Source organism: Cetorhinus maximus, chromosome 16 (genome assembly GCF_964194155.1).
Source record: "Cetorhinus maximus chromosome 16, sCetMax3.hap1.1, whole genome shotgun sequence".
In the NCBI taxonomy this organism is placed as follows: domain Eukaryota; kingdom Metazoa; phylum Chordata; class Chondrichthyes; order Lamniformes; family Cetorhinidae; genus Cetorhinus; species Cetorhinus maximus.
In genome coordinates this window covers 74,085,180-74,200,354 of record NC_135894.1, presented here as the reverse complement: position 1 = coordinate 74,200,354, position 115,175 = coordinate 74,085,180, and the positions used below count along the sequence as shown (strand labels likewise).

The 115,175-nt window shown below is 41.2% G+C and overlaps 2 protein-coding genes across 7 annotated transcripts; one reads left to right on the top strand and one right to left on the bottom strand.

The window, feature by feature from the left end:
- Nucleotides 1-13,377: 13,377 nt before the first annotated feature.
- Nucleotides 13,378-102,221, bottom strand: LOC144691709 (sentrin-specific protease 7-like). Of its 6 annotated transcripts, none has more exons than XM_078560074.1 (24): nt 101,815-101,878; nt 101,319-101,410; nt 93,505-93,584; nt 83,368-83,487; nt 80,640-80,761; nt 79,244-79,456; nt 63,357-63,472; nt 50,986-51,158; nt 41,435-41,813; nt 38,553-38,725; nt 37,516-37,662; nt 34,343-34,376; nt 31,973-32,152; nt 31,213-31,472; nt 29,461-29,597; nt 27,465-27,581; nt 24,139-24,261; nt 20,975-21,067; nt 20,286-20,500; nt 19,501-19,562; nt 18,505-18,560; nt 17,716-17,784; nt 15,589-15,739; nt 13,378-13,715 (listed from the first exon to the last, which is right to left on the bottom strand). In XM_078560074.1, the coding sequence occupies exons 3-24, from the start codon at nt 93,562-93,564 to the stop codon at nt 13,584-13,586; spliced, it is 3,132 nt and encodes a 1,043-aa protein (XP_078416200.1). In that variant the 5' UTR covers nt 93,565-93,584; nt 101,319-101,410; nt 101,815-101,878; the 3' UTR covers nt 13,378-13,583. The 6 variants fall into 6 exon arrangements, with proteins under 6 accessions (XP_078416200.1, XP_078416203.1, XP_078416201.1 ...); XM_078560077.1 differs by having other exon boundaries at nt 41,435-41,660; XM_078560075.1 differs by lacking the exon at nt 101,319-101,410 and having other exon boundaries at nt 101,815-102,221.
- Nucleotides 102,222-102,582: 361 nt separating this feature from the next.
- Nucleotides 102,583-109,318, top strand: LOC144691707 (putative protein ARB2BP). Its single transcript, XM_078560068.1, has one exon. The coding sequence runs from the start codon at nt 107,075-107,077 to the stop codon at nt 108,122-108,124; it is 1,050 nt and encodes a 349-aa protein (XP_078416194.1). The 5' UTR covers nt 102,583-107,074; the 3' UTR covers nt 108,125-109,318.
- Nucleotides 109,319-115,175: the final 5,857 nt, after the last annotated feature.

Genomic DNA, 115,175 nt, shown 5'->3' with positions numbered 1-115,175 from the left:
CAATGACCTTCCTTCCATCATCAGAAGTGGGGATGTTGACTGATGATTGCACAATGTTCACCACCATTCACGACTCCTCAGATACTGAAGCAGTCCATGTCCAAATGCAGCAAGATCTGGTCAATATCCAGGCTTGGGCTGACAAGTGGCAAATAACATTCATGCCACACAAGTGCTAGGCAATGATCATCTCCAAAAAGAGAGAACCTAACCGTTGCCCCATGACGTTCAATGGCATTACCATCACTGAATCCCCCACTATCAAAATCCTGGGGGTTACCATTGACCAGAAGCTGAACTGGATTAGCCATATACAACACTGGCATCTAACCAGCTACGTGGAAAATTGCCCAGGTATGTCTTATACACAAACAGCAGGACAAATCCAACCCGGCCAGTATTCTGAGCCTACAAGGGCAGGTCAGAGGCTAGGAAGCCTGCAATGAGTAACTCACCTCCTGAGTTCCCAAAGCCTGTCCACCATCTACAATGCACAAGTCAAGAGTGTGATGGAATACTCCTCGCCTGCCTGGGTGAGTGCAGTTCCCACAATACTCAAGTAGCTTAACACCATCCAGGACAAAGCAGGCCGCTTGATTGGCACCACATCCACAAACATTCACTCCCTCCACCACTGACGCACAGTAGCAGCAGTGTGTACCATCTACAAGATGCACTGCAGGAATTCATCAAGGCTCCTTAAACAGCACCTTCCAAACCCACAACCACTACCACCTAGAAGAACAAGGACAGCAGATAGATGGGAACACCACCACCTGGAAGTTCCCCTCCAAGTCACACACCATCCTGACTTGGAAATATATCGCCATTCCTTCACTGTCGCTGGATCAAAATCCTGGAACTCCCTCCCTAGCAGCACTGTGGCTGTACCTACACCACATGGACTGCAGCAGCTCAAAAAGGCAGCTCACCATCACCTCCACAAGGGCAACTAGGGATAGGCAATAAATGCTGGCCCTGCCAGCGAAGCCCACATCCTCTGAATGAATAAAAAAAAGTCCAGAATCCTATATGCCTTAATAATTGCTCTCTCAACCTACCCTACTACCTTCAATGATTTGTGCACACATACACCCAAGTCCCTCTGCTCCTGCACCCCCTTTAGAGTTGGACCCTTCAATTTATATGGAAAATTTTTCTCTGCAAAGGTGGAACAGAAATTTCACATGAGAAAATCAAAGAAAAAGAGGCCACCAGGTCTGAACTGACTTTATTCCAGGATCCTTACAGAGGGGAGTAGTAAAGTTAATCACATTCTTGCCGCTATAGTTGGTGAATCATTAGAAATTAAAATAGTTCACAAGATTTGGAAAAAAAATTAATGTAACAACAATGATTTTTTAAAAAGGCACTACAGGAAACACCTAGATAAAATATCGCCAAGAGAGCCAGCATGACATTAATTGCCAACTCCCCCTTCTAAAGACCAGATTCCAGAGAACATCAGGTAGTGCTGAACTGCCAAAACTGATGCCAGGTCACAGACCTGAAATGTTAACTCTGCTTCCCTCTCCACCGATGTTGCCAGACCTGCTGTGTATCTCCAGCATTTTCTGAATTTATATAACACCTTTAACATAACAAAACATCCCAAAGCATTATAAAACAAAATATAACACTGAGCCACGTAAGGAGATATTAGGGCTGATGACCAGAAGCTTGGTCAAAGAAGAAAGTTTTACAGAGTGTCTTAAAGGAAGAAAGTGAGGTAGATGTGTGGAGAGGACTAGGATGGGGTTCCAGAGCTTGGGCCCAGGCAGCTGGAGGCACAACCACCAATGGTAGAGGAACTAAAACTGGGGGTGCTCAAGAGGCCAGAATTGGAGGAAGAGATTGGGAGGGGCGAGGCCCTGGAGGATGATAGTTTTAAAATTGGGGCATTACTGTGGTAACCTGAGGTGCATTACACCTTTAAGAGAATGTGAGCAGATTGACCACGTGACTGTATTACCCAGTTGCTGAGTAGCGCAGTCTACAATGTTAATGAGTAGCTTAGAGTCTGGTTAGTGCTCTGTTACCTGTGTAATTAAACAGCATGTGCTTCATCTTATATTGGCCTCTGCATCTGCAGTATATTGTTGCCAACTCACCCGCCCGTAGATAGGCATGCAACTGTGTTCCCGAGCAAAGCAACCCAACAGAAGAACATAACAATTACTTTACCAGGTGCCAATGTGGGTAAGTGAACACAAGGATGATAAGCGATGAGGACTTGGTGCGACTTGGGACACAGGCCACAGTGTTTTTGATGACCCCAAGTTTACAGAAGGTAGAACATGGCCGTGTGTGTTTTTGGATCACCCCAAGTTTACAGAAGATAGAACATGGCCGTGTGTGTTTTTGGATCACCCCAAGTTTACAGAAGGTAGAACATGGTAGTGTGGCCAGAGTGCACTGGAACAGTCAAGTTTAGACGTAACAAAGGCATAAATGAGGGTTTCAGCAGGAAATGAGTTGAGGTGCAGTGGTACAGCCAGGCGATGTTACAGCGGTGGAAATGCATGTTCTTAGTAATGGCGTGAATGTGTGGTCAGAAGCTCATCTTGGGTCATATATGATACTAAGGTTATGAACAATCTAGTTCAGCTTCAGACAGTTGCCAGATTAAGAGATGGAGTTTGTAGCAGGACCTAACGACAATGGCTTCAGTCTTCCCAATATTTAATTGAAAGAAATTTCCATTAATCCAAAACTGGACGTCAGACAAGCAGTCTGACAATTTAGAGAGGTGGAGAGGTTGAGAGACATGATGGTGAGGTACAGCTGGGTGACTTCATCTTACACATGGAAACAGGCATGTTTTTGGATGATGTCGCCGAGGGGCAGCATGCAGATGAGAAGAGGCCAAGTAGGAATAGCAGAGGATACCAGAAGTTTGACTGTGCCAAGGGGTGGGATCAGAAGCCGTTGCAAATGATTCGCTGTCTATGATTGGACCTCAGCCTAGAAGGAAACTTGGCCTGTGATCATGGAAGAAACCTTCTCTCTTACTGAAGCCCCCCTACCTTACCACTACTACCTGTCCCACCAAAACTGTCAGTGATCTCACTCTCATCGCCAATTCTCACCTTAATCTGCCCACCCCCCCAACACCTCTACTGCCCAGCTAAGCATTATGCCAAGTTTTTCACTGAATATCCTCACTGCTTTCCTCCATCAGCCTCTGCCCAGTGACTTTTCATCCTCGGCGATTTCAAACTTCATCATAACTCACCTTGTACTCTCTCATCTGAGTTCATTGCCTTCCTTTAACTTCTTCCATATAAACTTTCCTACACAATATTCACAATCACCTCTTGACTTTTTCATCTCATGTGCCTCTCTATTCCCATTATCTCAATTACAGACAATAACTTCAATAACTTACTTGCAACTCTCGCCACTCATTTCCTCTCCATCTGCCTTTGAAATTAACTCACTTACAATGATAAAACAAAAACAGAATTACCTGGAAAAACTCAGCAAGTCTGGCAGCATCGGCGGAGAAGAAATCAGTCAACGTTTCGAGCCTTCATGGCCCTTCGGCAGAACTGCAGCATAGTTTCAACAAGGGAGAAATATAAATTGGTTTAAGGTGGGTGGGGGGGGGCGGGGGGGGAAGAGACACATTGAGGGTGTGGTGTGAGCAGATAATAATCAAAAGATGTCACAGACAAAAGGGTCAAAGAGGTGTTGAAGGTGGTGGTCTTTGAGAAAAGTGCTCATTAAGAATGGAAAACAGGATATTCAAAGTACAGCTCTAGTGGGGGTGGGGTGGAAAGACTAAAGGTTTTAGTTTTAGATTTAAAAATAATAGAAATAGGTGGGGAAAGAAGAATCTATATAAATTATTGAAAAAAAAGCGGGTGGTGGGGGGAAAGGAACGGGGTGGGGATGGGGGGAGGGGGAGTTTAAGATCTAAAGTTGTTGAATTCAATATTCAGCCCAGAGGGCTGTAAAGTGCCTAGTCGGAAGATGAGGTGCTGTTCCTCCAGTTTGCGTTGGGCTTCACTGGAACAATGCAGCAAACCAAGGACAGACATGTTGGCAAGAGAACAGGGTGGAGTGTTAAAATGGCAAGCGACAGGGAGGTTTGGGTCTTTCTTGCGGACAGACCGCAGGTGTTCCGCAAAACGGTCGCCCAGTTTGCGTTTGGTCTCTCCAATGTAGAGGAGACCGCATTGGGAGCAACGAATGCAGTAGACTAAGTTAGGGGAAATGCAAGTGAAATGCTGCTTCACTTGAAAGGAGTGTTTGGGCCCTTGGACGGTAAGGAGAGAGGAAGTGAAGGGGCAGGTGTTGCATCTTCTGCGTGGGCATGGGGAGGTGCCATAAGTTGGGGTTGAGGAGTAGGGGGTGATGGAGGAGTGGACCAGGGTGTCCCGGAGGGAACGATCCCTACGGAATGCCGTCAAGGGGGGTGAAGGGAAGATGTGTTTGGTGGTGGCATCATGCTGGAGTTGGCGGAAATGGCGGAGGATGATCCTTTGAATGCGGAGGCTGGTGGGGTGATAAGTGAGGACATGGGGGGACCCTATCATGGATTTCCAGCATCCGCAGTAGCTTTTAGCTTTTTGTTTTTATCACTTACAATGATACTTTCTCAAACACTCAACCAACTATTTGGCCATCATTCACTTTGTAATATTTCTGCAGCTACCAATCTGTTCAATCAAACCCTAACCTCTGTCTTTGATGCCCTGTTCCAGTGAAACATTTACTTTTACTGCGGTTACTCCCCTTGGTACGGAGCCCATCTTTGCCCCGTAATGCTAAGGGATGCAGCTTTGAACATTTGTGGCACTCAACTGGTTTAGGCATTGATTTCTAGATTTTGCTAGACCACATAAAGCACTGGATAAAATATATTTTAAAAAAGATTCACTCCTCTGCAAAAACTGCTGCTCACTCGAGCATCATCCTGGAATGCAAAGATAATTCCCGAGTTCTTTTTCCCACTGTCTCCTTAAAACTCTCTCCCATGTCCCCTTCTCTTTCAACATGTATAAGTAGTTCATGGACTTTGTTGTCACCAAAGTTAAGACCATCCATTCAGCTGTTTCTGCTGCACCTCTCCCTTACCCTTGCGCTAGCCCTAAACTCTCATTGTTCTCTTGATTCCTTCCCATCTCCACTCATTCCCTCTGAGCTCACATCCTGGTCTCAACCATATTCATATTAAACTGCTGGCCACTCAACTTCCCTTCCTGGCTCCCATGCTATCCGACATTGTAAACAGTTCCCTCTGCTCAAATATCTTCTCTCTCCCATTCCCCCCCATTCCCAATTCAAATCTGTCATCCTGAACAGAAAATTACACTTGATCCCTCTTGTCCTTGCAAATTAGCATCCCACCTCCAACCTCCCTGCCCTCTCCAGAGCCCTTGAAAGTGCTGTTGCCTCCCCAATTGATGCCCTGCTTTATGGCAACTCCATGTTTGTAGATTTAACCACAACAAAAGTACACAGTTCAAAAGAGTATTATTTATTTCTGCTCTGGGTCCAAATCCTAGTTTGGAAAAAGTTTCTGTGATATGTGGAGAGTAACAAGTTGAACAAAGGCAGATGATTCAGCCTCAGATGTGGTACTCACAAAAGGGATGGTATGCCATCAAAATTTGCATTCTTTGCATTTTCAGAAACTCTAGCTTTCATATCTCCACAGATAGTGTGTTAAACCTAACTTGATGTTTGATTTCCAAGTTAGAAACACTTTGAAGGAAGATGTAGCCGATTTTTAAATGAAGGTTAAGATTAAGTTTTCAAGAAGGAGTTAGATATAGTTCTTGGGGTGAAAGGGATCAAAGGATATGGGGAGAAAGCGGGAGCAGGGTATTGAGTTGGATGATCAGCCATGATCATAATGAATGGTGGAGCAGGCTCGAAGGGCCGAATGGCCTACTCCTGCTCCTATTTTCTATCTTTCTATTCCACATTCTGAGATAACATAAATCCTACACATGCCCTATAGACTGATCGGTGGGATTTCACCGACAGTTTTTCCTCATTAGATCTCTAGCCTTTTCCCTAATTTATAATATCACATAGCATTTACAGCTCAGAAAGTGACAGCCTGACAGCAGGTCCATGCTGGTGATTATTCCCCACACAAGCCTCCCCTGCTTGATTTCATCTCACCCAGTCAGCACATCCTTCTATTCCTTCTCTGTCATGTATTTATCTCCCGTCCCCTTAAATGCATCTATGCCATTCGCCTCAACTATCCTTGTGGTAGTAAGCTTCACCTTCTAACCACTGAGCAAAGAAATTTCTGCTGAATTCCCTATTGGATTTGTTAGTGGCTAACTTAAATACCGCTAGTTCTGGTCTCACGTGCAAGTGGAGTCATCTCCATGCCTACCTTTATCAAACCCTGCATCATCTGAAAGACCTCCTATCAAAGCTGCCCTCAACCCTCTCTTTTCTAGAGAAAACAGCCCAGCCTCTCCATTCTGCTATCATTCTTGTAAAACCTTGTTGCAGTCCCTCCAGTGCCTCTACATTTATTTTGCAATGTGGAGATCAGAACTGCTGAGTGTGTTTTTGTATTAATTCACGGGATGTGGGCTTCACTGGCTGGGCCAGCATTTGTTGCCCATCCCTAGTTGCCCTTGAGAAGGTGATGTGGAGCTACCTTCTTGAACCACTGCAGTCCATGTGGTTAGGTGCACCCACAGTGCTGTTAGGGAGTGAGTTCCAGGATTTTGACCCAGCGACAGAGAAGGAACGGTGTTATATTTCTAAGTCAGGATGGTGAGTGACTTGGATTCCAGGCAGTGGTGTTCCTATCTATGTGCTGTCCTTGTCCTTCTGGATGGCAGTGGTCGTGGATTTGGAAGGTGCTGTCTAAGGAGCCTTGGTGAATTCCTGCAGTGCATCTTGTAGATGGTACACACTGCTGCTACTGTGCGTCGGTGGTGGAGTGAGTGAATGTTTGTGGATGTGGTGCCAATCAAGCAGGCTAATTTGTCCTGGATGGTGTCAAGCTTCTTGAGTGTTGTGGGAGCTGCACTCATCCAGGCAAGTGGAGAGTATTCCAATCACACTCTTACTTGCAGTTTTTAGAAGGTGGTCAGGCTTTGGGGAGTCAGGAGGTTAGTTACTCATCGTAGGATTCCCACCCTCTGACCTGTTCTTATAGCCACAGTATTTATATGGCTAGTCTAATCAAGATTGTAATTAAGTTTAACATAACTTTGCTGCTTTTCAATTACATCCCTCTAAAATTGAAACCCAGTGCTTTGTTTGCATTTTTATGGCTTTGTTAATCTGGGTTGCTGCTTTTAATGATTTATGCATCCGTACCCTAGATCTCTGCTTCACTACCTCATTTAGACTCTTTTTTCCAAGGAATAGGTGGCCCCCTTTATCCCTAACAAAATGCAACACTTTGCTACATTGAAATTTAATTGTGATTTACATGCCTATTCTGAAAGTTAACCACAACAAAATACAAGTCGTTTTCTGCAATATTAACATTCCATTTTGGCGACATTCACAAATTTTGATATTGTATTTCCAAGGCTTAGTTTTTGTGTTCATGTATAAAGCATGTTACTTGAATGGTTTGGCTTGGTTTTCAATGTATTTTATATTTGTTTTACCATGCTTATATATCCTGTCAATAGATTTAGTCGACTTTGCAGTAGGATTAAAATTTGCAGGTTTCATTTACTCTGGTAGGATTATGCACTTTAGGCTTTGTTTACTCCAATAGGATTATGCTCCCAAAATTATATGATTGAGCTGCTCAACAAATTTCAAAACCACAAGCTAAGCTTTAAGGAGTTGATCTGTAGCCACTATTCAAATAAATATGACTGCAGAAGTTAATACTAGTTGCCATTGGTTGCATGGTTCTGCCTTGAAAAATCTCAGAATTGCCTCATATTCCCCCAAATTACATCCTGTTCTTTATAATTGAATTGCAATCATATACAGTATGATGACTACAGATCATGCAGAACTTTTGTTCAAATTAGTGGCCCTCTAGTGACATGTTTCCACAAATAGTTTAAAGTATAGTTGTGCTGTTGCAAACAGTATTTAGCCTGCCTTGCTCGGTTAAGACTACTCACTACAGAAATAGTGAGGCATAAAGGGAAGTAATCTAAATAAACACACAGAGATCAATTAAAAGCTAATTGCAGAGGGGTATTACTCTAGATTGGCATTTGCTTGTGCAACCCTCGTTCAGGTACTCAGGACATGTACTTAGCCTGGTCAGTAAGTTCAAAAACCCTTCAAAGGTTATTTCCTTTCTAGATACATTGAAGTGTAATGGATGAGCATTAGCCATAAGACTTTTGATGTACATTATTTTAACATGCTCATTGCCTACAATATTTATTTTTAACAGGCTTCAGTTTAGCAGGTATCCTGGTGTTCATAAAGTTGCTCAGTACTTGAATTTTTTTTAAGGTCAGCTGCTCAGTGATCTAGCCTCCTCTTTGACATCTGCCCTGTCTCATTAGATGTGTCTGGATAACAAAGCAATATTCCCTCCTGCTCTTAATGTTTCTTGGAGAACTTTACCATGAGACAGGGTTACCCTCTCAGACTGGCTTCAGTGGAAAAGAATGTAATAGATTATTAATAGCAATGTTATTCCCCAAATTCTATTAGCTGCGGCTGTGCTCCACATACCGGTGTAAAATTCCACAGAAAAAAGTTAGTTTGAACAAAGTCATGATTAATCTGAATTATGTGCAGTGCCATATTAAAAACAATGAGAAAACAAGTGTAGCAACATTGTAAACCTGCCAGAGATGAGTGAGGAGGGAAGGAAATAGACAGCAGTGGCAAGTTCACTATTTTTGAACTTAGTTCAACCAGATCTCATTGTTAATATACCACTTTAGCACTGAGAAAACACCTAATTAATGGTGTCCAATTAGGCAATTTAAAAACACATTGGTGCCCATGTATTATTAATTCAGGAAGCAAGCCAGGGATTGAGCATGTAAGATGTGTTCAGTATAAATGTTCGTATTAAGCCATGCAACATCCTTCATAATTTTTCTTCTTTTATGGCTTAATTTAAACACACTCCACATAACGTGTGAAGTTAAATTATGCAAGTTAAATAATCAATTGCAATATTATTATTGTGCTATCACACTTACTTGCTCCATTTTCACTTGTAAGCTGTGTAAGTTTCCTTTGCAGAGTTGGTGATAATTGCCATATACAATATAATTTATATGCCTCCAAAATTCACAGAATCTTTAGTGTAGAAGGCAGCCATTCATCCCATCGAGTCTGTACTGGCTCACTGAAAGAGCATCCCACCCAGTCTCATTTCCCTGCCTTATCCCCATAGCCTTGCACATTATTTCTTTTCAGGTAACAATCTGATTCCCTTTTGAATACTTCAATCGAACCTGCCTCCACCACCTTTTCAGGAAGTGTGTTCCAGACTCCAACCACCCTCTGGGTGAAAAATCTTTCCCTCACATCACATTTACCCCTTTTGCCAATTATTTTCAATCTTGCCCTCTAGCTCTTGATGTTCTCTTGAGTGCAAACAGTTTCTCACTATTTACCTTGTCCATACCCCTCAGGATCGTGAATAACTCTATCAAGCCTCCTCTCCAAGGAAGAGTCCCAACATCTCCAATCTATCCTCATAGCTACAGTTCTTTATCCCTGGAATCATTCTTGTGAATCTCCTCTGTACTCTCTCCACCGCACATCCTTCCTCAAGTATGGCATCTAGAACTAGACGCAGTACTCCAGATGAGGCCTAACTAATGTCTTATACAAGTTCAACATGACCTCCTTATTCTTGTTCTCAATGCCCCTATTAATAAAGCCTAAGATACTATATGCTTTCACTGCTCTCTTAACATGCCCTGCCATCTTCAATGACTTATGTACATATACACCGAGGTCCCTCTGTTCCTGCATCTCCTTGAGTCTCTCCCTTATTTTACACTGTCTCACCATATTCTTCCCACCAAAATGGATCACCTCATATTTGCATTGAACTTCATCTGCCACTTGTCGGCCCAGCCCACTGACATGTCTATGTCCTTTTGAAGTTCAAGACTATCCTCATCACAGTTGACATTTCTAATCTTCATATATATCAGGAAGAGCAAGGGTCCCAACACTGACCCCTGGGGAACTCCACATCAAACGTTCCTCCAATCTGAAAAACAATCCTTTTTCATTACTGTTTCCTGTCACTCAACCAATTTCTTATCCAAGTGCCTACTTTCCCTTTTTTTCCATGACCTAGAATCTGTGGCACTGTATCGAATACCTTTTGAAAATCCATATACACCACTTCAACAGTGTTTTCCTTACGAACCTTCTCTGTTACCTCCTCAAAAAACCCCAGCAAGTTAGTTAAACATGATTTTCCCTTAATGAATCCATGCTGACTTTCCTTAATTATCCTGCACTTGTCTAAGTGACTATTGATTTTGTTCCGAACTATATTTTCCAGAAGTTTCCCTGCCACTGAGGTCAAACTGACTGGTCTGTAGTTGCCAGCTTTATCTTTGCACACTAACAAGGGTGTAACATTCGCAATTCTCCAGTCCTCCAGCACCTCCTGTGTCTAAGGAAGACTGGAAGATTATCACTAGTGCCTCTGCAATTTCCACTCTCACTTCCCTCAGTACCCTTGAATGCATCTCATCCGGTCCTGGTACCTTATCTATTTTAAGTAAAGATAGCATTTCTAACATCATCATCTTCTCAATTGTAAATTCTTCAAGTGTACCAGTTACCTCCTCTCTCATCTCGGCCTGGGAACATCATCTTCCTTTGTAAAGACAGATGCAAAGTACTTGTTCAATACTTCAGCTATTTCTCCAGCCTCCACATGCAAGTCCCCTTTTTTGTCCCTAATCAGCTATAATATTTCTTTTACCACCCTTTTATTATTTATATGCTTATAGAACACCTTGGGAATTCCCTTTTATGTCAGCTGCCAGCCTCTTTTCATGCTTTTATTAGTTTTTTCACTTCCCCTCTGGGCCTTCTATATTCAGCCTGATTCTCCATTGTATTTTCTACCTGACATCTGTCATATGTTCACTTTTTTCATCTTCACCTCTATCTCTCTCATCATCCAGGGTGCTCTGGATTTATTTGTCCTACCTTTTCCCTTCAAGGGAATATACCTTGGCATTGCCTGCAATATCTTTTCTTTGAAAGTGGCCCATTGTTCAGCCACCGTCCTTTCTGCCAACATTTGATTCCAACTCACTTGACTTAGTTGCATTTGTAGTCCATTGAAGTTAGCTTTCTCCCAATTCATTATCCCTGCTCTGGATTGTGCCCTGTCCTTTTCCATGACCAACCTAAACCTTATGATACAATGATCACTGTCCACTAGAGGCTCTCCCACTGATATTTGATCCACTTGGGCCAACCCATTCCCCAGAACCAGGACCAAAAGTACATGTCCTCTCGTTGGATTGGAAACATACTGCTGCAGAAAATTATCTTGAACACATTCCAGGAACTCTCGCCTCTCTTTTGTACTATTCCTATCCCAGTCTATATTTGGATAATTGAAGTCCCCCATTATGATTACTCTATAACTCTTGCACCTCTGTAATTTCTTTGCAAATTTGTTTCTCCACATCCCTTCCACTTCCAAAATGAATATTCTCATTTTATTTCTACATTCACACAAAGTTTTCTAGGTAGCAGGATATAAACTACACATTGAGGCACAACTAGTGCAAAGATTTTCAGAGTGGAGACTGTCTTTTCACAATTTATTTCTTTGTCTCCACTTTCTAGTCTCCTTTCTTGCTGATATTCTCATCCCATCACTCCTTATTGCAAACTTGAAATCTAAAAGAAAAGGAAATAGTCTCCAAACCAAAATGTGACAATACACTTTTGCTTTTGTCTTTTTATTTGATATTCCTCCTTGTGATATCTATTATTCCTCACTTCATAATTCAGGCAGGCAGCCTGCTTACAATGCCAATTGTGAATCATCCATTGGGTTTTGGTAAACATGACTCAAGCAATCAGGATTGCTCCTCCTTTCGAACAAAACTTAACTTTTGCTCAGTTCGTTCTTTTCTTCTCTGTAATCTGTTTTCCTTCCCTCCTCAACCTCCCCACCAAAAAAAATACAATGAATGGGGAAATTGCAAAGTAATCTGCATGCTATCAGTTTCAGCATACTGATATGGTAACATGCTATGTACATGCCTGACACTTGTTCTCGTTCAAATAAAATTAATTGCAATTAGATTCCACAACTTAGCGTATATACAAATGGATGAAACACTGCTTACGTTAGGGCATTTTTCTTTTTGCAACCAGTGACAGTGCAAAGGGCTCAACTGAACAGCAGCACAAATGACACAATGCACTATTTTGTTACATCATCCTCTGCATCCTTTTTAAAAAAGATAAACTCAACAGTACAAAGGTCCTTTCCATAATCCCTGCCCTAGTTATGACTCAAGGGTCTATTTATCAAACCAGTGGAGCAGCCATTTACTCAGTCTGCAGCATGGTTGAAATTATTTATTGCTTAACTTGGTACGTTTCAAGTACTCCTTGTGGGAAAGAGTCCCAAGTCAGAGAAAAAGTCATCCTAGAATTAAAATTGAAAACTTGCACCTTAAAATGGCATTAGCCTCTATCTCAATAATAGGAAAGTAATGATTAAAGTTTCAAAGTAGAATGACCAGGTACCATATTGACTGCACTTTCCACCTTGGACAGGTGTGTGGGGAACTCAATTCCACCCCAACCCCCAGACAATCCCCAAAGGCAAAATTTTATAGTGCTAGAATGAGAGAGTATGAAGATCACTACCAAGTTGAACAATAAACTTATCTAATCATCTGGTAATCAGAAAAAAATGCATAAATGTCCTCATCAATATTCATCAACATAAATCTACTTATTTCCATAGCTACAACATTTAGTGAAAATTATGAAACAAAACAATGATAGGGTGTGAACAATAGTTCAATAAAGCTAGAAAGAAAAATAGAAAATATAAAGTTATGATTGAAAATAATACCACTACAGAATTTTAAAATATTCCTCAAACTGCCTTGTTCTCTCACCCCTTCTTTTGTCCCAGTGTCTCCAACCAACATCATATTTTCTTTTTCAACCAGAATAGCTCGGACAAAGCTTCACATCACCCATCATTACTGTTCCATTATTACTTGAAAGCAGTATGCTATTCCAGAATATAGTTAGTTCACCCTTCTCCCTGTTCCAATTCATGGACAAGTATTTTAACTGTTGCTGAAGTACATGAAACTTAAAACTGAGATGGAGATTTGTGTACTGTGGCCTTCTAGCAGTAGAACTGAATGAGTTATTGGTCCATTAACGGAATAGTCATTTTGATAACAAAGTCAAAGCAAGAAGCCAAAAAAATCACAAAGCAGTATAATTTATTAAACTGTACACCACTATAAACAGAACTATTTTAAACTGAATGTGCTACACATTATTAGTCAACTGGTTCAAAAATTTACAGTTGCGTTTAAAATCTTCACATTTCCAAGACGTCTGGTTACTTGATGATCAGCAGCTTTGAAATGACCTGGTACACTATCTGTCCTGCGTGTACAGATTCATTAGCTATCAGTTCTCTGCTGACTGTGTAAGTGCAGAATCAAATCTTGTATCTCCTCCCGTTTTTTCTTTACCTCCTCTCGCAGGAACCATTTATCCAGCTGCAATGGCAATTCAAAATTTGTGATGGGTTTCTGTGGAAAGAGAAATAAAATACAATTTTGCAAAGAGGAAGAAAGGCCACTTACCAATGTAAGAGTAAACTGTGTTTTGAAATGATTCCTCAATATTAATTTGAATAGAACTCCATTAATAATTAAAAAATAATACAAACACAGCTATGCTAATTGTTTGTCCACCTTGATGGGACTGTTCTTATTTAGTTCCTCTTTCACCTATCCACTCATATCCAATGGATCCCTTCCCAGTGGCTCCTCTTCCCAACCCTCACTGTCACCTGGGGAGATCCCAAAGGCTGGATTGTCACTGTGCAACGGAGGTGCAAATCAGGTCGCAAAATGCTGAACTTAGTTTTCTTTTTGCTGGAAAAGTATTTTCATACACCATATTCCAATTATATATTATCCAGAAATCAGGGAATATGAAATGAAAACTAACTAAGAATCTCAGCGATCTCATGATACCCAAGAAGGTTCTACAAGTTGTTGTGCCACAGATATTGATTGCTGTGAAGGGCCATTGAATAATCAGAAAAGCATAAGCTGGATTGGATCCTTGCAAGGAAGGTGCTAAATGGGTGATCACTGTATACAAGTATCAGGCAATGACCATCTCCAACAAGGGAGAATCCAACCCCTTGATGTTCAATGGCATTACCATCACTGAATCTCCCACTATCAACATCCTGGGGGTTACCATTGACCGGAAGCTGAACTGGACTAGTCATATAATTACTGAGCCTACAAGAGCAGCTCAGAGGCTAGGAATCCTGCGACAAGTAACTCACCTCCTGACTCCCCAAAGCCTGTCCACCATCTTCAAGGCACAAGTCAGGAGTGTGATGGAATACTCCCCAGTTGCCTAGATGAGTGCAGCGCTCACAACACTCAAGAAGCTTGACACCATCCAGGACAAAGTAGCCCACTTAATTGGTGCCACATCCACAAACATTCACTCCCTCCACCACCGACGTACAGTGGCAGCAGTGTGTACCATCTACAAGATGCATGCAGGAATTCACCAAGGCTCCTTTGACAGCACCTTCCAAACCCAAGCACTACCATCTAGAAGGACTAGGGCAGCAGATAGATGGGAACAACACCACCACCTGGAAGTTTCCATCCAAGCCACTCACCATCCTGACTTGGAAATGTATCGCCGTTCCTTCACTGTTGCTGGGTCAAAATCCTGGAACTCCCTCCCTAACAGCACTGTGGGTGTACCTACACCACATGGACTGCAGCAATTCTAGAAGGCAGCTCACCACCACCTTCTCAAGGGCAACTAGGGATGGGCAATAAAATGCCAGCCAAGCCAGCGAAGCCCACATCCCATGAATAAAAAGAAAAATAAGCAATCGGTGTCTTGGACAACTAGAACATTAAGGCGGCTTGAATAATGCAAGCTGTCCAATATAGATCCATTAATTTGGAGCTGTTCATTTCACAGTTATGAGGAAATTTTCACTTGGGGCAACAGCTATTGCAGTGGTATGGATATAAATGCTCAGAAATTCTGGGTTTGCTACTATAACAATCTTTAGCCAGATAATTGGAAGGGCTAAAATGTAGAGAGGCAGGCAGTGACTGTTAAAGTCCCAAGCATTCAATTGATTAAACTACCATTTGATCAGCACTCTAGGGCACTTCAACAACTTTCCTAGTTCACTAATTGAACTAGGATGTGCACATTTGTGACTGAAGACCAGAATTCTTCCAATTCAGCAACATTTACACTAACAAGCTAATGCTCCAGCAAGTCGGCTGATGCAAGTTAGACAAGCAATAAGAAGCTTACTAGCACTCAGAAACTTAATATGAAGACTCTTCACCAGCATTATTGATTCCCAATGGTTAAACAACACCCAGTTAATCAAAATTAAGTTACCTGAAAAAAGCTCTCCACATATTGCAGTAAGTAAATACCACAGTCACTGCTGTTATCTTGCTTAGGAACTCTGGGGACTGAGCCCTTCATGTTTTCAGCTGTGAAATTGCGCTGTCCTCTTTTTTTCACTTCCCACTCAATCTGCAGATACCTAATTCAAGGAAAAGGGAAAGGTGTCAATACAGCTTTTATTTATCATTATTGGAAAACAATAGAACTGTAGCAGTAGTTAATGATCCAACTGTCATAACCAATTTGTACAGTACTTGTACAGCACCTTAAACATAGCAAAGTATCACAAAGTACTTGACAAAAGGAGTGGGATAAGTTGGGTGGGACAGACACCAAACAGAATGTAGGACTTATGGGAGATGATTGAAAGAATATTTGAAGAAATAGGTCTCAAGGAATTGTCTGGGAGTGTTGTAGGGAAAAGAATAAAGTTTCAAAAGTGAAAGGCTAAAGGATAAGTAATTAATGGTAGGGAGGAAACAAAAAGGGAAGTGAGAAAAAATAGATCAGAATTAAAAAAACATAGAGTGCAAGCTAGGTTGTGGAGTTAAGGGGGATTGCAGAGATGCTGGGGAAAACCAAGGCAGAATTTGTAGACAAGAATCTGGAATCAGTGCATTAGCAACTAGTAGCTAATGGGTCAACAAGAAAGGATGATTAATAAGTGGCCCTTAGCTAATGAAGCTTTGAATGAATTTGAGTTTATGCAAGGTGGTACATGAGGGGAGTCCTGAAGTCAAGTCTGGAAGTGACAGGAGCATGGATGAAGGTTTCAGACAGAGTATTATTTGGGCTAGGGACACTAGCAGATGATCTTATGAAGAGAATTGCCACTTTTGGGGTGTAGAGGATGTGGGTTTGTGGCTCAGCAGGGGGTAAGACAAGATATTGAGGATGTGCATGATCAAATTCAGCCTCAAAAGGCAGCCAGGCAGGGAAAGAGAGGAGGGAGCTAAATGTAAGGGTAAACAGGGTAACTTTTGGCTTGCCAAAGTTAAACTGGAAAAAGTTTGGCTTATACATGGAAAAGTAAGTCAAGTAGTCAAACAACACAGTGGCAGCATGGAGTCAGGGTCGTGTAAGAGTTGTAGAGATGGGTATCAGCATAGATGTGGAAGTGAAGGATGCTTACAGGTAACACCACTGAGGAGTAGCATATGGGAACACGCAATGCCAACATCTGCATACCTTGGTGAGCATCAACAGCTTTGGGGGATGCGGTGGGGTGGGTGGTTTATACATCAGATGAAGAACACCCCACTGCTGCAGTTCAGATGTAGCTGATGCTCTTGCTCAAAGCAAAATCATCTTCCTCTTTGCAGGGTAAAATGTTTCACTACTCCATGATCACATTGAAAGGCATGGACAATCTAGAACTCCTCTACAAAAATCACCTTCTCTGAGAACCCACTTCTTTACCTCTAACATGAAGCATGGCAAACTTATGAATTTCAATCTCCAAATTTTGAGGATATTTGGTTAGTGCTGGGAACTGTAAACTCCCAGATTATCTATAGCCCGGTTGGATATGCAAAAAGAATAAAGCACTCTTTCTGTCCCAACAGTGCATCTCATCCAACCCCTGAGGAGTAACCTTTGGTGCTCTATTGATATAATTTTCCATTTCTCACACAAGCTATCCTGTGGCCCTCAGTTAATTAGGTGCAGTTTTGTGCTGAACAACATTTCAGAACGAAGGCTGATTTTGTCCTCATCAGTCACGTGTACACATACAGCAGAGGTGGGAGAGTGGTCAGGAATGGGACATCGACGTGAATTTTGCCCTCTAAAACTGAAGCTGGTACCAGATGCAGCACCTCTAACCACTTCTGTCCCAGCTGAAAACACTGTTTGCTTTTCCATTGATTCAAAAAAAATTGCAATTATTTTTATTTTATAGATTGTGGTCCAGGTCTCAAATGAATATAAATCACCTCTTGCAAGTATATGCCCATTTTTAAAGTATTTGATAAAATGCTTAGGACAAAAGGTAACAAAAGGAATTATTTTTATAAGTGTCAGACTCTGAGGATTCCTATTAATTAAAATAAATTTAAATAAGTTATCTTACCTACATGACTCCCAACAGATATAATATACTTTACTGATACTCACTCTCGTAAAATCTTCACTGTGTGCAATTGTGAAGCTGCTCTTAGTGAATCCATAATGAGAATACAGGGCCTGAGATGAAAAATTAAATAATTTCAATTACCACTTCATACTTAAGTTTGATTACTAAGTTTCTAGTGGCTGAGATCAGCACTGTGGTAGAAATGGATGGCCTGAGCCTCACACCACTACAATCAACAAAAATAAAAAGTCACTGACTGATAATCCTGACACATCTGACAGGATTCATGCGCCAGCCTTGTAACTACACCCCTTATTCCTGATAAGAATCAAAATAGAATAGCAGGGTTTAAATGCAACTTCCAAAATCATACTCATTCAAGTTATGTTTGTTTTTTCTTTCACAGCAAAACCAAAAAGTAATTTATAAACACTCACAGCTTATTATAAATCAAGAAAGGAAAAAACAGCTTAGTACATGACACGGACACAGCCATGATTTTATCAAATGACGGATCAGGCTCAAGGGGCCGAATGTCGTACTCTTGCTCCTAATTTGAATGTTCATATATTAGAGGGGAAAAGGGAAAAAAGGAAGCATTTGTATTTCGAGAGGGAGAAAGGAGGGTTAAGTATGCAGAAGGCACTGCCTGCATGATCTTGGCATTTGCAGCCATACATGGCAAGATTAGTAAGTCACCATTTCTAATTACCTGCAAAAGGAAAAGGATTACTTACTCCTAGTTAGTGACAATCTATTGCTTGGAATAAAAACAATTTAGTAAACTACCATTTAGTAAGTCAGCAAATTATCATTTCAATGTTACTTACTGTTTGAGTATCCTTTTTTTTTGTTGGTGCAGGTTGATTGGTGCCTTTATACATCCCTGTAAGAAATTGAATGCAATTTTAAATAAAACTATTTTCCAGCTCCACTAATGGCTCAGCTGGTAAATGTAAACATGTAAATGAGGCATAAAGGTTCAATTACCAGTTTGTGCCAAGTTAACTAATCTCAGCCAAGAATGTAAGTAATTGTGATGGGGATGAGGCCAGATGGAAAAGGGAATGCAGAAGTTGGTATTTCCACTTTCCATTGTTTAATGCAGCTTAAGTTTTACATTCAACATTCTCCTCGAAAATTATTATTGCAAACAATGCTGGAACTTCTAAGTTCAGCTGAGGACTCACACTTCATAGAAACCTCTGGTTCTCCAATGTGCCTTTTCCAGAATAGTTCAAAATGTATAACTTCAAATGTATATCTTTACCAATGATCATACATTGAGAAATGCTTCCAGGCAGAAGTTCTGAACTTGCCTTTCACCAATTTGTACTTATATCCCCTTATCCTACAGGTTAAATGTTCTGGATTAACCTTCTCTCTATCACATTGATACCTTGTGTGCCTCTATAATATCTTCATTCAATTCAACTTTCAAGGCTGAAGACCCCAAGCTTTATTCAGAACCCTGTGGCATGAGACTTGCAGCCCTTCTTTGCACCAGTTAGGATGTTTCTCTCACTCTGGGTTATCTGAATTGATTTCAGGACATAAGATGGGGCCTGACCAGAAAACAGTCCAGCTTTAGCATGATGCCCTCAGACTTCTACACTACTGTTTTGTTTGCTTTATGGACTGCTGCTCCGAAACTAATAGACTGGACAAGATAGAGTCTATCGACAATCCTTGACCTCTTCCAGCCTTTCCACCAATCAATGATTCATTCTTCTACATACTTAGTTTTCAATTAACCTAGACCCATATTGTCCTCATCTAAGAGGATATGTTCATTAAGAATTTAAGCTAATTATTGTGTTATTTACCTGAATTCTGGAGCTGGACAATGCTGAAGAAGTTACACAAGGAACACTGCTGGAGTCTTTATCTGCAACAGAGCAAAATTTGGTCACTGTAACAATGCATTCATTCTGTATGCTAATTCATATCAACCTGAATTACTGCACATCTGATCCCCAGCAAGCATACACAGCCATATTACAGTGAATAATTACACATATGCTTAAGGCTGCCAGATAACATCTGGAGATTAGGTAGTAATGCCAATGGAAAGGGAATTATGGAAGACATGAAAAAAACTAATGGTTCTTTTGTAATATTCATTCTTGTGATGTTGACACCCCTAATAAGGCTGGCATTTACTGCCAATCCTTGGTTGCCCTGAGGTGGTGGTGTTGGTGGGCCTCGTCTTTAATTGAGGTAGCAAACAGGGTTGGTGCATGTCTAACAATTTTTTTTTGATATTTTTAAATGCTAATACTGGAACAATGAAAAGACAAAGCTTTTAAAATATTCATCTGAAAGATTTGTTACATTAGGTTCAATTTCTTCAATAAAGTGAGAAGTTCTGAGGCTTTGATAAAATATGTTTAGTGCATTTTGATCTCAACCAGTGGGTAACTTTTTTTACCTTGCTACTTCAAATCCAATACTAAATGATCTTTAAGGGAGCTGTAGGATTTATCCTTGGAGATTGTCTTTTAAACCTACAATTTTCTCACAGTAAGATTACTATACAAACTGTTGATTAAAAAAATGAAATAATATTTGTTTCATACATATATCCAAGTAAAAGACAAGAAGTGCTTACCTGCTGAATCCTGTGACGGTGCATGCTGAAAGGTATTCCCATCAGATTCATCTGATGATGACACTTGTTCTTTACTCATCCTCTCATCATTAGGTAACAGTGTGGAAGATGGATTTGAAAGTAACTTGCTTGCTTTTGTTTCAGTGGTTAAATCAGTTTCATAAACTATTTTGTCTAACGCAGGAAAACAAATAACAGCAAGATACCAATGTGATCTGCAAGCAAAATATGTAATGTAATAAGTTACCAGGCATGAATTTTATTGATCTTTCCCTAGTCCATAGATACCAATAATTCACTTTCTAGAGCTCCCCTCAGTCTTTGCTTTAGATCTGGTCAAGAGCCCAAGATTAGCTCTGGCACTAAGTTGCAGGCACCTCTGAAGCACTGCAAAAGTTTATTGCTGCTTCGCTCAGTATTAAGATAGCCTGCTGGCAGACCATATAAAATGGAGGAATAAGGATATGGCTAATCTTAACAGTAAATCACTTGTAGCACTAATAATTTCAACTATCTTACTTTAAATGGCTCCTGAAAGAATCACAGAATAGTTTAGAATCTGTCAGCTTGCAATAATGATGCAACTTGGTCTCATCAATTTAGCCAGGTTTAGTGTTCTACTCAAGGAAATGATTTTCTGATATATCTCAGCAGAGACATCCACAACAGATTATACAAAGCACACTTACTCTTCATTAACAGGCACAAATATGAAATCCTTTGTAAAGATATCCACATGTCGAGTCCATGTTCTCACACGTTGATGTCTCTTGTGCTGTATTCTACAAGGGCAGCATAACATGTACTTTTAATCTGATTAGGTAAATGGTGAATATGCAATTCAGGATTAGCAAATAAACAAATGCTGAAGTCAAATTGTTATTACATTGTTTTATTTTTCTTCAAATAAGCCCAGTTAACAGATTAAAAGCAACAAAAGTAGTAATACTGGAGGTCTGAAAGGATTCTAACGTAGGCATTGTAAAATCAGCCTGTCAGCATTAGCATAACAAGCCGTGGATCCTCAATTTTGAGTGAAGTTGGTATATCTCCTCAAAATGTACATACAAATATAATTCTTGGGGCAGAGTTTCCAAATAATTATAAAATGCAAATATTTATGAGTCTTAAACAGAGCATTATGAAAGTCTTTGCAAACACTTAGTTAATGCAGAGGCACAGAAGAGAGAGAGCTGGCTAAGGTTGATTGGGTAAATAAGCTAAAAGGTATGGCGGTAACAAACCAGTGGGAAGCATTTAAAGAAACAAATCAAAATGTTCAACAAAAATACATTCTATTTAAAAACAAAATCTCAACAACTAAGATCCATCAGTGGATCTTGTTAAGGAGGTTAAGGATAGTATTAAACTAAAAAACAAGGCTTATAATGTCGCAAAAAAATAGTAGTAAATCCAAGAATTGGGAGTGTTTTAGAAACCAGGAAAGGGCCACCAAAAAGTTGACAAAAGGGGGGAAAAATAGAATAAGTGTAAGCTAGGCAGGAATATAAAAAGACTGTAAGGGCCTAGTGATAATGTCACTGGAGTAGTAATCCAGAGGCCCAGGCTAACACTTTAGGGATACGGTAACTGGTAGAATTTAAATTCAATTAATTAATAAATCTGGAATTAAAGCTAGTCCCAGTAATGGTGACCATGAAACCATTGTCGTCTGTCGTAAAAACCCGTCTGGTTCACTGATGAAGGAAATCTATTGTCCTTACCAGTAATGTGGTTGAGTCTTAATGCCCTCGGAAATGGCCTAGCAAGCACTCGGTTGTACCAAACCACTACAAAGTCAATAAGGATTACAACTGGATGGACCACCCGTCATTGGCCTAGGCATTGGAAATGATAATGGCACACCCTGACCTATCAACCTTGAAACGTCCTCCTCACTAACAAATAGGAGCTTGTGGCAAAATTGGGAGAACTGTCCCACAGATTAGTCAAGGAACAGCCTGATATAGTCATACACAATGAATCATACCTTACAATGTCGCAGAAACAAGCATCACATTACATCATATGGCCTGTCCCACCGGCAGGACAGACCCATCAAGAGGTGGTGCAGAACAGTGGTATTCAGTCAGGAGGGAGTTTGCCCTGGGAGTCCTCAACATTGACTCCACACCCCATGAAATTTCATGACAAGGAAGCCTCCTACTGATTACCACCTACCACTCACCCCCACCTCAGCTGATGAATCAGTACTCCTCCATGTTGAACACCAAAGGAAGATGCACTGAGGATGGCAAGGGTATCTACTCTGGGTGGGGGGGGCTTCCATATCCATCATTAAGAGTGGCTCAATAGTACCACTACTGACTTGAGCTGGCCGAATCCTGAAAGGCACAGCTGCTACACTGGGTCTGAAGCAGATGCTGAGGGAACTAACAAGGAGGGAAAAACCTACTTGATCTTGTCCTCATCAATCTATCTGTCACAGATACATCTGTCCTTGACAGTATTAGTAGGAGTAACCACTGTACAGTCCTTGGGGAAACAAAGTCACGTCTTCACATTGAGGATATCCTCCACTGTGTGGCATTACCACTGTGCTAAAGGTGATGGACTTAGAACAGGTTCAGCAGCTCAAAACTAGGCATCCATGAGGCGCTGTGGGCCATCAGCAGCAGCAGAATTGTATTCAACCACAATCTGTAAACTCTGGTTGGTTCTTTCACCACTTGCTGCAGGTCCAGTTTGGTAGATATGTCCTTCAGGACTCAGCCAGCAAGTGTCAGCAGGAATGCTACCGACCTACTCTTAATGATGGACATTTAAGTCCCCCACCCAGAGTACATTCTGTGTGCTTGCTGCTCTCAGTGCCTCCTCCAAGTGGTGTTCAACATGGAGGAGCACTGATTCATCAGCTGAAGAAGGGCAGTAGCTGGTAATCAGGAGGTTTCCTTGTCCACATTTGACCTGATGCCATTAGACTTCATGGGGTCCGGAGTCAATATTGAGAACTCCTGCGGCCATTCCATCCCAATGTATAGCATTGTGCCACCAGTTCTGATGGGTCTCATCCTACCGCTGGAACAAGACAAACCCGGGGATGGAAATGGAGAAGAATGGGACATTAGCTGTAAGGTCTGACTTGGTGAATCTAACTATGCTGTTGCTTGACTAGTCTGTGGGACAGCTCTCCCAATTTTAACACAAGCTGCTAGATGTTTGTGAGGAGGACTTTGCAGGGTCGACTGGGCAGGGTGTGCCTTTGTCGTGTCCGGTGCCTAGGTCGATGCCAAGTCTTTCGCCTGGTTTTATTCTTTAACTTTCCGTAGCAGTTTGACACAACCTCAAAGCTTGTGAGGCCATTTCAAAGGGCAGTAAAGAATCAATCGCACTGCTGTAGATCTGGAGTCACTTGTAGGCCAGACCAAGTCAGGATGGCAGGTTTCCTCCTCTGAAGAACATCAGTGGACCAGATGAGTTTTTACGATAATCCGTTAGTTTCATGATTATATTACTGAGGCTAGCTTTTAATTTCAGACGTATTTATTAATTAGCTGCCCTGGTGGGATCTGAACTCTTGTATCCAGAGCACTTATCCAGGCGTCTGGGTCAATAGTCCAGTAACTTTACAACTAGCTCCCATCCCCCTGAAAATGAACACTTCAAAGCTGTAGTGGTTTGACAAAAACGAAGCCAGCATTAGCACAGTGGGCATTCCTAGCTGCTAATCTCAGTGAATCCAGCAAGCTCACTTTGAAATTGCTGTGCATAACCTATGCATCTAGAGCTGGCAGTACTAAAATGGTAGTACATCATGATAAAAACTGCTACAGAAGTGTGAATGCTTTAATAAGGACCAGAAAGCCATATGACTAGAAGAAAATTTGCTTACGAGAGGTTAGTTGCCTCCTCTGATCCAGCATTGTCCTTCCGGGTCAGGCGTCGATAAAAGAAGCTACTGAAAATGTGAGTACGTTCAGCAAGTTCTTTGGGCGCTTTCTCTAGCAAAAGGTACCTTAGATAGAATAAACAGCACCAGTTAATGTAAAACACTTTAATCAATTGTGACGAAAGTATAATAATTTTCATAATATTTTTCTGGTTTATTGTGTAGCAGGTTTATGGGTGTGATTATAGTTGGGTCTGTGTGATTTACTTACATTTGGAGTCAAGTAGACTGCAAGCTTGAAATCATCAAAAGAAGCTAGGTGCTTGACATGCTAATGAGTAAACATAGATGCTGGCTTAGCATGTAAGGTGTGAAGGGAATTTGTACTTTTAGATAAATGAAGGGACTGTTGGATTTCAATGGGATGTTAGTTTCTTTACAACTAGCTAGATAAGCAAGGATAAGGAGTGTGTTAATTTTTCCCAAAGGTTACTGACAATATTGGTAACATGAAAGTTTTTATACTATGAGGAAGATACGGCGGGATTTTCCGCACCCTCCCGCCGCCGCGATCTTCCGGTCTCGCCGCAATCCAATGAACTTCTGGCTAGGGCGCCGCATCGCCCGTTGCGGGTCCCGCCCATGACAGGGCCGGAAAATCCTGGCCATAGTTTCAAAGATATATGGAACAATAGAATTTCATATTAAAAAGAGAGAAACATATATGAAGGAGAATGAAAGGCTATGTAAAGAAGGCCATGTAAGATCTAACAAGAGTGTGTGAAACAGCCTTCAAGAAGCCGCCAGCCATTTGTGCATAAGTCTGCTATGTAACAAAACTGAAGTTGAGGAGGCCATTTGGAATTCCACTGTCAATGGGTTTCGTGTTAACTTGCTGGTTTCAGTTTAAATCTAAAATCTATTTTGGACTATTGCCTTAAAAGGGTGTGTAACTGGAAATCAGGTCAGTTAGGAATTTTAGGATTTGTCATAGTAGTAATTGTAGTCATATGTACATGTTTGAAATCTTCTATTTTGTTAATAAATATTTTAATTTAATTTTTAAAAAATCTCTAAAGGTCTTGGTGGGCTCACTACTTCTGAATTCAGTGCACACATCTTCTCGTAGTAAACACAAATTGCAAAACTGTTGTGATAGCGCAACCCATGACCTCTACCACCTAGAAGGACAAGGGCAGCAGATGCTTGGGAAAATCACCACCTGCAAGTTCCCCGCTAAGCCATGCACCAGCCTGACTTGGGACAATATCACCATTCCTTCACTGTTGCTGGGTCAAAATCCTGGAACTCCCTCCCTAACACAACTGTTGGTATTCCTACATCACATGGATTGCAGTGGTTCAAGAAGGCAGTTCACCATCTTCTCAATAAATGTGCTGACCTAACCAGCAACGACCACGTCCCATGAAAGAATTAAAAAAAACACTAATTGGCATAAATTTTGTTTTCTCAATGTGAAGTTGTAGCCAGAACAATTATTGTTCACTCCTTGGATTATGCCAGTGGATCAGTCTTAGTGCTTCACCACATTTCCCTCCAGGCTGTCTGTTACCTTGACAATAAGGTTCTTAAGAAATCACTGAATTGATGTGAGCATTCTACCTTTTTTACGCTCCACTTTCATTGTAAAAATCCTTGAAAAAACTAAAGTCTTGTTGACTGAAGTATGACTAGGTTTTTAATGGCGTACTAAGATGAAATTATTGCTGAACAAACTCTCTGGCCTGAAAAAATCCTTGGGCAAAATATTACACTCGGCATGCGGGCACGCGCCTGACACACCCGAGTGTAAAATGACGTGCGATGATGTCGGGTGAGTGTCCCGACGTCATCACGCAGTCTCGCGATATTTCGCTCGGCGGGCGCGCACTGGAGTCGGCTGCGCACCCACCGACAATCAAAAGGCCTATTAAGGCCATTAAGAAGCTAATTAAATTCAAATTTACGCTGCCCGTCCAACCTAATGGTTGGCGGGCAGGCAAAAAAGCCAAGAGGCCTTTACATTTTTTAGAAAACCTCATCCATGGGCGGAATGAGGTTTCCTAAAGCAAATAAACATCAAATAAAAATTTTATTTTTGAATTAAAAACACAACCCAGCTCATGTGACAGTCACATGCAGGGACATGTTTTATGACAATTTTATTTGCTTTTATTTTTAAACAGCACTTCATCTCCCTGGGGCAGCTCCGTGCCTCAAGGCGATTGAAGTGCTCTTTCGCGCACATGTGCGAAGATCACACTAGGTCCTCATGGCCTCCTCCCCCTGCCCACACAGCCAGTGCCGAGCGCTGCTGGTGTTCCATGCTAGGTAGGTCTTAATTGGCCAACCAGTGTGAAATCGCGGTGTGGAGCCGATCGCGGGTGGCGATTGGCTTCCTGACCACCCCCGCCGAGAACCCTTGCCAAGGGCAAAATCCTGGCCCATGTGTATTTGTGGAATGTCAAGCGTCTCCATTTGATGACATTTAAAAAAAAATAAACTTCAAAAAAATATATTGTATATATTTCAGCCAAGTCCCAATCTTTATTTCAGTGTTTCTGTAAAATTGTAAAAATAAATGACAAAACCAGCTTGTTGATTACTGTTTTTCTGTCTGTGGGAACTCTCCGAAGTGATTGGCTATTTAGCCTGCTTGATGATGTCTCTGTTGCAAGATGCCAGAGTGCAGGCAGAATGAAATTAATGTTGGGAAAGGTGAAACCCATGCCACAGAGTTCAGTAGATCCTTATGGCCAGTTTTCTTCAAGGTCAATGGCTTTGCCACTGAGTGCAAAATTGGAGCCAATAAACATTTTATTAGCCTGTCTCTGCAACTGATAAATACATAAATGCATTGTAGTTGGGAGATTCTGTTCCCAACGGGCTGCAAACAAGGTAATAAAAAGAGTCAAAGATACAGGCAATCAGCCAAGTCCTGCACCAGTTGTAGTCAGTCAGTTTTCAATCATGTTCTTGGTTGTGTGCACCAGATTTTAAACTAGCACAGTGAACTCTTTACCAATTCAACTTTGCCAAATCTTAAAATGATGTCAATCTTCAGAACTTAAAATTCTTTCCAAAGAGGATATAAAAAACTACACAGGAAGCAGAAAAGACCAAACAAGCCAAGGACATTGTTTGGTACAGCTTGGTACAATATGTTGTTAATATTCTTAATGAATTTCCAAACAAGAACAATCGTTACATTAATTGTCAAAACTTTCTTTTCAAAAATTACCACCAGCTGTTTCACCTCCAGTAAAGTATGGTGTTCTTACAGAACAATATTATTGTAAGACTGCAGAAAAGAAGGCCTAAACACTTACTTTAAATAGAAATCAATGATAACATCATTGAGAAATTCTCCCTCTTCCAGGCATTCCAGATCTTCAGTAGTAACAGCAAGTCCTCCTTTAGTTGGTGGAGGAGGGAATACTATTATTCTGAGTGAACAAAAAACACATATTAAAACTATTTCCTTCTTTCTTTTAAAAAAAATCAATAATCAGGATAAAATAATCTCAATTATGCAATACCTATGTTCATTTGCGATATACAGGTATATATAACATGGCAGCAAGCTTTATTTTGTGAGTATGGAAAAGGGGCAAATTATGTTCATTTTAAGGTTTCATTTACACATATTAATCTGAGCAGTTGTTAGATTTATACACCAGAGAAAGCTAGGGTATATCATGAGTTATATTTTTTGGCCAATGTTAGTGCAACACGTAACCCTAATTTAGTCGTATTAAATACATTCATGCACTACAGTGCAATGGAATACAGATCTGCATTCTGATGCTCCTCAAGTACAAATTTACATTCCTAGCTTCTCTGTCATTAGGTGTTACTGAGCTAATATCTGGGGTTACCCGCAGGGATGAAAGAAATCAGAATTTTAATGCACAGGAGGAGGCCTTTCAGCTCATTGTGTCTGCACCAGCTCTCCAAATGAGCATTATGACCTAGTGCCTTTTCCCCATACCCCTGCATATTGTTTCTATTCAAATAATCATCTAATGCGCTCTTAAATGCCTCAATTGAACCTGCCTCCACCACACAGTGTATTCCAGACCCAAACCACTCGTTGTGTGAAAACGTTTTTTCTCATGTCACAACTAACAAATTAACAGAGGCCAGATTACAAAATCAAACTTCAAAGCCTTGGAGCAGAGCCACAAAGTTAATAAATTATTGGCCCTGAATAAAAAATACTTTGACCAGTACCAATTATTGTTGTTGACAAGTGTGTCAGTCTATTTTATTTGTTCACAGGCTGTGAGCGCCGCTGGCAAGGTCAGTTGCAGAGAAATTTCAACCATGTATAAAATGCCCCTATATTGTGAGCATTAAAATTGTTTATAATCGGTCCAATATGTTTTCAAAACACGCTATCTGTAAATAAATTGAGGCAGGGTGCATATCCCATCTGTGTCATATTTTGAAAGATGTAAGGAATGCAACTATGCATTCACATCCACTTAAAGCCAGATCCAGTTCCAACGAAATGCTTGGTAAAATGACAGTGGCAAACATGATAGATATGATAGTATTTGACTCAAATCAACCCATATACTGAGTAAGATGATATTTGATCACCTATTAATATTAAATCCAATTCTTTAGAAGTAAGTAGAGTACAATTAAAATTACATAATTATTTTGCGTTAAAGAGCTCCTACAGAAAATGGCTTACAATGCCAGGATACAACAGAAATAGATTGCTGAAGGTGCATTTTCATGGATCACCAAAACTATACATAAACATAATTTCTGCAATATATTAAATAGAATCTTAGACAAAAACTTCAAGTAAATCTCCCACTAAATTTTTCATTAACATACTCGATTGAGGCCAGAGTGAAAGAGACAACTAGAAAATAGCAGAATAAATGAAGTTACAAGTCATATTAGAAATTTCACAACACAATTAGACATGTCTACTCCACAGATAACCCTGTACATTTTTTAGTATACATGACAGTAATCAGTTTCCCTGCGATGAACCAAGGATCTGCCAGAGTTATTACACTCATTACATAAATTAATTTCTACTTTGTAAAACTCCTAAAGATATTGCAAGAACTATTGTGCTAAGATCAGTGAAGGTAGAACCATCAGATTCATCATAATAATGCACCTGGCTCCTTACAAGACAGCAATCATTCATTTGACCAGATGCACAAGCTATTAAGAGCTGCTCTTCGCAAGGGCAGTTAGGAATGGGCACAAATGCTGGCCTTGCCAGTGGTGCTCACAGCCTGTGAACAAATAAAATAGACTGACACACTTGTCAACAACAATAATAAACAAGCTTACTTCTGAACTGGTCCACTCTGTTTAAATGTGTGCTTCTCCTTTTCTTGTTTTGAAGCAATTGTGACCACGTACTGGTCCTTTCTCCACATGTGACACAAGGTGTAATTATTTGGCCTCACTGGACTTGCATTTTCTTCCTATAGAAGTGAAAGCAGAACAAGAAATAAGCAAAAACTGAAGGCTTTATATCATTCAAGAGATATTTTGCAGTATAGGCCCCTTGCCAGGATCACAGATTTACTTTGATGCCTTTCACAGTACATTTCTAAAATGGCATCAGAATTTGTTTAACTGTACAGAAAATTAAGTTGACTGCATTGCTTTCTTACACCTGCAAATGGCAATTCCAACTTTACTTCAGCGCCATTACCAGTTAATATATTCAGGCCTGGATTGTAATGGACACTATAACCACACTCACAAATTCAATAATCTAACATTTTAAGTTCTATGGTGAGTATATTTGAGATTTATTTGCAATCAGCCACATTGCACATTATTAATCAGCATTTTTGAGAGGCAAATCTGATAAGGGAGAAACATTACTGCTCAGTATATATCTTCATATATCTTTTGAACATTGGATGTCGCATTAAACATGCCCATTTTAAGCAATGCAGAGCTATGTTTGATCTCATCAGTCCAGTATTCCTTAACAGATAAACGTAAGTACAACTCCCTGCTTCACAATGATTATATTTCTGCTTCCCACACAATGGGCTGAATTTCATGGCTGTAGTGGTGGCCCTGTCCATGGCTGGCAAGCCGGTGGCAACCCTGCCAGGGCCAATCCCAATCCCATCTCCAAGAGTTGTCGACCACAGGGCCAGCTGCTCTTCAGGGCCAACAGCACCACCAGGGCAATGGCCACTGTTAAGACTACAGTAAGCCCCAGACTAGGAGCAGTGCTGGAAACCCAGAGTAAAGGTAAGTGGGTAAGCTCGCCGAGGCCAGTTAGGCAGGCCCTGACAAGTTGATAGGGAGGAGATTTTGGTCGGCGTGGGGAATGGAGGTTGGGCCTGCAGCAGGGCCCTCTGCATGCCCCCACCCCTCCCCCCACAAGCCTGTAGACAGGGTCCCTGGGGTATACTTGCCCATGTGGCATGGGTCCACCCTGCTGGCAGAGTATCTGCAGCGGTGGGATGAGATCCTCTAGTGACCCTTAATTGGACACTTAAGGGCCTCAATTCGCCTGTGGGCAGGAAGGCCAGGGGTGATTTGTCAGGAAGGCCACAGTTTCTTCACCTTGTGCCTTCCTGCCCGATTAATTGCATCCCCCCCCACCTGCCTCTTTGGGGACATTAAATTGCATCTTAACTAGCCTGTAGTCCGTGAGTGCAACTAACAAATTAATTTCAGCAACTGATTTGTTAGCAGCTTTTGATGGTTCCCTGTAACATTGGTGCGTTAGCCTTAGTCACTTATGACTCACTGTCTGACACTGTAGTTGTATAATTTTGTGGGAAACAAGAAAGTAACCTTGAAAAACATTATTTTGTTTCTTCATGTTCTTAACTCTCCTCCTTGCCTCATTTTACCTGTCCATTTAAGATTCCTTTTCAAAGAGCCACATTTTTCTAGTTGTGCATATTATTATAACAAAGATGCATGCTTTAGCAGCTAAGTATTTTTACTAGTTTACTAGTTTTTTGAGCCTCAATGAACTGAGATATCACCTAGTATTTCATAGGATCCATTGTTTTTGTGCAAATGCAATAATTGCCATGGACCTGCCTTAATCTACTAAATCACCTGAGACAAATGGGACTCCTGTGACAACGTAGCAATATCCACTTGCTGCTGTAGGGTTTTACAGCACGACATCAAGAAGGAGCTCGGCTTCAAACTAAACTTAGCCACTAGCTGACAAGTTTCATCCAATGGCATAACATCACGTAAATCTGTAATTCCATTCTTTTCACTTATATCAGTAATGATTTTCTTCAATGCTGCTGTTTCTGTTGTTTGTAAAGGCTTGAAAAGTTGAATGAAGATAAATTCATTGCACTTATCTGCAAAGAAAAACAGCTGTAATGAAATACAGCAACCAACAACAAAAAAAAACCAAATCAGGTCTCCCAATTAGTTTACGACTTTACAAATGTGGATCATGTATAAAGGATCTTGAATTCAATCTCAGATATATGAGCTGGTGAAATTTTGCAAATAAAAAAAAATTCTCCCCAATTTTATGGAAAGCAAGCGAAGTTCTCGATATTAATTTTGGGCAGGTTGGTAGTGGAGAGAGTTCAACGCTCACCTGCTGCTCCAGAAAATGGACTTTGGGTATTTTAACTCTCTGGCGTCATTATGATCTCAATGGATAGATTTCCCACCCAATTTGCTAATATAATGGGAAACCTGTCCGTTTTTGCAGCACAATGTCTAGTGCCAGGGACTTACTTAAAGCAGGAATGCATCTCAAAGTAAATCTGGACACCCGGAGGGAAAAACAACTGTTATAAAATAGAATAAAAAGCAGATTCCAAAAGAAGGAAAAATGCACACTTACAATTGTGTTTTGAAGGATTGGTTTGTGACTGTTTGTTAATTTCATCTATATAATCTGCAGCAAACCACAAGAAAATAATCGAGTGATTCTCACAGACTGTATCAGACAGAATCTCCCACAGACTGTATTTCTTTAAGTGAATGGTATTCAGTTCTAATGAATGGTTCACACCAGACAAATCTGTAAAACAAAATACAAGATCAATATTTTGAGATAAATTAATATATTAACGTTATATCATTATTCAAGTCCATACCGAAAATAATGGACTCTAGCTATCCTAAAGTTAGCCAACTGTTTTTTAATAGACGACAATAATAATTGCAGGAATTTTTCACGGAGGTGCTGGCCCCACCAACCTCCAACTTTACGATGATTGAGCTGTTAACTGGCTCGAGGCAAGACTTTGTCCCAATTTGCGAGAAATCCCACCTCTTGGGGTTGCTGGCCAATCAAATGGCAGCTCTCTAGTCCCAGTTGCCCCTCCAGGAGTGGTGGCCACTGCTGGGACTACACGCAGTACCCAAATTAAAGATGCCAATGCCATGGACCTGGACGTGAAGGCAAGCCCGGGGTTTTGCCGGAGCCAGGCTAGCATGGGGAGAATTGGGGTAGGGAGATGAGGGGGACCTCAAATGGGCATAGGGTACCTGAACAGGAGGCACCAACAAACCCCCAACTGACAACAAGGTTGCTAAATGTTACCTGGCAGCCTGGACACTTGGCTCTGGCACTCGCTGCCATGGGTAAAATCCCAGTGGTGCTGGCGGCAGGAGGCCCTTAAATGGCCATTAATTGGCCACTTAAGGGCCTCAACTGACCAAAAGGTAAGTGAACCACCTGACACCACTCCTGCCATAGTACAATCCTAGTGGAGACAGGTAGGCAACCAGATACAACGCCACTGCCATAGCCCCTAATTTTATGACCTCCTCCACCTGCCAACACACCCCCAAGGGAGGGTGTAAAATTCTGGCCAACATTGTGATTAAGTGGATTTTGTGAACATGTGGATAATATACGTCTTTAAAGATAACAACTTAACAGGGGTAGGATTCATAGTGGTCATAGTTCCTCTTGCATCTTTCCAATTGGTCATAATTTAGTGACAAATGTCAACAGCTTATTCAACTTTTGGGGGGGGAATGAGGTGCAAGACATCACAGCAGAGCTAATTCTATCTTTATCCAGCATCCACACATTCAGGGCTATCTGGGCAACAACCAGGAGCAGCAATCTTAAGAACTTAAACAGAAACAGGAGTAGATCGTACAGCCCCTCAATCCTCTTCCAACATGCAATACAATCATGGGGCTAATCTTCTGACTCAATCCACTTTTCCACCTGCTCCCCATATCCTTTGATTCGCTGGGAGATAATAAAATCTGTCTGAATATATTCAACACTGGAGCCTCTGCAACCCTCAGTAGTAGGCAATTCCCAATATTCACAGCCCTCTGAGTGAAGAAATTCCTCCTCATCTCAGTCCTAAATGATGGACCTCTATCATGAAACTGTACTCTGGTGTTCTAGATTCTCTAGACACTCTCGGTGTCTATCCTGCCAAGACCCTTCAGAATCTTGTATGTTTCAATGAGATCCCCTCTCATTCTTCTAAACTCCAGAGAATATAGACCCAATTCACTCAAACTCTCATCATAGGACAACCCTCTCATCCCAAGAACCAATCTAGTGAACTAAATCAGTCCTGGTGGATATCTCCCCTTCCCATTTAAGGAGCATTGAAGTCAAATGTATTGCTCCTGCAGCTATCCTAACTGAGGTCAGCTAGTTAACAGACCTGCGATCAAACCTGGCACTTTTATGGGCCTGTATGTATCAGCCATTCACTGGAGGAAAAAATTAAATCAGACATCGGAGGGGCAAAGACAGCTGTTTAAAGATTTTAAAAATGGATCACGCACAACACTAAATTAAATTAAGAGTTATCAACAGTGGATTTCACACCTGTGCTTAACCTCAAACATACTTAAATGTATATAGTTGTAAAAATCAAAATTAGGTTTGAAAATTCTAAGAAAAAATAAGATTGACCAAGTATTGTGTTCCAAAAATGATGAACTTAATATATACACATGTAACTATAATAACGTGCATTCCGATTGTCCAGAACTCAGGTTAAATGTGCAAAATCGGTCTTAAGATCTTCTTAAAAAAACATTCAAACCCAGAACAATCTCAAATCCAACAATAGTAAATTTAAAGCTGTGCTATTTGGGAGTTTTACTACACCAGTATCCATTTTACTATGTTATCTAGTAAACAAAACTCATTCTCTTTTGTTAACACTGAACACTTTATTCATTTCTAATTATGACTGTAAGCACATCTTATTCAAAATTAATTTACCTGAAAACGATATTGCAATATTGTCACGACCAAACTGCAAGAAAAACAAAGCAAAAGTTTTTTTTAAAATCAAAAGACATTTGAAATGTGTTCGTACTGCCACAAAATGAGTTCTGGCTGTATTAGACTTCATTGGAATACAGATGAACATTCATATCAACCTAGAAAACTCATAAAACATGATCAACACCATCAATAATGCGAACAGGCACCCACCCCTTAAAAAAAACCGCGCTGTGAGAAGGTCCATGACTTTACAGCACAATAAGTTAAATTCTGTTCTACTGGGTTTCAGTTAGTACTTTGGGGTTCAAATTTCACAATTTACTTCAATTTCCCGGGAAAACCAAAGCCGCTACCTAATCCAAATGAAGACAAGTGATTATACCGAGAAGGCAAGGCAACATGAGCTTGTCAGAACTTAACTTGCTGTTTAACCCAATATTCAGTTAATTGCAGCATAGAGGAAAAACACAGATTGCCAGGTTAACAGGTTTACAAATTGAAGGAAGATGCGAGACTAAAGTTGCAGGTTTAATTTTCTCTGGAGATTTAGGGCAAGTTCTCCTCTCTCCCCACAGGAGTTTTTTTTTAAAAAACATGGGTTTTGGAGTATTTTATAGCATTCTGGAATATACTGTAATCCTGTCTTTAAAACCAAAAATAATTTATTCTGAAGCGTTACAAGTAAATTAAATATTAAACAGTTATTACAATTAACTTGGTTTTTGTATCATTCAAAGCTAATACAGAGTAAAACACAGCAGGTTTAGCTGAATGAGAACACAGCTAATCTTACACACAGAATGGAGAAAGCAATTCCATTGAATGGCAATGGGCTCTGAACCATGAAAGAGAACTGTTTGGACACACCTTACACACCAGAAGCTTAACCTGTATTAAATCTGGAGAAAAAGAAGACCACATGAAGATGTTGAGAGGCCTGGAGTTAAGGTCATGTTAGTTAAGCAGAATATGGTGAAAAGTGGAACGGATAGAATGGGGAATGCAAAGGAGGCCAGAGTCAAAGGATCAAAGGATGCTATAGGGGAGACAAGATTGAAAAATGTTGCAGAAGTAACATGGAAGGAGGTTGTGGAGGGACTTATAGATGAAAACAAGGATCTTAAGTTTGATCCATCTAGAGTCCAGAAGCCAAATAGAGACAAAAGGCAAGGAGGGAAAGAGATAACATCACAATGAGGGAGAAGACAGGTCCAATAGACAGATCTTTGGGAATATGGAGATGACTGTGTGGGTTCTGAAGGCAAAGGCAATCCAAGGGCAAGTAGAATGGAATCATGCAAGAGCAGTCCCACAGACAAGAGGCAACGAAGGAGGATGGACTGATTGCTGCAGAGAAATCGAGGATAACGAGGTAAAATAAAGCAACATGCTGAGTCATATAAGGCGAAACACAGAGGGTCGCTGGTGACATAAACCAAGCCAAGCTCAGTGCTAGGTCTGGGCATAAATTAGACTGAAGAAAGAGTTGGGAGAGGAGTAAGCAAGTAGTTTAAGAGACAACTATAAGTTCAAAAAGGAGAGATTATTAGGTGGAGGAGAAAGACACATCAAGTAGGGACTTTGACAAGGGAAATTCTAGCTGTAATGCAAGTTCAAATGGTTCACAAGTGGCTCAATCAACTCAGTCTGGCTTTATTTTAGTGAGCATTTTCCCTTTGATTTTTTCTTGACCTCCTATTGCTCCAGGATCTTCCTGAATGCTGAAAGAAAACCCAAACACCTCACCACAAACTGCTTCCCTTATCCTTTTACCATCACTTCTTAATGGACATAACTCCAATTCAAAAGGTCCAGCATTTCAGAACATTTGTCATTACCCTCTTCCTTAAGCAAAACCTATTCATCATGCTGATAATATCAGGCTGTCTCCAACCTCACCTTTCTCTCCAAACTCACAACAGAATTTCATGTCTTCCTCTTTCAACGCTCCCTGTTTGAATCATTGCAGCTATAAGGCCATCCTGGTCAAATTCAACATCTCTCTCTATGACTGACTGGATGTAACTCTACAGTACAGAAATTACTTCTCTTGCACATGCCTCTCTACCATTAACTCTTATGGTTGTGTTTAATGAAATTGTGAAAGATGGGAAATACAAGGGATCAGAAAGGAAGCAACAGAAACTACCTTAAAGTAGGATACACTAGAAAAATATAGCAACAGGCATATTCTATTATATACCGCTTAAATATTTGTGATAAGTTGAAAGTTTGAACATATTTATTAATTCTGAATCTCTCCATCCTATATGTATAAAGCATGAAGAAAAATTGTTATTTTATTTTGATTCATTTATGGGATGTGGGCATTGGTGGCTAGGACAGCATTTATTGACCATCTCTAATTACCCTAAAGGAGGTGGTGGTGAGCCAACTTCTTAAACCACTGCAATCCATGTGGTTAAGATACTTCAACAGTGCTGTTAAGTAGGGAGTTCCAGGATTTTGACCCAGCAATAATAAAAGAATGTCGGTATATTTCCACATCAGGATGACTTTAAGATGGTAGGGTTCCCCATGCACCTGCTGTCGTTATCCTTCTAGTTGGCAGAGATCTGGGGTTTCAGGGTATTTTTGAAGGAGTATTGGTAAGTTACTGCAGTGCATCTTGCAGATGGTACCCACTGCAGGCATGGTGCACTGGTCTAAATGAAAGCTTCTACACGAGGTGGTGTTAGCAGGTTAGTTTAATCCAGATTTGTGCCTTAGCGGTTTCGTTTCCCCAGTATGTCCAGCACTAGTACTCTTCTGATCTCACTCTTGTAATGATGCAGTATACAACAGCTGTCTGGAAGCTGCTGGGAAGTGGAGCAATTTGATTAAGGTGAATTGATTAAGGGGGCTGAAAATCTACAAGCTCTTGAGTTAGAAACTTTTTTTAAATATAAGTATTAACCTGTGAAAAATAAGTAAAGTGAACTATAATGGACTTCAAGATTGCTGAAAGTGCCAACAATGTTTCTCACTGTGGGCCTCCAGTGGCAGTACAATACATAACAGCAACAATTCAAAGTAGGTTTTCAGTATACATTTTGTCACATGAAATGCAATGGACAATGCAAGGTTCTAGAACAATATGCCTATTTCTCCCTCTCTACCAACCTTGGTCATGAATAATTAAAATGCTGTCTATAAAAATAACATACCATTACAGAACCTTGTTCATTTCCCTCAATTTCTCCCATATGTAGGGCAGCAAATGTTAGATCCAATGTTGCTTTCGTCATTGTACTATTTTCCAAAGAACAGTCCATTTCGATTAACTTATTCTTCTCAGTTACTTCATATGCATCCTGAATACAACAGGTAACCAACATTAGAGGGATGTAAGAAAAAAATTTTCTTTCAGTTCACTCTTTTTTGATTTGTCGTAGAACCTTTCAACATTTTTATTCACTAATTAGGTTGATGATTTTCACTGACTATGCTTGGGGTTAACAGAGTGGCAATGGTCTCAAAATGAGGCATTACAACCCTGTTAACATCAGTGATGTGGTGACTCCGTTTTGAAAGTGGCCTACCTACGGGTGCCCAAAGCTCTTGCCTGTTACAGGCGATAGACCCCTTTTAATATGGGGAACAAAAATATGACCCCGATCACCAGTTATGGTCAGAACTGCTTGAAGAGGCACTGATCAGTTTCAGGGCAGCTGGAACAAAAAGAGGCCTGCCAAAGATAATAGTCAAATTATTTTTATAATTGCAAAAGGAAGATAAAAATCACATTTAAAGGAAGAAGGAAATATCAATCAGGTAACAATGCATTCTGAATCAGCAATTTTAAATCTACTACAATTTGATGAAAGCTCAAAACATCAGTCATGAGCTTACAGTGAACTCACCCCTCTAATATATACATTTTTTAAAATCACAAAAAATTCAAAGTGCATATATTCATATAGCCTTCTAACAATGAACTGCAGCCTTTAGAAGTAATGAATTGTGTGTGATGGTAAATATTTGTACGCTTTGCAAAAGTGCATAAAATACATTGAACAAATCAACACATTAAGACACTATAATGAATGCCTTAAAATGTAAAATGAGAAGAGATACGTTATTACTTAAACATCTCTACGTTTTCTGTAGCATTAATGCATTATTAAAGGTCTTTAAAACAAACGCATTTGATTCAATTCTTAGACAGTGTAGTATCATCAATTACCTTCTCTGTTATACATACCTTCATATTCTCTGGTTCCAGCTTTGCTGGCACAGGCACAGTCTCTCTTTTACTGCTCTCAGTTGACAGTGATCTACTCCTCAGACGTAAGTGCTTAATCTCTGGAGTTAACGTGGTACAATGGATACTAGAGTCTACTTTATCTGTATCTTCATCATCACTGGAAAGCACAACTGAAACATAACATTAAAAAAACCACATTCAGGCTGATGCATTCTAACATTCTACAGATGGATTAACATTTTGCTCCTATTACTGTTCAGCATAGACTGATGATGAGTTAATTAACTTATTTTCAGATGAAGAATAGTATACCTCAACAGTTTTAATATTTCTAGGAACAAAATCTCATTGGTATCCTAATTTACATTCAGATTTAGAATCCACGCTGTATTAACTAGCATTGACATTCTTTTTTTTAGAAAAAAAGAAAGACATTATTCCTGCACTACTTTTGGAGGTTTGGTATGAGATTGTATTTGACACCAAAATCAAGATCTTCATCATGATTACTAAAATTTGTACAATGCAATAGCCTGTTCATATGTCCCATTAGCAGCAATTAAGTATTTATGTGTAGAAAAACCATGGATGAACTTCAAAAAGCAAAACACACACAAATAGTATAAAACGCACAGAATATGGTGCAACAGCAAAAAAAAATAGATCACTCATTGATTTTTATCTTTCTGTCCCTGAAATATTTATAAGGGTACAGGTCCTATCTTTTATCCTGCTAAACAGGCATTATTTCAGGGAGTTCAGTTGAAAATTTCAAAACTGAAGTTGACAGATTTTTGGTTAGGTCAGGGAATGAGGGAATTAAGTGATAGAGGACTAAGGCAGGCAAATGGAATTGAGGTACAGATCAGACATAATCTAACTGAATGGTGGAACAGGTTCGAGGGGCTGAATAGCTTACATTTTTTCCTATGCCCTCAGGGCTCTGCTTATGTTGCTCAGAACAGACTATGGCTTCTTCTGTGGGATCCCTTCACAAGCAAAACCTATTGTATTACAGATTATAGCAGATAGTCTTGCCCTATACTTCAAGTCTTGACCCTATGTTTCAGCAATAAAATCTACAGCAAATTTTACAACAGCTGATGTTGACCCTCAAGATGATGAGTGGTGGGGATATGTTTGTAAAGACATGCAGAGCTGAAATTCTATACATCTCATTCTGCTGGCAGCAGTGTGGTTGGGTTTAACTTCCTCATGTTTTAGGATCCTGCTGTAGAATCTATCCAAATTTTCAGGATGGGGTTATTTAACCACACAGAGCAGGAAGCCTGTGCCAGTAAGAGCAGACTAAAGGCATCTGTCTCAACAGCTGTCAGGAATACAAAAGTAGAGGGGTTATGCTTCAGTTATACAGGGCATTGTTGAGACCACATCTGGAGTACTGTGTATAATATTGGTCTCCTTATTTAAGGAAGGACGTAAATGCATTGGAAGTAGTTCAGAGAAGGTCTACTAGACAAATACCTGGAATGGGCAGGTTGTCTTACGAGGAAAAGTTGGATAGGCTAGGCTTGTATCCGCTGGAGTCTGGAAAAGTAAGAAGCAACTTGATTGAAACGTATAAGATCCTGAGGGATCTTGACAGGGTGGATATGGAAAGGATGTTTCCCCTGGTGGGAGAATCTAGAACTAGGGATCACTATTTAAAAGTATGGGGTCGCCTATTTAAGACAGATGGGGAGAAATTTTTTCTCTCAGAGGATCATGAATCTTTGGAATTCTCTTCCTCAAAAGGCATAGGAAGCAGAGTCTTTAAATATTTTTAAGGTCGAGGTAGATAGATTTTTGATAAGCAAAGGGGTGAAAGGCTATCAGGGGTAGGTGGAAATAGGGAATTGAGGTTACAATCAGATCAGTGATCTTATTGAATAGCAGAGCAGGTTCAAGGGGCCAGGTGGCCTACTCCTATGTATGTTCATATGTATGTTCAAAAATTGGAATAGCATGACGCTGCTCCCATGGCAAATCCCAGGAATGGTTGAAGACAAGAATTATTTAACCTGCTTCTAAGGGAGCTTGATGCCAACCTCAGAAATGTAATTGGAATACACAATCTAAGTCTGGACAAAGTCCTCAAATGAAATTCAAATTAGCTCTCAGCTGGGAACTCCTTTGTGGCCTTGCAAGAGGCTAATAGATGGAATTCTTGGGGTAGTCCGTGAATTCCCCAGAGTTGCCCACTTCACAATGTGGCCAGATGACTTGCCTGCAACTTTCTTCCAAATGGAACTTACACCACTTTCTGAGTGGGGCAAAGTTAAGTTCCATCCCAAATTTCAGACCCTGGGCTTGCAAGGTCCCTATTCACTACCCTCCAGAAATTCAGGGATTGTCCTTTTGTTCCTGCATGCTGTAAATCAAGTAATTAAATTAAAAGTATGTTGTAGCATCACAAATTGCAGTGATGAGGCGACAACATTTATGTTCATCATCCTTTAAAAGTGGGCCATTTTGGTACAAATCAGAGAAGCAACTAACAGATTCTTCAAATTAAACTAATTTTAATTCCTAAGATTAAATTTTACTTAAAATTTATGAAGTCAAAGGACAGCTTGTTAGTTAATAAATTCTGTAAATGTATCACTATCCAATCCATTTGTTAAAATTTGTATTAAAATATGGTCATCTAATTGGTTTCAGCAGATGCTGACAATCACAAAACTAAACACTGTGGCACACAGTGATCTACAGAGTCTCAAAGAATCTTTCAAAACAACCATAGAGTTAACAATCTTTTCATTCATTCAAACTGTCATATAACCAATTTTGTCAGATTTAAACTTACTCAATAGGTATTCAATAAGGTTGTCTTTGTTTAAACAGGTTCCTGAAACATCGCTTACAGTAAGAATACTCACTTGGCTCATTTGAAACTGCTGCGGGTTTCAAGTGCTTAATCTGGCTACTCGATATAGGTAAGCTCAGGAATTTTGCTCCAATTTTCTGTTCATTTAGTACTGGAGTATGCAGAGATTCCATGCGATTAATATTCCCATCAGGGGTTGAAGGGTCTTCACTGCCTAACTGTTGGTCTCTGTAGTTGGGGCTTTGCTGTTTTGTATTCGAGGGAGAAAGTTGTTCCTGCTGTAGACATGATTCAGGCTGTGTTATTTCCATAAAATGAGGGTCAATTTCTTGCCCATTATTGCTATCCGTACCAAAGCAATGGCAATTTTCAGTCTGCTCTTTGCAAGTTAGACATACAAGCAATTTCTTTAGCCAATCTTCAGCATCCTTCTGAAACAAAATACAGGGAAGAACTGCCCATTAGCTTTTCAGTTATGTGATATGCTTGTTATTCACACATTGAGTATTTAATTAATCCATGAAACTACAAATTAGACTAATCAATTTAACCTGCTAAATTTGAGGACACATTTAGCAATATTAACTCAAATTGTCATCAACCTGGCAGACAGCATCAACGAACTCTCATTTTTTTTGTAGTGCACGGGTGCTTTAAATTTCGTTGCACAACCATGCACAGGTGGTAACTTAAAGGAGCCAACTTGTGCATGGCCTGTGTGGGCAATTTTGGGTTGCTGCATTACTGTGCAGTTTAGGGAACAATGAACATCCTATGGCATTGCTCGTGCATAGGTATAAACTCCAGAATATTCTTGTTTGTGCATAAAGACAAAACTGCCAAAAAAAACAAAGCAAACTGTTTTGCATCCCTTTCAGAGCATGCAAGAGATGGACCTTAGAAGATCCATATTTAACAGGTCAGAGCAAAGCTCTGCAGCCCTACCACATGCAGCTGAGAGTCAGGAAATTAACATTAACAACTACAATGAAATTCCCCATTCTCAAGCATAGCACAGGCCAGCACATAAGTGCTTTTGACAAGGCAAAAGTGCATACAAACATCTTCAGTCAAATCTACTCCACCTCCCTCTGAAGCAGGTCACTCCATATGTTGCTAAGCAGCTGAGCACACTGAACATAAAAGAGGCGAGAAGCCCTGACAGCATCTTAACTCTAGGTATCAAACTTTTGCACAGAACTAGATACCCCCTCACCTCGAACTATATCACTGGCATCTTACCAACATGTGAAAACTTGCCCAGAAAGATCCAATCCACATTTTTTTCCAGCCATTTTCTTCCCAATCAGCAATGTAATGGAAGGAGTCATTAACAGGGCAACGAGCACCCTACTCACCAATTTTCAGATTCACTGAGCGTAAAATCTCATTGCAGCCTTGATCCAAAATGCACAAGCCGAATCCCACAAGAGAGGCATGAATAGCTACCCTTATTATCAAGACAGCATTCCTCAGTGTATGGCACCAAAGTGTCCCAGCAAATCTGTCATTTTCCCTATTCCTGGTCTCCTTCATCCTTCTCTTCCCCTCCCCTCCCTCTCTTGAACAAGCTGTCCTCAAACTGGGATCCTTAGAGCCTCGGGAATCCACAGAGAATTTCCAGCGGGTTCTGCATCAAATCGCCTCCATCACAAACTTCATGTGAAACATATTGAAATTAAAAAGTTTCTAACCAGAGACTACTTAATTAACGATAAATTAAATGATAACACTAATAACAACCTTCCCCCACTAACCTTGATAAGTCTCCTGTTATGATTTCGGTAGAGATCAATAACTATTTTTTAAGAAATCCAAAATCTTAGTTATTTACTGAAAGAATGAAGCCACAGCTAAGAGAGATCTTACAAACTGGCTCAGCTGTTCACTCAGCGTATATGTCAACAATCTCAGTCATGAAGTCCTTCAAAGCTCTGTCTTCCTCACAAAGAATTTCAGTTCCTCTTCTTTTAAGACTCAGGGTGGAATAGTCCCAGGTTGGAACGAAGTGTGGTAGTGGGTAGGAAAAACAACGTTTTACCCGCCGCCTGCAATGGCGGCTTCTCATGCTGTATCATCCAAAGCCCGCCGCAGTAATTATGCATTCCTGGGAAACATGCCATTTCCATGGCAGGTGGGCTTCATCACCGCTTCATCACGCTGGGCGTCACATTTAAAGTGTAGCCGCGTGCACACCCCTTAGTGCTTCCAGACCAGGACTGTCACACAGAAGACATGATGGCCCCGAAAGGCAAAAAGACTGCAGTTCCCCGCTTCAGTGATGCATCCCTTGAGTGCCTTTTGAATGCAGTGTTGGCCCGCTGTGATGACCTCTACCCCAGCTCTAGCCGCAGGACAGGCAGCTGCATCACCAATCTAGCATGTGAGGCAGTGGCAACGGTGGTCAGCGCCAATGCCCTGCAAATGAGATCAGCCACCCAGTGCTGCTACAGGATGAATGGTCTCATCCATGCTGCCAGGGTAACTCATTCTTCTCATCACTCTCAACTCTCTCACTCTCAAACCCATCACACATTCACAGGGATTTCACACCTCAAGGGACAACACCACTAATCTCAGACACACCCTCACATCTCCATCAGGCTCATACCCTCTTGAGCTCGCATCCTCATCCTGCCCATGGTCCGCTCACCACACAAACATTCCATGCAGTACCATGCGTACTGCTCACACATTCTCCATCTGTTTCTATGCAGGAGAAGCCTGCTCACATCAGCAGGGAGGAGTCCCAGATGGGGGATGAGTGGCCCACATTAGGGCCCTCCCACTTTGCGAAACGTGCCACCACGCTGACTGGTTAGGACATGGACCATGCCTGCAGTGACGGTGAGGTCGGCAGCGAACACCCTCATGAGGATCCTGCAACACATCATCCCTCTCTCAATGCAAATATGAGTGCTCTCTCTCCTGCTTTTGACTGTGTTGACATGCACTAATTATCTCTATTTTTGTTCACAGGGAACTTTGCCAAGCGACTGACACCCTTAGCCAGCCAGTCCCTCAGCTCCATCCAGGTCCTCACCTCTAGCCAAGAGGACACCTCCTCCATTGAAGAGCTGGAAATAAGCAGCCTGGAAGACCCATTACAGTGCTTACTTCTGCATCAATGCCGAAACACACACCTTGGTTGGACCTAGATCTAGAGGAGGTTCTGGTTCACAATCTGGTGATCACCACAGGGACACACGTTTGTAGTAGAAGGAGGCAGGTTCAGCAGAGCTCCCTGGCACTCGGAGGACTGCTGGGGAAGAGGCATCTTTGAGGACCGAGTCAGATGATGAGCTTCTGGATTTGGCCTTCCAACTCATTGTGGAGAGTCAGCAGAAGGCGTGGGAACGTCACACAGAACTGTTGGAAGCCCTCAACAGAGTGGCACGCAAGTCGGAGGAGTGCGTCCGCCTGCTCTCTGATGAAGTGGTGCCCACATGTGCATGTATGGAGGTCTACAGGGAGGATGGCAGACACCATGGAGGCCCTGGTCCAGCAAAAAATAGAGATGTGTGCAGACCTGCACTCCATCGCGGGAGCCATGGGTGAGTTCCTGCAGTGGCAATGCAAGAGGGAAATGAGGCACCTTGGCATCCCTCCAGGTGCTCCTTCCCCTCAAGGAGTCAGGCCAGTGCGCTCGGGCACCCAAAGGGAGGAGCGGCAGCTAGGCGCCCGGGGTCATCCACTCAGGAACCTCTGAGGCTGTCCACTCCCTCCGAGTCCCATTTGCTTGTGAGCCCTCAACCTCGTCCTCTGTCATCGCAGAGGGAGCAGCTGGCCAACGAGTGATTCTGGAGGGAGAAGTTTGTGTGCAGCAGGGCTTTTCGGAGCCTCGTGCAAGCAATCTCCCACGCATGCAGAACCTTCATGTATGACACTCGCCACTCACCTCAATGGCCTGAACATTTTCAATGCTGCCTGCTTTCGCATTCAGTTGCCCATCTGAGCTGACCTGCATCTCTGCCCACCCAATGATCACATTCCCATGCAGCACCTGATCTCGCCCACTGTCTTTTCACTTTCAATTTAGACAGTATGGTCTTGATTCTGTTTTTTGTGCACTCCACCATTTTTTCCCATCCCCCAGTCACCCATTTCCTTTCCCCCATCACTGTTGACCCCCCCATATCACCTTCCACCTCCCCTCCGTGACCTACCAGCCACAACCCTTTTCCTTCAGGGATGAACGTCTGCGTAGCCTTCCTTCCCAGAAATCCCACCTCCATCCACATTCACCTCCCCGACCTCCTCCTTCCCACCTCAAGGGTCCGTGTCTGCCTCAGAGTACCCAACCATCCTCGCCGTCCCTTCTACCACTACTGTTGAACCCTCACTCTCCCACCCTACCGCCTCACTCTGCCCTCGGTCATTCTCGCCATTCCCTCGTCCCACACCCACCCTCTGTCCCAAAGGAGCAAACTGTCATGGACTCATCAGGGCCCTCCCATGCAGTTTCACCTGGACACCACCCCCTCCAGATCCCTTTCCCCCTTGGAACCTCTTCCCCATATTTTGTCGGTTCTCAGCTTGTGGATCTTCAGCCTGCCTGTACTGCACCACTGGAATCGTTGGCTCTGTCATCTTTTATATAGTTCCAAACAGAAGCTTTGGTTTTCGATCTGTTTCAGTCTTAGTTTCCTCAGAAATTTTCAATTAAGTGTGTCGCAAACATAACAAGCTTTGAAAGCACAGATTCTGTAACACACACAGTGCACTGATTGTTCCTGTCTGGAGCTTTTCAGCCAAAGATTCACTACTTATTGGTTCTTTGACATGTCAATCATATGCTAACTTCTGGTTTGTAGAGCGGAAAAGAAAAGCGTAGTTTTTAAAGTACGATTTTAAGTTTTAACCAATGGAAACAATTCTGGATTACATCCATCTGTAACTTTTAATATTGTAATGTACAAGCACATTTATTTTTATTACTAATGTATATATTTTTAAAACCTACAACGTAATCTCGCCCCTTTTTCTGATTGGGGAGAGACAATTCATTGGAGAGCATTAATTGGATATAATAGCTGTCAATCCTCCAAGTGTCACTGTTAAACGTCACGCCAAGGATAGGCAGACTCTGCAGTGAGAAGCAGACACACCCATCTCACTGATAGCTGTAATGCATGTTTCCTTAAAAGCATTAAAATACTTTTCATATTCTTTCACATTATTGGAATTGTACAGTATTGAATTTTAGATGGGGCTCTGTGAATACTAATCCATTTGAAAGGGAGACATTCAACTAACAAAGTTTGAGAGCCATTGTACTTAGCCATCAAAATGTAGATTGTGGTCTGGAACCTCCATTAAATAAAGTGTTTTTTATCATTTAAATGTGGGCCCCCTCACTGTTGGGAACAATTTTCCATTATTTCCAGTGTAGACAAATTCTACCGTATTGCACTGGCAGAAAAAGTAATTAAATGCGAAATACTGGAATTTATCGCGTGGAGCTTGGAATACAAGAGCCAAGACATGGTACTTTAATTGTTTCGAGTCTTAAGACCCCATCTAAGTACTGCTTTCAGTTTTGGGTATTAGACCTCAGAAATGATATATTGGCCTAGGTGGGGATATAGCGTAGGTTCACCAGAATGATACTAGGTCTTAAGTTATGAGGAACAACTTGCAAAAACTAGGTTTATATTTTTGAGTTTAGAAGGTTGCTGGGTGATCAATTTGGGGTCTTTAAAATGATAAAAGGATTTGCTAGAGTAGATATAAAAATGCATTTCCTCTAAAGGGGGAAATCTAGAACAAGGGGACATAATCGTAAAAAACAAATACAGGCGATTTCGGAATAAAATCAGGAAGCAATTTTTCCACACAAAGGGTGATAGAAATCAGTAAGCATTTTTGCACATGAAGGATTGTGGAAATTTGCAATTACGTTCCCCACCAAATACTGGTGCACGCTGAGCCTACTGAAATATAAGACTAAGATTCGTAAGATTGTTAGACAAGTGTATTGGGGATATGGAGCAAAGGTAGATAGAGGGAGTTGAGGCAAAGATCAGCCATAATCTATAAAATGGAGGAACAGGCTTAATGTGCTAAATGCTGCTGTTGGTTAGGAAGGAGCAAAGCAGGAGGAGTATCCTATCCAGCCTCTCAAGCCTGTTCTACTATTCAATTATATAATGGCTGATCTGTATCTCGACTCCATCTGTCCATCTTGATTCCATAAACCCTAATACACTTAACTAACAAAACTGTTCCTATGTCCTAGTGAAGTACTCCAGTGACAGGAGTCACATCTGACACATGGATGATCATGGTAGTCGGAAGTGATTTTCACAGGCCCAGGCTATCATTGCATGAGTTCCCTACAGCAGTGTTCTAAAATAATTACATTTTAGTTGCTTCATTTATAACCTTCCTCTTGTAATATGGCCAGTGGCAGGGATGTTCTCTAATTCAAAATTCTTCTATGGAATCAATGTTAATAAAGTAGCCCAAATTGACCTACAACAGAACTTAGATAACATCCAGACTTGTGCTGAAAAGGAGATCATATTTGTACCACTTAAGTGACTACCTCCAACAAGAAGAAGACAATGGACTTCCAACATTTAATGGCACTAACATTGCAAATAGATGCTGCTGGAACCTGCAGCTGGAGCTGCAACTGCAAAATGCTGAGCTCCCGTTGCTATCATCACTTCAGGGTCACCAGTGACGAGACTTAAATGAATCAGCCACACCAACACAATGACTATAAGAGCAGGACAAAGAGTGGGCACTCTGCAATAGGCAACTTACCTCATGACCCCTAAAACCCTCTCCACCCTCAAAGACCAAGTAAGGAGCATGAATTAGAATGATCATTGCTTGCTCGAATAGGTGCAGCCATGACATCAAGAAGCTCAACAGAATCCAGGAGAAATAAGTCCACTTGATCACTGTTTCTGCTACTGTAATATCCACCCACTGCATCACTGGCTACAGTACATACTATTTACAGAAGACATTGCAGCTACTCAATCCTATTTTAATGCCACCTCTGGTCCTCTTAAAGAGGATGGACGGTAATCTCACATGAACGTTATCACCTCCAAGTCACACACTATCCTGTCTTGGACATACATCACCGTTCCTACATTACAAATGACTACACTTCAAAAGTACATCCTTGACTATAAAGCACCTTGAGGCATCTGGAATTAATGAAAGAATTTTGTATAGAGCCTTTCATTATTGCTAGGCCAAAATCCTGGAATTCCATACCCAACACCATTGTGGGAGCACCATCTCCTGAAGGACTGCAATGGTCAAGGCGACCCAATGATATCTAGTCAGGGCAACTAGGGATAAGGAATAAATACAGCCTTGCTAGTATCATCTACTTCCAAGGAATAAATTAAACAAACAATAGAAGTGATTCAATAACTGTGCCAATATCTATTGTTCTGAACCTTTTTTACTGCAGACAGGTTCGCTAACAATTAGAAACTTCACATACAGGAGATTCTCACAAAGACACTAATCCATTTTTGTGGTCCCACGTATAATTTGTGTTCTTACTGCAAAGTCACATTTGCAACTTCACCAGTCTGGCAACAGACTTCCCCCATCAACCATGGGGATGTCTAACCACGCCAAAAGCATAATGCTACCCTATCAGCCGCCAGCTCAGTCTGCTTGGGGTAAAACCCCAAAATGAGAGATTCAGTTTGCAAACAGCAAACCTGACTCATACTAGCCATCATTGATACTTTGGTTAAAGTCCCATTCACCAATCACCCACTGCTGACCTACATGGGCTCTGGGTTAAACAACGACTTGATTTTAAAATTCTCATAGTTGTTTTCAAATTCCTCCACGGTCTCACTGCTCCCCACCTCTACAATCTCTTCCTACAACTGTCCAAGATATCCGCGCTCCTCCAAATCTTGCTCTTGAGCATCCCAGGTTCTATTCACTTTACCACTGACTGCCGTGCCTTTTCTGAAAAGGGGCAGATAATATTTGTACCACTTAAGCTCTGGAGATTCACCCCAAAATCTTCTCTCTTACCTCCTTTAAGACACTCCTTAACATTTACCTCTTTGACCAAGCTTTTGGTCATCCAGCTTAATATAGCTCTTATGTAGCTCTGTCACAAACTTTGTTTGTTAACACTACTATGAATCACCCTGGGACATTTTGCCACATTAAAGGTGCCCGGCATAAAATGCATATTCAAGAATTGAAAAAAAGTAATAAAAATCAGAGAACAGCCTTTTCCATTTAAACTAAACAATCTCAAAATCTATAACAAACAGGAAATGTCCATGAGCAGAATGTTTTCTGTTTTGTCAGCTGCTTACGTTGTACAGAGAATGAAGCTACTGTGAATTTTCTATCAAATTATGACTATGCCAATGTTTTCTGCAGCTGAACAATGACAAGATCAAAAGTTATCCTGATTAACCTCTGGCAAGAACTCCATACCCTTGGCTTAATCCCATTCCTCTTCCTAAATGCCCACTCAAGCTCAAAAAGCTTTAACACTTACCAGTATGCTTGTCGACTCTGACCTGTACTTCAAACCCATAAGCAGTCTATCACCAACACTGTTCATTTACAACATCGATCTCCTCTCCCGCAATAATCCTGAAAAGCTTGTCACGCCTTCATTACCTGCAGAGTTCATTTTCCCAGTACGCTGTTCACTGACATCCTAATCTTATAAAAATCCCAATTTATCTAGAACTCAGCTTTTTATATTCTATCCCACAAAAAAATTCGTGTAACCCCAATCTTTTGGGACCTCCACTGACTTCTTGACCCTCAATGCAACAATTTCAAAGCCTTTGTTATTGTCTTTAAATCCATCCATAGCCTCACTCCTTTTATCCTATATCCCTGATGTCCCTCCTCCAGTCTACCAATTAGGGTCTATTCTGTGTGTTGTCCCCAAGTTTCATTCTACCAATGGTGGTAATGCCTTCAGCCATCTTACTCTTACATTCTGGAACTTGCTTTTATCCTGCCGACTACAACTTTGGCCACCTTCTCCAACTCCCCCACTTAGGTTCAGACTCCCAACTGTAAAATAGCTTGGAATATTTTTCTAGCTTAAAGATAATGTATAAATGCAAGTTGCTTTTGTTGAGCAGAGCCAAATTAAGTTTCCTAATATACAATGGCCAACTGAAATTAAAACAGGAAATGCTGGAAATACTCAGCTGGTCTGACAGCATCTGTGGAGAGACAACAGAGTAAACGTTTCAGGTCAAGGCCCTCAGATTTCCAGCATCCACAGTATTTTTCTTTTCCTTTAGTATTTAATTCATTGCCACTTCTTGTCCAGTAATGCCTACCTTGAAGAGGTTCTGCTCTTCTCTTTGACGGGATTTCCATTTGTCTGTTCCATCCTGTTCACCTTCCTGGCTTTTCATTTCCCTCATGCTTGATAAATTCCCTTGACTGGAAACATTAACTTTCTCTCTCCAGGGATGCTGTCAGATCTGCTGCATATATCCAGCATTTTCTGTTTTTGTTTCAGGTTTCCAGCACCTGCAGTATTTTGCTTTAATGGTCAATTGAATTTGTTTTAATCCAAACTACACAGCTGCATATAAAATGACTGCTAAAAACATGTGGACTAACCTGTGAAGGTGTAGCATTATTAATGTCTCTTTGGCTAGAATGATCCTGAAGGTCAGTGCATAATCTTTTTTTCTTGGGGCTTGGAAGAGGTGATTCTTTTGGTTTGTCTTCATTTATTTTATTCTGTCCACAGAGCTGGTCTCCTTTCTCTGTCTGTTCTTTTCCATAAACACCTGAAAAGAAAAGCTAACTCTTTACAGTTTGCCACTTTTATGCAACTTCAAACTACTAAAATTCGGTAATGTTTTCAAGGTTCTGAAATAAATGACTTGCATCAGTCCACAGGCACTCTTAGATTTCACTGGTTCAAATGTATGCAAAGGTTACAATATACCACCAAACCATCTCCTTACTAGCGTTATTTGAGAATCTAAACACACATTTTTACTTCAAGATTTGCAAGGCTGAATAGAAGTGCTGTTGTCCAGTGAGCACAGAGCTTGTTGAGTGGCGGACATGATTCGATTTGGAGATAGCAGTCTTTATTGAGGAGGCATGCAGGGCAGGGCCTGGCTAAGGCAGGGCTAGAGTCTGGGGCAGGGTCTGATCAGTGTTACTTCCCTTTGCCTGATATCTCTCGGTGGGCTGATGAGGTGTTAATTATTACTCAACCAGGGGAATGCCTAAGACTTGAACTTGCTTTCCTGAAACAAGAGTCATACAAACTCAAAACGTTAACTTGTTTTTTTTCTCTCCACAGATGCTGCCAGACCTGCTGAGTTTTTCCAGCATTTGCTGTTTTTATTGCCTTCCTGGAATGAGTTTTCATTGTGGGCATTTCTGTGGAAGTTCATCTGCCACTTGGAGAAACCATCTTACTGTAAATTAAATAGCACTGTTTTAAAGAGTGTTGAATGGCACTATGTTGCAAACTATTGCCCTTTCATCTCTGGGAATCTTTAGTTTGGAAAGAAGTAATGCACACGTCCTTCTCCCTAATGATTGCAAACACCTAACTATAATGAGTTGGACCAGTCTCAACTCAACTCAGGGCCAGGAGGCTACAGTGAAATGTTGCCAAAAATCTAGCATTAAGATTGATATGCCGGAGAGAGATCACAAAGGCAGTTAGCTTTAGAATAGAAAATTCCACTAGCGCAGTAAAATAAGGTTGGGGTAAGACACAGTTGAAAGTTCATCTCAAATCCAAGCATCCCAATTTTGCAGCAGGATCCGATTTCCACTCCCCACTTTCACAATAAAATTCCCAAAATGATTTTCAATCCTAAAACTATTGATCTGAACAAGCCTTTTATAATATAGACAAAGTCTTGGGAAAGCAATCCCAAGAGTGCTGTTCTCCCAAGTTTATTTTCAAATTGCACCAATGCACTTGGAAACCAATGGTCATGGGGAACATTTTGGCAAGCTGTACACAGGAGTACTGACACAATGTTGGTGCACTATGGTGTTCCCCTGATGTCAATTCAAAAATAATACATTTGTGCAGGATGACCACGATGCAAGACCATAATGTCACCACAGAAATGACTTTATCCTCATTAAAACCCGTGGCAGTCATGGTGAAATGCAAAACAGTGTTTCTACCCATTGTCTGAAAGGCTGAAACATTTCTGGAAGTTTACCTCAAGGGATCTACATTATAAGAACCAGTGACCAAAGAACAATTTAGAAGCAGCTTCAAGTTTATTTATGATTGAAAGTGAGGATATGTAATGCCAGAAGAGAAAGTATTCCATTTCCCTTAACTCATCAATCCACATTAGTTGGATTTCTCACAATGTAATTAATGTTGAAAGTGAGAGAGAGAGAAAAAATTGGGGATGCAAAAGAGGCTAGAATTAGAGGTGTGGAAATATCTTGAAGGGTTCTGGCGCTGGAGGAAATAGAAAGGTAAGACCGTGAAGGGGTTTAAAAACAAGGATGAGAATTTTAAAATCAAAATGTTGCTTGACTGGGAGCCAATGTAGTTCAGCGAGCATATAGGTCATAGGGGAATGAAACTTGCTGTGATTTAAGACATGGGTAGCAGAGTTTGGATGAGCTCAAGTTTACATAGGGTAGAATGTGGGAGACCAGCCAGGAGTGGTTTGGAATAGTCAAGTCTAGAGGTAACAAAGTCATGAATGAGGATTTCAGCAGCAAATGAGCTGAGAAAGGGGAGAAGTCAATCAATTTTAGGGAGGTGGAAATAAGCGGCCTTAGTGATGGCATGAATATGAAGTTGGAAGCTCATCTCGGGATCAAATGTGATATCAAGGTCGTAAACAGACTGGCTTAAACTTAGACTGTCGCCAGGGAGAGGGATAGAGGGGGTATCTAGGGAACAAAGTTTAGAGCGGGGATTGAAAACAATGGTTCTGGTCTTCTCAATATTTAATTGGAGAAAATTTATGCTCACCCAGTACTGGATGTTGGATAAGCAGTCTGACAACGTAGTAACAGTGGAAGAGTCGAGAGTTGGTGGTCAGGTAGAACTGGCTGTCGTCAGCATGCATATAAAAACCAACAATGTGCCTTTCAATGATGTCGCCAAGAGGCAGCACATAGATGAGAAATAGGAAGGGGCCAACGATCAATGCTTGGGGGACACCAGGGGGAATGGTGTGGGAGCAGGAACAGAAGCCCTTGCAAGTGGTTCTCTGCTATGATTAGACGGATATGAATGGAACCAGGTGAGAGTGGTCACACACAGCTGGTCAACACTGGAGAGGCATTGGAGAGAATGGTGTAGTCAACCATGGCAACAGCTGCAGACAGGTCTAGAAGGGAAAGTTTACTTTTGTGACAGTCACATTATTATTATTCTAATGCAGATCAGGGCAGTCCAACCTCTGCCCTTATACGTCTTCTATGAAATCCAGAAGAAACAGTTGAACAAGTTGCTTTTTTCCTTTTAACTCCTCTTTCCAAATTGATAGTGTCAACAAAGTGTCCTTTTCATAGATTATTTTGTTCAGACTTCTCAATCTCCACTTTTAATGTATGGTGCTAACATCATTTTCTAAATTCTAGATAATTTTTACAATCCAGATGCAGGTACAAATTTGACTTTAACTCAGGTTCAACTCTAAAGAATTTATAGTGGGGATTTATTACTTGGGAAGCTATTTTGCACAACACAATGTTTACCAATATTTTTGAAATGCTAAATTTAAAGTGGATTTTTTAAACGTTAAGAAAACATGACAGTTTTGCTTTCATGGATAATTTCAGCTTGGTGCTTCTCACTATTGCTGAGCTTATATGGTACTCCATCATACAGACTAGGCAACCTATAAATTCCAAATTTGATCTTTACCATTAACTAATTTCAAACAGGTTACTGTGGACCAGCAACTCAGATAGGAAAGAGAGGCAAAAAGAAGTCATCTTTTAGAAGTGCAATCCACTAAGAGTTGTTGGAAAATGCACACGTGAAATTAGGCAGCAGTGGATGAAACTCTGCTGCACAACACTGAAGAGCCTTTGACACACCTAGGCCAACGTATCCAGAATTATCAACTGGATAAGATAACTAAAGATTGGTTTAAGCACATGGAACCATAGCCTAATACTAATTACTAGATTTAGATGGTGGAAAGAGGGACGGCTAAATGGACTTCAGATAAAATGTTCTTCCAACCACATTAGGAAAAGCTGGAATTTCCTTGTGAGGAATATGTGGAACAAACTGTGAGTTTGTAAGAGATCAAATAACATGAAGACTCAGGGGAAATCCAATTACATTGCTATCAATTTTTACAATATCTTCAACCTAGCGGAAGTTGGAAGCTATGAATCATAGAATTATAGAAGCTTATAGCACAGGAGGCCGCCATTCCGTCCATCATGTGCGCTCACCTGTCAAAAGAGAATTATCCAGCCTAATCCTGCTTTCTAGTTCTTGGTCCATTGCCTCATAGGTAAAGTTTAAGTGCATATCCAAGTATTATTTAAGTGCGATCAGCGTTTCGGCTTTACCACCCTTATAGACAGCGAGTTCCAGAGCTCCACCACCCTCTGGGTGAAAAAATTTCCCTCGACTCCCCTTAATCTTTCTACTACTTACTTTAATCTACACCCCTTTGTTATTGACTTCTCTGCTAAGGGAAATGGATCCGTCCTATCCACTCTGTTTGGGCCCCTTATTGTATACGTCTTAGTTAAATCTCCCCTCAGCCTCCTGTATTCCAAAGAAAACAACTAAGCCTATCTAATCATTTCTGATAGCTGAAAGATTACATTCCTGATAACATCCTTTCAAATCCCCTCCGCACTTCTCGCTTGTGTGATCACATCCTTCGTTAATCAGTAGCAAACTGTACACAGTACTCTAGCTGTGGCCTAATATTTTGCACAGTTTTAGTGTAACCTCCCAATTCTTATATTCAATATCTTGGCTAAAAAAATTATGCCATATGGCTTTTTAACCACCTTATCCACCTGTCCTGGTACCTTCAGGGATCTGTAGGGGCTCCAAGGTCCCTCTGTTGCTCTACAGTTCTCAGCATCCTACCATTTATTGTGTATTCCCTTGCCTTGTTTTCCCTCCACAAATACATTACACTTCTCCAGACTGAATTCCATATGCTTCTTTTCAGCCAACTCAACCAGTGCATTGATATCTTCTTACAGTCTACAGCTTTCTTTCTTACCATCAACCACATGTTCAATTTTTGGATCATCTGCAAAATTCTTAATCATGCTCCCTATAAAGTGAAGTCCCACCATTTGCAAGTTCCTCTTTCGCAAACTTGTTAACCCGCACAAAAGTCTTTGTACATTAGATCACCCAGTGTGGGCCCAAATGTTCACTTATCCACAGTTTTAAAAATAAAAGTTAGAAGCTAACTTTAGAAAATGCCGAAAAATAGAAATGCCATCTAAATGAAGTTAAAAAAACAGAAGGCATAGTTCCCGCAGTAGAAAGTGTGCACTGGGCGTATGTCATCTGCCATTATTTGCACGTGGATGTTCATGGTTGCTGCGGTTTAATTCCTGATCACAGTGCAGTATCGGGGCAGTCTTTAAGCCCGTACCTTTAAGCATGTATAGTACCATATTTAAAAATAAGCGAGCCGGAACCAAGCAGTAAACGTCCTAGAAAAGTAAAAACACTTGCCCAAAAAGTGACAATATCAGACAGACTGAAAAATGGTGCTAGTGCGACCATGTTAGCCATGGAATACAGTGTCAATGAATCTACAATTAGATACAAAAGGCAGTCTGAAGATAAAAACAAGGGCCAGTGTTATTGCTTCTGGTAGTCATGCTGCCAGGTTAACTTCTGTAAGTAGGAGGGATCCACACTTGGAAGAAATGGAGAAGTTACTACATGTGTGGATAGAGCACCAGCAACAAAGGAGGGCCCCAGTTAATGGTCCAATCATTTGAAATATGGTGCTTGAATTATACCAGTGCATAAAAAGTAGTAAAGAGGGTAGTGCTGGTGTTACTGGTGATAATAACGATAGTGAAGGTGGTGCAGAAGGGGCCTCCACTTTACCTTCCAGAGGATTTTCAGCCAGCACAGGATGGTTTGATCGCTTTAAAAAAACATTTTGGTCTACATAATGTGAAATTGGTGGGGGTGGCTGCATCAATGACCATGCAGCTGCAGTAGAGTTTCCCCAAGGTGCTGCAGAAATGCATTGAGGAGAGAGAGTATCAGGCAGAGCAGGTCTTTAACACAGACAAAACTGGCCTGTTCTGGAAGAAAATGCCGAACAGGACTTAACCAAAAGAAATAAGGACAGCACCTGGTTTTAAAGCTGCGATGAACAGGCTTACACTCTTACTATGTGCCAGTGTGACTGGTTTTAAGTGTAAAGTAATGCTGGTTTATACGTTAGAAAACCCTCAAGCCCTTAAAGGGAAAAATAAATCTCATCTATCAGTTTTTTGGAAGGCTAACAGCAGTGCCTGGGTTACGGCTGTAGTGCTTGAAGACTGATTTGAGAGTTGCTTTACATGAGGTCGGCACTTATCTAAGGGAAAAAACTTGTTCTTCAAGGTCCTACTTATCCTCGATAATGCACCTGGACATCCACACTCTCATGCAGTCAGCCATCCAGATGCTGATATTTTGTTTTTACCCCTAAATATGACCTCACTTATCCAGCCAATGGGCCGGGGGCTATTGCATCCTTCAAAGCTGACTACACCCATAGAAGTTTCAGCCACATCATCAACCTTATGGAAGCAAACCCTTTGACCACTGTGCATGATTGCTGGAAGGAATTCAACGTACAAACAAGGAGCTGGAATAGGCCACTTGGCCCCTCGAGCCTGCTCCACCATTCAATAAGTTAATGGCTGATCTGATTGTAACCTCAATTCCATATTCCCGCTTACCCACACATACAATAACCTTTTACCTTCTTGCTTATCATGCATCCATCCACCTCTACCTTAGAAATATTTAGACTCTGCTTCCACAGACTTTTGAGGAACCGTGTTCCAAAGACTCATGACCCTCTTAGAGGAAATATTTCTCCTCAGTTCTGTCTTAAATGGGCGGCCCCTTATTTTTAGACAGTGTCCCAGACTGCTGAGGGAGGCAAGGGAGGAGATTGCAGGGGCTCTGACCCAAATTTTTAATTCCTCTCTGGCCACGGTGGAGGTGCCAGAGGACTGGAGAACAGCTAATGTGGTTCCGTTATTTAAGAAGGGTTGTAGAGATAAGCCAGGGAAATACAGGCCAGTGAGTCTCACGTCAGTGGTAGGGAAACTATTGGAGAAATTTCTGAAGGAGAGTATCCATCTCCACTTGGAAAGGCAAGGTTTGATCAGTGATAGTCAGCATGGCTTTGTCAGAGGGAGGTCATGCCTAACAAATTTGATTACATTTTTTGAGGAGATGACCAGGTGTGTAGATGAGGGTAGTGCAGTTGATGTAGCTTATATGGATTTCAGCAAAGCCTTTGACAAGGTCCCACATGGGAGACTTATAAAGAAGGCAAATGCACATGGGATACAGGGTAATTTGATAAGGTGGATTCAAAATTGGCTTAGTTTTAGGAAGCAGAGGGCGATGACAGAAGGATGCTTTAGTGACTGGAAGCCAGTGTCCAGTGGCATACCACAGGGATCTGTGCTCAGTCCCTTATTATTTGTCATTTATATAAACGACATAGATGACTATGTGGGGGGTAGGATTAGTAAGTGTACGGGTGACACGAAGATTGGCTGGGCGGTTAACTGTGAGTTGAGTGTCTTGGGCTACAGGAAGATATAGACGGGATGGTCAAATGGGCAGATAAGTGGCAGATGGAATTTAACCCTGAAAAGTGTGAGGTGATACACTTTGGAAGGAGTAATTTGACAAGGAAGTATTCAATGAACGGCATGGCACTAGGAAGTTCTGAGGAACAAAGGGACCTTGGCATGTGTGTCCATAGATCTCTGAAGGCGGAGGGGCATGTTAATGGGGTGGTGAAAAAGGCATATGGGGACACTTGCCTTTATCAATCGAGGCATAAATTACAAAAGTAGGGAGGTCATGTTGGAGTTGTATAGAACCTTGGTGAGGCCACAGCTGGAGTGCTGTGTGCAGTTCTGGTCGTCACATTATAGGAAGGATGTGATAGCACTGGAGGGGATGCAGAAGAGATTCACCAGGATGTTGCCTGGGATGAAATATTTAAGTTATGAAGAGAGGTTGTATATACTTGGGTTGTTTTCATTGGAGCAGAGAAGACTGAGGGGCGACCTGATCGAGGTGTACCAGATTATGAGGGGCGTGGACAGGGTGGATAGGGAGAAGCTGTTCCCCTTAGTTGAAGGGTCAGTCACAAGGGGGCATAAGTTCAAGGTGAGGAGCAGGAGGTTTAGGGGGGATGTGAGGAAAAACTTTTTTACCCAGAGGGTGGTGACAGTCTTGAATGCACTGCCTGGGAGGGTGGTGGAGGCGGGTTGCCTCACATCCTTTAAAAAGTACCTGGATGAGCACTTGGCACGTCATAACATTCAAGGCTATGGGCCAAGTGCTGGTAAATGGGATTAGGTAGGTAGGTGTTTCTCACGTGTCAGTGCAGACTCGATGGGCCAAAGGGCCTCTTCTGCGCTGTGATTCTGTGTGACCCCTAGCTCTAGATTTTCTCCCAAAGGAAAACATCCTTTCCATATCCACCCTGTCAAGGCCCCTCAGGATCTTATCCGTTTCAATCAAGTCGCCTCTTACTCTTCTAAACTCTAGCGGATACTAGCCTACCCTATCCAGCCTTTTCGCATAAGACAACCCGTCCATTCTAGGTACTAATCTAGTAAACCTTCTCTGAACTGCTTCAAATGCATTTACATCCTTCCTTAAAGAAGGAGACCAATACTGTACACAGTACTCCAGATGTGGTCTCATCAATGCCCTGTATAACTGAAGCATAACCTCCCTACTGAGCTTATTTTTTTATTCATTCATGTGATGTGGGCTTCGTTGGTTGGGCTAGCATTATTGCATATCTATAGTTGCCCTTGAGAAGGTGGTGGTGAACTGTCTTCTTAAACTGCTGCAGTCCATGTGGTGTAGCTACACCCACAGTGCTGTTAGGAAGGGAGGTCCAAGATTTTGACCCAGCAACAGTGAAGGAACGGTGATATATTTCCAAGTCAGGATGGTGAGTGACTTGGTGGGGAACTTCCAGGTGGTGGTGTTCCCATCTATCTGTAGCCCTTGTCCATCTAGATGGTAGTGATCGTGGATTTGGAAGGTGCTGTCAAAGAAGCCTTAGTGAATTCCTGCAGTGCATCTTGCAGATGGTACATATTGCTGCTACCGTGGCGGAAGGAGTGAATTTTTGTGTATGTGGTGCCAATCAAGCGGGCTGCTTTGCCCTGGATGGTGTCAAGCTTCTTGAGTGTTGTGGGAGCTGCACTCATCCAGGAAAGTGGGGAGTATTCCATCACACTCCTGACTTGTGCCTTGTAGATGGTGGACAGGCTTTGGGGAGTCAGGAGATGGGTTACTCATCACAGGATTCCTAGCCTCTGACCTGCTCTTCTGGTCACAGTATTTATATGGCTAATCCAGTTCAGTTTCTGGTTAATGGTAACCCCCCCAGGATGTTGATAGTGGGGGATTCAGTGATGGTAATGCCATAGAATGTCAAGGGGCGGTGGTTAGGCTCTCTCTTGCTGGAGATGGTCATTGCCTGACATTTGTGTGGCCACATGTTACTTGCCACTTGTCAGCCCAAGCCTGGATATTGTCCAGATCTTGCTGCATTTGGACATGGACTGCTTCAGTATCTGAGTCGCCACGAATGGTACTGAACATTGTGCAATCATCAACGAACATCCCCACTTCTGACCTTATGATGGAAGGAAGGTCATTAATAAAGCAGGGGAAGATGGTTGGGCTGAGGACACTGCCCTGAGGAACTCCTGCAGTGATGTCCTGGAGCTGAGATGACTGAACTCCAACAACCACAAACATCTTCCTTTGTGCTAGGTATGACTCCAACCAGTAGAGAGTTTTCCACATGATTCCCATTGACTCCAGTTTTACTAGGGCTCCTTGATGTCACACTCAGTCAAATGCGGCCTTGATGTCAATTCTTACCTCACCTTGGGAGTTCAGCTCTTTTGTCCATGTTTGAACCAAGGCCGTAATGAGGTCAGGAGCTGAGTGGCCCTGGCGGAACCCAAACTGGGCATCAGTGAGCAGGTTATTGCTAAGCAAGTGCTGCTTGATAGCACTGTTGATGATCCCTTCCATTACTTTACTGATAAAGGAGAGTAGGCTGATGGGGCGGTAATTGGCTGGGTTGGATTTGCCCTGCTTTTTGTGCACAGGACATACCTGGTCCACATAGCCAGGTAGTTGTAGCTGTACTGGAACAGCTTGGCTAGGGGCGCGGCAAGTTGTGGAGTACAAGTCTTCAGTACTATTGCCGGAATATTGTCAGGGCCCATAGTCTTTGCAGTATTCAGTAACTTCAGCGGTTTCTTGATATCGCATGGAGTGAATTGAATTGGCTGAAGACTGGCACCTGTGATGCTGGGGACCTCTGGAGGAGGCACAGATGGATCATCCACTCGGCACTTCTGGCTGAAGATTGTTGCAAATGCTTCAGCCTTATCTTTTGCACTGATGAGCTGGGCTCCCCCATCATTGAGGATGGGGATATTTGTGGAGCCGCCTCCTCCAATGAGTCGTTTAATTGTCCATCACCATTCATGACTGGATGTGGCAGGGCTGTAGATCTGATCTGTTGGTAGCTCTGTCTATCATTTGCTACTTAGGACTACTTGCATGCCAAACAGCATGTGTTATAGCTTCACCAGGTTGACACCTAATTTTTAGGTATGCCTCCTGCTCCTGGTAAGCCCTCCTGCACTCCTCGTTGAAACAGGGTTGGACTCCTGCTTTCTGGTAATGGTAGAATGGGGGATATGCCAGGCCATGAGGTTACAGATTGTGTTCCAGTACAATTCTGCTGCTGCTAATGGTCCACTGCACCTTATGGATGCCCAGTCTTGAGTTGCTAGATCTGTTCGAAATCTATCCTATTTCGCAAGGTGGTAGTGCCACACAACACAATAGAGGGTATCCTCAATGTGAAGGTGGGACTTGGTCTCTGCAACGACTGTGTGGTGGTAACTCCTACCGATATGGTCATAGACAGATGCATCTGCAGACGGCAGGTTGGTGAAGATGAGGTCAAGTATGTTTTTTCCTCTTGTTGGTTCCCTCACCACCTGCCGCAGACCGGGTCTAGCAGCTCTGTCCTTTAGGACTCGGCCAGCTCGGTCAGTAGTGCTACCACCAAGCCACTCTTGGTGATGGACATTGAAGTCCCCCACCCAGAGTATATTCTGTGCCCTTGCCACCCTCAGTGCTTCCTCCAAGTGGTGTTCAACATGGAGGAGTGCTGATTCATCAGCTGAGAGAGGGCAGTACGTGACAATCAGCAGGAGATTTCCTTGCCCATGTTTGACCTAATGCCATGAGACTTCATGGAGTCTAGAGTCGATGTCGAGGACTCCCAGGGCAACGCCCTACTGACTGTGTACTACTGTGCTGCCACCTCTGCTGCTATTTGATTCCCCTCGCAATGAACAATAACATTCTATTAGCTTTCCTAATTACTTGCTGTACCTGCATCCTAACGTTTTGCGATTCATGCACTAGGACACCCAAATCACTCAGAGCTCTGCAATTTCTCACCATTTAGATAATATGCTTAATTTTTATTCTTCCTGCCAAAATGGACAATTTCACATTTTCCCACATTATACTCCATTTGCCAGATCTTTGCCCACTTACTTAACCTATCTATATCCCTTTGTAGCCTCATGATCTCTTCACAACTTAATTTCCTGCCTACCTTTGTGTCATCAGCAAATTTAGCAACCATACCTTTGGTCTCTTCTTCCCAGCACTGATCCCTGTGGCTCACCACTCATTACATCTTGCCAACCAGAAAATGACCTCAGAGAAATAGGGATAATTAAGGACTCATGGAATGAAGTTAGAGAATCAACTATAAGTGGCCTGAGGCTGTGAATGATTTCACAGGGTTCCTTAATGTGGATGCTGAAATAACCAAGATTGTTGAGTTGGCAAAACAAGTTGGAGGGGAGGGATTTGAAGACCTGGCCAAAGGTAAAGAAGAGGAGTGGTTTCAGTCTTATCAAGAGGAACTCGCCACAGAAGAATTGGTGGAACTGATGAAATTAAGTGCATTTAAACAGGAGCAAGAAGAGCAGCCTACGAAAGCTCATTTAACACCCAAGACAAGGCAGACCTTGTAAGATCAGCAGAAGATTTGAGAAAACAGGTGACAGACTATGATACAAACATGGAAAGAAACACTGCCTTCCGTAGAGTGATTGACACTGCAATTGTTCCTTACCGAGAACTTTACCAAATTGAAAAGCAGTCAAAAATAACATTTTTTTTAATCCACATCAGCATCAGCCACTTCACCCACCCCCTCCACCTTCACACTGAAGTACAGTACTAGGTGACAAATTATACATTGTTCTTATTTTATTGCTTTATTTAACAATTTCTCCAGTAAATCTCTCTCAAATTTATTAAAAACATAGTTTTTATTGCCTTTGACCCTTTATACATGTTAAATTTTAAGATGGCTGAAACCTATCTAATTGACTCCCATTTTTAAGTATGTTTGCCGTTCACGATTTCGCCATTTGCGAGGTTCTGCGGGAACATAGCCCCCCTTAAAGGCAGGACTTTACATGTTTAAATCAATGATATTTAGAGAAATTAGAGGATCTAAATTCCATGCATGTCAAATAAATGACTAATCAAAAATGATTAATCTTCAAATTATTAGAATGATGGAGTCGACAGCAAATTTTGTCGTTTATAACACTTGTTGTAGCATCGTTCTTTTCTGAACAGGAATGCAGTACAAATCTGGGAATTCGTGCATCAACATAGTATATAATATAATTCTACACACCTTTAGCCTCTTTCTTAGAATTTCTTCCAGGTGATGTGCTATTTTCCTTCGGTCTGGTTAAATTTTCACTCTGTTTCTGAATACAACATTCTGATCTCTTCTCAGACTGCACTCCCCTGGAACACATTTAAGTTGAATGTAATTACCCATGAAAAAAACATCAACATACCCTCTTAATTTTATTTTCATATATAGAGTGCAGCCGCTATGTGTGCAGGCTCTTTAAACATTTTGCACGACCATGCAATAACTTAAAGGGGCTGACTTGTGTGCAGCCTGTGCAGGAACTATCAAGTTGCTGTGCAGCTTAGAGAGAATATTGGTCAGCACCATTGTTACATATTGGACCAGATTTTGCAGTGATAATGACTGCAAAACTATCAGCGTTCATCTGCATTACTCCAACAAGACGGTCATTTCTGGAGTCCACATAAGTATGGATTAATGTGGAAATCCAGTAGTTACTATCAGTGATTCTATGTTTTTCCAGAGAGTTTACCGTAGAGGCAACCCCCAGACCGCAATTAATACAATATCAGTGAATTGACAAGATCTTCAACTCTTATACCGTCTTGCTGTAAAAACGCTTGAAAAATTACACCTTGCTGAATGAGATGTAACTGGGTTTAACAGCACAATAACTTCAGAATTTCTGCTAAACACTCTCATTGACCCTAAGAAGCTAATTTTATATTTGTGGACTGTCAGATTTCTCCATTAGGATACAACAATTCCACATTTTGTTTATCTTCATTTTATCTTCTATCTTAATCCAAACATAAACTATTTATTTTGCTATCTAAACATTTACATTAAAACTGAAGGATAAGTTTTTTTAATTTCCTGGTTTGCTGTGCGTGAAGACGTTAATATGATAATCTGCTTACCTGTTTGCTATCATCATTGCTGCATCCCATTGAATGGTGTCAGATTTAAACTGCTGTTGGGAAATGGTAAAGCCACTCCACAGAGATCACTGAATCTTTGTGGACAGCTTTCTTAGAATCAGCAGCAAGGCCCATTACCTCACAGCAACAGTCAGGCCAACACAATAATAGTTATACCCAGTTTTTAAGTCATCATCATTCAGTTGCATACTATAGATTCTGGTACTAATGGACTTTTTGAATGTATTTACTTAAAAAAAATACATACAACAAAATACATGCAACAAAGAGGGCAATAATGTAAAATAAAGCCAAGTAAAATGGCAGTATACTTTCTAGCTTAGTGCAAAACAGTTGCATGTCACAGGAAGCCATCAACCTGTTTTGGAAAATAGTTTTCTATGCAGGATGAACATCTTGAACTGTGATTCCATTTCTAAATTCTTGAATTTACTTAAAACAGTTTAAGAAAAACAAATTGGGAGGAACAACTTATTTTTTTAATATGCTTTTTTTGCCTTCTTCAAAACGAAAAGAGATTGCTTCTTGGGCGGGTGGAAGCTGTTCTGCAAGGTTAGGCGACATTTATAAAGGAAGGGTGTTTATGTGCTATCAATTCAGATAAATATGGAAGTGAGGAGTCGTTTAAACTCAGAAGGGAATAGCAGGGAAAATAAAAGCAATCAGAAAGAACAAGTAGATAAGAACTAGAGGAGGTCAAGAGACGAATAAAACAGGATTCAGCAAAATGAATTGCAGGAGGAATAAAGGATTGCAGAGGGAAATTAAATTGACCATTTCTAAGTAGGGAAGAAAATAAAGTAGAGTAAGGAGGTTTTAGCTGGAACAGAACAAAAAATCCAAGGGAAGAGAAGCAGCGTTAATATAAACAAATGGTAAATGCTTAATGCATGGAAAATAAATTGAGAACTAAAAGAAAAAATGTCATAGCAAGATTAGATTTATAGTGTTAGCAGAAACTTGGCTGCAAACTTGAAAGAGGTGCAATTAATTATATAGCATTACAATATTTTAGGAGGGCCAAAGTAACAATAGACAAGAGGATTGGCAACATTGGTGAAGGAGTAAATATTATATAGAAAAACATTTAAAAATATTCAGACACAGTCAACATGGCTGGAGCTTAAAAGATAAAGAATTTATATTAGTATGGCTGCATTGTAGGAGGGAAGTGGAAGGGAAATTTGACAGGAGTTCATGGAAATGAGTAGGAACAAAACTGTCATTATAGATTTAATTACTTAGTCTGACTGTGACGGAGTGAGAGTAAATGGAATTTTTAAATTGTGTGTAGGACTCCTTCATCAAGTAGCATGGTTGCATAATTACAAGGGCAGAGCTGCACTAAATCTGGTTGTGAGTAACAAAACAGGTCAGATAGAATAACTAAATGGAAGCGCCTTGAAAGTAACGATCATAATACGATAACTTCCCCCTGTCCATCTGGTAAGAATTTAATGAAAAAACTAGGACACCAGATTGAAATATGACAGATTGAATAAAAGAAGAGGAATGAGCTGGCTGAAGTGAGGCAGAAAGAGAAATTGTCACACAGGACTGCAGATTAACAATTTAATTATTTCTGTAAATATAACCCGCAGGACAGCAAAGTATCAAAACAGCTCTTAGCAATGTTGCCCCCTTTTTATGGCATTGGCTGCCATAGGGTAGGTTTAAAGGGCCAGTTTGAATGTTAGTGAAAGGGTGAATCTATGAATGGGTGAGGTAGGTGCCTAAGTGGTTGAGGTGGTATGGGGTAGTCGGGTCTGGTTGAGTGGGGACGATTGGGTTCTGTAGTTACTCAGATGTTAAACTAGGGTTTAATCTAATATTTTCTGGGTAACTATTCAGATAAGTATGCGGATCTCTCCCAAGTCTCCGACTCTAACTCAGAGTCAGACATTCACAGAGGGTCCCAGGGAGCAAGGGAACTGCCCATCGGAAATTGAAACTTCCGGACAATTCCCACAGAAGTCTGTGCATCAGATCTTCCACAGGGTCCCAACGCGCATCTTCAGAACAGTTGGCCCATAATGTGTTACTGATTGCCATCCATGGATAACTTGCTTAATGCATTAAATAGGATATTTAAATGCAGGTTTCCTTTTATTAACTGAAAATCCTACAAGACATTTTTCATCCCTACACCAAACAAAAAGCTGCTTCTACTCACAGTTCCATCACAATAACTATAGCGCACACACTACTGTCCCACCACCCAAAATTGCTAGTTGCATTAAGTCATACAAACCCAAATAAATGCAAATCAGCAGCTGGTGTGAACAGCACCTGACAAAACTGGAATGCAAGATCAGCATTAAGTTGACTTTTCAAAGAATGGGCTTCAAAAGAAAAGTCACCTGAATGCAAAAGACTATATTAAAACACCAAAAGCTATACCGCTGTGAAAGCGGAGTTTCTGAATCATACCCTTTGGAAATTAAGGTTACAACAGACTTTCATGAACACATTAACTACATACATTTTGAAACAAACTCTCTGATCCCAACTAAAAACTTAGCAAGTTACCTATCATATCAACTTTTATTTCTTCTATATGTATACCTGTGCGATATGCATTCTATACTTGATGTTTTGGAAATGTTTGCATGAATTAAGAAAGATCAGTCATCGTGCATAGAGGTGTTGTATGTCAAGAATATGGAGTGTAACAGAACTTTGTTAAAATAGGTTTGGAATACTCAATTAATTGGAAATCAAAGATTAAAATAAAAGCATTATAAAAATTCACATGTCTGGAATACAAAATGTAAAAATATCTGTTTTAACACATGTTCAATTTTAGGTAAAACTTACAATAACTCGCATTTATATAACACCTTTTATGTTGTAAAACATGCCAAGGCGCTTCATGAGTGCTAAATCTGCCAAAAGCCAAAGGAGGAGATATTAGGTAACTAAAAGCTTGGTCAAAGAGGTAGGTTTCAGGGGGCATCTTAAAGAAGAAACTGGTGAAGGCACAAAGAGGCTAAGAGAGGGAATTCCAGAATTTGAGCTTTAGATAGCTAAAGGTAATATCACGAAGTGGTGGAGCCTAGGAAGTGGGGATGTACAAGGCCATAGTTGGAGGAACACAGTGTTCTCAGAGGATTGTAGGGCTGGAGGCAGTTACAGAGATAAGGAGGAGTGAGGCTATGGAGGGCATATTCTAGACAGGTTTAATTTTAATTTGATGGCGTGCAGTAGGCATTAGAAAGTTATATCGTAAGAAAAAGTTTTCTTGATTCAGATAAAAACAAAAGACTTGTCTACACATTTCTAGGAGACATCCCAATCCTTGTTTTGAAATAAACATAGGCATGCATGTCAATTTATGCACAGCAAAATCTGGTGAAATGAACAGTTAATTGGTTTTCATTGTGTTAACTGGTTTTCATGGTGTCAAGGCACTCAAAACTCCTTGCTTTTAAAATAATGAAATAGGGTCTTTAGTACTTTTGAACAGGTGGATGGCTTTTGGCTTAGAATTATATCTGAAGAGCACTACCTTTTGATAATGCAACAATGTCTCACTATTGCGCTAAACTTTCATCTTAGATTATGCGCCTACATTTTGGAGGAGTTTTGAACCTTCTACTCCAAGGTGAGAGAATGCTGCCAACTCAACCAACCTGACAAATATTATAGACACTTCAATCACTTGAGAATTCCTAGCCCTCAAGATTTAGCGCTAATCTATTCTGGAGGGTAAAAAATTAGATTATCTGCATTTCTATGCAAGGACATCAAAGCAGCTCAAGAGCAGGGATTGGCTTTTGTGTGGATAAAGATGTCAAGAACAATGGCCTCAAGAATGGAAGACTTTTCATCTTGTACATTTAGTTCCAATTATAAGCTTCTACGATGAAATATACAATATTAGATATAGAGTAAAGCTACCTTGGCCCCAACTTTAGAAAAGCAGCCCTTATAGTAGTTTTCTATTTGGCAAAAATGCCATCTTCTGGCCTGTAAGTGAAATTGCTAAGTTAATGCAATAATGAGGCCCATTTTGTGCTTTGACCCACGTTTAGTAGCAACTATACCAGGACTTCTAAATTTATGGCATTGCAGCCAGCTGAGCAGAGACTTTTGCCCTGTCAATCTGAGTTGGATTTGTCAAACCCATTGCACCACCAAATCTCCTAGGAACACATCTTACCCACATAAGAAACTGGACAACACAAATTCACAACAGCATTGACCAATCTAATAAAAGTCAGCATAAGCATACTGTTCACTTATTTTCTGAGGGCAGAGAAGAATACTACCTCCTTTTCTGCAAGTACAAAATGCCATGTGGCATTGGGGGAAAGGGTGGAGGCCAATTTAGCTCTCCCATCAAGAAATTGGGACATTAATTAACTTTTGGAAGGGGAATTCTGGGGGCAAAAATGGAGATACCAAAAGCAATTTTATAAAAAGACCAAGATTTTGAAATCCAATCAGAAAAGGTTAATAAAACTAGAAAATGCTGGAAATACGCAGCAGAACTGGTAGGATCTGTGCAGAAAGAAGCAGAGTTAGGGTTTCAGGTCGCTGACATTGCGTCAGAACTGGAAAAAAGTTCGGTCTTGCATTTGTTAAATAATACTTAATATTTAAAAGACAAAAATCTGAACATAAGAAAATATGCAGGCCTCCTTGAAGGTTGAACTATTTTGTGTCAGTTTTAATACAGGGTTACTTTCATTGTATTCACATAACAATGTTAATGTTGAAAACTCTGCATTTAGACATGATTTCACAACTATCCTCAATCATTTCAGCAAATATTCCAATGGTGAACATTTCACAAAGTGAAGGTTTTAAGCACTTGAGTGCCCAACAAGTAGGCCACAATGGTAATTAAGTGGTCTAATTATTTTGTTAAATATATGACTGCCATGCAGTGCCAAAGCCTGGTGGAGGAGAATAGATAGTGAATATTATCTCTTATTTTCACACATCCTGTTAATGAGCAAGTTACTTACCCTATTGACTTAAGGAAGGAACATTGATCAGGAGGGGAGGAAAGGAGAAATAAGAAATATAAAAGGGGCTAAAAGTCCAGTACCAGACTATAACAAAGTGTATATCACCTTCCCTGTTGCTAAATGGTCATATTTTCCACTGAAATAAATGAGAGCCTTGCAACGAGCAATGTAGGTACAAACACAATTTACCGACTTGAGTGTGGTCTTTCTCTGAATAAAGACCGTACACTAACTGAGGGGATCATTGGCAAACGTTTATAGGTTTATACTCTTAGGAACATAAGAAATAGGAGCAGAAGTAGACCATTCGGCTCCTCGAGCCTGTTTCACCATTCAATACGATCATGGTTAATAATCGGCCTTTATTCAATTTTCCCATTGCTCCCCACATCGCTGGATTCCCGGAGAGGGCTAAAAAGAACAGAACACAAGGGAAGCCGAAGTGGGGAAGGCAGCAAGAAAACAGAAATGCCGACCTTGAAGAAGTATTGCTCTTCTCTCCGACAGGATTTCCGTATCTCTCTTTTGCCTTGTTCACCTTCATTGCTTTCCATTTCTCTCCTGGTGTTTGACAAGGTGTTTACTAAAACCCGCTTTCACAGCCACATTTCCTTTCTCAGTGACTGTCTCCGTCTCCAACTTACCCCACGTGGATTTCAACTGAAATTCCATCCCTCATGTTTCGAACCCACCCAGGATTACAGGTATCTCCGGGACATAAAACGTTTCTCGGACTGCTGTTCCTGTCGCATTCTGACAGCCACACTCAGTGCCATGCGCCGCCATATGAACACACTCGACCTCTCCCTCCAGCAGCACCGCTGCACCTTTTTTCAAAGCTGCACGTGCCCCAGGTTCATTTTATTCTTCGTCTCATCCGACACCTCAACAAGAAACTTTTTCTCTTCCTCTCAAGTGCTAAGGAACGCAAGCTCCAACAACTCATCGACACCAACACCCATCTAGGACCCTCCACCCCTGCCTGTCCCTCCGTCCCCACCCCATCTTCCAATCCCAGCCCCGGCCGTGTATTCACTATACCCCCGAACTTCCCCTCTCCGACGCTGAACGTTCAGTGCTCAGCAAAGGACTTAGTTTCATACCCTTACGTCCTCATCTCAATGAATTTCGGGCTCGGCACGATGCTGAACTCTTCTTCCGCTGCCTTCGTCTCCGTGCTCACTTCTTTGGGCAGGAGTCCTCTCCCCGTTCAACAGATCCTTTTACCCACCTCCAATATTCTCCCTCCACCAGGACCCCTACCTCTGGATTCTTACCTTCTCTTGATCTTTTCATTGAGAACTGTCGGCGTGACATTAGTAGTCTCAATTTCTCTGCTCCTTTCACCCATTCTGACCTGTCTCTCTCTGAACTTACTGCACTCCGTTCTCTCAGGTCCAACCCTAGCCTTGTCATCAAACCCTCTGACAAGAGTGGTGCTGTTGTTGTCTGGCGCACTGACCTCTACCTCGCTGACGCTGAGCGTCAACTTGCAGACACTTCCTCCTACCTCTCTGTGGGCCATGACCCCACCACTGAACATCAAGCCATTGTTTCCAGGACTGTCACTGACCTCATCTCCTCTGGAGATCTCCCTCCCACAGCTTCCAACCTGATAGTCGCCCAACCTCAGATGGCCCGCTTCTACCTCCTACCCAAAATCCACAAAGAGGACCGTCCCGACAGACCGATCGTGTCAGCCTGTTCCTGCCCCATGGAACTCATTTCTCGTTATCTTGACTCCCTTCTCTCTCCCCTTGTCCAGTCCCTTCCCACCTACATCCGTGATTCCTCTGACACCTTACGTCACATCAACAATTTCCAGTTCCCTGGCCCCAACCGCCTCCTCTTCACCATGGACGTCCAATCCCTCTACACCTCCATCCCCCACCAGGATGGTCTGAGGGCTCTCAGCTTCTTCCTCGAACAGAGGCCCGAACAATCCCCATCCACTACTACTCTCCTCCGTCTGGCTGAACTTGTTCTCACACTGAACAATTTCTCCTTTAACTCCTCTCACTTCCTCCAAATAAAAGGTGTGGCTATGGGTACCCGCATGGGCCCCAGCTATGCCTGTCTCTTTATGGGGTATGTGGAACATTCCTTGTTGCAGTCCTACTCCGGCCCTCTCCCACAACTCTTTCTCCGGTACATCGATGATTACTTCGGTGCTGCTTCATGCTCTTGTCGGGACCTGGAAAAATTTATTAATTTTGCTTCCAATTTCCACCCCTCCACCATTTTCACATCGTCCATCTCTGACACTTCCCTTCCCTTCTTTGACCTCTCTGTCTCAATTTCTGATGATAGACTGTCCACCAATATCCATTACAAGCCTACCAACTCCCACAGCTACCTCGACTACAGCTCCTCACACCCCGCTTCCTGTAAGGACTCCATCCCATTCTCTTAGTTCCTTCGCCTCCGTCGCATCTGTTCTGATGATGCTACCTTCAAAAACAGTTCCTCTGACATGTCCTCCTTCTTCCTTAACCGAGGTTTTCCACCCACGGTCGTTGACAGGGCCCTCAACCGTGTCCGGCCCATCTCCCGCGCATCCGCCCCCACGCCTTCTCCTCCCTCCCAGAAACATGATAGGGTCCCCCTTGTCTTCACTTATCACCCCACCAGCCTCCGCCATTTCCGCCAACTCCAGCATGATGCCACCACCAAACACATCTTCCCTTCACCCCCCCATGACGGCATTCCGTAGGGATCGTTCCCTCCGTGACACCCTGGTCCACTCCTCCATCACCCCCTACTCCTCAACCCCCACCCACAGCACCTCCCCATGCATACGCAAATGCTGCAACACCTGCCCCTTCACTTCCTCTCTCCTTACCGTCCAAGGGCCCAAACACTCCTTTCAAGTGAAGCAGCATTTCACTTGCATTTCCCCCAACTTAGTCTACTGCAATCGTTGCTCCCAATGCGGTCTCCTCTACATTGGAGAGACCAAACGCAGACTGGGCGACCGCTTTGCAGAACGCCTTCGGTCTGTCCGCAAGAATGACCCAGACCTCCCTGTCGCTTGCCATTTTAACACTCCACTCTGCTCTCTTGCCCACAAGTCTGTCCTTGGCTTGCTGCATTGTTCCAGTGAAGCTCAACGCAAACTGGAGGAACAGCACCTCATCTTCCGACTCGGCACTTTACAGCCTTCCGGACTGAACATTGAGTTCAACAACTTTAGATCTTGAACTCCTTCCTCCATCCCCACCCCCTTTCCATTTCTCCCCCCTCCCTTTTGTTTTTTCCAATAATTTATATAGATTTTTCTTTTCCCACCTATTTCCATTATTTTTAAATCTATACCTTTTATGCCCTTTTAGTCTTATTTCACCCCACCCCCCACTAGAGCTATCTGTACCTTGCGTGTCCTGCCATCCATTCTTAATTCGCACATTCTTTTAGATAATATCACTACCTTCAACACCTCTTTGTTCTTTTGTCTGTGACATCTTTTGATTATCTGCTCCTATCATTGTTTGCTTGTCCCTACAACCAACCCCCCCTCACTTCTCTCCCCCCACCTTAAACCAGCTTATATTTCACCCCTCTCCTATTTTTACTTAGTTCTGTTGAAGGGTTATGAGGACTCGAAACGTCAACTTTGTTCTTCACCGCCGATGCTGCCAGACCTGCTGAGTTTTTCCAGGTATTTCTGTTTTTGTTTAAGAAAACAGTGCCTTTTTTTTGTATACATTCACTATCAGTATCCTTAGCTACAAGGACACAAGAAACAAAATTGTTTTTATTACTTGGGCTCATCTCAAAACAAAAATTACATTCACTGAATCATAGTTTTCTTCAAATTTATTGTCAAGAATGACTGGCTTGGGGAAGTCTTGAATGAAGACAGGTGGGCAAGGCTCAAATTTCCAACCATTACAGTTGTGTCTATGTTCTCTTCCTATATAAACGCCCTACTTGCAGATCAGCCCTCAGTTCCCACACTGTAGACTGCTCTTACTGGTGTATATAATATATACTATGTAACTACATTAGTAATGGTGACCATAAAACTACCAAGTTGCTGTAAAAACCCATCTGGTTCACTAATGTCCTTTAGGGAAAGGAAGGAAATCTGCCATCCTTAGCCAATGTGGCCTGGCATCAAACTAAGCACCGGACATGACAAAGAACACACAATCCAGTCGACTCTGCAAAAGCCCTTCTCATTAATATCAAGGGACTTGTGCCAACACTGGGAGAGGTGTCTCATAGACAACTCAAGCCTGACATTGTCATAGTCATAGAATTATATCTTACAGCTATGAGACTCCTCTATCCCCATCCCTGGGTATGTCTTGTTCCACAATTAGGACAGCCCCACCAGAGATAGCAGCACAGTGCTCTACAGTTGGAAAGGAGTGGCCCTGGGAATCCTCAACATTGACTCTGGATCCCATGAAACCTCGTGGCATCAGATCAAACATGAATAAGGAAACCTCCTACCACTTTCTTCAACTGATGAATCGTACTACTCCATGTTGAACATAACTTGGAAGAAGCACTGAGGGTAGCAATGACACAATGTCTGGGTAGGGAACTTCAATATCCATCACCAAGAGCAGATCGGTTGCACCACTACTGACCAAGCTGGCAGAGTTCTGAAGGACATATCTGCTAGACTTGACCTGCGGCAAATGGTGAGGGAACCAACATGAACCTACCTGACCTCGTCCTCACCTGTTGCAAATCCATGACAGTGCTGGTAGGAACGACCACCACACAGTCCTTGCGGAGACAAAGTCCTGTCTTCACACTGAAGGTATCCCCCATTATGTTATGTAGCACTACCATCGTACCAAACAGGGCAGATTCAGAATAGATCTAGCACTTCAAAACTGAATATCCACCGAGGTGCTGTGGGCCATCAGAATCAGGGCTGTATTCCACCATTGTTCCAAAGAAGAGTCATATGGTACTCGAAATGTTAACTCTGTTTCTCTCTCCACAGATGCTGCCAAACCTGCTGAGTTTTTCCCACATTTTCTGTTTTTATTTCTGATCTCCAGCATCCACAGTATTTTGCTTTTATATTATTGTATTCCACCATGATCTGTCACCTCATGGACCAGTGTATCTCTCACCCTACCGTTACCATCAAGCGAGGTGACCAATCCTGGTTTGATGAAGAGTGTAGGAGGGCACACCAAGAGCAAAATAAATAACAAAGAGGAAGAAGTTCTGCAAACATCCCCATGCTCAATAATGGTGGAGGCTAGCACATGAATGCAAAAGATAAGGCTGAAATGTTTGCAACCATCTTCAGTCAAGTGTCATGTGGATATCTATCTCAGCCTCACAGATGCCAGTGCTCAGCCAATTTGATTCACTCCACATGATATCAAGAAACTGAAGGCACTGGGTACTGCAACGGCAAGGGTCCTGATAACATTCCAGTAACAGTACTGAAAGACTTGTACTCCAGAACCAGCCACACCTAGCCAAGCTGACCCAGTACAGCTACATCACAGGCATCTATCCAGCAATGTGGAAATTTGCCCAAGTATTTCCTGTCCATAGAAAAGAAAAAAACCAAGCCATCCAATTACCACCTTACCAAACAACTCTTGATCATCAAAACGATGGAGGGTGTAGTCGACAGTGCTATCAGGCTACTCTAATTCACCAATAATTTGCTCACCAGTACTCAGCTTGGATTCTGCAAAGAGTACTCAGCACCAGACTTCATTTCAGCCTCGGTCTGAACATGGAAGGAAAGCTAAATTTCAGGAGGTGCAGTGAGTGTGACTGCCTTTGATATCAATGCAGCATTTGGCCAAGTGTGACATTAAGAAGCTCTAATAAAATTGAAGATAATGGAAATCAGGGGGTAATCTCCCCACTAGCTAAAGTCATACATCGCACAAAGGAAAATAGCTGCAGTTGATGGAGGTCAATCATCTCAGCCTCACAACATTGCTGCAGCAGTTCTTCAGGGTAGTGTCCTAGGCCCAACCATCTTCAGCTGCTTCATCAATGACCTTCCCACCACCATAAGGTTAGAAGTAGGGAGGTCGCTGATGATTGCACAATGTCCAGTTCCACTCAACTCCTCAGATAATGAGGCAATCCATATCCGCATGTAACAAGGTCTGGACAGCATTCAGGCTTGGGTTGATATGTTCAAGTAACATTAATGCCACACAAGTGACAGACAATGACCATCTCCAACAACACAGAATCTAACACTCCACTTGATATTCAATAGCATTAACACTGCTGAATCCCCTACCATCAATATCCTAGGGGGGATACATTTCCAATTGCCTGCTTGAGTGCTGCTTCAACAACTCAAGAAGCTCAACACCATCTAGGGCAAAACAGCTTGCTAAACTGGTACCTCATCCACCAACTTAAACATGCACTCCATCCATCACCAGTGCACTGTGGCTGCAGTGTGCTTCATCTGCAAGATGCAATGCAGTAATTGGCCAAGGTTTCTTCAACAGTTTCTTCCAAACCCTAGACCTCATCACTCAGAAGAGCAAGGTTAGCAAATACATGGGAAGACCATCAGCTGCAAGCTCCCCTCCACGTCATACAATATCCTGATGTGAAAATACATCACCATTCATTGCCACTGGGTCAAAATCCTAAACTCCCTACCTAACAGCATTGAGTGTGCACCAACACCATGTTGACTGCAGAGGTTCACCTTCTCAAGAGCAATTAGGGACGGCAATAAATGCTGACCTTGTCAGCAATGCTCATATCCCATGAATGATTAAAAGTTTCTTTTGTACAGCAAAGGAAAACTTACTACAGCAAAGTTCAAATATTCTGGATTTGTTAAAGTAATGCAAGCTAAAAATAAACTACGTTGAATAAATTAAGATTGTACTACATCATTTTTATCCTCCATGTCAAAGAAATCAAAGAGATGGAGCAAAATTAATTTGATTTTAAGGCCTCCTAAAAAACAATGCAATGTAAAATGATATCTTCATTGAAAAGCAAATCCAGACAATAATAATGTTTTTACAACAGGCAGGACTATTCTAAGTGGCTGTTTTAAAATTGGGTCGAGGTCATATTTGGAACTGCCCTAATAACTCTCAATTTGTTAGTTCATATCAACTTTCTGCACATTGTTCAAAAAGGTTACCCAATTCTGTTCAGCTAAATTAATATATTTTAAACTTACACAAATTTTTAGTATATCAAGGCACTCAAGATATTTATACCAAGACTCTAGTTAATCTTGGAGGAATACATTGATGAAGAAAATTGGCAGTCATTTCTGGAAAAAGAAAGCTGACAGTTTCCAGACATGAATTAGGAATAGCCCGGATCACAATTAAAATATGGTAGATTGAATAGAAAATTCCTTGGCCATTGATGTAACATACTAAAGCCAAGACTTCCGCAAAATAGTCTGACGATATTCCATGAAATAGGAAAGGAAATTCAAGCCACTGAATTAGATAACTAGGAGTTTTTTGAGGATGAAACTAGTAAGGTAGTAAAGGGGAACCTTTACTACTTTACTAATGTACTATACCAGGGTACTACACCTGGATTTCGAAAAGGCATCTGATAAGGTACCACACAAAAATTTAATAGACTAGGTATGGCTCATGAGTAATATATTAGCATGGATAGAGGATTGGTTAACTGACAGGAAGCAGAGAGTGGGCATAAACAGGGCATTTTCAATTTGGCAGGCTATGACTAGTGGACTGCAGCAAAGATCGTTGCTGGGGCCTCAGCTATTTACAATCTATATCAATGACTTGAGATGAAGGGACAGAGAGTAATGTATCTAGGTTTGCTGGCAATACAAAGCAAGGTGGAAAGGTAAGCTGTGGGGAGGGCACAGAGAGGCTGCAAAGAGATAAAGACAGGTTAAGTGAGTGGGAAACAAGATGGTAGATGGAGTATAATGTAGGACCAGTGTGAGGTTATTCACTTTGGTCGTAAGAATAGAAAAGCAGAATATTTTTTTAAAAGGTGTGAAATGAAATGTGTAAATTTTGATATTCAAAGAGACTTGGATGTGCTCGTACAAGGCAGAAAGTTAGCATGCAGGTACAGCGAACAATTAGGAAGGCAAATGGCATGTTGGCCTTTATTGCAAAAGTATTGGAGTGCAGGAATAAAGAAGTCTTGCTAGAATTGTACAGAGACCTCAGCTGGAATACCGTGTGGAGTTTTATCTCCATATTTAAGGAAAATTATGCTTGAATTGTAGGCGGTACAGCAAAGACTCATTAAATTGCTACCTGGGATGAAGGGGTTGTCCTATGATGAGAGGCTGAGTAAACTGGGCCAATATTCTCTGGAGTTTAGAAGAATTAGAAGTGATCTCATTGAAACATACAAGATTCTGAAGGGGCTTGATAGGGTGAGAGATTGTTTCCACTGGTCCAGGAATCTAGAACATGGGGCACGGTCGTAGGATAATCAGCCAATCATTTAGGACTGAGATGAGGAGAAATTACTTCATTGAGAGGGTTGTGAATCTTTGGACTTCTCTGCTCCTGAGGGTTGCGGATGCTCCATCATTGAATATATTTAAGGCTGGGATAGACAGATTTTTGGTCTCTCAGGGAATCAAGGGATAGGGGAAGCAGGCTGGAAAGTGAAGTTGAAGCCCAAGATCAGCCATTGTGTTGAACAGCGGAGCAGGCTCGACGGGCCATATGGTTTACTCTTGCTCCGATTTTTCGTGTTCTTGTGAACTCTTACAACAGGCCAGGGTTTAGTTGCCACTCAAAAGCAGAGGCAGTAGTCAAGAGTGCATCCAAAAATGGGTGCTATATCAAGGTAAACAATACTCCTCAGAGCAGATTTGAGGTCCTGCCAGCAAGTTCCAACACTGATTAGTAGCTGGAGCAGTACCACTGACTAATTATTTAATGTCAGGGCAGCTTCAGCCCAAGATCAGAGGTTAATCTGTCAGTGGGCATTTTACCATATAGAACTGCCTTAGAAGAAATACCACAGCATGTGTACCACTATATGGAAGTTTTTAAATTAGGCGTACCCACATCTTTTGTGATTTCAGGGCAAAAGTATCCTTGTTGGGTTAGAGAAGGATCGAAAGCTTTTTATCATAGTCTAAGATATCCACAACCGACACTCTTAAAACAAGTCAGTCTTACGAATGTGGAGGACATTTTTCCTCTTACACACGTGGAATGTCTGTACATTTAAGATACCAGTAGATCTTTAGTGGCATTGCTCACTGTGTCAGAGGACACAAGATAAAGTAGAGCTACACCTCACAACTATGGCTAAAAAGCATCTCTCTGGATTGGGAATTCCCATTACAACTATACAAGTATTTTCAATGTTTAATGTAGACATGAAAAGCATGACAAAAAATCTTGACAATAGAAAGTAAAATTTATGGAAGGAAATGGAGTACGTGAGATTATTGTTCAAGTAAGATTATATACAGATTGATTGTATTACTAATTATATGAACTCAGATGGAGATGCATTGGGCAAAAAAAAAGTCTTCTATTAAATCTCCAAAGACATGCAGAATTTGAGGTGTGATGCAAGTGTACACCACAGGAAAAAAAATCCAGCAAACAAAATAAACACATCTCAATGTTGAGAATTGGTCAGACTAAAACAAGGTAGAATCATTCAATTCCAAAACAAAATCAAGCAGAATTTTTCCAACTGGGAGAAAAGCAAATATTTGCTGATAACTATATGGGGTTGGAAAAAAATTGAGGATCAGTGTTTTTATGCAGTTATAAAACTGGCGAAGATCAAATTACCCTGTACTTCAGAAGATGTTAATCTCCTGGACAGTATCCTAGTGATTCTCAGAAGAAAACGCACCTAAGTGCACTGAGGATAAATGAAGAGGAATGCAATTCACATATATTGGAATTTTAAGAATCAGCAAAGAATAATCCACAGAAAGCTGGCAATAGTGCACAGGGTAAAGTCTTTGCAGACTTCACATAAAGAGAAACAAAACTGATGCATTTGTGCATTTAGCAGCTGGCCGAAGCACAGCTCAAGGACCCACCTGCTGGATAAAATGTTGGACTGACTATCTTGGTGAGATGTTTTGGTTTCCACGTGACAATAATCTTTTAGTTCACTGGTTGCTGATGTGTGATGTTTTGCATGTGAAGTGTCAGTATTTTCGACATTGCTACAGTCTGGCTTTTTAAGGTGCAGCAAATGTTGTCTTCCTGAATCTGTCATCAGCACATCTCTGAGTACAATTCTGGCTTCCCTGTTGTAGGCAAAGTGCAACACAAACACACGTTTAAAAAGGAATTAGTGAAAGTCCTACCAAAAATAAATAAAAAGATGTACTTATGGAAATCAATGGTCTGAGTATCTTAAAAGAAAAGATTTAATATTTCAAAACAGTTACCATTATTACCAGTGAAGTTCAGCACAGTGCTCTGCTATACCCTTCTAGTTGGTCTTTGTATTATGGAACATCTATTCTAGTTTTGTAATATATGAGTCCTTTGATATCAAATTTTCCTTATTCTACTGTCGGGGAATTTAGATAAATAATGGAACTGCTCACACATAAGCTCAACGGTCACAAAACATTCATTTGTTTACAAAAAAGTCGGGTTTGAGACGTTCCAACCACAGACTTTTGCCAATTTTGAGGAAGGTCCATACAGGTCAGCAATAGTTAAAGAACATTGCTTGCCAGCATGGCTAGGCTGTTAACTTTAGCCCACCCAGATCAAAAGATAGACACAAAGCACCCAGTGATACCAACTCTTGGAAAAGGATTTCACTGCCTTAACTGCTATCGGTGCTTTCTCATTTATACTGCCTGGCTACCTCTGACAGCATGATAGCTGTTGGAAACAATGTTGTCAGGTAAAGTGAACACAAGATAATGCAATGCCTTCTGACTGCCACTAGTAGGCTACAGAGCTTATGAAAGCAAATGAAAGATAGAAATGGTATTAAAGCTACAAGAACAATCAAAGCAAATGAAATGACAAATTAATGACCTGCAAGGAACTAAAATAAAACAATAAAGGGCTGTAGGAACATTATACAAGGAACGAGAAATTAAAGGATTAACTCAAAGGTCAAGGGCTAGCACTTATGAACACAAGCACAGAAAGGTCAATACTGCCATTCACTTCTGGACTTGTCATCAGGCACTTGTCAAATTCAGATTCACTGTCGTTCAGATAATAACAACACATATTTGCCATTAATCAGCTTGGGTAAGATAGATAAGCAATACCCTCTCACCATTTTATGGTTAAAATTACCTTCTACTGGTGCTTAAGCAGACTGAATGAAACAATCCACTATTTCAACATTATCAGTTCAATTTTATAAGCAAAGAATAAATATACTACTACAAAAAGGTGGGATCTGCATTGTTACCTGTACAAACAGATTTATAAAAGGACAAGTGTTCATATTCTTACTTCAGTTGTACTTCATCTCCTGGAAAGTTGTGCTTTGAATGGCAGTTCCTCCTTTGATTATAAGCAATTGAGTCTTGATTTCTTGTTTTATTGAAAGTATTATAAGAGAATGGCAAACGCTTCTGAAAATAGACCCAAAATCTAATGTTTAAACAAAATTAACCCATTATAACAGAGGAATTGTGGAGAAAAATTCGTGAAATATGTTTCCAGGATATTGACTGAACAGAGAAGCAATGTGATATATAGTACCAACCCATAATTCAATTAAAGATCTTCCCAGAAAACAGTGAATTTCAGCATATTTAATTTGCATAAAAATAAACAGTAGCTCAAAAACAAATATTTGAAATAGTTCAAAAAACATTGTAAAATTAAACCTGAACATTTCATGGTGAATCTCCTGAATTTTACTTGCAGAACAAAGGTCTGTGTTTCAACACACATGTAGAAGCCTGAAGCAGAGCTAGGCTTTGTATTCTGTGAAGTTCTTTAAAATTAACTGGTTGAAACAGGATATAGTCTCACAAAAAAAGAGCCAGCTAATTACTTAGAGTACAGGAAAATATGAAGATACTATACACAAATTTATACTGGTAAGAATTCTTGACATATGCAAGTATTACTTTCACAGACTACATCTACAGACACCTTATTTCATTTTCAAAAATATATATTATATTGCAAAAGCCAGTCTATATTCCAACTTTCTGAAGCCAACTCTGTTCCCACTGGAAATACTCAGGTCTGGCAGCATCTGTGGAGGGAGAAACCGAGTTGTTTCAGGTCGGTGACTGATCTTGAGTTCTAATGAAATGTCACAAACCTGAAATGCTAACTCAGTTTCTCTCTCCACAGATGTTGCCAGACCTGTTGATTATATCCAGCATTTTCTATTTTTGTTTCACATTTCCAGCATCTGCAGTATTTTGCTTTTGCATTACTGTTCCACTGAAATGCTGCTGACAGGCATAACCTGCATGATCTCCACCCATGTCACAGCTGGACTTTGTAAAGGACTGGAAATAGCTTCAGGGGAACAAACAAGTTAGTAGATTGGTATCAGGTAAAATTTAAAGCAGACAAATGCGAGGCAATATGCTTCAGGGGAAAAAATAAAAAGAAATGACATATTTTTATTTATTCTTTCATGGGATGTGGGCATCGCTGGCAAGGTCAGCACTTGTTGGCCATCCCTAATTGTTCTTGAACGAAGTGGCTTGCGAGGTCCTTTCAGAGGGCAGTTAAGAGTCAACTCCATTGTCGTGGGTCTGGGGTCACATGTAGGCCAGACCAGGTAAGGACAGCTGATTCCCTTCCCTAAAGAACATTAGTGAACAAGATAGTTTTTTTATGACAATTGATGATGGTTTCATGGTCACCATTACTGAGACTAGCTTTATATTCCAGATTTTTTTTGGTTAGTTAATTGCATTAAAATTCCACCAGCTGTTGTGGTGGGATTTGAACCCATGTCCCCTGAGCATTAGTCTGGGCCTCTGGATTACTAGTTCAATGACATCGCCACTAGCCACTATCTCCCCACTAAATGGCAAAACATTAATAGCAGGGAGGAAAATGAGACAGAAAGGGAAAAATAGACACACAGAGAGTTCAGTCAGACAAATCTTTAAAAATGCGAGGACATGAGAAAATTTACAGCACAGAAAGGGACCATTTGGCTCATCTTGTCTGCGCTGGCTGAAAAATACTATCCAGCCTAATCCCTCTTTCAAGCTCTTGGTGCATAGCTCCATAGTTTACAGCAGTTCAGGTGCATATCCAAGTACTTTTTAAAAATACAATGAGAGTTTCTGCCTCTACCACCTTCTCAGGCTGAGTTCCAGATCCTCAACCACACTCTAGGTGCCCATCCAGAAATTAGTGTTTCCACTATTGTGTGCCATCTTGGTATCAAGGTTGAATCTTACAGAAGTCTCAAGGAGTTTAACTACTTTATGTTTAAGTGCACTAAAATATGTATTTGTGGGTCATATAGGCCAGTAAGATTCATGCTTAATCCCTGGTTTATGCCAACTTAATTGGTAGCAACCATGTGATGACACTGCACTACAGCAGTTCTTAATCTAGACTCAGGAAGAAAGGGGCTTTGGAAAGATAGAGAAATGAAAGCTTCCCTCTCCTGATCACAATGTAATGATTTCAGGTTCAAGGCATGTGTGAGAACATCAGGTCAGAACAAGATTGGGTAGCCCAGTGAACATTCAGTCTCTATGCTCACACAGAATACGGCAGCATAGCGATATGTTACTGGCCTCACAATCAAGGGGCCTGGACTAGTATTCTGGAAATGTGAGTTCAAATTAAATAAGTCTGGGATAAAACGCCTTTATCAATAATGGTGACGATGAAACTATTAGATTGCTGTAAAAAGCTAACTGGTTCACTAATGGCCTTTAGGAAAAGAAACCTGCCATCCCTGGCCTACATGTGACTCCAGACACACAGCAATGTGGTTGACTTTTACCTCTGAAATGGCCTCGTAAGACACCCAGTTGTCACTACCACCTTCAAGGGCAATTAGGGTGGACAATAAATACTGGCTGTTCAAGTGACACACACATCCCATGAATGAACAAATAAAATATGAAGATCAGAAATCTGACAAGGTACCAGTTCATAAGTTAACTCCTTCCAGGAAATGAGTGGAGAAAATTTGGAGACAGAAGAAGAATTTGATTGCTTTTGAAATTCCACGTCAACTCACATGTGATGTTTTTAAATTTTCAATTCTGGAATCAGTAAGTCGAGATAGAGGAGAATGTGTCTCTACACTGTCAATCTCCGATACCTTTTTCTTCTTTGGAATTTTAAATCTTCCCCCAGACTAGAAACAGAAGAAAATAACGGAACACTGAAGTAAAACTTTTAAATTAGAATGACAAGATTTTTCATCTAATTATTTAAAACTTCAAAATAAAATATCCATTAATTTGGAATTCAAGAAACACATACATTTGGAATGTCTAATTACAAATTAATTACACAGTGATGTAAAATATTTAAGAAATCAATTATGTAACAGAACAAGTTATTGATACATACAAGCATATTTGAGTGGGCACCCAGTCATGCCAATATTTTACAACATAATGGGCTGGAATTTGTGAAGCAATGGAAATTGCTGCTTACCTTAATGTAAATTTGCTCTTTCGTGGCCAGTGAGGCTACTTAACAGTAATTATGAACACACTATGTTGTTAAAAACCCAATTATACCCCATTCAACAATGTGTAACTTTTTCCAAGGGTTTTTACAGTGAGATGAATAATCTAACAGTGGGAGCTCTCATCAATTCGATAATTTCTAATTGATTGCATTTTGGGTAAAACTCAAGAGTACACCCTCTAGTGACTCATTGAGTCGAGCAACTTCTGGATATCTGCATTTAATTGTGCATGTGTTGACTCCAGAGGTTACCATCAGTTTGAGGAGTAATGCTGAAAACTTTGCTGTCATTGCCACTGTAAAATCTGGGCATATAAAAACGGTATGTCATAGTATAAGAAATGAACTACCTTAACAATGTTAACCATGAGTCAGGGCAGCAAGGGTCACCTCTGCAATTTCAAACTTCAGGTCACTCTTTACAAAGTATACAAGGTTTCAGGAGCATATTTAAAGCTCATCACAATGCAGAGTGTCTTAATTTTATTGTAAGGATACGAACCATATTGGGAGAAGAAACAATGGAGCTAACATACACCATTGCTTCTCAGCAGCCTAGAATAGCACAAATTAATACTTAGATATTCCAATCACAGCTGTTCCATCACAACATTACCAAGAGAAAGCCAAACATCCACAAAAAGTGTGGGGGGAGGGGATGGTATACGGATGCTGGGAGAAGTCATGACATGCTTCACATCTTGTGACTGGTTGCAGGCCAACAATGTTTGAAGCATCTCTAACTAGTATTTTGCAAAAACAATGTCACTGTTTTTGTTTTTGACATGTGGGAGTCACTGACAAGGCAACATTCAACGCGCATCCAATTGTCCCTAGAGTCAACTGTGTAGTTGAGTTTTTGCAACAATCGGGTAGCTTTTGTGGTCTTTATTTCTACTGATGCCATCCCACAACTTCAAATTCAATTTCTGAGTTTGTGATGGTAGGATTTGTACTCATAAGCTAAGGTTTGCTAGACTAGTAGCAATATTGCTAGGCTACTGTATGCATACATATATTCACAACCTTTACGAAATGTATCTGATGTGGGATAAAAGCAGATCACAGGACAACCGCAAAAAGACATAATAATGCAAGATCTACTATGGTCAGAAATGAAGGATGATGAAATGATAGCACCGAAAGAGATGACTAAAAGACAACTAACCTTCACCTCATCTCACTTCACAAAATGGAAATATAAAGCGTTTATGGAGGAATCCTACATAAGATTTCACTTCTAGAAATCTCAGACCCTCATAAAATTTAATTCTTATTTTTAAAAATGATTTTCCTGCTTTAAAAGGGGAATGCAAGGGACAACAACAGCATCAACTTGAATCCCATAATGCCTTGACATAAATAACTCACAACAAACCACTTGCACTTAATATAGCACCTTTAATGTAGTAAGATATTTCAAGGCACTTCACAGCAGAGTTATCAAACAAAATTTGACACCAAGCCACATAAGAAGGTAGAAGAAAAAACGTCCAAAACATTGATCAAAGATGTAGGTTTTAAGCAGCACCATAAAGGAAGAGAAAGGGTAGCTGAGGCAGAGATGATATGGGAGGAAATTCCAGAGCTTAGGGTCTAGATAGATGCCAAAAGTAGAGCAATTAATAAGGGGATGCACAAGAGAGTGCTGGGAACACGGAGATGTGTAGGGCTGGAATCACAATTTGCAAAGAACCAGAATGTCACACGAAAACTAATATAACAAACAATATTCTAGGAAACAAGCAACAAAGGAAAAGCAATGCCCAAGCTACATGACTCTATTTAATTATAGGATATATGTATTGAGTTGACTGGACTGCAAAATAGTGCCTGAACCTGACACTATCTGATGTTATACAAGTCAGCCCAATATCCAGATCTAAAATAGGAGCCCCACAAAGCAGCTAAAGTTGTAATCAAGATTTTAAAACAGCCAATATCCTCTTATTCTTCATTTCTAAGTGGTTTCCAAAGTAATTTCCCCAAGGCTAAAGGTGACTAATATTTACCATTCATTTAGAAGGAAAAATAAGAGTGGAAAAATAAAGAAATCAAATTCAAGCTGTTGGAGAGTGATCCCCAAGGAATTGATATATGTAATAGATACAGTATCTATATCAGAGTTGGAGATGAGCAGAACGGTGAATACATCACAGCAAGCAACTGAGCCCCACACTATCTTTCTACATTCAGAATATTGAAAACTATGGAAAAGAATAGCTTACTCAATTTCTACTCATATGGGAATCCAGCTCTTTCCATGACTGCACAAGCTCCTCACAGGTATCTGGGGGAACCTATTAATTGCCACTGGTTCAATTCAAATTCTCATTGTCTCTATTAAATCCCTTATCTTTTCCTTTAAAAATATTTGGGCTGCTTATCTCGAGGTGCGAGGTATAGCTATTTGCGTTCTCCATACTAGAATCAACAAAATAGTAAACAGTTCTTCTAAAAACAGTTGCCTAAGACAAATTGCTAAGAAGGAGACAGCTTTGGCTCATCTTTCTAGATAAGCCACAAATAGAATGAATGGGTCATCCACATGATTTAATAAAGGAATTCATTCTACTTATTAAACAAATTCAAAATGTGCCGAATACTTAAAACACCCAGTCTAACAAAACAGGTCTCTTGAAGAGCACCACAAAACATGTTTCTTCTGAAGAAACGGAGCACTTATTTCATTGAGGTTAGCAGAGCGTTAATATTAATGCTATCTCAATTTGCAGCATTGACGAACAGGAGCATCAAATCTGTAGAAGAGGGAAGACACACCGATGTCTGGAAAATCTTTGCTAAAGTGAGGGAACAAAATAGCTACCTCAGTGCTCTAGCTGCTGCCTAGTGTTTTATAAAGTTCTAGCATAATCACACTGTTTTTTTGGTGTATGCCTTGGCTATTAAATGATAGTGTACCTTATGCCTCCCTGAACACCTTATCTACCTATTCTGTTACCTTCAGGGAATAGTGGAGAAGCACTCCAAGGGTCCATCTGTTTCTCCATATTTCTCATTATCCTGCCATTTGTTGTGTATTCCCTTGCCTTGTTTGCCCTTTGTCATGAAGCTATTAATGTATATATTTTAGAAAATATTTTTTTTAAAAAATAGGTTTAGTCTGTGGTTGTGTCTTAATTGGATTAAAGCCAGCTAGTCTGGGTGCTTTGATATGTACTAGTTTTGATATGTAAGAGAGATAGTGTGTATTTGCATTTTTTGAATAGAGCATTCAAGAAGTGGGGTGAAAACTTGATGCCTTTCTAGCAGCTACCAAGCAATATGTTTATATTACTAATGAAATTGGTACAATGAATGAGGTTTCGTTGTTAGAAGGTAAAGTTCAAAAAGTGAGACAATGAGAATTTGAATTCTAAGATAAAAGCAAAAAACTGCGGATGCTGGAAATCGAAAACAAAAACAAAAATACCTGGAAAAACTCAGCAGGTCTGGCAGCATCTGTGGAAGGGAGCACAGTTAACGTTTCGAGTCCACATGACTCTTCAACAGAACTAAGGAAAAATAGAAAAGGGGTGAAATATAAGCTAGTTTAAGGGGGGGGTTGGGACAAGAGAGCTGGATAGAGGGCCAGTGATAGGTGGAGGTAACCAAAAGATGTCACAGACTAAAGGACAAAGAGGTGTTGAAGGTGGTGATATTATCGAAAGGAATGTGCTAATTAAGGGCAGAAAGCAGGACAAGCAAGGTACAGATAGCCCTAGTGGGGGTGGGGTGGGGTGAAGGAATCGAAAAAGGCTAAAAGGTAGAGATAGAACAATGGATGGAAATACATTTAAAAATAATGGAAATAGTTGGGAAAAGAAAAATCTATATAAATTATTGGAAAAAACAAAAAGGAGGGGGCCCCCTCCCACAACTCTTTCTCCGGTACATCGATGATTACTTCGGTGCTGCTTCATGCTCTCGTCTGGACCTGGAAAATTTTATTAATTTTGTTTCCAATTTCCACCCCTCCATCATTTTCACATGGTCTATCTCTGACACTTCCCTTCCCTTCCTTGACCTCTCTGTCTCAATTTCTGGTGATAGACTGTCTACCAATATCCATTACAAGCCTACCGACTCCCATGGCTACCTCGACTACAGCTCCTCACACCCCACTTCCTGTAAGGACTCCATCCCATTCTCTCAGTTCCTTCGCCTCCGTCGCATCTGTTCTGATGATGCCACTTTCAAAAACAGTTCCTTTGACATGTCCTCCTCCTTCCTTAACCGAGGTTTTCCACCCACGGTGGTTGACAGGGCCCTCAACCGTGTCCGGCCCATCTCCCGCGCATCCGCCCTCACACTTTCTCCTCCCTCCCAGAAACATGATAGGGTCCCCCTTGTCCTCATTTATCACCCCACCAGCCTCCGCATTCAAAGGATCATCCTCCGCCATTTCCGCCAACTCCAGCATGATGACACCACCAAACACACCTTCCCTTCACCCCCCTTGGCAGCATTCCGTAGGGATCGTTCCCTCCGTGACACCTTGGTCCACTCCACTCCTCCATCACCCCCTACACCTCAACCCCCTCCCACGGTACCTTCCCATGCAACCGCAGAAGATGCAACACCTGCCCCTTTACTTCCCCTCTCCTCACTGTCCAAGGGCCCAAACACTCATTTCAAGTGAAGCAGCATTTCACCTGTACTTCCCTCAACTTAGTCTACTGCATTTGTTGCTCCCAATGCGGTTTCCTCTACATTGGAGAGACCAAACGCAGACCGTGTGACCGCTTTGCAGAACACCTTCGGTCTGTCCGCAAGCATGACCCCGACCTCCCTGTCGCTTACCATTTCAACACACCACCCTGCTCTCATGACCACATGTCCGTCCTTGGCTTGCTGCATTGTTCCAGTGAAGCTCAACACAAACTGGAGGAACAGCACCTCATCTTCCGACTAGGCACTTTACAGACTTTCAGACTGAATATCGAGTTCAACAATTTTAGATCATGAATTCTCTCTTCCATCCCCACCCCCTTTCTGATTATTCCCCCTCCTTTTTGTTTTTTCCAATAATTTATATAGATTTTTCTTTTCCCACCTATTTCCATTATTTATAAATGTATTTCCATCCATTGTTTTATCTCTACCTTTTAGCCTTTTTCGATTCCTTCACCCCACCCCACCCCCACTAGGGCTATCTGTACCTTGCTTGTCCTGCTTTCTACCCTTAATTAGCACATTCCTTTCGATAATATCACCACCTTCAACACCTCTTTGTCCTTTTGTCTGTGACATCTTTTGGTTACCTCCACCTATCACTAGCCCTCTATCCAGCTCTCTTGTCCCAACCCCCCCCCCCCCCCGCTTAAACCAGCTTATATTTCACCCCTTTTCTATTTTTCCTTAGTTCTGTTGAAGAGTCATGAGGTCTCGAAACGTTAACTGTGCTCCCTTCCACAGAGGCTGCCAGACCTGCTGAGTTTTTCCAGGTATTTTTGTTTTTGTTTGAGAATTTGAATTTAATCAGTGGTGGTAGGTTCAGTAAGTTTTCAGTAGTTTTCCGGTGGACAGAGCAGAGGCAATGTAAAATCAAAAGGCAGCTGCAAGCCTCCAACTGGCTCCACAGTAAAAAAAGCCTAATTTTGAATTTGTAAGGTGAAAGTGCTTTGGCTGGTGTTTGGTTAAGTCTATGGGTTGCTGTTGCCTTAACAGAGATTAGTTTGGAAATTTGTTAAAAGTTATGATAGTAGTAATTTGTAGCCATGTATATATATTTTTTTAACCTGTGTAAATTAATAAAATGTTTCAACTAGTTTAATGTAAAACTTCAAGAGCTGATGGTCTGCTTCCTGAATTTAGAGTCGCATCTCAAACATAACACTTACAATTACAGGTTATGACAGTTGTTTAAAGTTTCCCTCTGGAATTTTTAAGTAACTCCGCTTTACCAACTGCATGTCATAACACCCTCCCCAAATGTATTTACACGCATTTCTCCGTATTGCAGTTAGTTTGCCATTTATTTGCCCATCAGACCAGCTCACTGATAACTTCCTGCAGTCTACAGCTCTCTTCCTCACGATTAAACACACAGCTAATTTTGTGATTTTTTTTTTAAACCTCATCTTTGTAATCATGATAGTATATTCCATGCTTATGAAAATTTTGCTATTTCATATAGCAATGATAACATTTGGGAGAGCTTAATGTGAATCACAAGTACATTGGGCTTATTCTAGGAAACCTCCTCTTCCACTTTAGGAAAGATGTAAAGGCCTTAGAAGTGTGCAGAAGAAATTTAGCAGGATGTTGCCAGGGATGAGGGACTTCAGTTACGAAAGGAGGTTGGAAAAGTTAGGATTATTCCCCTTGGGAAAGAGAAGATTAAGAGGTGGCCTAATAGAGGTTTTCAGACGATGGGAGGTTTGGACAGAACAGAAAAAGAAAACATTCCCTCTGGTGAGTAGATCGATAACTAGAGATCATGAATTTGAAACATAGCTGAAAACTGGTGTAAACTGATTCCATAAATAATTTTAAAAAGGGAGTTGGACAGGTACTTGAAGATAAGGAGATTATAGGGTTTCAGGCAAAAATTGGGGTGTGGGGCTGAGCAAGATTGCTCTTTCAAAGAGTCAGCAAAGGGACGCCAGGCCAAACAGCCTCCTTCTGTGCTAAGTTTCAATGATTTCTAAGTAATGGTTGTCTACACCAGGACAGATTTAATAGATTTATGGCATCGGCTCCTGGAGGACTCAATTTAGACTTCAATACCACTACTAATAAAAGGTCCCTGGAGTACATAGCACATAAAAATAGAACTTGATCTGCGATGGATGAGTGCTCAATTTGGATTGTATATGCCCTTGAAACTGCTTGGCTCAATACATGTTCTCCATTTATGTCTGGTTATACCTTTGTGAAGCACCTTGGGAGGTTTTTGTACAGTAAAGACACTATATAGAGGCAAGTTGTTGTTTATTCCTTTTTAAAAAAAAATATGAAAATAACATTTATCAGATGCACGTTAAACATTGTACAAAGATTTAGCACAAAGGCCAGTTTTCAGAAGTGTAAACACCTCTCATATTTACAGGATATCACCAGCAATAAATAATAGGCTATACTCAACAATTTGACACTAGCATGTTAATAAGTCAACCTGACAAGCCACATACAATTAATATAACCAAATACACTATCCTATCCATTTAACCTCTTATGGGGAAATTTTGCATAAAATTCTCCTTGGTCCTAGAGATAATCAAGTAAAATATCTCAACGAACATTCCACTTTGGCAAACCCAGAAGCCCTGCAAGCCTTCTGTCTTTACAGACATTGTCTGTTCTCAGATCACCAGTCCCACTCTAGACAGCTGCCATCGTGCACTAGGAACTAAACGGTGGGTCGGCTCTCTCCATTCTCTCCTTGCCGGAAGATACTCGTGCAGCTCTCCATTAAATGTGGCTGAGAAATAAGCAGAGCAAGACTCAAACCTGCATTAATTCTCACCATATGGTTGTGAGTGAGTGAAAACCAACATGCTTCCAAGGCACATTTTAAAAACCTACATAGTACAAACACGAAATATTCAATGGTTCAAAAGCACATGACTTGCAGATTTGCAAACTTAACCCCAAATACTACACATGACACCATGAGTCGGTTACTTTAATGCATCACTTTTACAGGCCTCTGCCAGGACAAGGTTCAAATATCACATCCACCAGCCTCGTACAAGGGAATGTTTTATCAAGTCTGAGCCAACCAACTAGGTGAGAAATATGGAACAAGCATAATGGGCTATAATTTATTGCCAGGATAATAGTAGCTGTGTGAACTTCAGGCACGTGAACAGATGTGCCATTAGCTTTGCAAAAACGGTATCTCACTATCTAGCTCACCATTAAAATCCATTGAACAGCATTAAATTCATGTGCTTGCATGGTAGATAAATTAATGTTAACATAGAATGTTAATTTTTGTCCATTTCAGTCTAAGTACCCTTTTGCTGACATGTTGATTACTGCAAATCAAGTTCTAGGGCACTGAAAATGAACAATAATGAATAAGGACCTCAATTCTTCAAGTTTTAATTGTTGGAGATTTTCAAATGCTATTTTTAAAAACTTTTCCTTTATCCCTTATTCTCTCTCAATCCAATCATTTGCTCTCGCTTATTGGTCTCTCTGTCCCCAATTTGACAATGAATTCACCCACTAACTTCCTTATTGGTTCTTGTTATTACCTTAGCTAATCAGATTAAAGAAGTGTGAAATTAACTGTTAATTTCACACTTCTTTAATCTGATTAGCTAAGGTAATAACAAGAGTTGTTTGCCCTGTTCACTCAGTTCCCAGCTGTGGCTCAGTTCATAGCACCCTCGCCTTTGAATCAGAGGGTTGTGGGTTCATGTCCCACTCCCGGAAAAACCAAGAACTGTGATTGTACTTGAAAGAGTTGCAATCTGTGACTGTTGATAACTTGAAAGAGTTTCCCAGATGCCCTGTTTCCATCACTGTGTGCTTAACAGCTTGCACTTTCAGCAACCTGCCACACAATTTTTTTTTTCTTTTTTGCCCTTCTCCAGCAAATTATGGGCCAGTTATATCAGACTGGGAGGAGTAGGAGAAATGCAGATATTAAATACTGTCTGCATATTCACTAAGATGTAAAACATATCAGCGCTAGCAGCTGCCTGTTAAGTAGGAAAATCAAAAATTGAGGCAACTAAAATAATGAGGTGAGTTTCTGCTTTGGGCACAATTGGCAGAGTGAAAATGCGCTCAAAATTTCACTAGTTTTCAGAAGTGATTTATTTTTTTGTTCAGGTTTCCAATGAAACTCGCATCACTGAATGCAAAATCTGCCATGAACCAGGCAGAATTTTAGAGCTCCTTTTTTTCACTGCGTAGAAGAACATTCCTCGATGTGTTTAAGAGTGGTCACCTGGTGCAGCTTTACTAACACAGCTGGAAATTGATTAAAATGCTTATTTTTTTGTGATAAACCAGAGTACTTGAGAGTAACCATAAATAACTAAAAATGTCTTTAAAAACAACAATCATTAATTACTTTCATTAATGTACAGTCATCAATTTCTTAAACTGACAAATTTTAAAGCTTTTAAAAGGTACTTTGTGTCTTTATACCTAAAAAAACAGCTTAATTCCAAGAGCCTCCTTGAAGGCCTGCAAATGGCCCAAATAGCAAAAACCCACCTGGTTATGAATTCAATTTGGGGTGTGGCCAATTCTATGGTCAAGGCTGGCTTCCAAAGCAGTACTTTTTAAACTAGCGCAAAAGATAGCAGAAACTCAAATTGCACTGGATGTAATTTGCGCTTGAATTTCCTTGATAATTTACTCCAGTTTGCCCACTTTTAGACATGGTGCACTTGGAAAAACGTGCAACCTAGTGGAAACCTCTGGCCAATTACTTTTCCAATTGGTAATCACTAAGGAATGTTGCAGACAAAACACAAGTTAATTCAGTCAGTTACAATCATCAACTTAGATTTATCTTCATAGCCCTCTAAAATTAATATCAAGTAAAACTCAGAATTATAGTGAACAAGTGGCATCTTAACAGCATAAAGAAAGAATGCATTCTGTACCACTCATTTCTTTCACCGGGAAAGCATAATAGAATAAACCAGAAGAAGAGTTAATAGTAAAGTGGATGTTGCAGACCCAACAATAAAGCTGAACTCTGTACCTTCAATGTCCCTGATCCATCCTGGCCAGCAGGTTGAGTTGACCCCCTACGTCTATCCATTTTGGGCAGCTGCAGGATTGCTATGTACAAGAACACAATTTTCAGAAGTGTTTGAATATCAAACAAAATGGTTGCAAGCATTATTATCATTATTTGTAAATGAAAAGACCACAAAAAGTATAAATGGTCTTCTTTTATTGCAGCAAAGACTTTAAAATGTCATTTCCCGAAGGAGTGCCCAGTATAAAATGAGTCTTTAGATACATAAGGCATTATTTAGCAGTAAGCACAGGCTTTCAACGAACTATTTTACCTCTATTCAACCAGTTTAGTGATATTTTCTAGAAGGTAAATACCCAAAGTCTATTACACATAAAATAACTGGAAAGAAAATACTTCAGCGGACAAAGAGGTCAACAGTGGCATAAACTTAATTGAAGGTTTTATTAGTTACTAGAAAGGTGGGAAACCCACATCATTAGAATTCATGTACATTGTACATCACACCATTCTTTCAAATCCATACATGACAAATGTTTCAATGGATTTACATATTTACACTGGAATGGCTTACCCAAATGTAAAATCTGTCTATGCAGATTGAAGCACAGCTTGGTACTATTTATGCAAAATAATTCCCCTGTTTTTAGGGCACAGAACAATTAACAATTGAACAATACACTGGAGTAAGACTGCAACAAAAAAATACAACTTTTGTTTTTAAAAAGACACACATCTATCTACACAGCTCTTTTCTAATCTACTTTTCCAATAAAATCATCTCCTCAGGCCACCATCTAAACTATTATAGAGGATTTCAGAAAGTATCTTGAAATAAACATCAAATTTGTGGTTGGACAGGTCAAATGTTTGTTTGTTTTACTGCACAGGACTTTCCCCCGCCCTCCCAGAGATTGATACACTTGCAGTAATCTTGAGAAAGAGCTGGTTAATTCTGTACTTGTTACAAAAGCAGGAGAAGAGGTTTGTCACACTTCAATCTTATATTATGCAAATTCTGTTACAGCTCACATTAGTGGCATAAACATGGAGAAATCTGGTTTAGTTATTGTTTTGGCCTTATGAATCACCTGTAGTCTGACATCTGTGCTATGTTGAGAAGATGAACTCTGGCATAGAGGACACCTCAGCAAGTCCAAACAGCTATCTGAGCATTGAGCGGACCAATCTGGAATTAATCACTTGAAATAAGGAGGGCTGCAATATTTAAATCAATAGGCTTTGCAAAACATGAAAGGTGCAAGAACAAGGAGCTTTGAGGATTTTGATTCTAAAACCTTTTCTGTCCATCTTCAACAATTAATTCAAAACCAACTCAAGTTGTGATGGCCCTTACGGGTGAATAGCTCACCAACATAATATATAGTCACATAAGAATGGGAGCGATATAAGAGGGACACAAATCACCTGTAGAACTACATCCCAGCATTTCTTTGGGTGATAAAAATAAGGGGAGCAAATAAATTTAAACTATTGGAAATGCTCGAAATGGCAGCAGTGATTTTTCTCGCTCATGCAGATCCAAAATGGTCTTTGAACCAGTACAAAATACACAGATCTAATCAAACCAGCAGAGCCACTCTGGAAGGTATGCACCCTGTCATTGATGTGGCTTTGGACGCACGGATGCTGAATTTGTGGTTCTTCAAAAGAACTGTATAACAGTGAGGATTTTCTAAAGGGGTGGTTTGGGGGGGGCGGGGGGGGGGGGGGGGTGGCAGGGGAAGAAGGGGGCGGTTGCAATGCACTTTGCACAAAAAGTTCTTCTCTCTCCTTTGACTGACAATTTGTGCAAAACAAAAACCGAATTCTAGCTCAAATCAAAACCAACTCAAGACTGCGATTCTCTGCTAAATCTAAAATTAAAATCAATTAATTGCCAAACTTACAGAGAAATCTAAACTCTTCTACAGAAAATAGCTGTAGGATAAATGCCTAGTAAGGTTATTGAACTCAAGTGATTCTTATACCTTATCTAGAGAAAGCACGAATCACTGCATGCAAAATTATAAATGCAATTATCCAAAAATACATCTGAATCTCTTTCACATGGCCTATTAAGAGAAAATAACAGTAGTTGTATAGGAAGAGACAAACAAATATTTGTCATGATTTGAAAAAATACCTTCAATGAGTAAATTATACCTTTATGAAGAAAGGTCCTTGAACTGAAACGTTAACGCTGTTCCTCTCCCCACAGATGCTGCCAGACCTGAATAATTCCAGCATTTTCTCTTTTCAGTTATATTTTTATGGATATCTGTTGCTTCATTGTAAAATTAAAGCATCTATAGTGTTTCAAAAAATCCTTCCTTCATGCCCATGATTCCCACAAACTTCCTAATCTCACTAGTGGTGAGGTGTTATCCCTCAGAGTGTAAACAGTGGAAAAGCCCTATAGAATAAGTCATTTGGGGTCTCTTATGCAACTGCCAGTAGTTTAATAGCTTACTCCGAAGCCAATACTAGTCTTTCAACCAGATCCATCCTGTTGGGAGGTGGCATGTGGTACTAAGGGACCCAACTGGGGGGGGGGAAAAAAAGTTACTTGTTTAGCATTTACTGTTAAGTTTTGATTTTTTTTGAAAAAGGAAAAGTCAGTCCCTTCCTCAACAATCCTTAAATCCCTTACTCTCGCCAGGGTGAGAGGGGGCAGGGAGGGAGATGTCTTCGTCTCTAGTATGCATATACAAACTTCGAAGAGACTAGAGTTTTCAATGAATCAAAGGTGCACATTGAAATTGAACACTCAAATGCTGCATTAAAATTAGTGTTTTGCCAGAGGCAGCACCAACTCCAGTGGCCGCACTGCAAAACAACAGAAGTAATGCTAAGGCCTCTGGTACCAGAGCATCTCATCTTCAAATGGCTTTTCTCTCCTCAACACCACCAGGCAAAAAAATAAGTGAGATGCCCTTTTCAAAACTGTGAACCTCTTCAAATAATATCAGTGGTCTGAAAACCTTAATATATCACAGGGTGTGGGCTTCACTGGCTGGGCCAGCATTTATTGCCCATCTCTAGTTGCCCTTGAGAAGGTGGTGATAAGCTGTCTTCTTGAACCGCTGCAGTCCATGTGGTGTGGGTATACCCACAGTGCTTTTAGGGAGGGAGTTCCAGGATTTTGACCCAGTGACAGTGAAGGAGAGGCGATATATTTCCAAGTCAGGATGGAGAATGACTTGGGGGGGCAACTTAAAGGTGGTGCTGTTCTCATGTATCTGCTACCCTTGTCCTTCTAGATGGTAGTGGTCGTGGGTTTGGGTCATGCTGTCTAAGTAGCCTTAGTGAATTCCTGCAGTGCATCTGGTATATAGTACACACTGCTGCTACTGTGCAGTGGTGGAGGGAGTGAATGTTTGTGGATGTGGTGCCAGTCAAGCGGGCTGCTTTGTCCTGCATGGTGTCAAGCTTCTTGAGTGGCGTGGGAGCTGCACTCATCCAGGCACGTGGGGAGTATTCCATCACACTCATGACTTGTGCCTTGTAGATGGAGGACAGGCTTTGGGGAGTCAGGAAGTGAGTTACTTGTCGCAGAATTCCTAGCCTCTGACCTGCTCTGGTAGTCACAGCATTTATATGGCTAGTCCTGTTCAGTTTATGAACAATGGTAAACCCCCAGGATGTTGATAGTGGGGGATTCAGTGATGGCAATGCCATTGAATGCCAAGGGGCAATGGTTAGAATCTTTCTTGTTGGAGATGGTCATTGCCTAGCACTTGTGTGGCACGAATGTTACTTGCCATTTGTCAGCCCAAGCCTGGATATTGTCCAGGTCTTGCTACATTTGGACATGGACTGCTTCAGTATCTGAGGAGTCATGAATGGTGCTGAACATTGTGCAATCATCAGCGAACATCCTCACATCTGACCTCATGATGGAAGGAAGGTCATTGATGAAGCAGCTGAAGATGGTTGGGCCAAGGACACTACCATGAGGAACCCCTTCAGTGGTGTCCTGGAGCTGAGATGAATGGCCTCCAACAAGCACAACCATCTTCCTTTGTGCTAGGCATGAATCCAACCAGCGGAGAGTTTTCCCCTAATTCCCATTGACTCCAGTTTTGCTTGGGCTCCTTGATGCCACACTCGGTCAAATGCTGCCTTGATGTCAAGGGCAGTCACTCTCATTTCACCAGTTCAGCTCTTTTGTCCATGTTTGAACCAAGGCTGTAATGAGGTCAGGAGCTGAGTGACCCTGGTGTAACCCAAACTGGGCATCAGTGAGCAGGTTATTGCTAAGCAAGTGTCACTTGATAGCACTGTTGATGACCCCTTCCATTACTTTACTGATGATGGAGAGTAGACTGTTGGGGAGGTAATTGTCCGGGTTGGATTTGCCCTGCATTTTGTGTACAGGACATACCTGGGCAATTTTCCCCATTGCTGGGAAGATGCCAATGTTGTAGCTGTGCTGGAACAGCTTGGCTAGGGGCACGGCAAGTTCTCAAACACAAATCTTCAGTACTATTGCCAGAATATTGTCAGGGCCCATAACCTTTGCATCATCCGGTATCTTCAGCCGTTTTTTGATATCACGTGGAGTGAATCGAATTGGCTGAAGACTGGCATCTGTGATGCTGGGGGCCTCCAGGAGAGGCCGAGATGGATTATCCATTTGGCACTTTTGGCTGAAGATGGCAGAAAATACTTCAGCCTTATATTTTGCACTGTTGTGCCGGACTCCCCCATTAATGAGGATCGGGGTATTTGTGGAGCCTCCACCTCCAGTGAGTTAATTGTCCACCACCATTCATGACTGAATGTGGTAGGATTGCAGAGCTTAGATCTGATCTGTTGGTTGTGCAATCACTTAGCTGTGTCTATCACTTGCTACTTTTGTTGTTTGGCATGCAAGTAGTCCTGTGTTATAGTTTCACCAGATTGACACCTCATTTTAGGTATGCCTGGTGCTGCTCCTGGCATGCCCTCCTGCACTCATCATTGAACCAGGGTTGATCCCCTGGATTGATGGTAATGGTAGAGTGGGGGATATGCCAGGCCTTGAGGTTACAGATTGTGGTTGAGTACAATTCTGCTGCTAATGGCTCGCAGTGCCTCATGGGTGCCCAGTCTATCCCGTTTAGCATGGTGGTAGTACCACACAACACGATGGGGTGTATCCTCAATGTGAAGGTGGGACTTCATCTCCACAACGGCTGTGCGGTGGTCACTCCTATCGATACTGTCATGGACAGATGCATCTGCAGCAGGCAGGTTGGTGAAGATGAGGTCGAGTATGTTTTTCCCTTTTGTTGGCTCCCTCACCACCTGCCGCAGACCTAGTCTAGTCCTTTGGGACTCAGCCAGTTCAGTCAGTAGTGGTGTTATCGAGCCATTCCTGGGGATGGACATTGAAGTCCCCCACCCAGAGTACATTCTGCACCCTTTCCACCCTCAGTGCTTTCTCCAAGTGGTGTTCAACAAGGAGGGGCACTGATTCATCAGCTGAGGGAGGGCAGTACATGGTGGATCAGCAGGAGGTTTCCTTGCCCAAGTTTGATGGGGTTCGGAGTCGATATTGAAGACTCCAGGGCAACTCCCTCCCAACTGTATACCACTGTGCCACTACCTCTGCTGGGTCTGTCCCACCGGCAGGACAGGACATACCCAGGGACGGTGATGGTGGTGTCTGGGACATTATCTGCAAGATATGATTCCGTGAGGATTACTATGTCAGGCTGTTGCTTGATTTGTCTGTGCACAGCTCTCCCAATTTTGGCACTCGTCCCTAAATGTTAGTAAAGAGGGCTTTGCAGGATCAACAGGGCTGAGTTTACCGTTGTCTTTTCCAGTGCCTAGGTCGATGCAGAGTGGTCCCTCCAGTTTCATTCCTTTTTTGTGGCTCTGTAGTGGTTTGTTACAACTAAGTGGCTTGTTAAGTCATTTCAGAGTCGACCTGTGGGTCTGGAGTCACATGTAGGCCAGACCAGGTAAGGACAGCAGATTTTCCTTCCCTAAAGGACATTAGTGAACCATTACAACAATCGACAATGGTTTCAGGGCCGTCATTAGACTTTTACTTCCAGATTTTTATTGAATTCCACCATCTGCCATGGCAGGATTCGAACCCAGGTCCAGAATGTTACCCTGGGTCTCTGGACTAGTAATCCAACGACAATACTAATATGCCATCGCCTCCCCCAAATCACCAGCACATTCAGTTCTGCAATATATAAACAAGCTATTACATTGCACTATTGAAGGACATTGCTATAAATGATTAGGAATACAAAAATTCCCCTCTTCACACATCCACAAAGTATTAACTGCAATTATTTTAAAACAGAAGATCGTCCAAAGAGTTAGACATGGATTATGTCCATTATATTTGCTTATCACAAACACATAAAGCCTGTCAGAATGTGGAAAGATTCTGAAATGCATCACACCCTGAAGCACCTAACTGAAAAATACACTTTAAAAATTCTAAACATTTAACAATGATGTCAACTATTGTCTAGGACATAATTCCACCTTTGCACAAAAATATTAAATTATTTTTAAATATTATTTTGAAACTCAATTACTATTACAGTGGATATCACAAAAATATCGTGAAATCTGATGATGCTTTAGTTAACTTACCCTAATTTCAAAATAATATTGACTGGAAACAAAAGCATGTTATTAAAAAGATATTAAGTTGTACATTTAAAACAAAATGAAAAAAGAACTGGTTCATAAAATACTTACGGTTAATTTTCACTAACAATTTTATTCATTTTTTGAGGATTCATTTCCATGCGCGGGAGGTGACTTTTCTCTCACTGGTCGCCACATTAATGAATTTTCCTGGGCTTTCAAGGGTGAATTCATCCGCTGCCCCATGTATTTTGAATTCTGGGAGTATCCGCATTGGATTGCCAGGGTCAGGAAAATTGTCCCCAATTAAGGGCCCAATACGAGAATCCTGCCTACCAGCAGCAGGATGTCAATTAGGCTCATCAATGAGCCAAATGACATCAATTATCCCTGAGGCCACCGCAATGTAGTGGTGGCTCAGGGATTAAACGGGAGCTGCATGGCTCTCCAGCACCTTCCGAAGGCTGCCCAGCAAACCCCGCTGGGTTTGCCCACAACTCTCAGTGCCTGATCGAAGAACCCAGCATCAAGAGGTAGGGGTGGGGGTGCGCTGTAAGCCATTCCCCTGGCCCTTGCCTCTCATCCTGCCTCGTTCCCTAATTCAGCTTTGACCTTGAGCCGCTCGATGATCTTGAGCCCTGTGGGGTACACTACCAGTGGGGCTGATGGCTAATCAGAGGCCGGCAGTTGTCGGCAGGCTGGATTTCCCCCCCCCAAATTCCTCAGTCCTGTAGAAGGCTTGACGGTGGCCAGTTAAGTCCCTGATGGGCACTTTATTCCATATGGCCACCCCCACAGAACTTTCGGGGATTCCCCATCAGGTCCCCAAGCAGTGGACGAGACTTCCATAAGGCCCATTAAAACCCGCCCAATGTTTCAGGTCAATGATGAAGGGTCATCGTCACCCTGAAAAGTTAACTCTGTTTCTCTGCACAGATGCTGCCTGACCTGCTGAGTATTTCCAGCATTTTCTATTTTTATTTCAGATTTCCAGCATTTGCAGTATTTTGCTTTTGTACAAGCATACTTAGATGTTTATTATTTTTCTGTGCACCTTTTAAATCAATATCAGGTCTTTCTGATCCCAACCTAAATATTATCAACTTTTCACATACCTTGCACTGCTTCAACCCATCACTTTAAATTTCTGTAGCAGTTCACCTCGTTCAGGAGAGTGCTATTATAAAACAACACATCTTCTGACTCGCCGTGAGCAATGCTACATCCAAGGTCTGCGAGGTGATGCTGCAGCAAATGAATTTGTAGGTCAAATTCCAATCTGGTGTAAATCTGTGGAATTCTGAAGCAAGCAATGCTGTCAAAAGCAAAGGACTGCCATTTCCGGATAGATTTGTTTACGCAGCACAAAGCCAAGCAAAATCGCATCAAAAGACAATTTTGATGATCTATTTCCTACTTGTCGAATAAGACGTTCGTGGGTATTTCTCACCGAGATGAGGCTGATTTCCAAGTGAATGCAGGACAGCTGCAGAAATAAATTAGGTTTGTTTTGGGTGTCACTAGGCTAACAGTTGGTTGTATTTTATACCTTTGCAAAGGTTGATGCTGATTTCTCCCCCCCTCCTGCGAAAGATTTACATTCGTACAAACAAACAAACAAAAACAAGGGGCAGTCAACATGCTTCAACACCTAAACCGAATTGCAAACTAATGGTCAAAAACAGACAGGAGATGAGCACTCACCTCGAGAGTGAAGGTCCCAGGGATCTGTGTGACTGGGTGGGGAAATTGGGTTTTTTTTTGGGCGGGGGGGAAATAAGAAAGTTAAAACCACAAAAACACACAAACAAACAGACGAACAGAGGGGTTTAGGAAGCTGAGCGGCCCGGGCTCGCAGCTTTCAACCCATCTGCTGGCAGGAAACTCAGTAACGGTCACATCAGCGACCATAGGCCGCGGGCGCCCACAGCCGTGCCCAGGGTCAGGGGGCAGGGGTCAGGGGGAAGGGTCAGGGACAGGACAGCCGGCCTAGAGCTAGGGCCTGGGCCTGGCTGTCCCGATCCTCCTTTAATAATAAAGAAACGACAGGAGAACCGAAGCAGCTCGGCCTCCCTCCCTGTCTGTCAGTCTCTCTTTCCGCCTTCTCTCTCAGGGCCAGGAAGGAAGGAAGGAATCCTCATCACAACGGAAGAGGAGGAGCAAAAAAAAACACACAAACCTTAACAAGGTCTAAGTCACAACAAAGTTGTCACACAAAATACAACAAAAAAAAAGAGCTTCTTCCCCTCCCCTCCCTCGCTTCAGAGGGAGATAGAGAATGCACCGTGGTGTCTTACAGCACAGAAACACACACAGCCGCATGCCTGTGTTTATTTATGCACCAAACCCCGGTTTGAAGGGTCGTTTCGTTATGGAGTGGTTGGAAAATTATTAAAGATTGTGCTTATCCCGCTGCAAAGTAGTTCTTCATCGAGGGTTTGGCCATTTTTTGGGGGGGGCAAAAGTTGATTCTGGTCATATAAAAGGGTTGCAACTGGCAAGATTCTGCTCATGGGCAAATTGTCCAAGGTGCCTTAGCTGGTGACCCTAGTGTTGTTTTATTTTTGCTGTATTATGTTAACCTGTAATACATGATGCAAAATGGACAGCAGCCATGCATTAAGTGACAAGGGCACAACTCCCAAAAGGAAGAGGCAAACTGTCACTTTGGAACAGAAATTAGAAGTGCTAAGATGCAATGACACTGGTCAGAAGGCAGCAGCCAAAATGAGTTCACTTGGGCTTCTGCTAACGACTATGTGCGCCATTAAAAAGAACAAAGATAAGGATAAAGGCTGATGGCCAAACAAAACAGCACACCACTAGCAACCCCCACCACCCAGGCAAGCAGAGGCAACGTCAAGACGTTGAAGAGAATGCACAAATTACGATCAATCATGTCTCAATTACGATCAATAGTGAGATTCTGCAAAGTGGACCATCTTCCATATCTTGGGAGCTTTGTTTCAACAAAGACAGACATAAACAATAAAATTCATCATCACCTCCAATGTGCCAGCTAAGCCTTTGGCCAACTGAGGAAAAGAGTATTTGAGGACAGAATATCAAACCCAAGACTAAGGTTATGGTTTACTGGGCATCAATGAGGCCAGTGCTCCTATACACTTCAAAAGTTTGGACAACCCGCAGCAGGCCCCTCAAAGCACTGGAGAAGTGCCATCATTGGTGCCTTCCTAAGGCCTCCAAATCCAGTGGCAAAAAAAGCAGCTCAACAACAGCATCCTCTCCAAAGCCAACTTGCCCAGCATCGAGGTGCTAATCACTCAAAACCAGCTCCACTGGGTGGGACATGTGGTCGTATACCTGACACCAGACTCCCGAAGCAATTGATCTATTCAGAACTCGGTCGTGACAGGACGATAGCAGAAACACTTTAGAGATATCCTCAAAGCATCCCTGAAAAGATCAAACATACCTGCCAACTCATGGGAGTTCCTGGTTTGTGATCCACCAAAATGGACAAGGTTTATTCGGGAAGGCACTGAACACATCGAAAAACTTCTTTTGGAGCAGGCAGAGGCAAAGTCAAGGCATTGAAGAGAATGCACAAATCTTTAAACAACTCATCTGCCCTTCAAGCACCATCTGCCCCTCAGGTGGCAGACTGCGTATTGGACTTACCAGCCATCTCAAAACCCATCAAACCAGGGCAGAAACAAGCTATCCTTGATCCCAAGGGATGCCTAATAACTGCCTAAGAAGAAGCAGCCAAAGTGGTCCTCTAAGTGCTATGAAGATTACCTGTACCTGGTGCAGCGTGTTAGAAAACCTGGAGTGATTATTGAGTGTGTGGATCAGGGTCCAGAACCAAAGGAACATGCCAGTTAATATGCTGACTACCCAAGAAAAAGTTAAGAGTTTGTTTAACAACCTGAAACAGCAAGAATGTGGGAGTTCCATTAGCATCAAAACTTGTAATCTGTGGTTGATTTGATAGATACCATAGCCTACACCACAAAAGGTTAGTGGTGAAGCTGCGATTGTGGACAAGGTAGCAGCCAGTAATTACTCTGCCAAACTGAAAGCTGTCATTGATGAGGAAGCTTACACATTGCAGAATATCTTTAATGTAGATAAGCCGGGCCTTTTTTGGAAGAGAATGCACAGCAGGACATTTATTTCAACCAAAGAGAAAATTGCACCAGGATTCAAGCCAACTAAGAAAAGGTTGACTTTGTTACTGGGTGGCAATGCAGAAGGCGACTTTAAGATTAAGCCTCTGCTCGTGTACCACTCAGAAAATCCACAAGCAATGAAGGGTTACAGCAAAAGACATCAAGATAACATTGAGCAGGTACTGGAGTCCCACAGCGAAGAACTGACCAATGAGGAGCTGACTCAGCTTGAGCAGGAGCTAACTGTATCAGGGGAAGATGAAGAACAGTCGGAAGCATCACATAGCAAGCAACTAACATTGCAACGCATGTCGGAGGCTTTCAAGCTCATTGAAGGAGTACTCAAAATTTTCAAAGATAATAATCCTTAGGAAAGAAGTTTAAAGGTCAACGGAGAGAATAAAAGGGTCATCAGCTACTACAGGGAATCAAGAAAAGCAAAAGCATAAAGTGCAACAATCCATTCAAGCATTCTTCAAACCTGCAATTCACCACGCTGTTCAAGGTATACAGGTACCAAAAAGTAAGGTAGAAGGAAACCCACCTCATTGATGGTGAGTGTCAATTGTTTTTGTGAATTGTGTTTTGTTTATTTTTGGCTTATGAATAAAGTGTATTTCATGTTTAGGTTACATACCGAGGGCAAAATCTTGGGTTGGGAATGCATCTCCTAATACTACATACAATTAAAATGGGAAAGCTTGTTCCGATACAAGTAGTTTGATTTAAGAAATGGTTTCCAGGAACGTATCTACTAATTAAAATGGGGTATTCCTGCTTTGCACATTACATTTTTCCTACGCCTATTCACCTAACCCTGGCAACATATAGTATTCCTTTCTCCCTCATGTACTTGTCTAATTTCTCCTGTGTTGTTCACCTCAGTTATTGCTTGTGGCAGCAAGTTCCATATACTAACCACTCTGGGTGGAGAAGTTTCTCCTGAATTTCCAATTAGATTTATCATTGACCATCTTTTATTTATGCTCTCTAGTTCTGGTTTCAACCGTAGGTGGAAACATTTTCTCCCCATCTCTCAATCAACCCATTTCAGTATCTTATTAACCTGCATTTCACTTTGTTGGCTGCAAAACACCTTGGGACATTCAGTGGTCGTGAAAGGCACCAGATAAATGCAAGTTTTTATTTTTTCTTAAAGACCTCCATCAGGTCCCTCCTCAGTCTTTTTTCTAGAACAAACAGCCCCAGCTGTTCAGTCTTTCTGGGGTGTGCTGCTGAGAAAGGAATATATCACAAACAACCATAATTCTCCATGGCCAATTCAGCTGTCAGTACAACAAGGATGGACACTTGAGCAAAACACCAGTAGGTGAACAGCAGCCATGAAGAGTACCCTTAAAGAGTCAGTGACATCAAGAAGGGGTTAGAACATTGGAATGGGAAAAAGCTGAGGGTGTTTTTTTACAGCAGCCAAAAGGCATTTAACTAATTACAAGAAAGATAATCAAACAGAAAACACAGCTAGGCACTGAAATACAAGACAAAAGCAAAACACTACAGATGGTGAAAATCAGAAATAAAAAGAGAAAATGCTGGAAACACTCAGCAAGTCAGGCTGCATCTGTGGAGACAAAAACAAAGTTAACTATCAAGCTGATGACCTTTCATCAGAACTGGTATAAGTTGGAGATGACCAATTCTGAAGCAGGTGAAAGGGGGTGGGAGGTGAGGTGCAGGTAAGAACAAAATAGAGCTTTGTGATAGGATGGAGCACAGTATAGATTAAGTGACAGAGTGATGATGATGCAAAGCAAAATGAGATCTGTGCACTCAGTGGAGATGTAAATAGTTACAGCAGAGGAGGAGGGAAGGATGGAAAATCTGACTAAGATAAACCTCCCAGGGCCTGGGAATATGTTTGAAGGAAGTATACTGTGTATCAATAGGGGATTTTGTTCAACACAAAAACAGAAACAGAAATACCTGGAAAAACTCAGCAGGTCTGGCAGCATCGGCGGAGAAGAGTACAGTTGATGTTTCGAGTCCTCATTTTGTTCTCTTAGAAGGTTAAATGCAGCACTGATAAATCCATTGTTATATATATATCTGTCAGGTTAATTTGATCAACTGAGAATTTTTAACAGTTATAATGGACTGATTATGTAATATAACTTATCAAATTAAAAGCACTAAACTTTCAGGTTCCAATACAAATAATTTTTCAGATATAATTAAGTAACATAACAGTAAATGGAGAGGAGAACAATTCTTTGTACCAAGGTCAAATACAAATTCCATCATTGCTGGTCATTAATATAAATTGTGCAGATTAAAAACATGTGTTTTAAGTACAACTGAATTCATTATTCAAATAATTAAGTCTAATTGGCATGCTCCAAAAACATAGTTTAGCAATGGTAAGTGATTGGGCCAAAAAAGTCCTTGAAAGTTTGCATTTAACTTGCTCCTGAAGAACTGAATGAATAGTAACAATCCCTGAGTGTGGCATTCTCTGTAAAGGAGAAGTAAATTAATCATGGCAAGTCTATATGTAAACAACATGAACATTTTAATTGGTGAATCATCTCAATTCGACCATACTTTCACATAGTAGTTACAAAGAACTTTAGAACCACTACATCTTCATTAGTACCTAATTAAACAACATTGTTTAAGCCAATCATATCAACATGTGCAATAAGGGATGGGTATCTATAGCCCCAGAAACAACAAAAAATACTTTAGTCTGGGTAGGTTTCTCTATCTACACAAAAGGACAGTAGTATGGAAAATTAATAGCATGATATTATTAATTATCTGCTGATAAAGAGCTGCTACAGAATACCAGGTGGTTTTTGTTTAAGAAAATGGAAGAAGCAGTGATTCCTCAGCAACTGGAAAATGCAAAAAGACTGAAAGAATTCAATTTCTATTTCAATGATAAAGGGCAACTGAGACACATGGAAACAAACCAACCATTTGTTTATAAACAATATAGTAATATGAGCAACTTGAACCACCAGTGGTACAAAGCCTTTGGAACAGTTCTGGCCGAGTATGTATACGAACTCTTGGAAAAAGAATGTCAACTGAAACGCGTCTATATTCCCTTTGATACAGCAGAGGATGGTTCTAAAAGTTTCTGCTTCATGACTGAAGGTGCCTTGACTAATTCTTCCAAGTTAATTGTTCTACTGCAAGATCGTGGAGTCATGCGGGCTGGTACATGGTCCCAACAATTGATTGTGCATGACTGCCTGGACACTGGCACTCAAATCCCTTTTATTAAGCAAGCTGTAAGGGAGCAGTATGAAGTGATTGTATTAAACAGTAATGACAACTTTTTGGCTATTAAGCAAGATGACACAGAAGAGAAAAAACAATGTGATTTTGATCAAAAAGATCACAACTTAAAGCTTGAACAAATACCAAAAAGAGGTTTTGAAACTCCTGAAGCACACACCTTCTACATTTGGGACCACTTTATATCTAAGTTTCCTGAGGTGAGTGTAGCCTTCATAGTCCATGGCTATGGCGGGTTGGCATTTGTGAACCTCTTAAATGAGCGTAAAGATGTAATGAGCAAAGTATATGCTGTGGCCTTCATAAACTCTGCTCACAATGCAGACCATCAAAACGTTGGGCAAATAGGTCGGAATTGGATAGAAAAAAAGTGCCGTAACTGGTTATTGAGCTCCAAACCTCTAGACAGGCTTGTACCCTCAGTGATGATAGGCTGTGTACAGGTTTCTGCAGGCACTGAAAACCATGACTTGGCCCCCTCAACTTGCCTTCACTCTATTTTCAAGTACCTGAAGAAAGTTGCAAATGTGCAGAAAACTAATCAATTCATTCGATCACCAATTGTTACAAGAAGTTTAAGTAAGAAACTGAAAGCAAAAAGAAAGAGAAAGTAGCATTGCTTGTTGAATTATGTAAACAAATCCAATAAAGCAACAATACTTCGCAATGAAACCATGAACAGAAAGAGCTCTACAGCTGAAACATCAACTAATGTTCTCTCCGTGGATGCTGCCGCTGGACTGGTATTTTTGTTTTTTGTTACAGATTTCCAGCTTCTGAGTATTTTGCTTTTTAAGTATGATTTGCAAATATTTGTGCATTGAACAAATGGAAACATTTGTGCCCAGCCTAAATTCCACTCTAAATGACTAAGATTTTACTTTGTGGTGGAAGTAACACTGTTTGGTTACTTAGGGAGAAATGTTTTTCTAGTGTTCCTCCTGGTCACTCAGATTTTGCATGTTGATGGTATCTGTGGCCTACTGATATATGCAGTGTTCTCGATGGTGGGAAGGATGTGCTTAAAACTGTAGTTTTATTTTATGCGGAATTTATCAAAAGAGGCATCCTCAGCACTCCCCTCTTCAAACAAATTAAAGCTTTCTAGAAAGTGATTTACATTAGTGTGTTTCTGTCAACATAACTCTACACAACTTTTAAGCTTGAAGATTTTATATTTCTGAAGATAAAACATTTCTCCCTTTAAAATTAACGTGAATGGCTAGAAACAATCTCGTGTATTACTCACATCAAAACAGAGAAATACCAATAACATGGCTCATAACCCCTGAGAAATAGCCAAAACATTGACTCCAGTTTATTAGGCGTGGATCAGATGAATTAAGCATTCAGTAAGTTTTGTTTCAACCTCCCACCCTATCACTTTCCGCACTAAGACTATTGTGTAATATCCACTTTTACGTCAGATCTCGTCATGTCTCATTTTTATTACTGTCCTCTTATGAATACAGCTATCAATAAAATCATTTGTGTTTCAAAACCTTGTCTGGGTTTTGATTAATGGTAACTATCAGTCACCAAAGACTAGAAGCTTTTAGGTTTGATACCTGGGTTGTGCTGAGTTAGCAGATACCTGCCCACTACTATGTATGTATTTTCACGTAAAGAAAATAATCCCCATTTTTTCTCAATAGTAATTGTAGATGGCATGGTCTGTTACAGCCAAGTAAGCAGTCCAGTGTGTATAGCTGGACAATGCCATGGAAGCCATAATAATTTGACAAACCTTTGACAGCCAATTTGCACAGTATTATTTATATTACATTCATTGTCTTTGTGCTGTAGTTTAATTTTCAAAACTAAATAATGTGAATGAATGGAATAGAAGTTCACTAGTCTGTGTTTTGACTAAAGGCTACAAGATGAGCACTAACAATGGCTTAATGGGTGACTGTGGATGTGCTGCACTTGGATTTCCAGAAGGCATTTGACGAGATGCCACATTAAAGGTTACTGCACAAAATAAGAGCTCATAGTGTAGGGGGTAACATATTAGCATGGATAGAGGATTGGTTAGCTAACAGGAAACAGACTAGGCATAAATGGGTCATTTTTAGGTTGGCTAGATGTAACGAGTGGAGTGCCACAGAGTTACAATTTATATCAATGACTTGGATGAAGGGCCTGAATGTATGGTTGCTACATTTGCTGATGACACAAAGATAATTAGGAAGGTAAGTTGTGAAGAGGACATAAGGTGTCTGTAAAAGGACATAGACAGGTTAAGTGGGTGGGCAAAAATTTGGCAGATGGAGTATAATGTGGGAAAATGTGAACTTGTCCACTTTGGCAGGAAAAATAGAAAAGCAGCATACTATTTAAATGGAGATTGCAGAACTCTAGGTACAAAGGGATCTGGGTGGCCCAATACATGAATCACAAAGTTAGTATGCAGGTACAGCAAGTGATTAGGTAGGCAAATGAAATGTTGTTGTTTATTGCAAGGGGAATGGAATATATCAGTAGGGATGTTTTGCTACAGTTGTGCAGGGCATTGGTGAGGCCACATCTGGAATGTTGTGTGTAGTTTTGGTCTCCTTATTTAAGAAAGAATATAAATGCTTTAGAAGCAGTTCAGAGAAGGTTCACACAACTGATACCTGGGATGGGGCGGTTACGTTTTGAGGAAAAGTTGGATAGGCTGGGCCTATATCCATTGGAATTTAGAAGAATGAAAGCTGACCTTAGTGAAACATAAGATCCTGAGGGGACTTGACAGGGTGGATGCTGAAAGGATGTTTCCCTTTGTGGGCAGGACTAGACCTAGGGGATACAGTTTAAAAATAAGGCGTCTCCCATTTAAGATGGGGATGAGAAGAAATTTTGTCTTTTAGAGGGTCATGAGTTTTTGGAACTCTCTTTTCCAAAGAGTGGTGGAGGCAGGGTCAGTGAATATTTTTAAGGCAGAGATAAATAGATTCTTGACCAACAAGGGGGTCAAAGATTATTGGGGATAGGTAGAATGTGTGAGACTACAATCAGATCAGCCATGATCTTATTGAATAGCGGAGCAGACTCGAGGGGCCGAATGACCTACTACTGTTCCTAATTCGTATGTTCGTATGTATGAAGGATAGCTTGGACTTGGTTGTGTTGTTCCACTTCACAATGTACCAGAGCTGCAGTGTACACTAATTACAGGAGGCAACAACTCGCTAAGGCTTCTTCAGCAATATCTCCCAAGCCTGCAACCTCCAGCACATAGAAGGACAAGGGCAGCAAGTACATCACCTCCAAGTTAGACACTGTCTGATTAGGACACATATTGTCATACTTTCATTGCCATTGGGTCAAAGTTCTGATACACCCTACATAACAGCATTGTAGAAGCACCTTCACTACACTGGCTGCAGCAGTTGAAGCAGACTCACCAGCACCTTCTCAAGATAATTGCCTTAGATGGAGGAACACAGGTAATACTTAAATTATCTTCACTGCTTAGAAAGGAAAATCACATAACTGAAAGGTATACATCAATTCACGTTGGCGGACATCTTCCCTCTGACACTTTTCATTTTGTGCACAACACAAAAGCAGCTTTTATGGGCCAGCACATGCTTTTCCTGAACTGAAACTGTTGTATGTAAAGAATCTATGATAGTCGATCCCCTGATGAACAATGAACTCCTTTGCCATAAATGCATACACTGGAAATAGGATCTTATACGAGCATAGACTTGATCTCTGACTGAAGGGAAGAAAAAAGCACATGGGCTGACTATTGCTTCCAACTAAAATTATTAATTCATGTTAAGTAAGATTAAAGAGATGCAAAAAAAAGAATTTTAATTGATCTGTTTAAAAACAAAAGTCTTAAAATCTTGGCCATTCTCTCTGTAGCTTGCACCACAGTCATGATGAGGCGTTGGTGAGAAAGAATGCACTGTTAACTATTAATCCATATGGAAAAATGGCAAGTAGGAAAACACAGAAACAAAGGGTATTCAGTTACATGCCTCTCTTTCTTTCGACATTCCAGCTGCTATGAAAGATTTTGTTTAAATACTTTCACAATTAAACAATCAATAGATTTTAAAGACACAAACGCACCTTCTCAGATCCCGGACTAAAACAATTTGTTTGCTGTTGAGACAAAGCAAAAATATCACAAAAGATGTGCTTTTTGGCTTGTAAGACTTCCTATGATTGATGATTCTCCACTTTCCCCCAAAAAGCAGCAGAAAATCTCTTCAAGAATGAGATCATTGAAGCCCTTTAAATTTGTTACAATGCTGGCATAGCTAAAAATTCCTTCAGAAAATATTTTAAATTCCTATGATTAGAAATTGAATGGATTTGCTGGGTTAATAAAATAGTCAAATAAAATAAAACGGTCCTGCCATTTATAACTATGCCTTTAGTTGTCTAGCTCTTGAGCTCCAAAATTCCCTCCCTAAACTTTTCTACTTCTCTCTGCTCCTTAAAATCTACCTCTGACCAAGTTTTTAAGTCACCTGTCCTAATACCTCGTTCTTTGGCTGTGTCATTTGTTTTCTGATTATGCTCCTGTGAAGTACCTTTTGACTGTTTCCTATGCTAACAGTGTTATGTAAATAGAGGTTGTCACTGTATGACAATAGTCAATAAGTTTACACGGGAAGATTGATTGTTTGGATGTACAGCCAACCTTGTCTCAGCACCTCAGGGAAGAAAATTGGAGGGAGCATTAAGGATTTTACCCATTTGATTTAGAACTGGAAGATGTGAATGCTGTAAAATTCAATTAAATAGATTGTAACAGCATTAATATTTCTTCAAGACAGGTGGTGCAATGTTTGAATCCTTTATCAACTCCTATTAGCAGTCAGTTATTCAATCCTTCCCATTAACAGTATGCCTGATATGTGGGAATGTTGGAAATAGCAAAGCTTTATACAATGCTGCTTTTGATTTTAAGTGCCGTTCTTGTATTTTGTCCACATCATTTAATAAAACTGGTACACAGAAGAAACATGGTTTGAATTCCATCCTGCTTTCCTTCTAGCATCCTATCAATATGGAGCACCCGCAAGTTAGCTGATTTTCACATTTCATCATCATTAAAACACAATATTGTAGGGTAAAGTAAAATGCTCCACCAGCTACTAAACACAGGCATTGTAGGTTCCTACAGAGCTATGGAGGCAAAATCGCCAAACACTCCACTATTCCTTTAATAGAACTCTGAGAAAAACGAAACATTATTGTGGTGGAAAGTAAAATTCAGCACCTCTTATTGAAAGATCTGATCATCTAGAGGAGAAAAGTCATTATCCAGGTAGGATTCAGATTATCCTCTGAAGTGCTTGATCTCCACAGAGTGACTGACACTTTGAAAGCTCTTCTTATTCATTCTTCTTATTGTATCCAGCACTATTTTGGACATAGAGGTAACAATGGTCCATTCAAAGTAATTACACTGGCTGACAGTGTAGGTTTAAAAACAGCTTATTCGACAAAATGACAAAAAAGAACTTCTGATGACTTAGCTGCTGGGTAATCACAGAATCACAGAGTGCAGAAGAGGCCCTTCAGCCCATTGAGTCTGCACCGACACGTGAGAAACACCTGACCTACCTACCTAATCCCATTTACCAGCAATTGGCCCATAGCCTTGAATGTTATGACGTGCCAAGTGCTTATCCAGGTACTTTTTAAAGGATGTGAGGCAACCCGCCTCCACCACCCTCCCAGGCAGTGCATTCCAGACCGTCACCACCCTCTGGGTAAAAAAGTTTTCCCTCACATCCCCCCTAAACCTCCTGCCCCACACCTTGAACTTATGTCCCCTCGTGACTGACCCTTCAACTAAGAGGAACAGCTGCTCCCTATCCACGCCCCTCATAATCTTGTACACCTCAATCAGGTCGCCCCTCAGTCTTCTCTGCTCCAATGAAAACAACCCAAGTCTATCCAACCTCTCTTCATAACTCAAATATTTCATCCCAGACAACATCCTGGTGAATCTCCTCTGCACCCCCTCCAGTGCAATCACATCCTTCCTATAATGTGGCGACCAGAACTGCACACACTACTCCAGCTATGGCCTCACCAAGGTTCTATGCAACTCCAACATGACCTCCCTACTTTTGTAATCTATGCCTCGATTGACAAAGGCAAGTGTCCCATATGCCTTTTTCACCACCCCACTAACATGCCCCTCCGCCTTCAGAAATCTATGGACACGCATACCAAGGTCCCTTTGTTCCTCAGAACTTCCTAGTGCCATGCTGTTCATTGAATACTTACTTGTCAAATTACTCCTTCCAAAGTGTATCACCTTACACTGTTCAGGGTTAAATTCCATCTGCCACTTATCTGCCCATTTGACCACCCCGTCTATATCTTCCTGTAGCCCAAGACACTCAACCTCACTGTTAACCACCCGGACAATCTTTGTGTCATCCGCAAACATACTAATCCTACCCCACATAGTCATCTATGTCATTTATATAATTGACAAATAATAGGGGACCCAGCACAGATCCCTGTGGTATGCCACTGGACACTGGCTTCCAGTCACTAAAGCATCCTTCTGTCATCACCCTCTGTCTCCTATAACTAAGCCAATTTTGAATCCACCTTATCAAATTACCCTGTATCCCATGTGCATTTGCCTTCTTTATAAGTCTCCCATGTGGGACCTTGTCAAAGTCTTTGCTGAAATCAATATAAGCTACATCAGCTGCACTACCCTCATCTACACACCTGGTCATCTCCTCAAAAAATGTAATCAAATTTGTTAGGCATGACCTCCTTCTGACAAAGCCATGCTGACTATCTCTGATCAAACCTTGCCTCTCCAAGTGGAGATAGATACTCTCCTTCAGAAATTTCTCCATTAGTTTCCCTACCACTGACGTGAGACTCACTGGCCTGTAGTTCCTGGCTTATCTCTACAACCCTTCTTAAATAGCGGAACCACATTAGCTGTTCTCCAGTCCTCTGGCACCTCCACCGTGGCCAGAGAGGAATTAAAAATTTGGATCAGAGCCCCTGTGATCTCCTCCCTTCCCTCCCTCAGCAATCTGGGACACAAATCATCCAAACCTGGAGATTTATCCACTTTTAAGCCTGCCAACATCTCCAATACCTTGTCACGCCCTATATCAATTTGCTCAAGAACCTCGCAGTCTCTCTCCCCCGAGTTCGATGCCTTCATCCTCATTCTCTTGGGTGAAGGCGGATGTGAAGTATTCGTTCAACACTCAACTGATGTCCTCTGGCTCCACCCATAGATTGCCCCCTTGGACCCTAATGGGCCCTACTCTTTCCCTGGTTATCCTCTTCCCATTGATATACTTATAGAATATCTTGGGATTTTCCCTACTTTTACCAGCCAGAGCTTTCTCATATCCCCTCTTTGCTCTCCTAATTGCTTTTAAAGCTCCACCCTGCACTTTCTGTACTCCACTAATGCCTCCGCTGATTTGCTTCCCTTGTACCTGCTAAAAGCCACTATTTTCTTTCTAGGTCTAGCAAACTGGCATCAACAACCTTCATGATCCTGGATTGGTTCCATTGCTGAAATGCTGCCCAAACCTCACAAAGCCTCATGTATTTCAGAGCCAAAGTCAGTATACCAGAGGAATGGTTCCCACTCTCCAGCAACAATGATCTGCAACATAAATCATTTGAATGCAACTTTTTCATTTTTAAGACCAA

Excerpts from the sequence above, each read along its gene's own strand:
- LOC144691707 (XM_078560068.1), top strand. The coding sequence starts at position 107,075 with ATGGAAGAAGCAGTGATTCCTCAGCAACTGGAAAATGCAAAAAGACTG.
- LOC144691709 (XM_078560075.1), bottom strand. The coding sequence starts at position 93,564 with ATGGATAGACGTAGGGGGTCAACTCAACCTGCTGGCCAGGATGGATCA. Across the intron at positions 63,473-79,243 it reads TCCAACATTTTATCCAGCAG|GGGAGTGCAGTCTGAGAAGA; the intron begins GTGGGTCCTTGA and ends AATGTGTTCCAG. Across the intron at positions 13,716-15,588 it reads ATGTGGAGAGCTTTTTTCAG|AAACCCATCACAAATTTTGA; the intron begins GTAACTTAATTT and ends CTCTTTCCACAG.